This window comes from Molossus molossus, unplaced genomic scaffold (assembly GCF_014108415.1).
Source record: "Molossus molossus isolate mMolMol1 unplaced genomic scaffold, mMolMol1.p scaffold_m16_p_21, whole genome shotgun sequence".
Taxonomy (NCBI): Eukaryota; Metazoa; Chordata; class Mammalia; order Chiroptera; family Molossidae; genus Molossus; species Molossus molossus.
The window spans coordinates 5,167,786-5,311,964 of NW_023425357.1; the positions used below are offsets into that span (position 1 = coordinate 5,167,786).

At 41.4% G+C, this 144,179-nt stretch overlaps 6 protein-coding genes, 1 non-coding gene and 1 pseudogene across 8 annotated transcripts; 3 read left to right on the plus strand and 5 right to left on the minus strand.

Annotated features, from left to right (window-relative positions):
• Window positions 1–1,662: 1,662 nt before the first annotated feature.
• Window positions 1,663–23,597, minus strand: ZNF614 (zinc finger protein 614). Its single transcript, XM_036274964.1, has 3 exons — window positions 23,145–23,597; window positions 5,375–5,501; window positions 1,663–4,243 (listed from the first exon to the last, which is right to left on the minus strand). The coding sequence occupies exons 1-3, from the start codon at window positions 23,595–23,597 to the stop codon at window positions 2,679–2,681; spliced, it is 2,145 nt and encodes a 714-aa protein (XP_036130857.1). The 3' UTR covers window positions 1,663–2,678.
• A 5,800-nt stretch (window positions 23,598–29,397) lies between these two features.
• On the minus strand, window positions 29,398–58,938 carry LOC118638297 (zinc finger protein 432-like). 2 transcript variants are annotated; one of them, XM_036274009.1, is made up of 4 exons: window positions 58,851–58,938; window positions 37,009–37,135; window positions 35,491–35,586; window positions 29,398–31,794 (listed from the first exon to the last, which is right to left on the minus strand). In XM_036274009.1, exons 1-4 carry the CDS (start codon window positions 58,875–58,877, stop codon window positions 30,092–30,094), a joined length of 1,953 nt encoding a protein of 650 aa, XP_036129902.1. In that variant the 5' UTR covers window positions 58,878–58,938; the 3' UTR covers window positions 29,398–30,091. The 2 variants fall into 2 exon arrangements, with proteins under 2 accessions (XP_036129902.1, XP_036129903.1); XM_036274010.1 differs by lacking the exon at window positions 58,851–58,938 and adding an exon at window positions 41,496–41,606.
• Window positions 47,842–67,509, minus strand: ZNF613 (zinc finger protein 613). The gene is made up of 6 exons (XM_036274011.1): window positions 67,426–67,509; window positions 61,729–61,923; window positions 59,216–59,342; window positions 58,851–58,943; window positions 52,165–53,796; window positions 47,842–47,950 (listed from the first exon to the last, which is right to left on the minus strand). The coding sequence occupies exons 2-6, from the start codon at window positions 61,741–61,743 to the stop codon at window positions 47,934–47,936; spliced, it is 1,884 nt and encodes a 627-aa protein (XP_036129904.1). The 5' UTR covers window positions 61,744–61,923; window positions 67,426–67,509; the 3' UTR covers window positions 47,842–47,933.
• Window positions 67,510–80,477: 12,968 nt separating this feature from the next.
• On the minus strand, window positions 80,478–80,581 carry LOC118639643. Its single transcript, XR_004961223.1, has one exon. It is a non-coding gene; the product is annotated as a U6 spliceosomal RNA (small nuclear RNA).
• A 3,858-nt stretch (window positions 80,582–84,439) lies between these two features.
• Window positions 84,440–91,691, plus strand: LOC118638312 (zinc finger protein 577-like). Its single transcript, XM_036274049.1, is given in 4 exon segments — window positions 84,440–84,517; window positions 87,079–87,205; window positions 87,293–87,388; window positions 90,520–91,691. Coding segments are annotated over 4 exon segments (1,410 nt in total). The 5' UTR covers window positions 84,440–84,502.
• A 2,689-nt stretch (window positions 91,692–94,380) lies between these two features.
• On the plus strand, window positions 94,381–100,716 carry LOC118638840 (zinc finger protein 260-like). Its single transcript, XM_036274969.1, has 4 exons — window positions 94,381–94,432; window positions 96,116–96,211; window positions 99,026–99,980; window positions 100,053–100,716. Exons 1-4 carry the CDS (start codon window positions 94,381–94,383, stop codon window positions 100,714–100,716), a joined length of 1,767 nt encoding a protein of 588 aa, XP_036130862.1.
• An 8,349-nt stretch (window positions 100,717–109,065) lies between these two features.
• LOC118638294 (zinc finger protein 260-like) lies at window positions 109,066–118,767 on the plus strand. Its single transcript, XM_036274006.1, has 6 exons — window positions 109,066–109,121; window positions 110,061–110,181; window positions 113,790–113,963; window positions 115,304–115,430; window positions 115,712–115,786; window positions 116,883–118,767. Exons 3-6 carry the CDS (start codon window positions 113,880–113,882, stop codon window positions 118,664–118,666), a joined length of 2,070 nt encoding a protein of 689 aa, XP_036129899.1. The 5' UTR covers window positions 109,066–109,121; window positions 110,061–110,181; window positions 113,790–113,879; the 3' UTR covers window positions 118,667–118,767.
• Window positions 118,768–134,631: 15,864 nt separating this feature from the next.
• Window positions 134,632–135,791, minus strand: LOC118638841 (annotated as a pseudogene).
• Between the last annotated feature and the right edge of the window lie 8,388 nt (window positions 135,792–144,179).

A 144,179-nucleotide genomic window follows, 5' to 3' on the forward strand; every position in this document is an offset into this window, starting at 1 on the left:
AGTCATGGCACATGCCAGGGTTGTGGGCTCGATCCCTAGTAGGGGGCTTGCAGGAGGCAGCTGACTGATGTATCACTCTCACATGATGTTTCTCTCTTTCTCTCCCTTCCTCTAAAAAATAACTATCTTGAAAATATATAGGCACCCCCATGTTCATTAAAGTACTATTTTCAATAGACAGGGAAACAACCTAAGTATGTTATGTATATAATACATGTGAGATAATAAATATACCTATGTATAGACAAAAGAATATTATTCAGCCATGAGAAAGGATATCTGAATGAACCTTGAGGGCATTATGCTAAATGGGATAAGTCAGAGAAAGACAAATACACATATAAGTGTATGATCTCACTTATATGTAGAATCCATAACAAACCAAACTCATGGAGAACAGATGCTGGATGCCAGAAGCTGAGGGGTGGGGGGATGCAAATGGGTGAAGGCAGTCAAAAGGTACAAATTTCCCACTTATAGGATAAATAACTCCAAAAATAACAACAACAAAAACAACAATAAAGTGTTGACCAGTGGGTAGGAGTGGGCCAATGGGGAAAAAAGGGGGACATCTGTAATACTTTCAACAACAACAAAAATGTGTTGGCCATCATTAGCCATTAGGCAAATGCAGTTAAGTTCAAGATCAGATACTATTACATACCTATGTAAAATATAATGACAATACCAAGTGCTGAGGAGGACGAAAAGCAATTACATATTACATATGTTGCTAGTAGAATGGCTAAAATAAAATACACTGAAAATACCAAGTGCTGGAGATGATGTGGAATAAGACTTCACACACTGCTGGTGAGAATGTAAAATAGTATAACCATTCTGGAAAAGAATTTGGCAATTTCTTACAAAGCGAAACTTAACTTACCGTGTATCCCAACAATTATCAACTGCATATTTATTGTACAGGAATAGACATTTACATTCACACAAAACCCTGTATGCAGGTTTCACAGCATCATTATTATTTATAACAGTTGAAACCAGAAAACAATACAAATCTCTTTCAAGAGTGAATGGCTAAGCAAACTGAGACTTCCAGTAAATAAACTACTGACTAATAAAAAGAAAACTATTAAAACTATTCTCAACTCAAACAATTCCTAAGAGCAATCTGCCACGTGACAAAAACATGAAAACTTAACATGGTCCCTATTAATAAAATATAAATTTGTATAAATAAATACAGTTTACTTATGTAAAGTGTAATAAATCCAGTTATAAAATGACTTTTATAACATTCATGAAATGACAAAATTATACTAATGGAAAACAGGTGAGTGGTTGCCAGAGGTAGATTTGGAAAGCGGGCATGAACCGAAAAAAAGGTAGGATGAGGGAGTCTGTTGATGGAGCAATTTTCCATCGTGGTTGTGGCTGTATGACTCTATATAAGGTAATAAAGCTTAGAATTACAAACTTAAAAAACACACACATAAAAGCTAATCAAATTCAAATAAGGTTAGGAGTTTTTTAAATAGCATACTGCCAATGTCATTTTCCTGGATTCAATAAAATATGGTTTTATAAGATGTTTTTATTGGGAGTAGTTGGGTAAAGAATACTAGGAACGTCTCTGGGCTATTTTGAAATTTCTTGTAAGTTAAAATAATTTCAAATTAAACATTCTATAAAAATAACTTTGAAGGTGGTTTTATAAAATATTTGGTCATATTTATAAACTTGGTTAGGCAAGTACAAATATGTGTTATATTTATAACTTAAAAAAGATTGTTTCCTTTTAAACTATTACTGTATGATAAATTTACAGTTAAATTTCGAGCCAAAGAAAGTTGAGAGCTAATCACATAATATGGGGTGATCATAGAACACTCCTGTATTGTATATAACAATACAAATTAATCAGGAATGAGGAAAGCAGACTAATTTTTAAACTATGGAATTAGTGACAAGGCAACTAGAAAGGAGGTTCCAATTATTACCTGAAGATGCACAGCAGGTAAATTATCTGATGTATAATGAAGTTAGACTTTAAACAAAAAGCACTCAAACATTATCCCTTTTCAGAGAACTTCTTCCCTTCAGAGAATATAAATTCTCTGATATTTGGCTAAAAGTGCTCTAAATTTAGCATTTTTATAAAGGTTAACTTCTGTATGATTTCCAGAAAAACAATGGGATAGAATGTATCAATGATATTCTGTTAAATATATACTGTCCTCTTAAAGTTTTTCTCCAGTGTGAATTCTGACTCTCACGGAGGCCTTCTTTCTAGGTAGAGGCTTTCCCGTGGTTACCTTATTTCTTTGGTTTTATTGTTTGTTTGTTTTTGCATTTCTATGAACAATGAACATGCTGATGATCTGATGGTCCCTGATAATAAAGTCTATCTTCTTACGAAAGGCTTTCTTAGTCTTTGCATTCTCAGAATTTGTCTCAATATACCTTCAGACATAATATCGGGACTAGAAAGTTTTGCTGAGACATATAATGAAGTTGGAAAGGCATCTTCAAAATTTGTACCCAAGTTTTTCCAACATGTTTTCACAGAAAATGTGAGGTAAGGATCACTAAAGGCACTACCGCAGCCACTGTGTTCATCGGTTTTATCTCCTGGGTAAATCCTGCGTTTCAGGGAACACATTTGACAACAGGTAGAGCCATGTTTGCATTCCAATCTGCTAGGAACACTGATGTTTTTAGTGAGGTCTGGAACTTGATAATAATTCACCCATATCTTTTGTGTGCATTTTCTGATGTTTAACAAGGTGTGACAATTGGAAGAAGGCTTTCTCACACATGCTGCATCCATAGGGTCTCTCTCCTGTATGAGTTCTTTGATGGACATTGAGGACTGACCTTGCGGCGAAGGCTTTCCCACATTCCTTGCACTCATAGGGTTTCTCTCCTGTGTGACTTCTCTGATGGGTAATGAGACCATATTTGTTAGAATATTGTTTTCCACACTCACTACATACAAAGGGTGTCTTTCCTGTGTGACATCTCTCATGTTGTATGAGGCATGTCTTCCGACTGAAGGCCTTCCCACACTCATTGCATTCATAGGGTTTTTCTCCTGTGTGAGTTCGCTGATGTATAATGAGAGAGCGCTTTCTCATGTAGCCTTTTCCACATTTATCACATATATGTGATTTCTCTCCTGTATGAGTTTGCTGATGTATAGTGAGCTCACGCTTTACATTGAAGCCTTTTCCACACTCACTGCATATATATTTTTCCCCTGTATGAGATCGCCGATGAACAATGAGACTACACCTCTCAGTGAAGCCTTTTCCACACTCATCACATCTATAGGGTTTCTCTCCTGTGTGATTTCTCTGATGCACAATGAGACGGTTCTTCATGGTGAAGCCTTTCCCACATTCGTTGCATACATAAGGTTTCTCTCCAGTATGTATTCGCTGATGTACAACCAAACAGCGCTTCATGGTGAAGCCTTTCCCACATTCACTGCATACATAAGGTTTCTCTCCAGTATGTATTCTCTGATGCACAACTAGACAGCGCTTCATGGCGAAGCCTTTCCCACACTCACTGCATACATAAGGTTTCTCTCCACTATGTATTCGCTGATGTACAACCAGATAGCACTTCGTGGTGAAGCCTTTCCCACAGTCACTGCATATATGGGATTTTTCTCCTGAATGGGTTTGCTGATGTCTGGTGAGACCACTTTTCACAGGAGAGCCCTTTCTGTATTCACTGGTTACACAGAGTTTGTCTTGTGTTTGAGTTTTCAGACATTTAGTGAACATGACATTTCTGGAAGATTTCCCCCATAAATCACAGCCATGAGTTATCTTTCCTATATGATTGTCCTTATGGTGAATGAGCTGAGACATCCTGATGCAGGCTTTCTCACCTTCGATGTATGCTTGGGGTTTCTCTATTTTATGAGTCTTCTGATGCTTAAAGACTTGGAATTCAGTGCTGATATGTTTTTCACTTTCAGGGATTTCCATTCCATTGTATAACTGTTCATGATTACCATGTAGAAAAGATTTCTCATTTCCATTGAAATCAACTGGGTTCTTCACTTCATATCCTCTCTTCTGATTAATTAAATTTGAATTCAAAGCTTTCCCATATAATTCCAACATATGATTACGCATTATGGTCATACTTGTTTTGCTTAGATGAATAGTATTTCTCAATGCATTCTGTTCACTGCATTGTTGCATGGTCTTCAGAACTATATGGTTGTGAGAGTGCTTTTGCAGATGACTGTCAACTTTCCCGATTCCTAGGAAAAAGAATAACAATTGCTTCATGAGACTTTCTTAGAATAAAAGTGTTTAAAAGATGATGTAATGGGGGGACTGGCTCATCATTGTTGATCACATCATCCCATAAAGATGTAAAGTGAAAAAGTATCAGGTCCAAGAAAAGAAAAGGAGTACATTTAAAGCAAAACACCCACAAAGAAAAAGAGTTCTCATCTCGGGAGATCCATATGTAGAGGAGCTGTTTAGCTAGCCTCAGAAACCCTCACAGCTGTGACCCCTTCTCTCTCTCTCTTTTTTTTATCCTCACCCGAAGACATTTTTCGACATTTCCTTCAGATAGAGTGGGAGGGAGAAAGAGAGAGAGAAACATCAACGTGAAAGGGACACATCGAGTGGTTGCCACCCACACGACCCAACCAGGGCTGGGGACAAACTGCAACCGAGGTACATGCCCCCAGCGGGAACCGAACCCGGGTCTTTCCAGACCGCTGGCCGACGCTCTAACTGCTGAGCCAAACCGGCCAGGGCTATGACCCCTTCTCTTAATGACTAGAATATGACTTCCAGGGCCATTCCCTTGCTGGTTCTCACTCACTCACCTGGACAACTTCTTGTATAGATTTCATCTTCGTGATGCCCTAATTAATGAGAAATGATAGAACACCCAGATACAGTGACTTGGGGTATATAGTATGTGAAGATGGGAAATACTACATTTTATAGACAAAAAAATTTCTCACACGCAAAGTTAAAGTTCTCTTTCAGGTTACAAGAGGTTATACCCCTTCGTTTAGGGCCAGACGGGGAGACTGAAAATATGATTCGTCAGATGACCACAGTGACTGCAAAGCTTTCATCAAATGTTAAAGGCCCAGCTAGTGTGGCTCAGTGTTGACCATCGACCCACGCACCAAGAGGTCACCGGTTCGATTCCTGATCAGGGCACATGCCCAGGTTGTGGGCCTGATCCCCAGTGGGGGGCATGCAGGAGGTGGCCAATTGATGTTCTCTCTCATAGATGCTTCTATCTCTCTCTCCCTCTCCCTTCCTCTCTCTAAAAACCAATAAAGACACACACACACACACACAAGTTAGAGTAAAGGCCAAGTCACAGGGCACCTCTAAGTGACACAGGGAGCTATCCTTACCCAGTGAAACCAGGTTGTTATAGTTCTCCAACATCACGTTCCAATACAGGTCTTTCTGAGCAGGATCAAGGAGCTGCCACTCCTCCCAACTGAACTCCACAGCCACATCCTCCAATGTTAGCAATTCCTGTAATAACACAGTCCCATTTAATGTGATATCAACTCTTTTATTAATATGAAAGATGCATGAGGAAAGTTGTAGTTTTTACCTGCATCTATATACTTCTCTCAAATACATTTTAGTAGAAGTAAAATTACTATCTTCCTTTTTATATAGTTTAGCACCTATTTCCAAATACTAAAAATATACAAATATCAGGACAAAGAAAATATTCCTACATCACAATGAAACTCCACATCCCGAATTTATATAAGTGTTTGGTTTTTTTTCCCTTTATTGATTCTAGAGAGAGAGGAAGTGAGAGGGAGAGAGAAATAGAGACATCAATGAGAGAGAACATCAATTGGCTGCCTCCTGCATGCCCCCCAGTGGGGATCAGGCCCACAACCTGGGCATGTGTCTTGACAACCTCCTGGTGCAATAGGTCGATGCTCTACTGCTGAACCACACCGGATGGACAAGTATTTTTATTTTTATTTTTAATTTTATTTATTTATTTATTTATCCTCACCCGAGGACACTTTTCCATTTTTTGTTCAGATAGAGTGGGTGGGAGGGAGGGAGAGAGAAACATCAATGTGAAAGGCACACCTCTAGTGGCTGCCACTCGCACGACCTAAACAGGGCTGGGGACAAACCGCAACCGAGGTACATGCCTTTAGGGAGAACCGAACTCGGGTCTCTCCGGACCGCAAGCCAACGCTTTAACCACTAAGCCAAACTGGCCAGGACGTATTTTTATTTTTAATAAGTGTAAGAAGTAACAAATTATACAAGATATGTCTAAAGCCAAAAAGACCATTAATGTCCATTAGGAAGATTTAGGGGGGAAAAAACCTTATAATAAACAATCAAACATTAATGGACAGATGAACAGTATATTCAATACACTGAAGTGACCTGGAATATATAAATGCAGAAATAACACAAAATGCAGCAGAGTGAGAAGAGAAAAATATAAGGAAGGAGTTAATAAACATGAATACAGTGTCAAAAGATCTAATGTATGCCTACTTATAGTTTCTGAAAGAGAAAAGAGTATGCAGAAGCAGTATTCAAAGATCTAAAACCTGAAAAATTTCAGTACTGATTAAACACTCGTAATCTCATATTCAAAAATCCCAAATAAAATGTCTATACCTGGACACATCAGAGTGTAACTATAATACACAAAAGGCCAAGAAAAACTCTAAAAGTATCCAGACACAAAAGACATGACCTACAACAGAAACAACAGAACTCAGGAAAAAATGAAATACTGTCTTTGAAGTTCTAGTTTTTGTATCAAAAGGGCCAGACACGAAGGCCATTTGATATTGAAACACATGACTCTTTTCATGGAGTGCCAGACAGCATTGTCTTTTCCTAGCCACCATGTGCGCCATGTGCGACAGTCTGTAAGAGTACTGTCAACCAAGGAAATTCAACTACACTTCAGCATCCAGAGTTTTTCTTGAGACCTCATTATATGTGCATGGTTTACTGAATCACTGACCACATGGCTGGACTCAATCTCTAGGTCCTTCCCCTTCTTTTAGGTCCGACTGATATCAAATGGCTCAAAGCTACAACCCTCTAATCACATGGTTGCTTTCAGGCATAGATAATGGCTATCTTGAGTCACCGCATTAGCAAAAATTATCAAGTGTGGTCCCACTGGTCCTGTGTAATACATTTCCCTTGAGCATAGGCTGGTCTATTGTTTCTAAAAAAAGAACACAGCAAATTGTTTCTAAAAAAAGAACACAGCAAAAGTGACAAGATGCCATTTTTACCATTAGCCTATATATACACACACATCTTACTATGAAAATCTGTTCTTTGATGACTTTGATGAACCAAGGCTGCATGTTAGGAAGGCTCATATGGCAAGAAACTAAGAGTGGTCTACCTAATCAGACACATAAAAACTGAGGATCTTGCCCTGCCAGTTTGACTCAGAGGTTAGAGCATCAGCCTGCGGACCAGGGAGTCCTGGTTCAGTTCCCGTTAAGGGCACGTACTTCAGTTCTGGTTTGTCTCCAGCCCCAGTTGGGGTTGTGCGGGTGGCAACCAGTCAATGTGTCTCTTGCACATCGATGTTTCTTTCTCTCTTTCTTCCTCCCTCTCTCCCTCTGAAGATAAATGTAAAAATGTCCTCGAGTGAGGATACAAAAACAAAACAAAACAAAACTGAGGATCTCATTTGATCAGCCCTTCTGGAAATGAATTTTGCCTACAACCATGTAAATGATCGTAGAAGTGCATGCTTCCCAACTTGAGTGTTCAGATCAGACTTGACTCTGGCTTACAGCCTCATCAGAGACTAAAAAAAAGTATACAGCAGTGATGTGATTTAAAAAAAAAGAAGTTGGTCTTTGTCCCTGGTTCCGGGAACACATAGGTCCTAAGGGTAGACTCTCCAGAGTGGTAAGTATCTTTTGTATGCTAATGAGATGTCTCATGGGGGCAGACAGGCTGGTAGCTTTGGGATAGGGGCTGGTTGCCAGAGGAATAAAACACTGATTAAAGGGTTGGAACTTTTAGCCTCACCCCCAAAGCCTACAGTGAGATGAGAGGGGCTAGATACTGAGTTCAAGCCTAATGGCCAGTGATTTTATCTACGATGCCTAACAAGTGAAACCTCTATAAAATTCCCAAAACTATAGATTTGGCAAGCTTCCAAGTCGATGAACACATTGAGTAATTTGTTAGGTGCCTGTCTGGAAAAAACTCACTTCTGTGACCAGACTTGTTTTTCCACACCAAGAAATTCTGGTACCCACTGCCTGTAGTGCAGATTCCACCGGTTAAGGGCTCATTTCCACAAGATTGTCCACACTTCAGACACCAATCGTAAGAAGTGGATCTCCAGGAAATCTACTATCCAAGTTGACCACAAATCTAAGGTTCCCTTAACCTTCTCCTTGGGCTCAGTCATTTGCTAGCACAGCTCACAGAACTCAGAGAGATATTAGGGGCAAAGTGACAGCTAATGTGACCCACAGAATCTACCACATCACACATTATGTTCCAATATTAGTCATTTAGTAAGACCCCTAGGAACAATATTTTCCTGATCTCACTTTGCCCTGATTTCGAATTTAGAGTTTAATTTTCCCCAAACCCAATTATCTCAATTTATACTTTTTTTTAGTTAAAATAATTTTTCCCCCCACATAATTACAAAACTGTAAGAAAACAAAGGAAAGGTGAAACAAATCAAAATTACCTGGGCTTCCATCATTTTCTTCTGTGGTTAGGTAATACTGGGTAACGTGGGTTCTTTGTCTTTTGTTTCTTCTGCATCTGCTATAAAGTTCTTAGAGTCAGAAATCTAGGTGTCCAGTTAAAGTTGTCCCCAGAAATGATGATACCCAAGTCTAAGAACCTCCTTTTTCTTCCCTCATTCCTTTACTTGAGGCCTCTTGCTTGTGGGGAGCCAGTACCTGTGGGCTAAGGAGCAAATTGACTTCGAATGGACATTCCATCTGGGCCTAGATGCTGTCACTGTTACTATACACTTACCTTAAAAAAAAAAGGACTCCAATATTCCCAAAGGTTTTTTAAATTTGGTGCCCCAGAGGCTTTCACCCTCTAGGGCAATGTCCATAGTTAGATACATGTCAGTTTGGCAGTTTCTTATAAAACTAAACATATTCTTACATGATCCAACAACCACATTCCTTGGTATTTACCAAGACTATATGAAAACTTATATCTATCCATAAATCTGATTATAGATATTTATAACAGCTTCAGACAATGATTATTCAGTACTCAAAAGAAATGAGCTATCAAGCAATGAAAAAACAAGGATAGCTGGTTCTTTGACAAGATAAACAAGACTGATGAATCTTTGGCCAGACTCATCAAGAAACATAGAGTGAGGACTCAAATAAATAAAAAATGAAAGAGAAGTAACAACTGACATCACAGAAGTACAAAGGATTGTAATAAAATAGTATAAACAATTATATGCCAATAAATTCGACAACCTGGGTGAAATGGATAAATTCCTAGACACTATACACTCTTCTAAAACTGAATCAGGAAGAATCAGGAAATCTGAATAGACCAATTACAACTAATAAAATCAAAGCAGTAATAATAAAAAAAACCTCCAGGAATCAAATGTCCTGGACCAGATGGCTTCCCAGGCTAATTTTACCAAACACTCAAGAAATAATAACACCTATCCTTCTCAAACTATTCCAAAAATTTCAAGAGGAGGGAATACTTCTAAGCTCATTTTATGAGGCCAGCATTATCCTAATTCCAAAACCAGATAAAGACACTACAAAGAAAGAAAATTATAGAGCAATATCCTTGATGAATACAGATGCTAAAATCCTCAACAAAATATTAGCCAATTGGATCCAGCAATACAAAAAGATCATTCACCATGATCAAGTGGGATTTATCCCAGGGATGCAATGTTAGTATGATATTCTCAAATCAGTAAAAAAAATGACACATTACATAAACAAAATAAAGGATAAAAATCACAGGATCAACCTGGCCAGCTTGGCTCAGTGGTTAGAGCATAAGCCCACAGACCAGAGTTGCAAGGTCGATTCCTGTCATGGGCATGTACCTTGGTTGCAGTTTGTCCCTGGCCCTGGTTGGGGTCCTGTGGGAGGCAACCAGTCAATGTGTCCCTCTCATGTCAACGTTTCCCCCTCTCTCTCTCCCTCCCTCCCACTCTATCTAAAGATAAATGGAAAAATATCCTTGGGTGAGAATTAAAAAAGAAAAATCACATGATCAGATCTGTACATGAAAAGTTGTAACATGATGAATAAATAAATTGAAGAAGATATAAATTAGTATCATTAAAATGTCCATACTACCCAAAGCAATCTATAGATTCAATGTAATTCCTATCAAAATACCAATGGCATACCTCACAGATGAAGAACAAATAATCCAAAATTTATATGGAATCACAAAAGACCCTGAATAGCCTCAGCAATCTTGAGAAAGAACAAAGTTGGAGATATCACACTACCTGATATCAAACTATGCTACAAAGCCATAGTAATCAAATCAGCATGATACTGCATAAGAACAAACATATAGATCAATGAAACAGAACACAGAGCCCAGATATAAATCCATGCTTTTATGGTCAATTAATATTTGACAAAGGAGACAAAAACATACAATGGGGTAAAGACAGTCTATTTAATAAATGGTATTGGGAACACTGGACAGATATATGAAAAAAAAAAAAAAAAAATGAAACCAGATGCCAACTTATACCATACACAAAAATAAACTCAAAAGGGGTTGAAGACATACATGTAAGTTGCAAAACCAATAAAAACACTAGAAGAAAACATAGGCAAAGGCAGTAAAATCGCAGACATATTTTTGCTGATATAGCTCCTTGGACAAGGGAAACAAAGGAAAAAGGAAACAAATGGAACTAGCCCTGGCCGGTTTGGTTCAGCGGTTAAAGCGCCGGCCTGCGGTCCAGAGAGTCCTGTGTTCAATTTCCACTAAGGGCATGTACCTCAGTTGCAGTTTGTCCCTGGCCCTGGCTGGGGTCGTGTGGGTTAATATTTTTTTAACCACTCAAAAAATTAAAAATAGAACTGCCTTTTGACCCAGTGATTCCACTTCTGGGAATATATCTGGAGAAACCCGAAACACTAATTCAAAAGAATACATGCATCCCTATGTTCATTGCAGCATTATTTATAATAGCAAGATCTAGAAACATCCCAGTGCCTGACAACAGATTAAGTGATAAAAGAGCTGTGCTGCATTTACATGATGGAATACTATTCGGCCACAAAAAAGAAGGAAATCTTATCTTTTGCAACAGCATGGATGGACCTGGAGTGTATTATGCTAAGTGAAATAAGCCCATCATAGAAGGACAAATACCATATGATTTCACTTATATGTGGAATCTAATGAACAAAATAATCTAATAAACAAAACAGGAGCACAGGTACCTAGAACAGACTGACAGCTGTCAGAGGGAAGAGAGGGGTTGAGGGGCTGGGTGAAAAAAGGTAATGTATTAAGCAAAAAAAAGTATAGACACTGACACAGATCACAGGATAATGATAGACAGAGGGAAAGGGGGATGGAGGAAGGTTGAAGACAAAGGGGGGATAAATGGAGTTGGAAAATACTTTATTTTGGGCAGTGAGCACACCATGCAGTGTACAGATGATGTCTTATTGAGTTGTACACTTGAAACCTGTATGGTTTTATTAACCAATGTCACCCCAAGACATTCAATTAGAAATAAAATATGAGAGAGAAAAACTAAAAAGGGGCATTAAGGAACTTCTAGATGTGCTGTGAATGTTGACTAACATCATGTGGTGATAGTCTCATGAGTATATATGTCAAATTTAGCAACCCATACAAATGTAAGTATGTGTAGCTTACTGTATATCAATTTTGCTGAAATAAATCACTTAAAAAAAAGGGAAGCCTGCTCTGGCCACTTTGGCTCAGTGGTTGGAGCGTCAGCCTATGGACCAGAGTCCCAGGTTTGGTTCCCGCTAAGGGCACATACCAAAAAAAAAAAAGGGAAGCCTAGTGATAATCATAATATAGACAAACCTCAAAAATATGCTAATGAAAAAAGCAACCTCAAAGACTACATTTTGTGATTCTGTTTGTATGAAATGTCAAGGTGATTAGTGGTTGTGCATAAGCGTTGAGACTGAATGCATAAAGGACCAAGAAAACTAGTTGAAGTGATGAAAATGTTTTAAAATTGGATTGTGCTGATGGCTGCACAACTCTAAAAATTCTGTTAAAATACTGATATATACATACTTGTACGTGGTGAGTTTTATGGTATGTAAATTAAATCAATAAAACTAACAACAAAAAAGACTTCCTTTTCACAGTACAAGAAAAAGAGGAAATGAAAAAACCCCAATTGTAACTGCAAAAAGTGTTAAGAAAAAAAAAAGTTTGTTTTTTTGTTTTTTAATCCTCACCTGAAGATATGTTTATTGATTTTGGAGAGTGAGACAGAGAAAAACATTGATGTGAGTGAGAAATATCGACTGGTTGCCTCTCACAAACACCCCGACAGGAATTGCACCTGTGACCTTTCGGTGTATGAAATAACGCTCCAACCAACTAAGCCACACCAGCCAGGCTGGAAAAGGAGCATTTACCAGGGAATACACATAGTCAGAAATCTCAGGTAGAAAAACAAAAGGGCATAGTATATTTTTAAGTGGACTGGGAGAATCTGTGATCAGAAAGTCAAAATAAATTACTGAGCCCTGGCTGGTTTGTCTCACTGGTTAGAGAACCAAAGGGTCTCGGGTTCAATTCCTGGTTAAGGGCTCGTACTCGGGTTGCAGGTTTGATCCCAGGCCCCAGTCGGAGTCACACAGGAGGCAACCAATCGATGTTTCTCTCTCTCTTTTTCTCCCTCTCTCTCTTCCCCTCCCTCTCTTCCACTTTATCTAAAAATCAATGGAAAAATATCCTAAGGTGACGATTAACAACAACAACAACAATAATAAGTTACTGAAATTACCACTAGACCAGCTATTGAAACTGCAGGGGTGGGGGGCTAACCTAGGGGAAGGCCTTGGAGAGACATTCCTCTGCCCCAGGATTAAGCCTGCCCTCCCAGTTTCCCTAGCCTGGTCTCAAATCCTGTCTAAACTGAGTTCTGAGAAGTGTCTGAACTCGCCTAAATCATCTGGGTCTGATCTCACCAGTGAGTACTGTTTTCTGTTTACTCTGGTAGGCGCCTTTCAATGGCAGGGAGGAGGCTGGACACAGTATTACTTCCCTGGCCAGGTCCTCTAGCGAGATGTTGCAGGGAACTTCAGTTAGGTCCCCTAGCGAAAAGGCTCAGGGAAATTCAATTTCAGTCCTGTCTGTGTTTTGTTTTCTGTTTGTTTAGTGGCCCTCCTTATTATCTGTTGTTGTTTGGTTGCACTTTCCTTTGTTGTCATGGGCCAAAATCAATCTGGTACAAACACTCCATTGCAATGCCTACTGGATAACCTTAAAAGATTTCAAAGCGTGGGCAAAAAGCTATAATGTCCCAGTAAGCTCAGGAACCTTACAGACCCTATGTGAACTCGAATGGCCTACCTACAAGGTTAATTGGCCACCCGAAGGTAGTTTCAATTTGCAATTGGCTTTTATGGTCCATCAGAAAATATACGGGAACCCTGGACACCTGGATCAAATGCCATATATTGATATTTGGATCGACATAACTATAGACAAACCCAATTATATTAGAAAATGTCAGTGTTCAGAGGTTCAAAAGAAAGGAAAAACAGTTTTATCAACAATGCCTCAGCCTGCCCTGAAGAACGGTAACTCCTCCCAGCCCCCAAGGAGATTATATCTCATCCTTCAGGACCCCCCTGAGAATATAATTAATGATCCTGTAAGATCACCACCCTACAGACCTCCCCCTCCAAGCAGGGGACAAGAGGATGCTGAAGCTCAACCCTTGAGCCCTCCTCATACTTGTGAAGGAACTCCCTACCAGCCTCTGGTTGAGACACCGCCACCAAACTCCTCCTCAGTAGCCATTCTGCCACTCCAGCAGATGGCCCCTCCCCCAGGAGGGAATTTCCAATGACCCTTTATGGTGTATGTCCCCTTCTCCACAAGTGACCTATATAATTGGAAACAACAAATCCCCTCTTTCTCTGACAAACCCCAAGGACTAATCTCTCTGTTAGACTGTGTTTCACACCCACCAGTCCACTTGGGATGATTGCCAGCAGCTCTTACAGGTTCTCCTCACTTCTGAGGAGAGGGATAGGATCTACCAAGAGGCGGCTAAAACCATCCCCGGGGCCAGACGGGGAACCCACTTCTGACCCTGCCCGCCTCTCGCCCCACCTGGGACCTTAACACCGACCTAGGTAGGGAGACTCTTGAACAATATTGCCTGGCTCTACTGCGGGGCATCCGGGGAGCGGCTAAGAAACCAACTAACTTATCTAAGGTGGTTGGGGGAATCCCCCTCCACTTGCTTAGAATGTTTGATGGAAACTTACTGGCTGTTTACACCCATAGACCCAGAAGCCCCTAATAACAGGAGAGCTATTAATATTGGTTTTGTTACCCAGTCGGCTCCAGATATTAGGAGGAAATTATAGAACTTAGGATTTAAAAGGAAAAGCTTAAGTGAATTAGTAGTGATAGTTCAACGGGTTTTTAAAAACCGCGATGATCCAGACACAGCTCAGACTAAGAAGATATCAAAAATTCTTATAGCAGCCATAAAAGAAGGACCACCTAAAAAAAAAAAAAAAGAAAAATAACAAATGGAATGAAAAAAAGGGGCCCAAATGCTAAGTGGCAGAGGCCTAACCTTGACTCAGACCAATGTGCCTATTGTGAAGAAAAAGGGCACTGGAAGAAAGACTGTCCAAAGAGAAAGAACCCCCCAAACGATCCGCAGGCTCCCATACTTTTTGAGGATACAGAATGACAGGGCTGGGGCTCTTTTCAATTAAGCCCCTGGGAGCCTAAGGTAACTCTAAATGTCGGGGGCAAACCAGTTGAATTTTTAGTAGACACAGGAGCTACTTTTTCGGTCCTCCAAGAGGCAGAGGGACCTCTTTCTAAAGACAAAACTCATATACAAGGAGCTACTATAAATACCAAGTCCTACCCATGGACACAAACCAGAATAACTGACTTAAGAAAAGGAACAATCAGCCCTGGCCGGTTTGGCTCAGCGGTTAGAGCATCGGCCTGCGGTCGGAGAGACCGGGGTTCGGTTCCCGCTAAGGGCATGTACCTCGGTTGCAGTTTGTCCCCGGCCCTGGTTGGTCGTGCGGGTGGCAGCCACTCGATGTGTCCCTTTCACATCGATGTTTCTCTCTCTCTCTCTCCCTCCCTCCTGCTCTATCTGAACAAAGAATGAAAAAGTGTCCTCGGGTGAGGATAAAAAAAAAAAAAAAAAAAGGAACAATCACCCATTCCTTCCTAGTAATGCCAGACTGCCCTTATCCCTTACTGGGTAGAGACCTCCTCCAAAAATTGCAAACTACTATCTCCTTTCAGGGAGACTCAGCAACACTGACGGTTGGAGACAGGCCATCTGTAAGAAGAAATTCCCTATGTATGGGCTGAGACTAACCCTCCAGGGCTAGCCTCTCATCAACCTCCAGTTATTGTACAACTAACTAGTTCTGCTACCCCGTTCGAGTCCGCCAATATCCTATTAGCCTGAAAGCTTGAGACAGCATCGCCAAACACATCAAATGCCTTCGAGAGGACAGAATTCTTGTTCCCTGCCAGTCTGCCTGGAACACTCCACTACTAGCAGTACAGAAACATGGCACTGAAGACTTCAGGCCGGTACAGGACCTCCGAGAGGTAAATAAACGGGTACAAACTATACACCCCACTGTGCCAAACCCCTATACCCTTCTCAGCTTGCTGCGGCCAAACCATACTATCCACACCATCCTGGACTCAAAGGATGCTTTATTTTCCTTGCTGCTTGCCACGGTAAGCCAACCTATCTTTGCATTTGAATGAACTAACCCGGAGGGTGGATTCTTAGGACAACTAACTTGGACCTGACTTCCTCAGGGGGGTTTTAAAAACTCCCCGACCTTATTTGACGAGGCCCTAAGTCAAGACCTCTCCGAGTTCAGGCAGGAACACCCAGAAATAACCCTCCTGCAACATGTAGATGATCTCCTATTAGCTGCTAAGACTGTGCCTGACTATCGGGCGGCTACTAGAGACTTATTAAAAGAATTAGCCATGGTCGGTTTGGCTCAGCAGTTAGAACGCCGGCCTGCGGTCCAGAGAGTCCCTGGTTTGGTTCCTGCTAAGGGCACATACCTCGGTTGCAGCTTGTCCCTGACCCTGTTTGGGGTCATGTGGGTGGTAGTTAGTTGATGTGTCTCTCTCACATCAATGTTTCTCTCTCTCTCTTCCCCCCCCCCTCTTGCTCTATCTGAAGATAAATGTAAATATGTCCTTGGGTGAGGATTAAAACAACAACAAAAAAAAGAATTAGAAACCCCTGGAGCCCTGGCCAGATTGGCTCAGCGGTTAGCGCGTCAGCCTGCGGTCCGGAGAGACCCGGGTTCGGTTCCCGCTAAGGGCACGTACTTTGGTTGCAGTTGTCCCCGGCCCTGGTTGGTCGTGCGGGTGGCAGCCACTCGATGTGTCCCTTCACGTCAATGTTTCTTTCTCTCCCTTCCTCTCTCTCCCTCCCACTCTATCTGTACAAAAAATGGAAAAATATCCTCGGGTGAGGATAAAAAAAAGAAAAAAAGAAACCCCTGGGTACCGTGTGTCAGCTAGGAAAGCTCAGTTATGCACTGAGAATGCCACCTGCCTAGGCTATGAGCTGAGAGGAGGAAAAACGGTCCCTCTCCACAAGCCGCATTGAGGACATTCTGAAAGTACCCCACCACAAACAAAGAAGCAGGTCCTGGAATTTCTAGGAGCAATTGGGTACTGCTGCCTCTGGATACCCCAATTTGCAGAAATCGCAAAGCCCCTATACACCAGTACAGGGGGAAAGAGACAATTTAACTTGGACTGAAACTAAGGAAAAGGCTTTCCAAGAACTAAAAGAGACTCTCATCAGGGTCCTGGCCCTACCCTACCTGACCTCAATAAGCCTTTCCAGTTATTTGTCTCTGAGAACCGGGGGATTGCTAAAGGAGTACTCACACAAGCCCTCAGTCCCTGGAAACATCCAGTGGCCTACCTATCTGAGAGACTAGATCCAGTAGCCTCAAGGTAGCCACACTGCTTAAGGGCTATAAGGGCTATAGCCCTGCTCACTAAGGAAGCCTCTAAGCTGACCCTAGGACAAGATTTACAGATTATAGCACCCCATGCTGTTGAAGCCCTACTCAGGAGTCCCCCTGATTAGATGTCCCATGCCAGAATTTTCCAATATCAAGTGCTCTTGTTGGACACCCCGAGGATTAAATTCCTAAAAACTACTGCCCTAAACCCTACCACCTTGTGGCCTGATGATGACCCAGCAGAACCTGTTCATAACTGCCTCCAGGTCCTGGACTGACTAATCTTCGAGCAGATCTGAGACACACCCTGGCCAGACTCAGATGCTGATCTCTACACAGACGCGAGCAGCTTCATGTCAAAGGGTACCAGGTATGCAGGAACTGCTGTGGTAACACAAGATAAGGTACTCTGGGCACAGGCATTGGGACATGGGACTTCTGCACAGAGGGCTGAACTTATAGCCTTAACACAAGCCTTACGTTGGGGAAAAGAAAAGACTATAAACATTTAAACTGACAGCAGATATGCATTCACTACTGCTCATGTACTTGGGGCCCTCTAGCAGGAGCAAGGACTCCTCACCTCAGAGGGAAAGGAAATTAAAAACAAAGCTGAAATCCTAGCCCTGTTAGAGGCCATCTGGCTACCTCAAAAGGCTGCCATCATTCACTGAAAGGACATCAGACAACCGATGACCAGATGGCCCGGGGAAATGCTTTTGCAGATCAGACTGCGAGAGAGACTGCCCAAAAACCAGTGGGTCCTCTCCAGATTTTACCTGTGCTACCTCCACAAAATCTCCCTAAGGTTGCCTCTTATACAGAAAAGGAAAAAGAATTCAGAACTAAGCTAAAGGGGAACATAAACTCTTCTGGTTGGTACGTACTCCCTGATCGGAGAATTCTGAGGCACTAGGACGAGATCTTATTTTTAAGACTCACCAGAGTACCCACGTAGGGGGAACTAAACTGACTGAACTTTTTCATCAAAATTATTACATTCCAAGACTTCATCACTATGCCAAGCAAACTGCGGCCTGCTGTCCTACTTCTGCTCAAATAAATGCAAAACAACAAGGAAATGCTCATTCGGGGATTCAACTATGTGGGCAGAACCCAGGGGAACATTGGGAAATAGACTTTATTGAAATAGTTCCAGGAAAGTTTGGTTACAAATATCTCCTCGTTTTTATCGACATCTTTTCAGATGGGACAGAGCCTTCCCGATTAAATCTGAGACAGCTCAGACAGTAGCTAGAAAACTAATTACCAGAAAGAGTCCACCAATTTGGCCTCCCTTTAGCCACGGGGTCCGACAATGGCCTGGCATTCATTGCCCAGATCACAAAAGCCTTAGCTATAATTTTAAAAATTACTTGGAAATTACACTGTGCATACAGGCCTCAGAGTTCAGGACAGATAGAAAGGATGAACTGAACATTAAAGGAGACTATTACTAAATTAAAATTAGAGACAGGTGAAGATTGGGTCAGCCTCCTTCCTTCTGCCCTATTGCGGATTCAATGTACTCCCTATATTAAGGGTCTCTCTCCCTATGAAATAATGTACAGGAGACCTCCACCACTCCTTCCCAAATTGGGAGAAGAAACCCTAGCTGAACTAAATAACCATTATCTTCTTTTTTTTGTATCCTCATCCGAGGACATTTTTCCATCTTTTGTCCAGATAGAGTGGGAAGGAGAGAGAGAGAGAAACATCGACGCGAAAGGGACACATCGAATGGTTGCCACCCGCACAACCCATCCAGGGCTGGAGACAAACTCCAATCGAGATATATGCCCCCAGCGGGAACCGAACCCTGGTCTCTCTGGACTGCAGGCTGATGCTCTAACTGCTGAGCCAAACCGGCCAGGGCACCATTATCTTAAGTCCTTACAGGCTCTGCAACTCCAACAGAAGAATCATCAGGTGATAAAGAGATTCTCTCCCTAAGCCTTCTTTCCAGGTGACTCAGATCTCCACAATGTTCAGCCCGGAGATTGGATCTGGATCAAGAAAATTCAGCCTGCTTCGCTGGAACCTAGATGGACTGGTTCCCTGCCTGTAATCCTCTCCATTCTGATGGCCCTTAAGATAGCCAGTTGCCTTTTCTGGATTCATCACACCCAGGTACAGAAGGCATACCCTGACCAGATATCAGAAAAATGGACCCTTCAACGGACAGACAACACTTTGAAGGTAAAATTACTCTGATCCTGATCCTTCTATTTGGGACCTCTATTTCTCTGACTCGGGGAAATCCCCACCAGCCAACTCAGTATCTATGGAGCCTTAGTCGGGCCTATGATAGACACATTGTTGCCACTAACACATCCTATGGAACTCCAAGTTTATATTTTGACCTTTGTAGCATGTTCGAAAAATTTGTCAACAGACCATAATCTGAACCTTCTAGTCAGCTCCTATTCAGGCATAAGCGCAGATGTCTGTGGATGTGAAAACCTGAAATCTGACTGTGGGGCTCTAGCTAACTTCTACTGCGCAGCTTGGAGCTGTGTGACCTTGGCATAAAAACGATGATCCCAACATTCGATTTCACCGTCTGATTATAACCCGACCTGAGAACTGCCCCAAGCTAGGAAACTGTAACCCAGCAATGATAACTGTCAAAAATTCCAATGACCCCACAGGAAAAATTTGGGGACTATGTTTATATGTATCAGGGAAGGACCCAGGAACTGCTTTCACTATTCAGAAGATTCCCATTAAACATACACCTAAGCCTATGGGTCCTAACCTAGTCCTCAACACTCTGCTAGACCAGGGCCACCCTCCTCATCTAGTTACCTCTGAACCGATCAGCTCTGTTGAGCCCCGGATGATACCCCAACCCTCAAGCAGGCCCCTTCTGAGCACCCTGGAGACTGTCTTTAGATTGGTAAATAACACCAACGCGAGACTGTTGGTTTTGTCTGAACCCCTCACCACCTTATTATGTTGGAATTGCATGTAACAATACTCTGGTGAGAAACCTGTCTATTGAAGACACCCTAAAGGAAAAAAACACGTAAACGGGGCCATCAACCAAACCTTATACTTGGGGATTTACAAGGACGAGGACTATGTTTCAAATCCCCTGATTATGATATGGACAAATCACCTCACCAAGAGTCTTATCTATTCCTATGTCAGAGAACTTCCAAGAAGACGAAGGCACCAGATTACTTGTAGCCCCAGAAGGAACTTGGTTCGCCTGCACTACCATACTAACTCCCAGTATTAACTCATATACTGATGATTTTGGACTATGTATTCTAACTTATGTAATCCCACAGGTCCACTTTTACTCCAGTGAAGGCGGGCGCGAACATTTTGGAATCTCAGCTGGAAGGGAAAAACGGGCAACACCCATATTAGTTCCACTCTTAATAGGCTTAGGAATAACAGGCTCTGCAGCCATTGGTATGGCAGCACTAGTCACAGGAGACCAGAATTTTAAGGCACTTAGTAAACAGATCAAGACTCTCAGACCTGGAAAACTCTATCACCTATTTAGAAAAGTCCCTAAATTCCCTAGCTGAAGTAGCATTACAGAATAGACAGGAACTTGATCTCCTCTTCTTAAAACAAGGTCTATGTATGGCTCTAAGTGAGACCTGCTGTTTCTATGCTAATCACTCTGGAATAATAAGAGACAGTTTGACTCTAGTTAGAGAATTAAAGATAGAGAAGAATGAAGAAAATCAGGAAGGAACTGGTTTGACGGTCTATATAATTGGTCTCCATGGTTAAGAACCCTCCTATCAGCAATAGCAGGACCTCTTCTATTATTACTCATAGGGATACTTATTGTTCCTATAATTATTTAATTTTTTTTTTCTTTATGGATTTTTAGAGAGAGTAAGGGAGAGGAAAAGAGAAATAGAAACATCAATGAAATAGAGCATTGATTGGCCGCCTCTTGTATGCCCCCACTGGGGATCGGGCCCACAACCTGGGCATGTGCACTGACCGGGAATCGAACTGGTGACCTCCTGGTGCATAGGTTGAGGCTCATACACTGAGCCACACTGGCCAGGCGGCCCCATAATTATTAACTGTTTAACTAAATATATCAGAGAAAGAATCCAGACAGTGAAATTTATGGTCCTAAGCACCCATTACTGTTGTGGCGTGAGAGAACCAAGAGACCACCAGAGCCAAATTAAAGCTGAATAGAGATCAAAGCCAGCAGGTGACTGATCCCAAGTTCTCCAGAGGAGATTTGGAGATCAGCCCCGACTTTCACCTACATTTTTTTTTTTTGGTACGTGCCCCTAGCGGGAACCAACCCCAGGACTCTCGAGGGTCCACAGGCCGACACTCCAACCACTGAGCCAAACCGGCCAGGGCACCACCTACGTTTTTATTTTATAGGGGGCTTGTTACAGATTTCTGCACCTGGCATTTCATGATGGCCTTGGGGGAGAGCAAGCAAGCAAGTACAGAAGCAGAGACAGTTGGCTGTAAGCAAAGACGAAGACGGGAGGGAGCGGCGTCGCGTCAGCACACATCTATGGTCAGGGTTATCCTGCTATTCACTCTATTTTCTAAGTTCTAAAAAACAAGAAATTCGAGTAGAGGACAAATTTGCTTAGAGGACAGCCAGGCCAGCTGGCACTTCCTCAGTTTGTCTCTGAAAGCTCCACAGTCGGCCTCTTGTATTATTTCATCAGGGCAAGGTGATACCAGCAGGCCAGCACATTACCAAACAGTTCAAAATTTAGAAGAGGTAACAATGATTTGATTCCCCTGAAAACCAGTGGGGAATGTGCTAGCCTACTTGTCACATCCCACCCTGATTAAATAATTCAAAAGGCCGACTGTGGAGCTTTTGGGGACAAGCTGAGGAAGTGCCAGCTGGCCTGGCTGTCCTCTAAGCGAATTTGTCCTCTAAGTGAATTTCTTGTTTTTTAGAACTTAGAAAATAGAGTGACTAGCAGGACAACCCTGACCATAGATGCGTGCTGAAGCAGCTCCCTCCCCCTCCGCATATTGCCAACTGCCTCCGCTTCTGTACTTGCTTGCTTGCTCTCCCCCAAGGCCATCAAGAAATGCTGGATGTAGCAATGTGTAACAAGCCTCTTATAAAATAAAAATGTAGCTGAAAGTCGGTGCTGATCTCCCATAACTCTCCTCTGGAGAACTCAGGATCAGTCGCCGGCCGGCTTTGCTCTCTATTTGGCTTTAATTTGGCTGGGTTCTCTCCAGCCACAACACTTATGACTGAGTCCTCCGCTGAGTGCCTTACAAAACCACAAGCATGGAAACTAGGCTACTTAACTGAAGTCAACTCCTTTCTGACCAGCTGATCCCGCACTACACACCCTGGCGGTTTTTTAAAAAAAACAAACCACACAAAAACAAACAGAAAACCACCTGGGGCTGAAACCCCAGGGAACCATAAAGATAAGGGGATTAATGATGGCCTTAGGAAACTGGGAGGGGCCAGGAAAAGAAAGATGAATGGTTGTCTTACCCTGATCTCTGCAACAGCTCCTCTCCTATCAGGTCCTCCCTTAACGCACCAAAAGCGGCCCCAGGAGAAGGTAACTTCTTAAGCAGGCTGGAAGAATGCTCTCAGCTGTTAATTGGGAAACGCAGGCCCTGCAGCCCGCGGGTGAATGAAGCGCTCCTCCCTGTTACAATGATGAGGCTGTGCCTCTCTGATGGTCTCGCTGGCTCCTCAACACATGCCCCAGACACCAAGACGGGCCCCGCCAAACCCGGGCCTCCCTCCGCCGCTCTCAGCCCCTGAGCGCGACCCATACGGACCTCACACCCTGACTACGGGGGGCGGCTCGGCTCCTTCAGACTCTCAGTCCCTGCCTGTGAGAGGCGCCGGCACGAGCGCCCAGCCTCCTCCGTGACAGAACCCGAGACAATATCCCCGCCGCGGTCCGAGCACCCAACTCACCCGATCCCGAGCCTCTCCGGGCACCACCGGCAGTGACCGAAGGCTGAGCCCACGGCCGAAGCCCCTTCCTCCGCGGTTACGCTCCTCCGCGGTTACGCTCCGCCGCAGGACCAAGGAACGCCGACCGGCTCCACCCGCCGAGGACCGCCCGACGTTGCCACACTTCCGAGTTCCGACCGGAAGAGGGGGCCGCCCTGTGACGTGACGCGACCACGCCCACGCCGGCGTTTGTGACCGGAGCGGCCATAATGGCTGCGGGAAGAAGCCGCTGTCATTCCTTGGCCCCCTCGATGCTTTTACTTCCGGGTCGCGAGGGACGGTTAACATTGCCTTGTTATCCGCGTGACATTTTTCAGAGGCGGGTGCCGTGCGGGCTGGGGAGGTAGGAAAGATGGCGGCGCCCTTTGTGCACGTGGAGCCGACTTCACGCTGAGGCACCATGGGCGCGGCCATCTTAGACGGAGGCCGGTGTCCGTACGGCGGAGTTGGCTGAAATATCCGGTGGCTTGTGGAAGCCAAGGTATCACCGGAGAAGTGGCGGTCACGGACTTGACAAAAGAGTGGGCATTTAAAAGCTTAGGTCTGCGGTCAGGGGGGTTGTGTGTGGAGTGCATAAGGCCTTTGTAGTTTAGAAGGAAATAAGGCAGCCCTTGAAAGAGCGAAACCAAAGGGGCGGAGTGCCATCAAAATGATAATACCCTCACGGGAATGGGCACAAAGCTCCCTCTAGTGGGGAAGGAAGTGAAGTGAAAGTGCATGTACGTGTTTCCTTCCAAAAATAAAGATGGGGCATATGAGAATATGAAATTATGAGACAACACAGTTATCATACTTCGTATACTTCCCAGCTAAAAGAGAACACATTTTAAAATGTTATTTTTATGCAGGCAGGAGAGGTCTACAATCAGATTTAAGTAGATACTTCCTTTACAGAAGGCAACCTGGATCCATTTAAAATTTTTAATTTTCATTGACCCACCGATTCTAATTAAAACAGTTTATTTGGTAAAATGTTTTTGCTATATTAACTAGGACGGCGTTTGTCATTTAAAAAAAGGAAAAACCTAAAAATACTCATATTGAGGACAAAAACCAGATGGACAGAACAGCATGTACATATATTATGACCCTGTTATGGGAACAGGTCATAAATGTTTGTCTTTTTGAAAATTGTGACTGGCTAAATAAAACATTTATACTTTGAATTACTTTAGGATTTGTACACATGGGTAGAAAATATCAGAGCCCTGGCCAGTTGCGCAGTGGTTAGAGCGTCGGCCTGCGGTCCAGAGAGACCCTGGTTCGGTTCCCGCTAAGGGCTCGTACCTTGGTTGCAGTTTGTCCCCGGCCCTGGTTGGGTCGTGAAGGAGACAGCCACTTGATATGTATGGCCCTTTCTCGTCGATGTTTCTCTCTCTCTCTCTCCCTCCCTCCCACCCTGTCTTTTTGTAATTCTCCATTGTAATATATTTTATAATTATGTTATTTTAGTATTATAAAAGAAGTTGAGTTTAAAAAAGTTTTATGTTATTTAATGATGTTAGTGTTCATCATATAGTTAAAATAAAATGGTCTAATTTTTCATAAAAATATACTTTCATGCATTTGAAAATTTTGGAGGAATATATTAATACTTGGCTCTTAGGTACAATTATGGATGATTTAAAATTTCTTCATTTGCTTATATATGTTTTCTAATTTATATAAATTAGTTTTTTACAATTTCTTAATAGTAAAAGTATTATATTCCCTTCAGATATTAAATTCAGTCCTATTCACCTGGGATATTAAGCTCTGAAAGGTGAGTTCAACATCTGGTCCAAAGAGCTCAGGGCAGCAGAAGCCCATTCTGGGACCCTGATTGATCAATTTCAGGAATGAGTTGATGTGATGTTGCCACAGCAGCATGTGTAGGTTCACAAGACAAGAAGTGGAAAGGATCTGAGGGCCTGGGTGGTGGAGCACTCATGTCTGATTCTTTGCTATAGAATATCTGCCCAGAACCCATCCTGATATAGTGTGGTGGTGGTGGTGGGAACATTAATCCAGGATTTAAGACAGAGATATTCAAGTTTAAATATACATGGGAAAGCTCATTTTACAAATCCAGACTCCTGCACCTCAGTCCCAGAAATTCCGGTTTGGGAGGTCTGGGGTGTGACTCAAGAATTTGCATCTTTTACAATCTTATTGGAGAATCTTGAGGCAGGAAAGCCAGAGAAAACACTTAGAAACAGTCCTGAAGTATTTCTGACTTACAAATATGAGGGCTGGCTCCCCTCAGTACACTGGTGTAGTTCAAGTAATATCTGCCCAGAAAAGCCTTCCTTGACACTCTTACTAAAATAGCTCCTCCATTACAATCTATGTAGGCTTTGTATTTCTTCATAGCACTTACCAGAACTGACATTCTATTATGTATTTCATTTACTCAGTATCCTTCACTACACTATATGCACCATAAAGGCCATGACTTTGTCTGTTTTGTTCACTAATAATACCCAGTGTTGACAATAGCGCCTAGAAGAATGCAGATGCTCAAAAAACATTAAGGAGTGAATTACTCAATATGGAGTTGGAGATTGAATTCTGCCACAACACTGTATATAAGCAGATGTCCACTTCTTTTGTTATAAGCAGAACTTAAGCAGAACTCACCATTTACTATTATTCTTTAACTTTTTGTCCTTCTTTATTGATTTGAGAGAGAGAGGAGAGGGAGAGATAGAAACATCGATGAGAGAGAACATCCATTGGCCACCTCCTCCACTGGGGATTTGGCCCACAACCTGGGCATGTGCCCTGACAGGGAATTGAACCAGTGACCTCTTGGTACACGGGTTGATGCTCAACTGCTGAACCATACCAGCCGGGCATGACTCACCATTTATAAACTGGATTTAATATCCTTATTACATGAAGGGAAATATTCTCAATAGAGATGAGAGAAAAAGAAAGAGTCCTACTGTTAGGAAGACTAAGAACTTGTTAGTAGACCTGTTCAAAAAGAATTGAAAACAGAAGTTCTGTCAAAAAGGAAGTAACAGAAGGAAACATATGTAACCTCAGGAATGAAGAAAAAGGAACGGAAAAGGTATATATATGATCAAATATAATAGGATGGCGCTGGCCGGGTGGCTCGGTTGGTTGGAGCATCATCCCCTACACCAAAAGATTACGGGTTCAAATCCCAGTCAGGGCACATACTTAGGTTGCAGTTCGATTCCCAGTCAGGGCATGTATGGGAGGCAACTGATAGATGTTTTTCTCTCTCCCTTTCTCTCTCTTTCAAATCAATAAAAACATTCTTGGGTGGGATATTCTCCTTTTGAGTTTTTAAAATTATGTTTGATGGTTGAAAGCCAAAATGACAACTACCTGATATGGTTCTCAGTGTATGTAGGATATCATTCACTGTTAGGGAAATGGAAGTTCAGACTGTCATTATACCACACCCCAGAATCACATATGACAATGTTAAGTGCTAGGAAGGACATGGAACAATGGAAGAATCTATTCACTGCTGGTGGGAATGTAGTAAATCAGGACAGCCACTGTAGAAAAGTTTGGCAGTTTCTTATAAAGTTAAGCACTAACTTAGCATATGACTCCTCAGTATTAATTCCAGAAAAACAAAATTGGGTACATAAATGTCATAGCATCTTTATTCATAACAATGAAACACTGGAAACAACCTAAATGTCCATCAACAGTGAAAAGATAAACAAACCATGGTACATCCATATATAAAAACAATACTCAGTAATAAAAAAGGAAAACTGTTTATACACCCAACAAATTGGATGGATCTTAAAAGCAATGTGCTGAGTGGGGGGAAAACAGCCTATCTCAAAGGTTATATACATTCCATTTTAAGAGCATTCTTGAAATGACAAAATTAGTGTTATGGAAGTGGTGGCCATGGGTCAGGGTTGAGGGACAGTGTGACTATAAAGGGGTAGCAGGTGGATGTTTCTTTGGATTGGCACAATTCTGCATCCCGATTGTGGTGGGATTTACAGATATCTATATATGTGGTACAATTTCTTAGAACTCTACACCAAAAAAACAAAACCCCACACAAATGAAAGCATGAAAAAAAAACAGTAAAATCCAAATAAGGTCTATAGTTTACCTAACAGCATCGTACCAATATCATTTTATTAGTTTCAATGATGTATGATGGTTCTGTAAGATAGTATCACTGAAAAGACTGAGTAAAAGGTACTCAGGAATTTTGTATGATTTGTAATTTCCCGTGAGTCTAAAATTATTCCAAAACAAATTTTAGAAAAATCATATTTAAGGTTTTTTTAACTTATAAACCTGAATAAATACATGCAAATAAGTAGAATTACATTTATGAGTATATTCCTTTTACTTGTGAAGTACTTAGTAGATTGAAAGAGATGAATTTAGAGTTTAAGAACTGCAAGAGCTAATCATATAATGATACAAGGTGGGCAGAGAACACTTCTGTTGGAACATAACATTAAAATTTAATCAGTGTTGCCTGGCTGGTGTGGCTTAGAGAATTGAGATTCATCCCATAGACTGAGAGGTCCTGGTTTGATTCTTGGTCAGGGCACATGCCTGGGGTTGCGGGCTCGATCCCCAGCGCAGGGGGGTAGTGGGGGTCATGCAAAAGGCAGCCAATAGATGTTTCTCTCTCATGTCGATGTTTCTATCTTTCCCTTACTCACTCTCTCAAAAAAAAAAATCAGTAAAAAAATATTAATCAGCCCTGGTTGGTTTGTCTCAGTGGTCAGAGTGTTGGCCTGCGGTCCAGAGAGACCTGGGTTCGGTTCCCATTAAGGTCACATACCTCAGTTGCAGTTTGTCCTCGGCCATGGTTGGGTCGTGCAGGAGGCAGCCACTTGATGTGTCCCTTTCATATCGATGTTTCTCTCTCTCTCTTCCTCACACTCTATCTGAACAAAATATGAAAAAATTAATCAGCACTGGGCAGTTTGTTCAGTGGTTAGAGCATTGGTCTGCAGACCAAAGGGGCAGGGGTTCGATTCTGGTCAAGGGCTTGTACCTGGGTTGCAGGTTTGATCCTCGGCCCTGGTCAGGGTTATGCGGGAGGCAACCAATTGATGGAAAAAAATCAATGGAAAAAAAATATCCTTGGGTCCAGCTGGTGTGGCTCAGTGGTTGAGCGTTGACCCATGCACCAAGAGGTCGCCAGTTCAATTCCCGGTCAGGACACATGCCCAGGTTGTGGGCCCGATCCCCAGTGTGGGGCATGCAGGAGGCAGCCAATTGATGTTCTCTCTCATCAGTGTTTCCCTCTCTCCCTCCCTTCTTTTCTCTCTAAAATCAATACAGGAAAAAAAAAATATCTTTGGGTGGGGATTAACCAAAAAAATTAATTAATCTGTGTTAAGAATTGCCTACTTTAGCCCAGACTGTGTGACACAGTGGTCGAGGGTCGACCCATGCACCTAGAGGTCGCCAGTTCGATTCCCGGTCAGGGCACATGCCCAGGTTGTGGGCCCGATCCCCAGTGGGGGTATGCAGGAGTTGGCCAATTGATGTTCTTTCTCATCTATGTTTCTATCTCTCTCTCCCTCTCCCTTCCTCCTCTCTCTCTCAAATCAATAAAGAAAAATATTTAGCCTGGCCGGTGTGGCTCAGTGGTTGAGCATCAACCCATGCAACAAGAGGTCACTGGTTTGATTTCTGGTCGGGGCACATGCCCAGGTGGTGGGCCTGATCCCCAATCCTCCTGCAGAAGGCGGCCAATCAATGTTCTCTTTCATCGATGTTTCTATCTTTCTCTCCTCCCTTTCTCTCTCTCTAAAATCAATAAAGAAAAAAAAATTAAAAGAAAAATATTTAAAAAAAAGAATTGTCTACTTCAAATTTATGGAATCATTGAAAATATGGTTCAAGGTATCCTGTCTCTAAATGGACATCAGGTATATAAATTTACACTTGACTTAGAAAACTCAAATATACATCATTTTCATGAAGCTTCTTTCCTTCATGAATTCTGTTATTTTGCTGGTCACTCTATATTGTGTTCTTAATCATTTTATTTCTGTATGAATTCATACAAAATGATTAATTCTGCTATAGTCTTTGCCATCTGAAAAGTAGTATTCTTTAGCATGAATATCAGGTAACTATTGAGGTTTATTTCTAGGCAAAGATTTTCCCATGATCATAATATCGCTACTATGTGTGAACTCACTGATAATCTATTATGATCACTAATGAGATAGTCTTTATTCCCTTCCCAGTCTTTCCATTCATAATAGTTATATTATATATACTTTTAAGACATACAGTTACCTAGAAATGTTTCCTCAAGACTTTCCTGCATTGACTGCATTAGAATTTCCCCCCTACATGTTAATTTTGACATCTGGTGTGAGGTAATTTATCACTGAAGGCACTAGCACATTCTTTGCATTCATTAAAATTCACTCCTATGCAAATACCATAATTTCCCAATGGGAGAAAATCTAGTAACAGGCTAATGTACACTGTATTCAGGCTAATGTACTATATTCAAGTATGCTAGGAGTGTACTGCACTGAACTATCATGGTTTGTTCCTTGCACGAGTTCACTTGTATTTAATGAATTCTGACTCTGCAAAGAATTATGTACCTTGACCTACACATTTGTTGTGTGTATTAATAAGGCTTGACAAATGAGAGAAAGGTTACCCCAATCATTGAATCCATAGAGTCTCTTGTCTTTTAGAAATTCATGTATGGTGGGTGCTGAATTCACTTTGAAGGCTTTCTCACACTAATTGCATACACACAGTTTGTTTCCTGTGTCACTTCCCTGGTGGGTCATGAGATCAATACTGTATGAATGGAATTTTCTGCAGTCAGTACATATAAAAAGTCTATCCTGTGTGAAGTCTCTGATGTTGTACAAGGCATATTATTTTCCTGAAGGTGTGAGTAGACTATATTCATTGCATCATTAGGGTTTGTTCCCATTATGAATTCTATGATGTACAAGGAGATTTCTCTTTGAAGAGAAGCCTTTCCCACACTCACTGCACACGAAAGGTTTCTCTCCTGTATGAGTTCGTTGATGGACAATTAGACGACTTTTCACAGCAAAGCCTTTCCCACATTCATTGCATGCGTAAGGTTTCTCTCCAGTATGGATTTGCTGATGTAAAATGAGCTCAGTTTCCATGGCAAAGCCTTTTCCACATTCACTGCACATATAGGATTTCTCTCCTGTATGAATTTGCTGATGTACAATGAGATAGCGTTTCATGGTAAAGCCTTTTCCACATTCACTGCATGAAAAGGGTTTCTCTCCAGTATGAGTCCGCTGATGCACCACAAGATTGCTCTTAAAGGCAAAACCTTTTCCACATTTATTGCATATATAGGGTTTCTCTCCAGTATGAGTTCGCTGGTGTAACATCAGTCCACTATTCACAATGAATCCTTTCCCACATTCACCGCATCTGTATGGTTTCTCTCCAGTATGTGTTCTCTGATGTACAACCAGCCGACTCTTCAAGGGGAAACCTTTCCCACACTCACTGCAGGTGTAGGGTTTCTCTCCAGTATGCGTTCGCTGATGAATGATGAGCATGCTCTTCACAGTAAAGCCTTTCCCACATTCGCCACATACATAGGATTTCTCTACTGTATGGTTTCTCTGATGCACAATGAGGTTACTCTTCCTGGGAAAGCCTTTTCCACATTCACTGCACACATAGGGTTTCTCCCCAGTGTGAGTTCGCTGATGTTCAATTAGACGGCTCTTCATGGTGAATCCTTTCCCACACTCATTGCATACATATGGTTTCTCTCCTGTATGATTTCGTTGATGTATGAGAACATAGTGCTTTGTGGTGAAGGCTTTCCCACACTCACTGCAGGTGTAGGGTTTCTCTCCAGTATGAGTTCGCTGATGTATGATGAGCATGCTCTTCCCAGTGAATCCCTTTCCACATTCACTACAGACGTAACATTTCTCTCCAGTATGATTTCGCTGATGTACAATGAGATTACGCTTCCCTGGAAAGCCTTTTCCACATTCACTGCACACATAGGGTTTCTCTCCAGTGTGAGTTCGCTGGTGTTCAATCATTCGGCTCTTCATGGTAAAGACTTTGCCACAGTCACTGCATATAAAGGATTTCTCTCGTTCATGAATTCTCTGGTGTTCATTGAGCCTGGACTTTCTGGAGAATACTTTCGCACACAGATTGCATCCATAAGGTTTCTCTCCTGTGTGAACTCTCTCATGATCAGTGAGCTGAGACTTTTTAACAAAGGCTTTCCCACATTCACTGCACACATGGGCTTTCTCTACTTCATGAGTTCTCTGATGCTTAATGATTTGGGACTTATTGCAAATGGGTTTTGAACTGACAGGGAATGTAACTTCAGGATGAAAATCACGTTTGCCATGCTGCAATGATTTTCCATCTCCATTCAATTTAGTAGAGTTCTTAGTTTCATAGATTTTACTTAAATTTGATTTCAGAGTCTTCATGTAGAACTCAAACACACCATGATTTTGCCCAAAAGAAAAAGGACTTCTGCTTTGAAGACCACTATTTCCAAATGTATTGTGTTTGCGGTTTTGTTCCATACCTTTCAGCATTCTTTGATTTTCCCAGTGACCCTGGAGATAATAATCAACTTTGCCAGTGTCTAGGAAAGAAGAAAACAATGAATCATTTCATCATCTTGTTTGGAATAAAACTGTTTATTTTACTAAAAGTTTTTTTTTTCTTGCCCTGGCAGGTTTGGCTCAGCGGTTAGAGATTCGGCCTGCAGTCCTGAGAGACCCAGGTTTGGTTCCTTCTAAGGGCATGTACCTCAGTTGCAGTCTGTCCCCGGCCCTGGTTGGGTCATGAGGGTGGCAACCACTCAATGTGTCCCTTTCATGTCGATGTTTCTCTCTCTCTTTCTCCTTCCCACTCTATCTGAACAAAAAATGGAAAAATGTCCTCGGGTAAGGATAATAAAAAAAAATTTTTCTTTATTGATATTATAGAGAGAGAGAGAGGAAAGGAGAGGGAGAGAGAGATGAAAACATCGATGAGAGAGAAAATCGATTTGCTGCCTCCTGCATGTCCCCCGGTGGGAATTTGGCCCACAATCTGGGCATGTGCCCTGACTGGGAATTGAACCGATGACCTTTTGGTACATGGGACGACACTCAATCCACTGAGCCACATCAGCAGGGCTAAAACTTTTTATTTTTAAACTTTTATTGTATTTTCCTTGGTGTTTTTTTTTTTTTAAATGGCACTTCAGTGGCAACCCTGTGATAACACTATAAAAGAAACACCATGTATAAATGTTCCTTATTTCTTACACATTGGTAAAAACACAATAATTTATACAAATCAAAAAGAAAAAGCAGTTAGTATACCATCAAGGTTATGTAGCTGACAATTTATGTAGATTGGGCTGCTTTTGGACCTTGCAAAACATGTAGAGATAGTAAAATACAAGCAAGTCATTGTTCCCAGCAAACGACAAGGTTTGGAAGAATACCATTCCACAGACCTTGAAAAGACCCAGATCCCAGGGGTAGAAGAGAAAACTAATCCAAGTGATGAGGATTATAGTAAAACAATTTTTTTTTCTTTATTGATTTTAGAGAGAGGAAGAGAGAAAGAGAAACATCGATGAGAAAGAACATTGATTGGGTGCCTCCTGTATGTCCCACACTGGGGATTTGGCACACAACCTGGGCATGTGCCCTGGCTGGGAATAGAACAAGCAACCTCTTGGTACATGAGTCAATGCTCAACCACTGAGCCACAAAAGCTGGGCAAGAGTTACATTTTTTTCTTTTTCTTTTTGTTACGTGCCTCTAGCCGCTAGGCCCTAGCGGGAACTGAACCCAGGACTCCATGGTCCTCAGGCCAACGCTCCAACCGCTGAGCCAAACCGGCCAGGGCAAGAGTTACATTTTTTCAAACTGATAGGCCTGGGGATAAATCCCTCCTGTTGATGTGCCAACAACAATCAAGGCTCAGTTACAACAGGAGTGTATACACAGCCCACATGGGGTGTACCTAAAGCACCCAGCTCACATGACTGAGGAGTTGCACCACTGGGCCCTACAGGACACCTACTACACAAGGCCATTCTACCAAGACTGGGAGATGTGACAGCTCTGCTTAATACATAGAAACAAACACAGGGAGGCAGCCAAAATGAAAAGACAAAGAAACAGTTCCCAAATGAAAAAAACAAAACAAAACAGAACAAAACTCCAGAAAAAGAACTAAACAAAATGAAGACAAGCAATCTACCAGATGCGGAGTTCAAAACACTGGTTATAAGGATGTTCAATGAACGTAGGGTAAGAGTAGAGGAACTTAGTGAGAAATTCAGCAAAAAGACAGGAAAAATAAAAACGAAGGTAAAAACACAAAAAAGAACCAGTGAGAAATGAAAGATATACTACTGAGATGAAGAATATATTATGGAGAATCAACAGTACAGTAGATGAAGCAGAGGATAAATCAGCTATTTGGAAGGTAAGGAAACAGAAATCACCCAATCAGAACAGCAAAAAGAAAAAAGAATAAAAAAAATGAGGATAGTGTAAGGAGCCTCTGGGACAACTTCAATCATACCAACATTCATACCATGGTGGTGCCAGAGGGAGAAGAAAGAGCAAGAAATTGAAAACCTATTTGAAAAAATTTTCTAACCTGGTGAAGAAAATAGACATAGAAGTCCAGAAAGTGCAGAGTCCCAAAGATGATGAACCCAAAGAGGCCCACACCAAGACACATCATGATTGAAATGCCAAAGGTTAAAGACAAAGAGAGAATCTTAAAAGCAGCAAAAGAAAAGCAGTTAGTTACTTACAAAGGAGCTCCCATAAGACTGTCAGCTGATTTCTCAACAAAAACTTTGCAGGCCAGAAGAGACTGGCAAGAAATATTCAAAGTGGTGAAAAACAAGGACTTACAACCAAGATTACTCTACCCAGCAAAGCTATCATTTAGAATCAAAGGACAGATAAAGAGCTTCCCAGACAAGAAAAAACTAAAGAAATTCATCACCACCAAACCAGTATTACAAGAAATGTTAAAGCGTCCTCTTTAAGAAAAAGAAAAAAGCCCTGGCCGGTTTGGCTCAGCGGTTGGAGCGTCGGCCTGCGGTCCTGAGAGACCCGGGTTCGGTTCCCGCTAAGGGCATGTACCTCGGTTGCAGTTTGTCCCTGGCCCTGGTCGGTTGTGCGGGTGGTGGCCACTCGATGTGTCCCTTTCACATCAATGTTTCTCTCTCTCTCTCTCTCTCTCCCCCGCACTCTACCTGAACAAAAAAAATGGAAAAATGTCCTCGGGTGAGGATAAAAAAAAAAAAGAAAGAAAAAGAAAAAAGAACAGATCAAAAATATGAATAATAAAATGACAGTAAATACATAACTAATGACAATTTTTTATTTAAAGTTTTTTTTTAATCCTCACCTGAGGATATTTTTCCATTTTTTGTTCAGATAGAGTGGGAGGGAGAGAGAGGAAGAGAGAGAGAAACATCGACGTGAAAGGGACACATCAAGTGGCTGCCACCCGCATGACCAACCAGGGCTTGGGATAAACTGCAACCAAGGTACGTGCCCTTAGCGGGAACCGAACCTGTGTCTCTCTGGACCGCAGGCCAACGCTCTAACCACTGAGCAAAACTGGCCAGGGCTAAAGTTTTTTAAAAATATTTTTGTTGATTTCTTTAGAAAGAGAGGACGGGAGAGATAGAAACATTGATGAGAGAGTAGCATCAACATTGACTGACTGACTCCTGCACAGCTCCCACTGAAGATTGAGCCTGCAACCTGGGCCCTGACTGTGAATCAAACCAGTGACCTCTTGGTGGACAGGTTGATGCTCAACCACTGAGCCACATTGGCCAGGCTTTACTGATTTTTTTAGAGAGAGAAAAAGGGGGGGGGGGAGAAGAAGGGGGGTGAGAGAGAGAGAGAGAGAGAGAGAGAAAGAAACATCAACGTGAAAGGGACATATCGAGTGGCTGCCACCCACACAACCCAACAAGGGCCGGGGACAAAGTGCAACCGAGGTACGTGCCCTTAGCGGGAACCAAACCCTGGTCTCTCGGGACTGCAGACCCACACTTTAACCACTGAAACAAACCAGCCAGGGCCCTCCCATCTCTTTATCCTTACTTCAACTCCCTGATTTGTCCTTGGGCCCCATATTCTTATAGAGCTCCTGTATGTACATACATAATGAATTTGGTTATTTCCTCCTGTTAACCTGTTTCATGTCAACTTGGTTATTAGCCCATCCAGAAGAACTTAGAAGGGTAAAACAAAAATTATTTTCCTCCCCCACACCTGCCTTCTTGGTTCTCCTCACTCACCTGAACAGACTTTACTGTGGAGTTCATCCTCTATTGTCCAGGGTTCTTCCCCTCGTTCCAACTTGGAGAGAACATCTGGTTTGCTGACTTGATACCCTGTTCATAGGAAATGATGGAAGACTTGGGTTGGGGTCTGTCAAACTGAGAATGTTATGTTTAAGGGACTAGAGAGTTTGCACATGTCAGACTTTTCTCTCAGGAGAAGGCATATATGACATTGGGATACACATTTTGTCTTTGTCCTGGTTCCTGGCATAGAGCTCCTACAGCCCTTGTAATTCCTAAGTGAACAGCATAATAGGAATATCTTTTTTTGATAGTCTAAGTTCCAGTTCCTGACACCAGAACTTCTAATACCCTATACTCTCTAGAATGACGAATGTCTTCGGTATGCTAAGGAGATGACTGGTGACTGGAGGCCCCTAGACAGCTTCAGGGTGAGGGCTGATCCAGAAAGACAAAGATATGATTAGAGGGCTGGAACCTTTAGCTCCAAACCTCCTCACTGTTGAAAGAAAGGGGGCTGGAGGTAGAATTAATAATTACCAATGGCCAAGGATTTAAGTAATTACATAACGGACCTTCCATAACAATCCCTAAACAACCAGGTGGGAGAGCTTCAGGGTTGCTGACTATGAGATACTGGGAGTGTGGCATGCCTGGAGAGGGCATGGAAGGTCCACATCCCTTTTTCCACACTTTGCCCTAAGCATCTCTTCCATTTGGCTGTTCCCAAGTTTTTTACTTTATAATAAACTGATGATGGTAGTAAGTGCCTTATTGAGATCTATGAGTCATTCTGGCAAATTATTAAACCTGAGTTGGCATGGGGGATGTGGAAACAACTGATTTATAGTCAAGTTGGACAGAAGTGTGGGTACTTGAATACATAATATTTGTGACTGGAATCTGAAGTGAGGGTGTGTGTTCCTGTGGTACTGAAACCTTAAACCTGTGAAGTCTGATGCTAACGCTGGGTATTGGTGTAAAAATGGAATGGAATTGAGCCCTGGCCGGTTTGGCTCAGCGGTTAGAGAATCGGCCTATGGTCCAGAGAGACCTGGGTTCAGTTCCCGCTAAGGGCATGTACCTTTGTTGCAGTTTGTTCCCAGCCCTGGTTGGGTCGTGCGGGAGGCAGCCACTCAATGTGTCCCTTTCATGTCGATGTTTCTCTCTCTCTCTTCCTCTCTTTCCCTCCCACTCTATCTGAACAAAAAATGGAAAAATGTCCGAGGATAAAAATAAATAGATAAATAAATAATTGAATTGAATTGAGCTGCAGGACACCTAGTTGGTACTTGGAGAGTTGGAGAACTGACTGTTGGTGTAGAAAAAACCCACACTTTTGGTGTCACTTTTGTTGGTACAGCTCATAGTATATTATTTCCTTTTACCAGGAGTCAGAGGAGGTACTGAGAATCTGCCATTCAGAGCACTGCAGTGACTCTGAAGTATAAGCAGCTGGGAAATGAAAGACAATGACTGGGTGTCCTCTGAGCGACACACAGATGTCCTCACCCACTGACAGAAGGTTGCTATAGTTTTCTAACATCACATCCTGGTACAGGTCCTTCTGATCGGGGTCCAGGAGTTGCCACTCCTCCCAGGTGAAGTCCACGGCCACATCCTCCAGTGTCAGCAATTCCTGTAATAACATGGTCCTGTTTAATAGGAGTGTTTTTCTTTTACTGGTTCACACATAACATAAAGGAAGTTGGCCATGTTCATATTAAGTATGATTCTGACACCAAGTCCAATGTGTGTATGTGTGTTTTGTTTTTAAATGGTTTAAATTTATTTTTATTTACTTTAATTTTTAATTTAAAAATGTTAATACTTAGTTTATTAATATTTTTATTACAGGTGTCCCTCTTTAGCCCCTTTTACATCCTTAAAATTTTTGAAAATTGATTTTAGACAGAGAGAAGGGGGAGAGAGAAAGAGAAAGATCACTTTGTTGTTCCACTTATTCATCCATTCATTGGTTGGTTCTTGTATGTGCCCTGACCAGGGATCAAACCCAAAACCTTGATGTATTGGGACAATGTTCTAACCAACTGATCTAGTCGGCCAGGGCACAATGTATATATTTCTTATTATTTGACAAAAGATGAACACAGAGGAGATAATTAGTAAACTGGAATATTCATTTAAAAAAATAACCCAAAGTGAAGCAGCCCCACAAAGAGATGGAAAATATAAAAGCAAGTTTAATAAATATGGAGGATAAATAAGGTCTAACATAGGCCTGTATGTAATTTTTGGAAGACATTGAACAGAGAGAAGCAACACGAAGATCTCAGGAATGAAAAATTGTCAGAACTGATTAAACTTCCCATCACTCAGATTTCGTAAGCCAGCAAAGCCCGGCAGAAAACCTGCAAGTAGACACGTCTGGCTGAAACTACAGCACACCCAGTTGCAAAAGTCACATGAAAACAACCAGAAAGAAAAGATGCATTATTATCAAAAGAACGACAAAATTTACTGAAATAAAAACAATGGAAGCCAAAAAAAATGTTGTGACAAATACATGTGGTCTCTAGTTCCTGGCATAGTTTCTAAAACTCTTAGACTCTCTGGAATGATGAGTGTTTTCTGTGTGCCAATGACCTGACTGATGGCTTGGGGGGAGGAGGGGACTCCTAGATGGATTCAGGATGGGGGCTGGTGTCCAGAAAGACTCCCAACCTCCAAGAATGGAAGAGGGACTAGAGGTTGAGCTCAATTACCAATGGCCAGTGATTTAATCAATTATGTCTACGTAATAAACACCAGGTTTGGAGAGCTTCTGAGGTGGTGAACACACTGAGGTGCTGGCAGGATGGTGCTCCTGAGAGGACCTCTGCACTGTTCTCCTATGCTTTGCACTATGCAGCTCTTCCATGTGGCTATTCCTGAGTTGTAGCCTTTATAATAAACTAGAAAATGTAAGTAAAGTGCTTTCCTGAGTTCTGTGAATCATTCCAGCAAATTACCCAAACTGAGAAGAGTTGTGGGAACCCCCAAATTTATAGCTGGTCATCAGAAGCTGAGGTGACAACCTGGGACTTTTTACTGACACCTAAAGTGGGGGCAGTCTTGTGGGACTGATCTTCTAACCTGTGGGATCTGACACTGCCTCCAGGTAATTAGTGTCAGAATTGAGCTGAATTGTAAGACACCCAGTTGGGGTCTTGAGAGCTGTAGAATGGGTAGGTGTGGGAAAAATACCCACACATTTGGTGTCAGGAGTACTATGGATAAAAACAGCTCAGAAGTGTGCAATATCTTTGCTGTCTGAATCCTTTGGCCATGCAGCCTAGGCCCAAATGCCACCAGAAAATGAAATGAGACCTGCTTGTCAACTGAATGGTCAGAGAGGGAAAAACTTTGGGATAATCTATTCCTATGTTATGGCAGACATTACTACGCAGAAAAGAGAGCAGACTTGGTAGGGGTTGCAAATTCTTAACACTGCTGATCTGATCGCATTCTGAGTTATTTCATGTGAGATGCATGTTCATTTGGAAAAACAAAAAATTAGGTTCAAATACCTTTTTTTCTGTTTAAAGTACTAACCATAAAACAAGAGAACCTATGAAAGCAACAGAGAGAAGAGAATGTAAATTATGTTCACGTTACAAGCCAAAAACATCACAGAAAATAAGTAACATGTTTTGTGAGAGGAAAAATTAAAACATCTGTGTTGAAAAGATATCATGGACAAAATTAAAAGAAAGCTGACAAGCTGGGGAAATTTTTTTTTTTTTTTTTATCCTCACCCGAGGATATTTTTCCATTTTTTGTACAGAGTGGGAGAGAGAGAGAGGAAGGGAGAGAGAGAGAGAAACATCGACGTGAAGGGACACATCGAGTGGCTGCCACCCGCACGACCAGCCAGGGCCGGGGACAAACTGCAACCGAAGTACGTGCCCTTAGCGGGAACCGAACCCGGGTCTCTCCGGACCGCAGGCCGACGCTCTAACTGCTGAGCCAAACTGGCCAGGGCGGAAATATTTTTAATTTAAAAAAAGATCAGTATATAGTGGACATAAGCAACTCTTATTAATCAGTATGAAAAAGTTGTTTTCTTTTTCATCCTCACCGGAGGACATTATTGCATTTATCATTAGATAGAGCAGGAGGGAGAGAGGGAGGAAGAGAGAGAAACATTGATGTGAGAGAGACACATTGAATGGTTGCCACCCACACGACCCCAACAGGGGCCAGGGAGAAACCGCGACTGAGATATGTGCCCTTAGCAGGAACCAAACCTGGGACTCTCTGGTCTGCAGGCCGGCGCTCTAACCGCTGAGCCAAACCAGCCAGGGCTGAAAAAGTAGTTTTTTAAGTGTAAAAATGATAAGAACAGGCATTTCACAAGAGAAAAAATCCAAATGACCACAAAATATACAAGGATTTCAACCAAATCTGTGCTGAGGAAAATGTACAATAAGGCTAAAGAATATTGGGCCACTCAGATTGCTGAAAATTATTCAATTTTATAATGTCCTACTATTAAGTATTGGCAAAGATTTAAGGCATGGATGATCCCACATGTCACATACTTTTAGCAGGCACTCATCTAAATGTTTTACATAGTATAATTTATTTTTTTTAGTATGACTATGGACAAATGGAATTTTATATAATTAATATTCATCAATCAATTGCAGTCACTATTCCTTTAGAATCTAAAGGTTCTCAACCTGTGGGTCGCGATCCCTTTGGGGGTCGAATGACCCTTTCACAGGGGTCATCTAAGACATAATAGTAGCAAAATTATAGTTATGAAGTAGCAACGAAAATAATTTTATGGTTGGGGGTCACCACAACATGAGGAACTGTATTAAAGGGTCGCGGCATTAGGAAGGTTGAGAACCACTGCTTTAAATGCTTAAATTATACCATCATAGGCCAACAGGTTATGTTCTTTGAAGTATGAGTTCATTGATACACAAATGTCATAGATGTGTTTATGTACTCAGATATGTACACAAATTCACATACATTTATAAATAGGCACATATATATAGAGATACACACAGGGTTAGTGACAGCAAAATACACTAGCAAACAGTTGTTTAAGCAGTATGAGGGAACAGTGAAGAAGAACGTTATCAAGAGGGAATTTACTTTTTTGCCCATGTGCTCTCATCATTGGATTTTTTTTCTTTAAAATGTTATCTGTGAGTAATTTATATAATTATAAAAAATAAAAGCAAAGAAAGAAGAAAGTCAGAATTGGATTTGAAAATGGGGAAGGATTTTGCATTTTCCAAGATGACATAAAATTAAAAAGTAAACACCCTGGAAACAATAACTCAAGCTCTTAACAGACAAAATTTCTTGCAACTATCAAGGGCCAAATCTGAACTTTAATACCAGCTCAGCTACCTGTTGATGGAAGAACATTTGAAAGCCATGCAATCCTACCATTTTCCCAGGCCACTTAGGTTTTATTACTGGATATATCCAGATAGACACAAGGCTGAGTCCTTTGAGTGACTTTCACTGGTCCCCTGATAAAACTGTGTTCACTGAGTTTGCTTGGTCTCTTCCCACAAGGGTCTCTGAGGAACCCTGGAATAAATAGCAGTAGAAAATCTGCTTCTGTTGTTATTAAAAGTTTAAAACACTGTCCACCCCATCACCTCTAGGAAGAAATATAATATTATTCCTGAGACTAGAGTGCCATGAAATACTGACACTCCAAGGATCTGCTGTCTCCTCACAGTTTATGATACATATCACATAACTTTGCATGATTCTCTTGTTGTGTCTGCTGCCATACACATTAGTCATAAGCTGACAGTTAATGTAACCCAGAGGATCCTTCAGTTACACATTATGTTCTAATATTAGTCATTTACTCAGAATCTTATGAATACTATATTCTTGATCCTACTTTGCCATGATGTTGGAGTTAGATTCAAAGTTTATTTCACTCTAGATACTGAACTGATTTTTTACAGGCCACTACAAATCTATTAGGGAATAAAGGAGAGAATAAAACAAGTCACCTGGGCCTGGATCATTTTCTTCTGTTTTGGGAAATGGCCAGCAATTGGTATACTTGTCTTTGTCTTCTCTTGATATGCTCTAAATTTCTAGTTAGAAATCTCACTCTCCAGTCAAAAGTGTTCCCAGAAAGGACAATATCTAGGTCTTGGAACCTCCTCTTTCTTCATTCTTTTCTTATGTCTTGCCAAGACCTATGGGATGAAGAACAAAATTATTTTCAGGGTTACATCCTCCTTGCTGTGCTCTCACCTCAACATATGGTCCCCAGTATTTCCAGCTCTTTAGTTGGTTCTCTAGAGAGCCTACCTCGGGTAATGAAACACAGGACTCTGAAGATATGAGTAGCTTGAATGTGAAAGAGAAAGTAGCAAAGGAGAAGCAGCACAGCACTGTGCCTCAGTGGCAGGTAATTTTCAGAACAATTATAGAAATGAGGTCATATGGACACTGAGGAACGGTAAATATTTCCTTTAAACTATGTTGCTCTCATAACTCATTAAAAGTCTTTATATACCCTGTTTATATACATACTTTATTGAGGAACAATGAACACAGGGAAAAAGAAGAGAGAGGAGGAATATGAGCTATAAACACAACTTTTAAAAACAGTTAAAAAAAAAAGTTAAGTACTGGGAAAATAGCAGCCTTTGTATACTCATACATAGAACCTGAAAGGAAATACAGAGTAAACTTGCAGGAGAAAGATGGAAACAGAATCTTAAATAAAAAGCTTATTAATTTTAAATATGCTGAATGGCTCATCTATCCCCCAAAACTCTCATTTCTGCGGGTTGAAAGGGACTGGGTGATGTAGGCGAGCCAAAAGGATTGGAAAATTTGTGGTGGAGGAGGGACTCGGTCCAGGAGCCTGAGCTTCCAAGCTTTCTGCTGTCACACATCTCGGCACAAAAGATAGTGGCCACCCCCACCCTCCATACCACCGATTAATACCCAAATCAGACCAGATACACCCATACACTGACCTCCCTTAATAATTCCTCGACTACTGGCTCCAAGTTATTCCAGAACCTGACCCCACGGGACGCCATGGTCACTGACAAACTCCAGCCCACCCGCTGTCAGTCACCAACAGGCAGAATGACCCTCGAAGACCCTGAAGCCTGACCTCCAGACGCTCAGTGGTTGATCAGTTCAGACAGTTCATCACTGATCACCGGAGCCCCCATGACTGACCCCCAGACATCCGGATCACAGACACCCAGCAGACCGCTCCGGCTCTCCGCCCCGGCGCTTACCTCCGCCGACTCACAGGAGCAGCCACCTTCCCAGCGGCCGACCGACACACCCACGGACCGACCTGACCTCCCCCTGAGCCTGCAGCGACCTCTGCAGGGCCTCACCTACTTCCCTAGACATCCCTCGCTCCCTCCCGGCCTCCTCTCCCGGAACGTGGGACGAAGGCCACAGCGTTTCCATGGAGAGCGGAATCCGGGCTTCTGGCTTTCCTTGTGAGGTAACGCGCGCGCCGCCGCCCCCTGGGGGCCGCCATCTTGGAGCGCCTGACGTACGCAGGCCTTTGCGTCGGCCGCCTTAGGACGCGGCGGCGCGAGGCCACCGCCCGAATTCTCCCGTTTCTGGCCTGTCGGCCCTGAGAGGTAGACGGAGAGGTTTTCAGAGGCAAACATGACGTGGGAGGACATCGTTTGTTGTAGGGGACAGGGAGTGACAGCCTTCAGGACCAAGCGGGCGAGGCGTACATCCTGAGCGGCCGTTACCGCGGTAACGCCTCAGCACGGTGGAGAACTGAAAGAATTTCCGGACCTCAGCCACTTGTCTCATTGCCAAGAGATTTAGAGGCCGAATTGAAACTCAGCACGTTTGAGAGAAAAGCTGGCGCGGAGATATAGCCGTGTATGGTTAGCGCCGTTAGGCAGGAGAACTGTGGGCGCGGCCATCTTGGAAGCCCGGTGTCCGTACAGAACTAATGGTCTCTGGGGAGCTCAGCGTGGACTCGGCAGGTGGCAGTGCATTCGGAAGAACCAGCGAAGTTTGGAAAAGTGAAGTGGTATGGTGGATGCCGTGATCACAAAGTAGCAAGAAACGACAGACTAGTATGAGCATCTTTCTGGCCTCATCCTAACCAGCCCACGCACAAAACATGCTACATGTATCTAGGCAGACACTGAACTGCCTTGTCACTATAGATTAGTCTGTATTTTATGAATAGACTCTTATGTATTAACTCCTTTTATCTGGCTTCTCTCAAACAACATAATTGTTTTGAAGCATCAATAAGTTTGTTCCTTTTGTTGCTCAGTATTCCATTGTATGGGTATTCCAAAAGATCTTTAGTCGTTCATCAATTGGACCTTTGGGTTGCTTCCATTTATTGTGGATATTGAAAATTGAACTTGTATGAACATTCAAAAAATAAAATAACCTCAAAAAATTGGATTTCCCACAGTCATATGCACCTGTATCATCACCTCACCAATAAGTTTCTGCCAGCCATATGCAGGCCTACTACCCATTTCTAGCCCTGCTTCAGCTCCCATTCATAGTGGCCCCAGCTGTGAGCTAGATCCACACAGGCATCAGATTTATCCACTAGCTCACATTATGTTCATCCCCATAGGCCCTTATAATTCTCAGAATGTACCTGATAAAATCATGTAGCCACAGGTCAGAGCAGCAAGTCAGTTCCATCCTCAGACTCATTCATTAGTACCTTCCTGGGCCAGTCTCTGAAGTGAGATGCTAGAATTCTCCTTGTTTATACCCTTGGTGTGTACTACCTCACTTTTTTACAAGGTGGTCCTTGTAAAACAGATCAATTATGAAATTTTCCTGTTCTCAATTATCTAATGATTGCATCACAGAAAAAATAAGTTGAGACAGCTGAAGTTAGGTGATTAAAAACAAAATTGGAGTGAATTTACCCAATAATTCTGGGCTTGTGATGGAAATGTAAGACAGCAACTGCACAGCAAATTTCCTATTTCTTGTTCTCTAAGCAGGACTCAAGGTTTTTTAGCAGGATATCTTTATTGGATCAAGGGAAAGACTGTGTAGAGGAAAAAACAAGAGCTCCACTCATAAAAGAAGGAATGAAAAAAAAAAAGGAAAACCACATGTCCAATGAGGCATGTCACAGAGAAAATGGGATCTCTGAAAAGATGGCAACTCTTAAAAATGATAAGCCTGTGGCCCTGGCCGGTTTGGCTCAGCGGTGAGAGCATTAGCCTGTGGACCCGAGAGTCTCGGGTTTGGTTCCCGCTAAGGGCATGTACCTCAGTTGCAGTTTATCCCTGGCCCTGGTTGGGGTCGTGTGGGTGGCAGCCACTCCATGTCTCTCTCTCTCTCTCTCTTCCTCCCTCTCACTCTATCTGAAGATAAATGCAAAAATGTCCTTAGGTGAGCATTGAAAACAAACAAAAATTATAAGCCTGTGAACAAATGAGTACAAATAAGGCTCTTCTCCAACATATCCCAAGAGGATTTTATCTCCTTCATTTCTTATACTTTCCTCCCTCTTGAACCATGAACCAAGGTGCTCATGCTTTTTATTTTACTTATCCTGGGAATCCTAGTCTTTTTCTGTTTTCCTCCTTTTATATTCAGACAGACATTTAGTCTCAAAACACACACACAGTATGAATAGGAAGAAAACACTAAAATTATCATGAACTGGCAACTGCAGATAATGTTTACAGCTATATCTTTCTTGAAAGACATTCTTGTTCTATTTCTGGGGAATCAGCCTCTGTTGGGTATTCCAACCTCACCACCTTTTTGTTAACTCCCTACTTCATGATTGTTCTTTCTTAACCTACTCTATCAGATCTTTATCTTTCTAAACTGTTAGAAGATCCAAAACTTAAAAAAAAAAGAGCCCTGGCCAGTTTGGCTCAGCAGTTAGTGTTGGCCCTTGGACCAAAGAGTTGCAAGTTTGATTTGGGTCAAGGACACACACCTTGGTTAAGGTTTGGTCCCCAGCCCTGGTTGGGGTCATGTGGGAGGAAACCAATCAATGTGTCCCTCTCACATCAATGTTTCTCTCTCACATCAAATATACTTGGGTGAGAATTTTTAAAAAAAGAAAGATAGAAGAATTTTTCTTGTAGGGAAGATGATTTTCGTTCCTCAAACAAAAAGTCTGAATTCATTCAGGAGTTTCTGTGGAGACAGTAAAACATATGGTACAAGTGTGCAAATCAGAAAATCTTAAGGGAGATGTGAATTTAGGAATCTTTATAGAGAATAATAGCTTAACATCAGAATGGAGGAAAGATTTAAGTGTTATGAGAATAGAGCAAGAAATGGAAAACAGAAACTTTGGACAATTCAGAGGGGAGCAAAGATAAGTGTCTTAGTCTGTTCAGCCTACTATAACACAAAACAACAGAAATTTATTTCTCACATTTCTGGAGTCTGAGCAGTCCAAAATCAAGGCACCAGCAGATTCAGTGTCTGGTGAGGACCTTCATGACCTAATCACCTCTCAAAGTCCTCATCTCCTAAAACCATCACCTACGGGTCAGGATTTCAACATACGAATTTTCAGGGGACACAAACGTTTAGTCTATAGCAAGATGCTAAGAAACGATATAAACACAGAGATCAGGTTATGGTGTGGGCATAGCATCCAACATGGGGTTGAATGTTAGGAAGGCAAATCACTATTTCTTAATGCAGCAGGGCGATGCTCTAATTAAAGACTATGCTGAATTCAAAGATCTCTGCTTGGAACAGGCCTGGAAGGTGGAATTTCACAGTCATGAAGGTGGAAGAAGTAGCAAGAGGCATTGTGGCAATGGACAAAAAAGGAGATGATTTGACAAACCTAGAAAAAAGAGAACTTGGCAAACAACAAAAAATCCAAGATGTACATAAAATAAACAGGGATCAGATCTCAGAAGAAAAGGTGTGTTTCCCTCTAAACCACTAAGAGAAAGGTCTCAGATGGGAAAGATATGAGGAGCTGCTGTTTAGGGTTCCCCAGATACTCTCACACTGTGACACCTTCTCTGACTGCCTAGAATATGACTCCTCTGGCCACCCACCTTGCTGGTTCTCACTCACCTGGACAGGTTCGACTGGATTTTGTCTTCTTGTCCAGGGTTCTTCCCCTCATTCCAGCTTGAAGAATGTATTTGGTTTGCTGGCTTGATACCCTGTTCATAGGAAATGACAGAAGACTCCGACATATGAAATTGGGCTAGGATGTCAAGATGAGAGAATGCTGCATTTTAAAGATTCTACAGTTTTCACATCTGCAACGTAGAGGCTTTTCTCTCAGGAGAAGGAACATTATATACTCTTGTCTAGAGCCAGAGAGGGATCTGAGAGTCTACCACTTGAGAGCGCTACAGAGATTATGAAGCATCACACAGTTAATAGGAAAGGCCACTGACTGGGGGCCCTCTGAATAACAAAGGGGAGCTGTTCTCACCCACTGACACCAGGTTGCTGTAGTTCTCCAACATTATGTCCTGGTACAGGTTCTTATGATCGGGGTCCAGGATCTGCCTTTCCTTTCAGGTGAAGTCCAAAGCCACATCCTCCAACATCAGCAATTCCTGTAATAACATGGTCCTGTTTAACAGGAAGTGTTTTCCTTTTACTGATATACAGAAGGAATGTAAAATACAGAAGATATTTTCACCATACAGGCTGCATCAACACAAGCATTTAAAAATAACTTTTTTTTCTTTATTGGTTTTAGAGAGAGGAAGGGAGAGGGGGAGAGAGAGAGAGAGAGAGAGAGAGAGAAACATCGATGAGAGAGAACATCAATTGGCTGTCTTCTGCATAACCCCCAATGGGAATCAGGCCCACAACCTGGGCACGTGTCCTGAACAAGAATCAAACCAGCGACCTCTTGGTTCATGGGCTGATGCTCAACCACTGAGCCACACTGGCCGGATGATTCACAGATACATTTTACAGATAAGGTCCCAATGACTATGATTATATAAGGGAAATATATATAACATATAGAAGATTCAAATGATTACATATATACATATATTTAAATGAATAATTGATTATTAACTAAATCTCTAGGCCCTCTTCCTTCCCCAGAGTATAGGGGATGAGACTGAAAGTTCCAAGCTTCTAATCACGGCTTGGTCTTTCTTATAACCAGCCTTGATCAAAAAGCCCATCTTATTAGAAAAGAAGAAGTTTCTATCACCCCCATTACTCAGGAAATAAAACTATACATATATAGTACTATATTGTACATATATATATGTGTGTATATATATATACACACACACACACAGTTATATGTGTGTGTGTGTGTATATATATATAGATGTATATATATAAATAAAGAACTTAGACTTACTTGAAAGACTGAAGGGAAAGTAACATACATCTGGTCTGTCTCAGCTGCACAGGGATCCTGGGCCTCCAAAGCTTCTGCCTCTCAACCACAGACATACATTATGCCTCCACAGATATTGACCATATCACCCTGTAGTCAAACCTGGAAAATACACCACCATTTACTGATGACATGTGAGCTCTATTAGGTAGTCCAATATAAATTTACAAACTTGAATGGCATTTATTGACAAATACCACTGATAAATATGGCCTGAATTGTGGCCCCCAAAATCTGTATGCTCAAGTCATAACTTCTAGTACCTCAGGATATGACTGTATTATGAGACAGGGTCTTCAAAGAGATAACTAAGTTACAATGAGGCCATTAGGATGGGACCTGATCTAATCTGACTGCTGTCCTGATAAGAAGAGGGTATCAGGACACAGACACACATGAAGATACAGGAAGATAGCCATCTACAAGACAAAGAGAAAGGCCTCAGAAGAAACCAACCCCAACACCTTGATCTTGAACTTCCAACCTTCAGAACTGTAAGAAATTTCTTGTTTAAACCACCCAGTCTGTGGTACTCTGTTATGACAGCCCTAGCCAACTAATGTAACTACTCCCAACTCTAGTTATACATTACTGAGCCATACAAGGCAGAGTGACCCACTAAGACCCTAAACCCTGATGTCAGCTCTCAGTTGTTGGCCATGTATACCTGCATACAGTATATGTTACAGGTACTAAGGAGAAAGGAATGAGGATTACATGTATAGGTTGTACTGGAAGCCATATGACATATACTAAAACCAATTTAACTACAGGCTAATTAATACAAGTAAATAAGAGTTAAGCTCCTATGGCATCTCAATATTATAACAAACAAATGCTGAACAATCCCTGACTGGATTTGCTCGGTGGTTAGAGTATCAGCCCGAGGACCAAAGGGTGTCAGATTCAATTCCTGGTTGCAGGTTTGATCCCTGGCCTGGGTCGGGGCGCATTCAGGAGGCAACCAATCAATGTGTCTCTCTCACATTGATGTTTATTTCTCTTCCCCCCTCCATCCTTCCTTTCTACTTTCTTTAAAAAAATCAATGGCGCTGGCCAGTTTGGTTCAGTGGTTAGAGCATCGGCCTGCGGTCCCAAGAGACCCGGGTTCGGTTCACACTAAGAGCATGTACCTCGGTTGCAGTTTGTCCCCGGTCCTGGTTGGGTCATGCAGGTGGCAGCCACTCTGTGTGTCTCTTTCACGTCGATGTTTCTCTCTCTCTTCCTCCCACTCTATCTGAACAAAAAAAATGGAAAAATGTCCTCGGGTGAGGATAAAAACAAATACAACAACAAAAAATCAATGCAAAAAATATCCTCGGGTGAAGATTAAAAAAAAAGACAAAATGACATTGAGGACCTACTGTACAAATGTTTCCCTAAACTACATGAAAATGTAAATACATTTGAGTACTAAATAAAATTTTAAAAAATGTTTTTGATTTTTTTTTTTTAATCCTCACCCGAGGACATTTTTGCTTGAGATAGAGTGGGAGGGAGAGAGAGAAACATTGACATGAGAGCGAGACATCGACTGGTCGCCACCCACTTGACTCCAATCGGATCCGGGGACAAACTGCAACCGAGGTACGTGCCCTTAGCGGGAACCGAATTCGGGCCTCTCTGGTCCACGGGCTGATGCTCTAACCACTGATCAAAACCGGCCAGGGCTATTGATTTTTTAAAGAGAGAAACACTGATGTGAGAGGAAACATAGATCAGCTGCCTCCTGCATGCCCTCTACTGGGAATCAAGCCGACAACCCAGGTATGTGCCCTGACCAAGAATCTAACCGGGACCTCTTAGTCCATGGGACGCTCAATCCACTGAGCCACAGTGGCCGGGTGAGTGCTAAATAACTAAAAATGCAGTTAATATTTGGCAAGCAGCACACTTAATAACAGCTATAATTTTTATGAAAATGAGGGATGAAGCAGATGACATAAGTTGGTATGTACTTCTTAAAGAGGTTAAACTGAAATTATCTATACCATGAAATTATTTACCTGGAATGTAAACCTTTGAAAGGCAAGTTCAGCACCTGGTCCTCAGGGCTCACGGCAATCCATTCCGGGACCCTGCCTGACAATTTCAGTGAGAAAGATGCTGTGACTGCCATTAAAGGATGTAAAGATTTGCAAGACAGAAGTAGAGGATCTGCAGTCTGAGTTGAATCCACTTCTGATTCTTTGCTGAAGAGCACTTGTCTTGAATGTATCCTATTAGAGGTCATTATTTTGCATATTTTGTTCACCAGTGTATCCTGTGTCAACAACAGTGCCAGGTTGATGCTCAAAAAAATATGTTGTAGTGAATTACTCAAAGACCCAGAGTTGGGAATTCAATTACAAGACAGCCACTTCATGGTAAATTTCTACTTTTCCTTATAAGCAGGGCTCACTTTTTAAAGCTGGATATTTTTAATGGATCAAGGGAAAGAATCCTAAGTATATAGAGAGGACAAGGACCCCATTCTTAGGAGGACTGATAATCACTTGTCTCAATTCATCACATCAGAGGAACTGGGATCTTTGAAATGGTGGCAACTCTAAAAGGTGATAGACCTGTGGACAAATGTAAGGGGTTTTCTCTAAAGCATCCAAAGGATTTCACCTTCTGTCCTCCAGTTTTAGAGTGAAGTTATTTTCTTCCACTAATTGGGCTTATGCTTCAGATCCTATTCTTTCTCTGATCTGCCCCTTTTATACTCTGACAGAAGCCTCTTTTCAGAATTAGGAAAAAAAAAAGTTTCTTAGAATACTGATCCTTATAAAATTTAAAAAAATAAATATTTGAAAAGAAAAAATACTGATCCTCAGACTTTCTTTTCAATAGCTCCATTCTTTCAGTGACAAAAATAATTTTGACTAATTAGTCAAATCGTTAGTCCAATTGCTCATTCATTCATTTTTCAACTCTAAATGTAATTCATTTTTTTACTATATGCTGAGAAATATACAATTATCTATAAACTATATCAAGAAATTTATTCTCTGGGCAGAAGACATGAACATTTTTTTAAAAGTATCCATACCCTATTTTATGTATGTAAAATTAAATGAATCCCTACCCTCCTACAAATAATATGCCTCTTGAACAAGAAATTATCAAGATATTTCGTTTCTTTTACTGTATTATCCCTTTCAACTAACATAGGTGTATGCATCCTTTGATTACATTTGCTGGAGGGTAAAACTGCTATATGTATGAAAACTACCTTTCAAAACATTGCTAGCAAGCAGAGTTAAGGAAGCTGGGGAGGAAGGGGGAACAGAAAAAGAAAAAAACTTGTTAGCTCAAAGTTGCAAGAATTTTATGTTTAGTTCATCACTGTCATCATCTATAGGTCCTAGAATAGTACGAAATAAAGGAAATAGTTTTAAAAGTTTTTCTGAGTGGTGTGTGCACAGGATAAGAACTATCTTTTGGGCAAAAACTTGGCTGACAGGTTATTCATGAGTTTTGTGCTCTGTTACCCGGGGGAATATTTATAAAGTTAACACATCCAAACATGCTGTTATACTATAGCATTAAATGCATTGTTTCCTTTTGAAGGACTTCAGTCATCTACAATACAAATTGAATAAATTTAGAACTGAAGAAATCCAAGAGCTAACCATATAATGTTGCTATGTGAGAAAAAAGACTCATGACCCCCAACAGGTGGAGGGTGAACTGTGCTGTACCTTAACCAATGACGTGCAACACAGACAACTTCCTTTAAATTAAAGAGTCCTGACAGATATTTCAACAAGGAGTCTGATTCAAGGTATATTGTCCTAAAATGTACACTATGTCTATTATCTGATGTGTAATTATCTTAGAATTCTGACACATGTCCCTAAAACCTTCTTTAGCTTCACAGGCTTTATTTGCTTCGTGCATTTTCTGGTATTTTGCTGAAGATGTTCCACAGTTAGTGTGCCCAGAGGAAGAGGCAAAATGTATGACTGTCAACCCTGCCACAACCACTGCCTTCAAAGGTCCACCAATTTCTCTCCTGTGTGAACTCTCTGCCACCTACTGAAGTCTTGTTTCTGGAAAAGGACTTCCCAGGTTATTATATTTCTACCAACAATGAGCTCACTCATGACATGTGACACATGAAGAGGCACTGATAGGGCCTACTGTGCCATGAAAGGCTCTCCCAGTCTCTGTAGGTACACTTGTCTCAGTATTCACTTGTCAGCCATATAATGAGCTAGAAAGTTTTATTCAAGGGTCTTCCACCTTGATTGTATCACAGTTTACTCCTGTGTGTTTTTTGTAACATACAATATGACATAATTGGTTACTGAAGGTACTAGCACACTCACTGCATTCACAAGGTTTCTCTGTGTCAATTCTGCTATCTGCTGAGGGTGCGCCTCTGGCAGGTGGCTGTCCAATAGTGGCCACGTTCCTATCGGCCAGGAACTCACTGATGTGTAATGAAATCTGAGCTGCCACAGCAGGCATCTTCACAGTCACCCTATCAACAGGGGTTTTCTCCTGTACACTGTCACTTGAATGTGATGAGCTGTGATTCTTTGAAAAAGGGTTTTCCAACTTGACTGAACCTATACATTTCTCTCTTGCATGCAACATTCCCTTGTGATATACCAGGCATGACAAGTGGGAGAAGGCTTTCCCACAATCAGAGCACCCATAGGGTCTCTCTCCTGTATGAGTTCTTCGATGTCTATTGAGGCATGACTTATCTCTAAAAGCTTTCCCACAGTCACTGCATGTATAGGGTTTCTCCCCTGTGTGAATTCTCTGATGGTTAATGAGACCTGACTTGTGTGAACAGGATTTTCCACATTCACTACATACAAAGGGAGTCTTTCCAGTGTGAAATCTCTGATGTGATATGAGGCAAGTTTTCTGGCTGAAGCCTTTTCCACAGTCAGTGCATACATAGGGTTTCTCTCCAGTGTGAGTCCGTTGATGTATAAGGAGATTGCCCTTCTGGATGAAGCCTTTGCCACATTCGTTGCATATATAGGGTTTCTCTCCAGTGTGAGTTCGCTGATGTACAATGAGATTGCCTTTCTGGATGAAGCCTTTCCCACAGTCACTGCATATATATGATTTCTCTCCTGTATGAGTTTTCTGATGGGCATTGAGCTGTGATTTCCAGCGGAAGGTTTTGTCACATTCCGTGCATTCATAAGGTTTTTCTCCTGTATGAGTTCTCTGATGTTCAGTGAGCCTGGACTTTCTGGAGAAGGCTTTGTCACACAGACTGCATCCATGAGGCTTCTCTCCTGTGTGAACTCTCTGATGATTAATGAGCCGAGACTTCTTGATAAAGCCTTTTCCACATTCACTGCAAACGTAGGGTTTCTCTCCTGTGTGAGTTTTCTGATGAGCAAGTAGCCGCGATTTCTTGGGGAAGGCTTTGTCACATTTGGTGCACTCATACTGTTTCTCTCCTATATGAGTTTTCTGATGTTCAGTGAGCCTGGACTTCCTGGAGAAGGCTTTCCCGCATATGCTGCATCCATGAGGTTTCTCTCCTGTATGAACTCTCTGGTGATCAATGAGGCGAGACTTCTTGATGAAGTCTTTCCCACATTCACTGCACACATGGGGTTTATTTATATTCTTCTCAGTTCTTTGAGGCTTAATGAATTGTGAGTTTGTGTTTATAGAATTTCCACACTCAGAAAATTTTATTCCGGTATGACACTGCTCACGCTTATGGAGGAAAGATTTCACATCTCCATTAACATCAACTGGGTTCTTTACTTCACAGCTTCCATTCTGGCTGACCAAACTTATACTTGATTTTAATGCTTTCCCATGCAAGTCAACTATATCATGATTTTGCCTTAGAGGAAAATTATTTTTTCTCCAATGAACAATATTTCCAAATGCATTATGTTCATGGCACTGTTCAGTTCTCTTTAGACATCTTTGATTTTGCAAGTGCCCCTGTAAGTGACCAGCATTTCTCTTGATTTCTAGGAAAGAAAAGAAGAATGAATCTCTCCATGAGCTTGGTATAGACTAAAACTATTTCACAAACAACTCTGTGTAAATTGGTGTTTTATTGATAACACTATGATCTCAGTTTTAAAAAACTCCAAATAAATGTTTGCTGTCACTTAGACAAGGGTACAATACAATAACATAAACAAAGAACATAAAAGGTAAAATGTCATTATATAAACAAAGTTAGTTCATTCAAAATGAGCAAATACAATATTTGGTTGCTTTCTAAATATGACCTCATAAAGCATACTGAGATAGTAAATGAAAATCAAGTCACTACTAACATGTGAGCATAGAGATAAGTATTTCTTTCAAAATGATGTGGGACATCACACATCCATAAATCCTTATTAAATGATTACTATGTACCAAGCCTTGTGCTGGTCATGAGCATATAAAAACATTCCTTATTTTCACTGAGCATACATTCTGTTTAGGAAAAACTAAACAAGCAAGCAATGATAAAGAAGGCAGGTACAGCCCAGCTGGTGTGGCTCAGTAGTTGAGCATCAACCCATGCACCAAGAAGTCACTGATTACATTCCTGATCAGGGCACATGCCCAGGTTGTGGGCCAAATCCCCAGTGTGGGGCATGCAGGAGGCAGCCAATCAATGTTTCTTTCTCTCTCTAAAAATTAATAATAATAAAAAAAATATTAAAAAGAAGGCAGGTACAAATTGTGGAAAGTGGTTTGAGGGAGCAATGGGGAGCAAGTTGGAAGAAATCAGGATATAACCTGAAGAGAGGAAAAAGACGAGGTTCACTCAAAGTTTCACTATGGAGCGATTAATAAACATGAGGAATCAAGTAGTATTCCTAAGTATTTGACTTGGGCCAGTGAATAGGTAGGTAGTACCTTTTCACGAGAAAGGGAGTATTACTGAAGTTTGCAAAGTGGGGAAATCAAGTGTACATTTCAAAGCATATTGACCTTCAGGTGGCTTTTAGAACCCAATAGAGACATGAAGAACTCAACTAGATACAGAAATCTTGAGAAAGGTCTTAACTGGAGATAGCAATGTATTATTAATATATAAAGATTATATAAGAACACAGGACTGAATGATACCATGTTTGAAAAAAATGTGTAGACCAAAACTTGAAGGCATGGGATCAAGTTTATAGTTAGTGTAACATTAAAATTTGGGTTTTAAAAATTCCACTGAGAAGCACCAACCACTGTCTATACTGTTAAGGGAAATAAACATTCACACACTCAGGAAAACTATCAGGGTTTCATGCCAGGAACCAAATATGTATTTCTTTCTTTTTTTTAGAGAGAGACAGGAAGGGAGAGAGACAGAAACATCAATGTGAGAGAGAGATCAATCGGCTGCCTCCTGCACGCCCCCACACTGGGGATCGAGCCTGCAACCTGGGCATGTTTTCCAGGACCTCTCAGTCCATGAGACGATGCTCAATCCTATGAGCCACACTGGCTGGGCCAAATATACATATTCTTTTATCACAATATCACACTAGAGAACCGTCACCTTTTCCAGTCATATGTTGTCATTGTTCACATGCAATATTTAAACTGATCGCATTTCAATATGATTCCTAAATCCATATCTGATGTAATAATCCCCAAACCCACATCTTGGCACTAACTGAATCTTCTTTTAAAATTCCACTCAGAGATCTGGGTTTCCATCATTTAAGGGGTCCTAAGGGATCACACTTCTGACCAAACCAAGACTCTTGGCATTTTTGCCTTTCATTTTTCTTCCTTTTCTAGAACTAATGGGTAGACTTTACTACTGTCACACTGTTGCCACCCAGTCAAACAGTAAGACTACAGCCCTGGCCAGTTTGGCTTAGTGATTAGAGCGCCAGTCCATGGACAGAAGGATCATGGGTTTCATTCCCGGTCAGGGGCATGTGCCTGGGTTGCAGGTTCAATTCCCAGCCCCAGTTGGTGTTGTGCAGGAGGCAACCAATTGATATCACTCTCCACCCCCCACCTCCCCAACCCCTCTCCCACTCTCTCTAAAAATCAATGGTAAAATATCATCAGGTGAGGATTAACAACAACAAAAAATCATATCGTGTTACTCTTCTACCGAAAAATCTCAAATGTTTTCTCATCTCATTATTTTTAAAAAATCAAGTTCCTGCCAGGCTGGTGTGGCTCAGTTGGTTGAGCATCATCCCATGAACTAAGAGGCAGCCAGTTTGATTTCTGGTCAGGGCACATACCCAGGTTGGGGGCTTGATCCCCAGTAAGGGATATACAGAGGCAGCCAATAGATGTTTCTCTCTCATTGATGTTTCTATCACCCTCTCCCTTCCTCTATCTCTAAAAATCAATAAAAACATGTTTTTAAAAAAAAGAATGTCCTTGAAAGGTCCTACATGACATCCTGGCTGGTGTGGCTCACTGGTTGAGCATCGACCCATGCACTGAGAGGTTGCTGGTTCGATTCCTGGCCAGGGCACATGCCCATGTTGTGGGCCCAATCCCCAGTGGGGGGACATGCAGGAAGCAGCCAATCAATGTTCTCTCTCATCGGTGTTTCTAACTCTCTCTCCTTCTCTCTTCCTCTCTAAAAATCAATTTAAAAAAATTAAAACAAAGAAAAAAGGTCCTGCCCTGGCCAGTTTTGCTCAGTGGTTAGAGCATCAGCCTGCGGTCCAGAGAGACCCGGGTTCGGTTCCCGCTAAGGGCACGTACCTCAGTTGCAGTTTGTCCCTGGCCCTGGTTGGGTTGTGCAAGTGGCAACCACTCGATGTGTCCCTTTCATGTCGATGTTTATCTCTCTCTCTCTCTCCCTCCCACTCTATCTGAACAAAATATGGAAAAATGTCCTCGGGTGAGGTCCTACATGTTCTATCCACTCCAAAACCTAGCTGCCACCATATCACTATTATCTCTATCCAATGTTCCTGTTGCACACCCCACTGTATTCACACAGGCTTCCTTGAGGTCCTTCTTGGGCCTCTGAACCTGTGATTTTGTCTACTTTGGAATGAAATTCACCAAGGAATCAACTCACATTCCTCATATAGCTGCTTAAAGGCATCTTACCAAAGAGGCATTTCCCTTCCTAGATGACTGAAGACTGAATGGTCCAAGCTAAATTCCTGGCTGCTAATAGCTGTTCCCAGCCCCTCACACACTATTCCCTTTTGCTGTTCAATTGATCTCGACACTCTTCACCATAAGACGTGTTATTTATATAGACTTCTTTTGATGAATTTTGTCTTATCCTTTTAGAATATAATTGCCAAGCATTATCTTGTAGGTGGTGTTCACAGCTGTCAGTGCCAGTGTATAATAGGCTATCCAAGAAAATTTAAGGCAATCAAAAAATATTTAAAGCAATACACCAAGAATAGATTCTCATGGATAGAAAATATTGTGGAGGCTCCTTTAAATATCACTGACCCTGAGTTTAAGTTGGGGGGGGGGGTAAGCAAAATGATGCTGTATCATGGAGGTCATTGACAGAATAGAAACTTCCATGTTATATGACTTTATTGACTATGATTAATTGGGACATAATATCATCAAACTATCATAAGGAAAAGGAAAGCTTTAAGAAAATGAATCCAGCAACATCATTTAAGATAAACTAAAATAATGATCAGAGTTAACAATTATACAAGGAAAGTAAAGAAAGCAGGTGTGAAGTTTAATAATAATGTGGTTTGGGTTGGAAATAGAGAATTATCCACTTTAAGAAATCAACAGGAATAGCAAAAACGTTGAATAAGCGAGCTGAGAAGGTAAAGAAGCATCTAGGAAGAAACACACTTGGAGTTCTGGACACAGAGTTCCCAAACCCTTGCAATGTCCTAAGTGATAAGAGCATCTTTTGTTCTAATATTTGATCTTTGATCCTGGTTCCTGACAGAGTTCCTAATCCCTCTGAATTTCCTAGGTGACAGCAGTGTCTTTCGTTTTAATGAGGTGACTCTGGGTGGGTTCCTTGTTGGGAGTTGGTTACTAGCAAGATTAGGCCAAGATTAAAAGCTTGGAATGTTCAGCCCCACCTCCCATTTTCTGGAGAGGGGCTAGCCTGGAAATGAAGTTAATGATGGATCATGCCTGTATGAGGAAGCCTGCATCCCAAAGGTATGGGGTTCAGGGAGCTTCCAGGTTGGTGAACAAGGCAGGTGCTGGGAAAGTGGTGCCTGGAGAGGACACGGAAGCTCCACACTCCTCCCCACATACCTTGCCCTATGCAGTTTTCCCATCTGGCTATTCCTGAATTACATTCTTCTATAACAAAGCAATTGACTAAGTAAAATGTTTCTGAGTTCTGTGAGCCGTTCTAGCAAATTAATGGAACCCAAGGAGCAGGTTGTTGGAACCGCTGACCTACAGCTGGTTTTTCAGAAGCACATGTGACAGCCTGGCATCGAGATTAGCATTTGAAGTGGAGGTGGGGACAATCTTGTGGGACTCAGCCCTTACCCTGTAGGATCTGATGCTATCTACATGCAGAATAGTGTCAGAATTGAGTTCATCTGCAGGACACCTGCTGGTGTCCCAGAGAATTGCTTGTTGTGGGGAAAAACCCTTACATATTTGGTGTCAGAAGTGTCATGAGTGTGGGAGTGAATGAGAATACAGGAGTCGGAAGCTAAGCAGGGTCAGGCCTGGTTAGTATTTGGATGGGAGAATACAGGAGAAACACAAAAGGGCTGAGGTTTTTCTTCTTTTTCTTTTTAAATCCTCACCTGAGGATATTTCTCCATTTATCTTCAGATAGAGTGGGAGGGAGGGACTGAGGAAGAGAAAGAGCAACATTGACGTGAAAGGAACACATAGATTGGTTGCCTCCTGCATGACCCCGACCAGGGCCGAGTACAAACTGCAATCAAGGTATGTGCCCTTGTCCGGAACCCGCAACTCACTGGTCCTTGGGCTGACGTTCTAACCAGTGAGAAAATCAACCAGGGTGAAAAAGAGCTCTTTTATGGGAGATTCGTGGAGGCTCTGTTTACATGTCCTCAGATATCCTCACAGCTGTGACACCTGTGAATGACTAAAATAGGACTTATCTCTCCCTCACCTGAACAGATGCCACTGAGGAATTCATCTTCGATTGTCCATGGTGCCCCTCGTTCCCATCTGGAGAGTGTGTCTGGCTTGCTGGCTGGAAACCCTGTTCATGGGAAGTGAGAGACAGACTCTTTGAATTGGGATTTGGTCTGCCAGCATAGAAGAATGTTATATTTTAAGAACTATGCTACCCACAGGTCAGTAAAGTAAAGGCTTTTCTCTGAAGTAGGACATGTATACCCTCTAACCTGGGACCAGAGAGGGGACTGAGACTCAACTACCACTTCGGAGCATCCCAGACACTAACACCTTTCACAAGCCAAGAAAGGCCACTGACGGGGCACCCTCTGAATGACACAGGGGGACTGTCCTCACCCACTGACACCAGGTTGCTGTAGTTCTCCAACATCACATCCCTGTATAGGTCCTTCTGATAGGGGTCCAGGAGCTGCCACTCCTCCCAGGTGAAGTCCACGGCCACATCCTCCAGTGTCAGCAATTCCTGTGAAAACATGGTCCTGTTAACTAGGACTGTTCTCTAGTTATTAAAAGAGAAGGAATGTGACGAAAGTTGTTCTGCTCATTTTTACCATATAGGCTATATCTGCAGTAAGTGTTTTGACTTTTTCTAATAAACTACATTGTTATAGAAGCAAAATCTATCCATATTCAAAATCAATTTGTAGTAAAATATTCTGGAATCATGCGGTCAACCATCATTCTACAAATGAAGTATTTATGTAAAAAGTAGTCATTAAATTCTCTTGCTAAAACTAGAAACATTTGCAATATATACATTTGCATTATATATTTATTTATTTTAAAAGCCACATATTTGCCCTAGCCGGTTTGGCTCAGTGGTTAGAGCGTCGGTCTGCGGTCCAGAGAGACCTGGGTTCGTTCCTCACTAAGGGCATGTACCTCAGTTGCAGTTTGTCCCCGGCCCTTGTTGGTTGTATGGGTGGCAGCCACTCGATGTGTCCCTTTCATGTCGATGTTTCTCTCTCTCTCTTCCTCTCTCGGGTAAGGATAAAAATAAATAAATGAATGAATGAATGAATAAATAAATAAATAAATAAATAAATAAAAGGGGCATATTTGCCAAGCACTAAATATATACTGGTAATATCAGGGTGACTAAAACATATTCCATTCCTACATTTACTGTCAATCTTGACAGCCATCATCAGAATCAAACACAAAGAAAATGCAATTACTATAATTACAATACACTACATATTAAATAAATATATTTCACACATTAGGAGGTATATAGCATCTTTCCAAAACATGTTCAAAGAACAAGAGATTATTCAAGTTCATTAAGGAGACTATGAAAATAAATAGCAACCTTAAAAAAAAACACATATATAGTTACACACCACAACGTTTTGGTCAATGACAGACCACATGTATATGATGATGGTACACCACACAGCCTAGGTATGCAGTAGGCTATACCATCCAGGTGTGTGTCAATGCCTTTATGACATTTACACAATGATGAAGCTGCCCAAAGACTCATTTCTCAGAATGTATGCCCAGGTCAAGTGGCACATGACTGCACATATATGTATATGCTATTTATAGTTACATAACCAGGCAGGTTCACAGCATATCGAATACAATGAAGCTGTAATGAACTGGAAGGAAGATATCAGAAAAAATAACTCAAAATGCATCAAAGGGACATAGTAATGGAATCCATACAAGAGAGAATAATGAACATAGAGGCTAGAGTGAGGTCTAACATTTACCAATCCAGTTTTCGGAAGGGTGAATACGATAATGGGTAGGCACTATCCGAAGATCTAAGGGCTGACACAGGTGCATCTGTCGGACATAGGTGTACACACAGGTACAGTGACAGAAAGTACACATTACTTCCCACTTGTTCAACTGTACTAGGGGCTGAGGGAAGAAGCACAAAAAGAGAAAGCTTACTTTTTCACTATATGTACTTTGTAATCACTAGAGTTTTAAAAATGTATCCACGCACATTTGTCTGATGACATCTTTAAAAGGTAATAAAAGACAAGGCAGTAAGAAGTAGCTCTGAACACAGGAAAGAGGATACTACCTTAGAGAAGAGGATGAACTAGCCCTGGCCAGTTTGGCTCAGCGGTTAGAACGTCGGCCTGTGGTCCGGAGAAGAGGATGAACTAAAGAAAACCCTCTGGGACCCCAACAAGTTTAGCAGACAACAGGACTTTCCCCACTGCCTACTGCCAAACCTGAACTCAAACCATCCAGATTCAGCCACATGGTCACACATGACCTTCGAATGTCATGTAATCCCTCCATTTTCTTAGGTCATCTAGGTTTTATTTCTAGAGTAACCCTGACTACTGCAAGGCTGGGTGGATGGGTCGCCCTGTTATGGTCCCATGAAGAACTGTGCCTGCTGAACTCTTGTGGTCTATTCTCAAAGGGGTCTCTGAGGAGCCCTGCTTTTGCATTTACGAGAAAGCTTAATTTAAGGAAACTGCCTACCATCTCAGCTCTAGGAAGAACCATAAGAAATGTTGTAACACCTAAGTGTCAGGAAATATACAGTGACACCCTCTGAAAAACGGGCAAGTTTTCTCCTCTGAGTCAGTGAATAGCCTATCTTCATCATGATTCTCTGGTTGGGAGGGCTGTCAAGAGATATTAACCAGAAGGTGACAGCTAATGTAACCCATAAGATGCTCCAGTCAGTCACACTATGTTATAACACCAGTCATTTAGTGAGGATCTCAGGAAAAACATTTGGCCTTAACGTTGATGTTAGAGGCTAAATTTATTGCTGCACAAATCTTACTCTTCCATTTAATTCAATCATGTTTTCAAGTCCTCCAGAAATCAATCACAGAGTAAAGGAAGAAATAAAACAAACTAAAAGTCACCTGGTCCTTAATCATTTTCTTCTGTTACTGGGAAATGGCCAGTAACAAGGATGCTGTGTCTTTAGTCTCTTCTTAAACTGGTTAGACACCTTAGTCTTTGGTCAGTGGTGTTCCCACAAATGATGACACCCAGGTCCTGAAACCTTTTCCTCAGGTCACTTGATGTATCTTGTTCCTCAAGCCAGGACCTGTGGGCTGAAAAGCAAATTCACTGTAAGTACACATTTTCTCTGGACCCAGATGTTGTCACCACTGCTACTGTCACTCAGCTGATTTCAAGGCCATCTGTCCCTTTATTTGAATCTCCAGAGGCTATTACACTCTGGAGCAATAAGCTGTAAGATTCTGAAGGTGTGGGCAGTATGTGTTTCTTCTGTGAAGTCGAAGTGGGGTGACTGAAAGGGGAGATGGGAAAGGAGAACCAGCCCAATGCAATGCACCCTCAGCAGGGAACTTATCACACAGTCAGTTCTTTGACAGGGACATATAAAGGGCAAGGATCTGGACACCTATGTCTTTTTTGTTAATCCTCACCTGAGGTGATTTTTCCATTGATTTTTAGATAGAGTGGAAGGTATGGAGGGGGAGAAGGAGAGAAACATCGATGTGAGAAAGACACATCAATTGGTTGCCTCCCGAATGACCCCAACTGGGGCCAGGGATCAAACCTGCAATCCAGGTATGTGACCTTGACTGGGAAACAAACCCTCAACCCTTTGGTCCAAGGGTCGATTCTCTAACTGCTGAACCAAACTAGCCAGGGCTGGACACCTATTTCTTCAGTATTATATGTGTGTACCCATTCAGAAGTCTCTGTACAACTCATGTGGAAATACTTCAGTGTGAAGACAAATGTACTAAGCTAAGCATTACCTAACAGACCATTTTCACTAATTGTTATATGATATAAAGAAACACAAATAGAAAAAAAAATGAAAGCATATAGAGCAAGATTATTATTTGTGGATATGTATACACTTAGTAACAGTATAAAACATGCATTACATGAAATAAGTTCAAGAATGTGGTTATTGCTGGGGAGGGTAAGGGGAATGGACTGGAGGACATCATTTAAATTGCATTTACAGCAATTTATTTCTTTAAAAAGTACCAAAGACAGCCCAGCCGGTGTGGCTCAGTGGTTGAGCAGCAACCCATGCACCGAGAGGTTGCCAATTTGATTCCCAGTCAGGGTACATGCCTGGGTTGTGGGTTGGATCCCCAATGGGGGGCATGCAGGAGGCAGCCAATTGATGTTCTCTCTCATCTATGTTTCTATCTCTCTCTCCCTCTCCCAAAGCAATAAAAAATTTTTTTTTTTAATCCTCACATGAGGACATTTTTCCGTTTTTTGTTCAGAGAGAGTGGGAGGAAGAGAGATAGAAACATCGATGTGAGAGAGACACATCGACTGGTTGCCTCCTGCGTGAACCCAGCCAGGGCCAGGGATGAACTGCAACTGAGGTACATGCCCTTGACCAGAATCGAACCTGCGACTTATCAGTCCACAGGCCGATGCTCTACTTGCTGAACCAAACTGGCCAGGGGGAAAAAATGTTTTTAAATAAAATGGTTAATTTTATGTTTTGTGCATTTCACCTCAATAAAAAATCCAATACATCCTATATATGTCAAGTGAAACAATATAAGTACTTTCTCTAAAGCCAAGAAGGAGGCAAGGATGAGCAGTATAAACACTATTATCTATTACCATTCTGGAAATGTGACCCCAACTTGATAAAGAACCAAGTTAAACCCTGGCCGGTTTGGCTCAGCAGTTAGAGCATTGGCCTGCGGCCTGGAGAGACTGGGTTCGGTTCCCGCTAGGGGCATGTGGCTTGGTTGCGGTTTGTCCCCGGCCTTGGTTGGGTTGCGTGGGTGGCAACCACTTGATGTGTCCCTTTTACATCGATGTTTCTCTCTCTCTCTCTCTCTCTCTCTCCCACTCTATCTGAACAAAAAATAAAAAAATGTCCTCAGGTGAGGATAAAAAAAGAGAACCAAGTTAACAATAATCAATAATAGAGAAGAAGCAAATTATAAGACATTCTCTAAGATGATTAGGCAAGAGTTTCAGAGATTTGAGTGAACAATATAAAAAATAAATTTTAGCCCTGGCTGGGTAGCTCAGTTGGTTAGAGTGTCATCCCAATAAGCCAAGATTGTGGGCTTGATCTCTAGTTAGGGCACATACAGAATCAACTAATGAATGCATAAATAAGTAGAACAACAAATCAATGTTTCTCTCTCTCTCAAATCTATCAATAAAAATTTTTAAAAAAGTTTTAGTCAGATGACTGTTTACAAAATGCCTATCTAAAAATTGATAACATTCCAAACACACACTTCGTATAGCAGTGTTACATGACTATAAATAGTTAGGGAAAAAAGTTTAACACTTAGTATTGAATACTTTCTTTTTTCTTTTTTTATTTTTTATCCTCACCCGAGGATATCCTTCCATTTTTTTTTTTTGGGTACAGATAGAGAGGGAGGGAGAGAGAGAGAGAAACATCGACGTGAAGGGACACATCGAGTGGCTGCCACCCGCACGACCAACCAGGGCCGGGGACAAACTACAACCGAAGTACAGGCCCTTAGCGGGAACCGAACCCGGGTCTCTCTGGACCGCAGGCCGACGCTCTAACCGCTGAGCCAAACCGGCCAGGGCTGTATTGAATACTTTCAATAGAAATATTACTAGAATCCAAAAATCCACTTCTAGAAATTTTTGCAAAGGAAATAATGGCAAACACATGCGATACTAAAGGAAAAGTATTATTTAGGTCTATTAGTAGAGGACTCATTTAATAAGTAAAAGTACACACATCTAAAAAATATTATGCAGTTATTAAAAGTGGTAACAATTGCCTGGCCAGTGTGGCTCAGTGGTTGAGCATTGACCCATGCACCAAGAGGCTGCTGGTTCAATTCCCAGTCAGGGCACATGCCCAGGTTATGGGCCTGATCCCCAGCTGGGGGGCGTGCAGGAGGCTGCCAACTGATGTTCTCTCTCATCGATGTTTCTATCTCTCTCTCTCCCTCTCCCTTCCTATCTCTCTCTAATATCAGTAAAGAAAAATAAATAAAGCAACAATCTATATTTACTAAAAAGACATGCACCTCAAAATTATGTATAGCATAAACACACAAAAACATGTTGAATATCATTAGTATTCAGAGAACTGCACATCAAAATCGCAGTTGAGATACCACCTCACACCCACTTGAATGACTATAACACAACTATGAAAAGGGAGTGGAACCCTCATGCACTTTTTTTTTTAGTGGGAATGTAAAATGACACAGACAATTTGAAACAGTCTGGCAGTTTCTCAAATGATTAAACATATTCAGTGCTCACCTCACTGAACTCTAATGAGCTATACTGTTCCCCATGATTATATTGTGAAAAATTTCAAATATATAGCAAAGTTTCAAGAATTTTACATTTGAATACCTGTATGCCTATCACATAAATTTTATCATGATTTTGTTTCCTTTATTATATATCTACCTATATATTACTCCTCTACTCATCAACAATCCATCTTTAGTCTTTAAGATGGGGAGGAAATATGTCTGTGCTCATTTACCATATGACCCAGAAATTTCACCCCAGGCTTATATCCAGAAGTAAAAACATGCCCACACAGTCCTGGCCAGTGTGGCTTGGTGGATGGAGCGCTGGCCCCAGCACTGAAGCATCGAGGGTTCAATTTCCAGTAACTGGGCACCTACCTGGGTTGCAAGTTCGATCCCAGGCCCTGAAGGGGCATGCAACAAATCAATGTGTCTCTCTCATATCAAAAACTTGTACACAGATGTCATAGCAGCATCATTTATAATAGCCCAAATGTGGAAACAATCCAAACATCCACCAGTTGATTAAGGGATAAACAAAATATGCTGTAATCACCTAACTGAACAGTATTCAGATATAAAAAGGAATATATACTACCACCTGGATAAACCTCCAAAATATGATGCTAAGTGAAAGAAGCCAGCATCAAAAGACCACATTGTATGACTGCATTTATATGCAATGTCTGAAACAGACAAATCTACTATAGAGACCACAAAGAAAGGGGTTGCTTAGAAATGGGGAGAATGGAAGGATGGAGGTGGTAACTAGAGAGCAGTTTTTCAAGGTGATGAAATGCTCTAAAATTAACTGTGCTGATGGTTGCACATACTACTACTTGTACACTTTAAATGGGTAAGTTGTATGGTATATGACTAATAAAGCTGTTATTTAAAAATAGCTATAAGTTGAACTCTAATTATATGCTTACTGAAAGATTTAGGGGCAAATGTATAAATGCTTACAACTTACTTTGAAATACATTTTTTTAAATGTAAAAAGATGGATTAATGACAAGGAGAGTTGTGATTTTGGATAGATACGTAATAATGGAAACAATAAAATCATGATAAAACGGAAGTGGTAGACATATAGGTATTCAAATGTACAATTCTTTAAACTTTGCTGTATGTCTGAAATTTTTCATAATACAATCATGGGGAATAGGACAGTTTACAATAGTTCAGTGAGGTAAGCAGAAACAATAAAAAGTTTTTTTAACGTAATTGCTCTTCTTTGTAATAGTAAATTAAAAGAACAAAAAAGGTCAAAAGTAAAAAACAAACAAACCAAAAGCAAAAGCAAAAACAAACCACCATTCACAATGGCAAAAAAGTGTAAAAATCAAGCTGGTAATGAGGGGCAGGGAAGTACACCCTTAAGTAAATGCAGAATCATAACCTGTTCTTAAAAGTGACACCTGAATATTTAAGTATTTAAATTCAATCTAAATGAATGCACATATTGAGTGATTCCAGTCATAATGGTATGGGGGTGTGTCTTGTTATACTAATAACAGAAATTTTAAATAAAATAACTTTTAAAGAAAAAAAGTTACGAATGTTTATGATATGAAATTAAATGATGAGGCAAATATACCATTGTTTCAGCGATTTATTGGAATTATGAAAATCAAGCATAGAAAAATGAAAACTAAAAGAAACATATATGAAAATTGTAACAAACGTTACCACTGGGGAACAGGATGGGGATAATCGAGGTGTTATTTTATTTGTATTAGAATGATGCTGAAAGGAAATCTTTACGTGTGTGTGTGAGACACACAGTAAACTTGCAGGAAGGGCAAAATCCTCATTTTAGTAGCAACCCGACCATTTCAGATGTGCCAAGTCCTCCATCTCCAACAGGACTTCATGTCAAGATGAAAGGGGGATGTGGGAAGCCAAGGGCTTGCAATGAAGGCGCCGTTTGAAACTCACCCCACCCATCACCAGCTTCAGCTCTCACAAACCTCCCAATGACTGAAACACCTGGACCTTCCCAAACACTGGTCACTCTGCATCGGCATAGTCACGAGACCTGGACCAGGCCCGGGTGCGCTGAGCCACAGCAAACACCCGGAATACCAACGGGCAATGCCTTCAGGGTCAACAACCAGTCCCTACCGCAGTCCTCTGACACAGGCAGGCACCAAACCCGGGCCACGGACCTCCGCCGTTCGCCTCCACAGGCCTTTCACCGCGGGCCACCAGCATCCCTCAGGTCTGACCCCAAAGGCACCCAACCACAGACGGCGGAGCCACCACCGACTGCCGCTTGCTGCTCTCCCCGCACGCACCCCACTGCTCCCAGACCCGGATACCCAAGGACACCTCGATCCTCTCATCCTGTTCCTCGGGGAGCTCCACATACACAGACGAAATTTCCTTGTTACCCCACCGCGACCTTCTACACGCTGCACTTCCGTGAATTCTTTCCCAAGTGCGCCCTCGCTTAGGCTCGGCGCCGGCCTACGGCGGCCGACAGGGCACGGAGGCGTTTCTGCGGAGCACGGACACCAAGACTTCCGGTTTCCAGGAGGAAAAATATGTCCGCGCCCATTTCGCCAGAGTATCCTGGGAGCAGCCATCTTTCGAGAGTTGACATACAGAAGGCGAAATAGCTGTTTTGGTCCCAGTAGCCAAGGGAGGGTAGGAACGGTGAAAAGCCACCAAATGACTTCATTTCTCAGCTCTTTAAAACCATTCAAACTGCATTAACTTTCAGAAGCTCGAATTTGCACAAGACAAACATGGGGATGGGCTACGGTCACCTCAGTGAGGTAGGGAGAAGAGCTACCCGAAGATTCGGAAATGATACAGTGGGCGGCGCCACCTTAGAAGTTAGGTATCCGTACAAAAAAGCGCGACTTTTTGGTGGTGGTGGTGGGGGTGTAGAGCAAACGTACAGGCCGAAAGGCAGGTACCCCGATGGGCAGGAAGAAGATTTTGGGGGTAGAAAAGGGTCTTCAGAAGCACTCACTGGGGATACTTATATAGTCATCAAAGGAAGTGAAACACAGTGACTGCAAGAAACTCAGCTTACCTTTGGGGTGGGGCATGGTTACCGCCCAGTAAAAGTGAGAATAGTCACCAGCCATTGACCGGAATCGAACCTATGACTCTGGTCCACAGGCCGACGCTCTAACTGCTGAGCCAAACCAGGCAGGGCTAAATCTTATTTTTAAAATTGTAACATAATAAGTAAATTTTCCCCACGTTCTGTGATCCATTTTAGCAAATTATCAAACCTGATGAGGTGGTCATGGAAGTCCCTGATTTATAGCGGGTCCATCAGAAATACAGGAGGCCCTGCCTTGCACTTGGCACCTGAAGTAGGGTAGCAGTATTGTGGGAATGGGCCTTTAACCTGACTCATGAAGACAATGTCAGAATTGAACGGAATGGAATGGAATTGTAGGACACATTCTTAACATTGAAGATAACTAGAAAATTCCTTGGTGTGGAAAAAAATCCACATATTTTGATGTCAGAAATATAAGGTAGAAAAAGTTTTCCTTTAGTTGGTACTCCTTTGACACAGCTTCTTTGGAAAACAGTCTTGTAGCTCAAACAGCTAAACACATTTACTATGTGACCTAGCAGTTTCACTCCTAGGTTTATAGCCAAGAGAAATGAACACACAAAAATGTACACATGTTTATAGAAGCATTAATTAAAATAGCCCAAAATGGAAACAACTCAAATATCTATATACTGATGTAGGAAAAAATAAAACGTGCCATATCCATACAATGGAATATTATTCAGGTATAAAAAAGAATGAACTACAGAAACATGATGTAACACAGATAAACCTTAATCGACTTAACCTTTCTGTCTTTTTTTAGCATGTAAAGTGAGGGTGTTATTTATGTCCATAATCTATAGCTTTCAGAGTATTAAATAAAACAGTTCCTAGTTAAAAAAAAAAAAAAGTGTAGACACTAAATAAAAATGAGCTATTAGCTTTTTTTTTTTTTTTTTTATCCTCAACCGAGGACATTTTTCCACTTTTTGTTCAGGTAGAGTGGGAGGGAGAGAGAGGAACAGAGAGAGAGAGAGAAAAACATAAACGTGAAAGGAACACATCGAGTGGCTGCCACCCGCACAACCGACCAGGGCCGGGGACAAACTGCAACCGAGGTACGCGCCCCGAGAGGGAACCAAACCCGGGTCTCTCAGGACCGCAGGCCGATGCTCTAACCGCTGAGCCAAACCGGCCAGGGCGAGCTATTAACTTTATGCTGGAGTTCTTGATGGAGGAAGGATAGCGGCCAGAAAAGTGTATTCGTTACCAGAACATTTTGAACAATCTTTGAGATTATGAAGTAGTCTATTTCTCTCTCTCTTTTTTTTTTTAATCCTCACCCGAGGACATTTTTCCATTTTTTGTTCAGATAGAGCGGGAGGGAGAGAGAGGAAGAGAGAGAGAGAGAAACATCGATGTGGAGGGACACATCGAGTGGCTGCCACCCGCACGACCAACCAGGGCCGGGGACAAACTGCAACCGAGGTTCTGGTCTAATTTTCCCTGTCACAAACCTCCACCTAGGTCAGGAACACGGCCCCTCCGTCTCTATTCACGCAGGTTTCCCACTGGCCCTCCCACTTTTCGCCCTGGAGACGTCAACTAACATTCATCACCAATTCTGCCTGAAAAAGACACTTTCGTGCCTTTTAATTTAAAATTAAAAGTTAATGTGTTTAGCCCTGGCCAGTTTGGCTCAGCGGTTGGAGCATCGGCCTACGGTACAGAGAGACCCGGGTTCGGTTCCCGCTAAGGGCATGTACCTCGGTTGCAGTTTGTCCCCAGCCCTGCTTGGTCGTGCGGGTGGCAGCCACTCGATGTGTCCCTTTCACGTCGATGTTTCTCTCTCTCTCTCTCTTTCTCTCTCCCTCCTGCTCTATCTGAACAAAAAATGGAAAAATGTCCTCGGGTGAGGATAAAAAAAAAAAAAAAGTTAATGTGTTTACTCTGTGCCCACGGTGAGGCATTTCCCTTCCTCCTACCACCTGGGCGTCGCCAAATCCTACGCTGTTCTCCAGCAGCATTGCTGGACGTCGCCCGTCCAGTACAGACACGTGCACTTTTTCCAAGATGGCCGCGCCCACTGGAATGCGCGCGCAGCTGCGTCCCTCTCAGGCGCAAAGCGGAGGCGGCCATCTTTGAGCTTCGTGCGCCTCACAGAAAGGCGCTAGAACCCGGGTCCGCGGAGGCCGGTGAGAGGGTGGCATCACCCTTTGTGACGCTTGCGACGGACGTTTCGCGGACCAGTTACTTTGTGCGGGGGAAATGCGCTTGTACGGCGGGTCGTCGATGATGGCGGCTCTCGCAAACATTCCCACACAGGGGCCGCCATACTCCGATACAGAGTCTGTCTAAAAAGAACCTGAAGCTGAAAGGAGTCTTCGACTGTGGACGGACGCCAGGGTTGGTGGCTGACGCCTGCAGACTCAGATGCCACCGAGGTGAAATTTTACCAGCGAGGTGAGTGTGAAGCGGAAGTGATGGGCCACGTCTTCCCCTCCAGCTGGTGCGCCAAGGATCTCTTAAGCGGGGGTCTCAGCCTGGCGTTTAGGGTTTGTGGAGAGTTGGGCTTTATGGTGGGGGAGGCCTGTGCGGAGTCCTTTGAGGAGCACGCCGCTGTAGGGCGGAGGATTCATTCCGTGATCGAGAGAGCGGGATGGTGAGAAATGGCGCATGCCTGGAATGGTCTTGGAGGCAAGTCAGTGATTGGCATGGCCTAGGGGTTGGGTCAGTGATTGGGATGCACTTGGGGAGCCGATGTGTGTGTGTGTGTGTGTCTGTGTTCATTGACTGGGGGTGAATGTCAGGAGGTCACTGATTCGGGTATCCGGTGTCCCTAAAGGAAGTCAGGAATTGGTTTGTCAGTGCCTGAAAATGTCGAGATCAGTTCTTTAGGGTGGCCTTGGGGAGTGGGGAGTCATTGGGATATAAGTCAGTGACTGGGAGAGTTTGCTAATGGGAGTGTCCATGGGGAGGAGGTTAGTGACTAAGACCACTTTGGTTAGTAGTTTAGTGGGATTTTTTTAGTTCTTACTGAGGATATGTTTTCATTGACTTTTAGAGAGGGAGGGGGAGAGAAAGTAAGAGAAATATCAGTGTGAGAAACATGGAATGGTTGCCTCTCATACACACCCTATGAATTGAACCCACAACGTTTTGGTTTACGGGATGGTGCTCCAACCAACTGAGCCACCCGACCAGAGCAGTTAAGTGTTTTTGATATCCTTGGCTTAGGGACTTATTTGGGGAAGGGGATCAGTGATTGGGGCATCTTTGGGGTTTGCCTCTGGGGAGGTCAGTGCTTGGGGCAGAATTATTTGTCTTGGGGGTTCTCCAATGGTCACTGAGAGTCGTGGGGTCTGGGTGTTTGGGTCTGAATGGGCCAGTGATAATCTGATAGAACTCATTAACTATGAACTGAAGTAGCCATATGGCCCATATTTTGAGTATGATGTTGTAAGACATTGATATGTGAGAGGTTTAAGAGAGTTGGGACTTTTTTAAAAAAATGTTTTTATTGACTTTTAGAGAGAGAGCAAGGGAGAGGGGGAGAGAAAGAGATAGACATCGATGAGCGAGAAACATCGATTGGCTGCCTCCTGCACACCCCCAATGGGGATCGAGCCCAAACCCAGGCATGTACCCTGACTGGGAATCAAACCACTTATTTATGCATTCATTCATTGGTTGATTTTTGTATGTGCCCTGACCAGGGATAGAACCCACCACCTTGGCGTATTGGGATGATTGCTCTAACCAACTGAGCTACCCGGCCAGGGCCTTCTTGAAGGTTTTAAGCTCTGAATGTGACTCAGAACAGGTGACATGACCCCCCACACCCATGAATATTGACTCCACTTTTTTTATTTTGGTACATGCCCCTAGCAGGAACTGAACCTGGGACTCTCTGGTCCACAGGCTAATGCTCAGTCGCTGAGCCAAACCGGCCAGGGCTTGACTCCACTTTTTTTTTTTTTATCCTCACCTGAGGACATTTTTTGATATTTTATTCAGATAGTGTGGGAGGGAGGGAGGGAGGGAGGGGGAGAGAGAGAGAGAGAGAGAGAGAGAGAGAAAGAAACATCGACGTGAAAGGGACACATCGAGTGGTCGCCACCCACATGACCAACCAGGGCCAGGGACAAACTACAACCGAGGTACGTGCCCTTAGTGGGAACCGAACCTGGGTCTCTCCAGACAGTAGGCCGATGCTCTAACTGCTGAGCCAAACCGGCCAGGGCTCTCTTTTCTTATTTACTCACACATTCATAACTTCTCCCCTCTTCTCCTCAATTTTGTGTACCTCCCATACCTCTTGTAGTTTATTCCATTTTTTTCCTTCCACTTAGAAATGTGTGAGACTTTCATTATATACCCACAGTCTCATTTCCTCTTCTCTCCTTTGCCTGTATGCAATTTTAATTATTCTATTACATGGTCATTGTGGATTCATCAGTCTCTTTCCAGAAGACACCTGGCAAGCTGTAATCATACAGACTGGCACCAAGAAAACCATGGCAAACTTGAAACTATGGAAAGTCACCACAGAAATAGTGCATTTGGAAAAATATCTTTTGTGAGCTGAACCCTTGATGTTCCTTTAGCACAAAGATCTCATACAATTGACAAACTTGGCAAACTTTGAAACCTAATCTAGAGTATGTTATTCAGAATAAAAGCCACTCAAGAAATAAAGTTGAATTTAATGGGTATGACCAATTATTTTTTCATACGAAGCATGAGAAAATTCATACTGGAGAAAATTACAGTGAATATAATGAATGTGTAAAGGCTTTCAGCCATAAGTTATAGCTTATTAAACATTAGGAAACTCAAACGAGAGAAATACTGCAACTAGTGATGGTGGGAAAGCCTTTTCCCAGAAGTTGGACTTCGTTAAGCATCAAAGAACACACACAGAAGAGAAACCCTATGGATGCAATAGATGTCAAAAGACCATCTCATTTTACACCACAGAACCCATACAGGAGAGAAACCTTATGAATATGATAAATGTGGAAAAGCCTTTACTGATAAGTCATGCCTTAACAAACAGATAACTCACACAGGAGAGAAACAGTTTGAATGTCGGTTGTCAGAAAGGTTTCAGCGGGAAGTCACAACTCACTTTACATCAAAGAACTCATACTGGAGAGAAACCCTACAGATGTGAATGTCAGAAAAGCTTCAGCAGTAAGGCACAGCTCATTATTCATCAGCAATTTCACACAGGAGAGAAACCCTATGTTTGCAATGACTGTGGGAAAACATTCCCCCTTTAGTTTAGCCTCATTTGACATAACAAAAACTCAAATGGGAAAAATGTTATGGATGCAGTGAATGTAGGAAAGCCTTCATCCAGAGATCTGAGCTCATTAGACATCAGAGAACTCACACGGGAGAGAAACTTTATTGCAGTGAATGTGGGAAAGACTTCAGTGTAAAGTCACTTCTCAGTACTCACTGGAGAACTCATACAGGAGAGAAATCCTATGGGTACAGTGATGTGCAAAAACATTTTCCATCAAATTTAGTCTCATCCTACACCGAAGAACTCACACGGGTGAGAAACCCTATGAATGCAGTCAGAAAGCTTTCACCCCAAAGTCACACCTCACTGTTCATCAGAAGTCACACACTGGAGAGAAACGTTACGGATTCAGTGACTATCTCAAATCCTTCAACTGGAAGTCGTATCTCCTTATTCATTAGAGAATTCACTCTGGAGAGAAACCTTATGAATGCCTTGACTGTGGGAAAGCTTTCTCTTACAAGTTTAGCCTATTATTCATCAGAGAATCCATACAAGAGAGAAACTCTATGGATGCAGTGAATGTGGGAAAACTTCCTATGAGGTTCAGCCTTGTTTTACATCAGAAAACACACAGGAGAGAAACCCTATGGATGTAGTGAATGTCAGAAATCTTTTGTCAAGAAGTCACATCTGATTATACATTGAATATCACACACTGAGAAACCCTTATGGATGCAGTGAGTGTTGGAAAACTTTTCCCCCAAAATTCAGCCTCATTTTACATAAGAAAACTCATAGAAGAGAGAAATCATGAATGAAGTAAATATCCAAAAGTTGTCATTAAGAGTGAATAGATTACTTCACCAGAGTTTACAGAGGAGGGAAACCTTAAGATTGCAGTAGATGTGGACACACCTTCTGTTCAAACTCACATCTCATTACTTATCAGAGAATGTACTGGGCAGAACACCAGACAGGAAATACCTTTCCCAATAAAAGTTAATTGATTGTAGCCCAGAGGGAACAGATAGGAAGCAACATTGTACATTTTCATTGTGGAGATGTTGGCATGAAATTCAGCTACATTGGTATCAAAGAATTGACATTGAGGAAAAGAGTCTATACAGAATCTGGGGAATCATACTTCCATGGATATGATTTTATGAGGGAAGTCATTTCCTACAATTGTGACACAATAAGCATTATAGAAAGTATTAAATATGTAAATAAATACACTTGTCAGAAAACAAAGCAAAAATTACATCAGAACTATGTGAGAATATGTTTTGTACCTATTTTTATTATAATAATGATTGTTCATCTCTTAGAATTTCATGTGTTAATATAATGATGACTCCCTAGTACATATACTTAAATATACATAAAACTTTCCTACAGAATATCTGCATCAAATTGTTATTTTAATGCTATATAAATTGTAATTTAACTACATGGTTCATTATTTAATAAGAAATCTTAAATAAAATACCAAATATTTCCTCTCCCTTCCCCCTTATTTTCTGGTAGTAAATGGGCCTGGCAGATTTTGAGCCTCTCTTGAGTAACAATTTTTTTTTCATTGATTTTGAGATGGAAATTTTTTCCCACATATTAATAGTGTTGAAGTTAAAATGCATCATATACAATTGATGGCTTGACATATTTAAATGGGGAACTTGGTACATAAAATAGTGGTGCATCATACAACCAAAGGTATCTTAGCTTGGGTGAAATACAGAAGTCATCTTCTTTATAAAGAATCTGTTTCTTCTAAATCAGCCAGGTGTTTATGATTTGAATTTGATGACCATTCACAGATTGTACACCCATCTGAATTCTAAACATTTTAAGAGTAAGTCCGTAATAGCAAAAAATGGAAATTAAATATTACCTTTAGTCCTGGTATTGTTTAATTGGATAACGTGGCTTATTTGTTTGTTTGTTTTTGGAGAGAGATAGGAAAGGAGAGAAAGAGATTTGTTGTTTCACTTATTTATGCATACATCCATTGATCTTGTATGTGCCTTTACTGGGGATCAAACCTGCAACCTTGGCATATTGGGACAACACTCTAATCAACTGAGCTACCTAGTCAGGGCTAATGTGGCTTGTTTTTATGATCAAATGAAGTAGGCTTCTGTTTTCCCCACACTGCACAAGTTATGCTTCCCTTTGAAAAAACATCAGCCAAACTAGAGATTGTTTTATTAATCCCTCTCTAGATTATAGCTGGAAAGTTTCATAAATTCTTTTCTTCAGTGGAGATTAAACTCTAAGATACAATGTGCTTGATTTTAATTTTACAAAAAAGGTTTGCTTTTCAAGCACAACATTTCACATTAAAAGGGGGAACTGCAACTATAGCAGTTACCCAGTTTAAGGTGAATGAATGGCCTCACAAGACACTGCAAGTTACATTTACATAAGACTCCAATAAAGATAAAAGCTACAATACAACAGGAGGGGGGAAAAAATACCACAGGTAATTAAGGTATTCTGCAACATGTAGGCATAGATTCTAGTGACCTTTTTAATTATTACACATTGAATACTATTGGTCTCCAAGATACAAGCCACCAAAATATATGTGAAGTCTCTCCGTTTCAGGGAAACCAAGGCATACATTTACTGAGAGATCTTTTATACTCACTGGTCACAGAGCCAAAATCTGTAAAGAGGTATAAACCATCCATCTCAACATTTCAATAAGCAGTACAGACAAGCTGGTATATGCACCTTATGTGATACAGTATGGCATGAGTTAAAATAAAGGGCTAACATTAATCCCAAGGATACTAACAGACTTTATTCCAAACTCAGGAATCAACAAGTCTTCCACATGTGGAAGGTTTGAGAATCTTAGGGATTTGAGGGAAGATAATGATATCTCAAGTACAATATGACATATTGGTTAGCAAAATAAGTACTACTGTTCTATTGTCTGCATTTCCAAAGGATGTGTTGAGGAATGAATAGGAGTTGTTTATATTCCTGATTGTAAAGCCCAGGAAGATGACTAGAGCACTGTCTTTTGCTTGTTTAGAAGACAAAGATTCTTTTTCAAAAATTTTAAAATTTGAGAGAGAAAACAAACACTAATTTATTGTTCCACTTATTTATGCTTTCATTAGTTGATTTCTTATTTATGCCCTAACTGGGGAATGAACCCACAATCAAAACAATGCTCTAACCAACTGAGTTACCTGGCCAGGGCAAAGACAAAGATTCTTAACTGTGAATAGCAAAATCATTTTAGTGACTCAGGAGTCCTCACACACCTTGTCCCTCACCAGCTCCCACCCCAAACTTTCCAACAAGGAAGTCACTGTACCTATAGTAAGGTAAGTGTTTCCTAACTTTTCCTTGACATGTTTAAAATGCTAAAAGAGGTCTCAGTAGAGAAATAATCTTTCCACATAAAGGTTGTAGATACCTGACTCATCTCCCCTCATCCTTGGCTACTCAGTCTCTAACATGCACCCTCAAACCTTATTTGCAGGGAAGTAACTGTTATTAGATAACAACCAAGAGTTGGTAAGCCTACTGTCCCCAGGTTAAATTTTATTTATTTATTTTCTCTTTATTGATTTTAGAGAGAGAGGAACAGAGAAAGGGAGAGAGAGATAGAAACATCAATGAGAGAGAACATTGACTGGCCACCTTCTGCATGCCCCCCACTGGGGATTTGGCCCACAACCTGGGCATGTGTCCTGATCGGGAATCAAACCGGTGACCTCTTGGTGCATGGGTTGACACTCAACCACTGAACCACATGGACCAGGCCCCAGTTTAAATTTTAAACCTAGCCCTGGCCAGTTTGGCTCAGTGGTTAGAGCGTCGGCCTGCGGTCTGGAGAGACCCAGGTTCGGTTCCCGCTAAGGGCACGTACTTCGGTTGCAGTTTGTCCCCGGCCCTGGTTGGTCGTGCGGGTGGTGGCCACTCGATGTGTCCCTTCACGTCGATGTTTCTATCTGTCTCTCCCTTCCTCTCTCTCCCTCCCACTCTATCTGTACAAAAAATGGAAAAATATCCTCTGGTGAGGATAAAAAAATAAATAAATAAATAAATAAATTTTAAACATAAACTTTAATCTTTAATATACTTAAAGTATCTACTTGATCTTGTCAGAGTAAAGATTAGATAAACTACCTCTTGGTTGGCAAACCCATTGGCATTATGTCATTTTTAAAAAGATTTTTTATTTATTTATTTTTTTAGCGAGAGGAAGGGAGAGAAACATTGATGTGAGGGCAGAACATCGACTGGCTGCCTCCTGCACACCCCCTACTAGGAACTGAGCCTGAAACCCAGGCATGTGCCCTGAAAATCGAACCAGCAACCTCATGGTGCATGGGATGACACTCTACCCACTGACCACACACACTGGCCAGGGCTAATGTGGTTTACTTTTATTTTTATTTATTTTTTTCTCATCTGAGGACATTTTTGCATTTATCTTCAGATAGAAAGGGAGGGAGAGAAGAAGGAGAGAAACATCAATGTGAGAGAGAGACATCGACTGGTTGCCACCCACATGACCCCAACCGGGGCCAGGGACAAACTGCAACCAAGGTACGTGCCCTTAGCGGGAACTGAACCCGGGTCTCTCTGGTCCATGGGCCGATGCTCTAACCGCTGAGCCAAACCGGCCATGGTTAACGTGGTTTACTTTTAAAACTATTTGTGACTTAATATATATATATATTTTTTTATCCTCACCCGAGGACATTTTTTGATATTTTGTTCAGATAGAGTGGGAGGGAGAGAGAGAGAGAGAAACATCGATGTGAAAGGGACACACCGAGTGGTCGCCACTCACACGACCCAACCAGGGCCGGGGACAAACTGCAACCGAGGTACATGCCCTTAGCGGGAACCGAACCCAGGTCTCTCCAGACCGCAGGCCAACGCTCTAACCGCTGAGCCAAACCGGCCTGGGCTGTGACTTAATATTTAAAGTGGGTTTCTGGTAGGCACTAAATAGTGGGCCTTCTTTTTTTATCTAGTTGACAATGTCTTTTTATCGTATTTAATACATTTATATTTAATGTGAGAATTAACGTGCATAGACTTAAATTAACCTAATATTCTATTTATCCCATCTGTTCTTTCCCCCCTTTCCTCTTTTTCTACTTTGTTTGGAGTAACTGAGTATGTTTTATTATTATTTACCTTCTTTATTGGCTTATTAGCTGTAACTTTGTTATTTAAGTGGTTCCTTGAGTTTACAGCATATATCATTAACTTATCAGCCTAACTTCAAGTGTTATTATACCTCTTCATATACAGTAACAGAATCTTATAATAGTATACTTCCATTTTCTGTAGCAGTATCAAATTCAGTGACGAGATTGTCTTCTAGGTGCTCTTGGTAAACATATTTAGTGAGTAGGTAAGGTGGTTTTACATAATAAATCCACATCAGCATTCCTAAGTTCATATACTTTGGACACTGCAGAATATGAAGGAATTTCTTATTTTATGTAGGCCACCTTTGAGTCAGGTTTTACTCAACCAACCAAGCAAACTGTCAAAAGCACTCTAAATGAGTTCACACATTAAAGCCAGAATCAGGCCCTGGCCAGGTAGCTCAGTTAGTTAGAGCATCATCTCCATATGCCAAGGTTGTGGGTTTGATCCCTGGTCAGGTCACATACAAGAAACAACCATAAGTGCATACTGTAAGTGGAACAACACATCAATGTTTCTCTCTCCCCCTCTAAACCAATAGATTAAAAAAGATAAAGCAATGGTATTCAATTCATGGTTTAACTTACTTTGCATTCTTTGGATAAACCCAATGTAGTCATGAAGTTTTCCTCTTTATATATTGCATGTGTTCAGTAGAAATCTGGGAAATATCTGCAGGATCCTGGTAAAATATAATTTTGGGTCAAGCACATTAAATAATATGGGCTTATTATTGAAAAAAAATAAAACCATGGTATTCAATTCAGGGTAAACCCATATTATTTAATTTGTTTGAACTAGAATTGGAGTTGGGAGGACCTATAGGAGGCGTTTGCACACCCTGTTAGTTATTGTTAAAACCACTTATAGGGAGAGATATTTTCTATCTGCAACAGAAATAAATTTCTAATTTACCATTCTAGTAGGAAGATCTCCCCAGGCGGCCACTCAGCCGATGAAAAGCCAAGAAGATACTTCCAGTTCCCGGTGTCCTCCAATAGACTGTTTTCAACAGCCCCTCTAACTGCTCCCTCACCCTTTCCTCTTTAAAACAGTTTCTTTCCTTTGTCCCTCAGACTTGCCTATGGTTCTGCCCTAGCCTGCGTATCCATAATTGTAATTCTTTGTTGCTCCTGAATAAACTTATTTTGCTGGAGAAATACTTGGCTGTAATGTTTAAGGTCCACGGGAGTAGGATACACATTCCCATTCCAAAAGAGAGACATTGGAAGAAGAAAGGGGGTAATGGGGTCCCTAACAAATCCAAATTTTAGCAAAGCAAATTCAATTGGATCTTAAGGCCCGAGAATCATCTTTGGTTCAATGCTTTGCCACCCATGCATTATAGGTAGAATCATAACACTAGCTGGAATGAGGACATCAAATCAATAACTTCATGCAGTATCTTCAGTAGAATGTAAAGCTCCACAAAGAAGGGCATTTTTGTCTGTTTATATATTCCCTATACCCAGCATGCAGAACAGTGTCTGACAGGTAGTAGGAAGTAAACATCTATCTGTTGGGTGAATGGAGTGATCAATCCCTTTATTTCGAAGGCACTCTCAGCCTGGTTGTATAATCATGAGGAGTGGGTTTTGAGCTTGGGAACTCACCGGATTCATCAGTTAGGCCACAATACTGAACAAAACCCCTTCCCTTTCTCAGGTTAAAATTTTTAAAAAATTTTATTTTCAATCAGTATTGACATACAATATCATATTAGTTTCAAGTGTACAAGATAGTGATTATACATTTATATACCTTGCGAAGTGACCCCCTCCCCCATAAGTTTACTTCCGATCTGACACCACCTCTAGTTTTTACGGTGTTATTGACCATATTCCCTGCGCTGCACTTTACATCCCAGTGACTTTTTATAATTGACAACCCGTACTTCCTAATCCCTTTCACAAAAATATGGAACACCTCCTGGCATTTGGGTCATCCTTGCGCAGGGGCCACGCTAATCTCTGCATGGGTCCAATTTTAGTACCGGTGCTGCTGGAAAGGAGCAGTCTCCGAGATTTTGCTTCCTCCCCTTCCCCCTTCAAGAGACAGCCAAGCTTCTCCTGAACAACCGTATTTCCCATTTTCCTCCACCCCGATCATAACAAGAACTTCCTAATCCCGCCGTTTTACTCTCTGGTCAATACCATCTTCAGCGGGTCTCTCAACCCTACACCGGCCTCCAACGCCGCTTCCTCCACTAAGCGCCCTCCATCCAGAATTCTCAGGGTAACAGCCGGTTCCCCTTCAACTGTTCGGGTTCGGCTCGGGTTCCCTCCCGTGGAACTCACTCCCTAAGATGACCGTGTCCACTCAGCTTCTCTCTAGCCTTAGGCTCAAAGGCCTTGACGTCAGGGGTCATCTCTGTCCATCCTGAGGGGAGATCCGGGCTGGCCTGAGCTTCGGAGCAGCTAAGCAGGTCTGTGTAGCGCCCCTCCCTGGTCAGTGTTTCATATTCGGGGGTCAGTGGTTCAAGTGGCTCGGAAATGGGGTGACAGAGGTCGTTTTCAGTTGCTTCTTACCGTTTGGGGTCTTCCCCGGAAAAGAAGGCGGAAGGGAGATCACGCCCGCGGTAAAGCCGGAGGTTGGAAAACGGCGGCGCGGGATGCACAGCCTCTTCCCCCGCCAGGCGATTCTACATCCTAGAGGACGCCGGGGGCCAGCGCGCCAGACGCCGGAACGACGGGCGCTGACCCTCGTCGGCCGCCGTCCTCCCAGCGGCCGCGGGTCCGGTTGGCCGCGGAGGAGGGGCCGCGGGGTTGCGGACCCCGAGGCCACGTGTGAGAGAGATGGTTTCGTGATTTGTCTCCAGTGGGAAGGCGGAGGTCAGTGGGCAGGTCAGTGTCGCGTTCCCGGCGTGTTTCAGGGCGCGTGGGTTTGTTGTTGTTGTCGTTCGGGAACCGGGGAGCGCGCGGGAACCCTTGCCAGGGGGTTCCGTGTTGGGGGTTCCCCGTGGAGGGGGAGCTCGTGGGGTTCCGTGTTGGGACGAACACCTGGCATGTCTCTGTTGGAGAATCGCGTTTGGGGTGTCCGGTGGTTGGGGGAAATGGGGGGCGTGTCCGTGTTGGGGACCAGCCTGCTTATTGCTAGTTGCATGCTTAGTGTTAGACATGGGGTTCCTGGCCCTCCTGCGTCCCAGTTTACTGTCTAGTCCTTAGGATATTTGTGTTCGGGTTCATTCCGACCCAGGTAACGGCACCCCCATCCTTCTAAATACTCCTCCAGAAAAAAACTTGTTAAAGCTCAGTATATTTCTTTTTCTTTTTTTTTTTTATCCTCACCCGAGGATATTTTTCCATTTTTTGTACAGATAGAATGGGAGGGAGAGAGAGGAAGGGGGAGAAAGAGAAATATCGACGTGAAGGGACACATCGAGTGGCTGCCACCCGCACAACCGACCAGGGCCGGGGACAAACTGCAACCGAGGTACGCGCCCTTAGCGGGAACTGAACCCGGGTCTTTCAGGACCGCAGGCTGACGCTCTAACCGCTGAGCCAAACCGGCCAGGGCATATTTCTTTTTCTTTATTCATTGATTTTTTGAGAGAGAGAGAGAGAGAAAGGGAGAGAAACATCGATTTGTTAGTCTACTTATTTATGCGTTCATTGGTTGATATGTGCCCTGACTGGGGATTGAAGCCGAAACCTTGGTGTATCCGGGCCATGCTCTAACCAACTGAACTACCTACCAGGCCAGGGCAATATATTTCATTTTTAGTGTTGAGATCAGGTGTGTGTGTGTGTGTGTGTGTGTACTGATAAAATTTAATCCTGTTTAACATATTTTATTGTATTTATAGGGATGACATTAGTTATATAGGTTTTAGGGTACAATTCTATAATACACAATCTGTACATTGTATTGTGTGTTCACCACCTCAAGTCAAGCCTCCTATCACTATTTACCCCCATTTACTCTCTTCTACCAGTCCCACCCCCTTATCTAACATATTATTATAAACATTTCCATATTACAAATTCTTTGGAAGTTTTCTTTTAAATTTGTCTTTATTGATTTGAGAGAGAGAGAAAGAGAGAGAGAGAGAGAGAGAGAGAGAGAGAAACATCTATTTATTTTTCCACTTATACCTTGACCAGGATCTAACTGCAAATTTAGCATTTTGGGAAGATGCTCAAACCAACTGAACTACCAGGCCAGTGCTCTACTCTTCTTTTTGAAACTGCTGCGATTATGTTTCATCAAGTGGTTGCTTTAATTTTGGTAGTTCTGACAGAGATTTAGGTACAACACACTTTCAGGCACCTGTGATGGATTTCCTTTAACTCAAGTTATTTGTTTGTTCAGTCAGCAGACGTTAAGCCCTGGCTGGTTTGGATCAGGGGTTGAGCATCGACCCATGCACCAAGAGGTTGCCGGTTTGAGTCCTGGTCGGGGCACATGCCCAGGTTGTGGGCCCAATCCCCAGTGGGGGGCATGCAGGAGGTGGCCAGTCGATGTTCTCTCTCATGGATGTTTCTCTCTCTCTCTCCCTCTTCCTTCCTCTCTCTCTAAAATCAATAAAGAAAAAGTTTTAAAAAAAATATTACAGCCTCTTCTGGTTAGAAGTTGCTAAATGGTCAGAGCATCAGCCCTGAACCTAGGAGTTATGAGTTCTATTCTTGGTCAAGGACACATATCTGGGTTGTAGGTTTGATCCCTGGCCCAGTCTGGTATGTGTGGCAAGCAACCAATCGATGTATTTCTTTCACATCTCTCTCTCTCTTTCCCTCTCCTATCTTTTCCCTTCCCCTTTCCCTCTCCCCTATTCCTCCCTCCCTTTCACTCTCTAAAAATCAGTGGAAAAAAATATCCTTGGGTGAAGATTAACAAAACAAAACAACAAAAATATTGCAATTGCCCTGGCCTTGGTCTTTAATTGAATAATTGCCCCAATGTAATAAACAAAACATTTAAGAGTATGTGGGCACTCCTAGATAGTTTTTAAATTTTTTTTATTTAATTTAATTGATTTTAGAGAGAGAGAAGAAAGGGGAGGTGGGGAGAGAGGGAAAGAGAGAGGGAGAAACATCTATTTGTTGTTCCACTTATTTATGCATTCATTGGTTGATTGTTGTGTGTGTCCTGACTGGGGATTGAACTTGCAACCTTGGTGTATTGGGGTAGTGCTCTACCAACTGAACTACCAGGCTAGGGCTCCTAGGTGGTTTTAAGGCAGTTTCCAGAGCTACCAGTTCTATACACTGTCTTTTCTAAAATTGATCTATGTGAGAACCTGGCAGAGGACAAGACCATGAGCTGGTTTTTGTTTCCCATCTCCCCTTCCACATCCGCTGTGTTCCACCTTTACCAAAAAAAAAGGCATTCCTACTGCCCTTTTTTTTTTTTAATCCTCACCTGAGGATACTTTTCCATGTATCTTCAGATAGAGTGGGAGAGAAAGAGAGAGAAACATCAATGTTAGAGAGACCTTTGATTGGCTGCCTCCCGCATGACCGTGATCAGGGCCAGGGCCCTAACTGTAACTGAGGTACTTGCCCTTGACCGGAATCGAACCCGCAACTCTGGTCTGCAGGTCAACGCTCTAACCACTGACCCAAACTGGCCAGGACCCTCCTGCCCATTCTATATCTCCTTTAGGAGCATGGGCCTCATGATGTAGAAGCGTCAGGGTGTTAAAGACACTGATGAAATATCAGGGCTTTATGTTAAAATGAGTCCACATGGCAAGAGAGAGCTGTGGCCCCAGGCGCATATTCTCTTATAGCTGAACTTGTTCTTGAACCCACAGGTTCTAGTCTACAGGAACAAGACATTTTCAGTGCTAGAAGAAGGAGGTTCCAGTTTGGGGGATCATCGTTTCTGACAGCAGCCTGATCTGAGATATGTGACCACAGCATCCTGGCAGGCCTGGAGTCACAGAGGACAGAGCACACCCCGAGTAGCCAGTCCTTTCTTCAGAACTTGAGAAAATGACCAAGGACCAGGTGAGGTTTGTTTTACCTATTTTTTTTGTTGTTAAACCTCACCTGAGGATATTTTTTCATTGGTTTTTAGATAGAGTGGAGGGGAGGGTTGGGGAGAGAGAGAGAGAGAGAGAGAGAGAGAGAGAGAGAGAGAAACATCGATATAAAAGAGACACATTGTTTGGTTGTCTCACCCAGGTGTGTGCCCTTGACAGGGAATCAAACCTGAGACCTTTCGATCCGCAGGCTGACACTCTAACCACTGAGCCAAACTGGCCAGGGCTGTTTTACCTACTTTTTATCTTTTGCTTCCCGGTGGATATATGGAAGCTTCTAATGTCTGATGAAATGAGACAGTATATGTTGATAAAAATCAGGATCTGTCTGAAGATAATTTTAGGTTATAATCTTAAAATCAGGACAAATTAGACAGTATGAAATATGTAGGTCATGGGTCCATATAGCGTTCTTAAGGTTGGAACATCAGTAAGTGTAAGTCAGTTGCCTTAGCTTTGAACTTATGTCTACTTTTCTTGGCAGCTGTAAGAACAGTATCATTCATGTAATAGAGGCATAAGATGCTTTCTTTGGCTTTTTCTTATTATGTTCCTCAGAGTAAGCTAAGGGGCTAATGCCAGAGCAGAACTTGATTGGACAAAATTTTTCAAAAGCAATATGCCTTGACAGTAGAACCTTCTGGAAATTTGAGTCTACCCAGAAATAAAGCTTGGATAATCCAGTAGAATGAATGAGCTGCTTTGAGTGGTCTTTCATGTAGAAGTCTCTCAGCCAGGTTTTTGTTGCTGATTTGGCAAGGAGACAGCTGAAAGTTCCAGCTGAGAACAGCTTGGGGTACAGATGTTGACAAAAATGCCCCCTATATACCTTCTGAACCCCAGGTTAAAAAATGAAGTCAGAGCCAATTTTTCTTGTTTTGGTCTCTGTATTTTTTTATCCTCACCCGAGGACATTTTTGCATTTATCTTCAGATAGAGTGGGAGGGAGAGAAGGAGGAAGAGAGAGAGAAAAACATCGATTTGAGAGAGACACATCTACTGGTTGCCACCCACACGACCCCAACCAGGGCCAGGGATAAACTGCAACCGAGGTAGGTGCCCTTAGTGGGAACCGAGCCCAGGTCTCTCTGGTCTGTGGACTGACGCTCTAACCACTGAGCCAAACCAGCCAGGGCTGTATTTTTAATTACTCAAATTATACATGGCTATATTTGCATGGAAGAGATCAAGCAAACACAAGGATTTGCATAAAAAGAGAACATCTTCTTTCATCATTTTCCTGCCCAACCCCCAACCCAAGGAATAACAAATACTAATAGTTTTGGTCTCTAGCTTGTTTCTTTTTGTAATTGACATGTGGTAGAATATATCTATATACATTTTTATATGCATACTTATGTGTGTCTATACATATATAATGTATATATTTTTAAGACTTATTCCCCTGTCTGGGATCATATTATATATATTACTTGGGGTTTGATTGTTTTCATTTAAGATATTACTTTGATCCCTGCTGGACTTTGATCCCTGCTGGTGTGCGTCAGTGGTTGAGCATCGACCCATGCACCAAGAAGTTGCTGGCTCAATTCCTGGTCAGTGCACATGCCCAGGTTGTGGGCCTGATCCCCAGTAGGGGTTGTGCAGGAGGAAGCCAATCATTGTTTTTCTCTCACTTCGATGTTTCTATCTCCTCCCCCCAATCTTTCACTCTATCTTAAAAAACAAACAAATAAACAAAAAACCTTGAAGATTATTGATATAAGTATGTTCGCATCTACGTCATTGATTTTAATGTTTGCATAGTATTTTATAGTAGGTAGGTACGTCTGCTTTTGATGGATGTTTAGATTATTGGTAGTTTTTCACTGTTGTAAACAAATAATGAACATTCTTATTCCATACTGTTTTATGTATGCAAATAATATTCTAGTACTCCTTTAGGCTAGGAAGAACTAATTAGTAGAATTCGATGGGGCAGTGGTCTGAATGTTTATGTGCCCCCCAGATTCAGATGTTGAAATCTTGACCCCCAAAGATGATGCTGTTAAGAAGTGGGGCCTTTGGAAAGGACGTAACTTCTGAGAGTGAAGCCTTCATGAATGAGATCAGTGTTCTTATAAAAGAGACCTCACAGAGATTCCTGAACTTTCCACCATATGAGGACACAGTGAGAAGGAGCCCACTATGAACCAGAATACAACCATGTTGTCTCCTTGATCTTGGACTTTCCAGATTGTACAACTGTGAAAAATAAGTTTCTGTTTCTGTAAGCTACCCAGTCTGTGGCATTTTGTTACAACAACCTGAGTGGACTAGGAAGGACATGGTCCTGCGGTATGTGAAACAGTCACAGTGTACAGCACATCATGAGGGAAATGATCAGAACATGTTCCTGGCCCTGGCCAGTTTGGCTCAGCGGTTGAGCATTGGCCTGTGGACCAGAGAGTCCTGGGTTCAGTTCCTGCTAGGGGCACGTACCACAAAAAAAAAAGAACATGTTCCTGTCCCCCTATTCTACATCATCTGTTCTGCCTCTGACTGCACTGACATTTGTTATTATAGGGATTGTTATCATTCGAGGATGTGGCCGTGGGCTTCACATGGGAGGAGTGGCAGTTACTGGATCTGTCTCAGAAGGACCTGTACAGGGACGTAATGTTGGAGAACTACAACAACCTAGTGTCTGTAGGTAAGGAAATACAGCTTTCTTCAGTTTTCATAGATTCCCACACTTTAATACTTGGTGCCAGAGTATTCACTGATTTCCCTTTAACAGGATATGAAGCTACCAACCCAGATCCTCTCTTCTGGCTGGAGCAAAGAGGACCAGCATGGATAGCAGGGGGGATAGCCCGTAGTCCAACCTGTCCAGGTGAGTGAGTGAAAACCACGGAAATGGAGAGAGAGGACACTGAGTTTTCAGCTGGTCAGTAAACGGTTGACATATTTGAAGTGTTTAGAGAACTTTTCTTACCCTAGTTGATGATCCAGAAACTGAGCACCTTTCCACATCTCTGTTCTTTATTAGAGCTGCTCTTCTTTGCTGGCCAAGGAGGGATGATCTGGTGTCTTCCTTTTTTCAATTTTCTGGATCTGGTTACAGTCTCTGTCATCTAGGACCTTGGTTTCTTACCTGGTGCTATTCTTTCCAGCACATTCACATCTTCCCCTGTTTTTTCTGTGGCAGGCTCACTTCCTGTTCTCCACCTCTCACTACCCATACAGCTCGCTTTGCACTTAACACTGCTCTCTACTTGCCCCTTTTTAAAGGGCCAGTATTCCTCCCTGACTGTCCACCTTACCTTAGCTAATAGGAAAACCACACACCTCGTCTCTCAGGGCATCTCTGTCTACATATTTAACCTCTGCTTCCCCAGCTTCAGCTTGCTGTTTTGTGAAATCTTCTGCTTGGTTCTCATATCAAAAATTTAATTCATTCTCAAGGCTTGAGCCCTCTATTTTCTGTGGGAGAATCCCACATTGACTTCTGCTACTACTATCTAATCTGCACTCGAATGCCCTGTATGTAGCTGCCCTCTGGAGTCCTACTACTTCCTCTCTGCAAAACCAGGTCCTAAGTAATGTCTTCATCATTATAGGGTATATTTATACGTATGGAAGATTTAAGCTCTCGGTACTCTGACAGATGTTTCTGAGTTCTTATCTTTCCATACCCTGATCTACTCCCTAATTCTGTATTTGTCCTGTGTCCAGGATAATTATCCAGTGAGCTCCTTTTTCCGTCAGCTTCAGTGTGAGAACCTGAGGTCATTTTCATCCCGGCGAATCCTATTACTTTTTGTACATTTTACTTAGGTTCTGCTCTCCTGCTCTGCACCCTGGTGCCTGGTCACCCTTGAGTTACCTTGAGTCATCCCTTTTTGCTCTGTTATTTCTGAAAGTCTCTGCTGTTCTTATTAACCTTTGTTGTTTTGAAAAGGCCTTTGAAAACTTCCACAATTTCCACCTCAGAGTGGGCCATGGTCATTTAGACTTGCATTGCTTATAGCTACATACATTTGCTGGTTTCATTGTTTCTGGTGTTCTGGCTGCTTCTCTCCCGGGGGGACAGGGGCATTAAAGCAGTGGAACTTGATATGAAGACATGAGGAATGAGTGTTGGTTGAAAACACAAGGTGTCCACATGTACATATTTAGAGGTTGGGAAGGTGAGAGCTCAGCCAAGTAGAATGAGAGGTATGCGGGCTCTGGTAGGAGGGTCAGAAGACGATGTCCCAGAAATAAGTGATGAACTTACTCCAAGGAGGAGGAAGTGATGTATTTATTTTTTTAATCTTCATTTGAGGCTGTTTTTATATTTTTTTAGAGAGCGAGAGGGAGATAGAGAAAGAAACATCGATTGGTTGCCTCCCATATGCACCCTGACTGGGGATTGAACCCGAAATCTGGGTATGTGCCCTGACAGGGAACCAAACCTGCAACCTTTTGGTGTACTTGATGATGCTCCAACCAACTGAGCCACACCAGCCATGGTGGAAGTGATGTATTTTATTGACTATAAGATAACCTGAGGACTGGCATCTCTGCATTTTATTATGTTGCGTTTTCACACCCAGACACTGCCTTCTTTCACTTGAAGCTCTTTTTCTCTTCATGATGTTTCCGAGCGCATCTGGAACCTCCTTTCCTGACTTTCTGTCTACTATGCATCTACACCACACCAACCCAGCTACGATCATATCTTTTATTGTATTATTTTACTGGTTGGTATGAGGCTTCTCTTTATGGAGAAAAAGGTCTGCATCTTACTCCCACTTAATGTAGACAGCGTTACTTAACATCCAGTCATCACAACTTTCTTGAAAGCAGGTTTTATTTTAATTTTTGCTTAAATTTTGTCTTTTTAATTAGGGATGTGTATAAACTCTTTGGGACTTTTTAAAACTACAAGCTTTGTCTCTGGAGCTTTGGCTTCAGATTTGTTAGATACGTGGAGTGATCTGAGCATATGAAGTTTGAAAGGCTTGTCGGCAAATTCTGCTTTGATCCCTGTAATTGATGAAGCACCACACTCATACAATCCAAGAGAGATTCAGATGTAATAAAGGACAGAAAATACCTTCCGAGTATAAAAGTCCCATTTGGAAAGGGTTGACGGGTATATAAAATTTTAAAATGTTCAACATTTGATTATGAGGCCTAGATAGACAGGGGTTCCTTTACAAAATAGGAGAAAATTGAACTTCAGTAAAATGTTACAGAAAGAGTAAAGTGCTTTTTCAGGGGAAGCATGATAAAATAATTTCTGCAAGAAAGATAGCGGGATTTTGAAAACAAATGCTGATGGAAGGCCTGTGTGTCAGTAACGTTATTAAAAGGAGACTTTAGAGATGGAAATGAGGAAGGCGATATGTGAGATTCTTTTTTTTTTAATATGTTTTTTATTTTATTTTATTTCTTTTAGAGAGAGAGGAAGGGAGAGAGAGAGAAACATTGATGTGAGAGAAAAACATTGAAGTTTGTTGAATGAATGGATCATTTCTCTTCGTTTTCTTTTGTTCTATTTTAATGATAGTTTGGTTTTTTTCCTCCTTCTTTCCCCATTTTTCATGGTCCTACTTGGAAAGAAGCCCAAGCAATATTTATTAATTGTAAACAGTCTACATTATTTCTAAAGTAGTTTTTCCTTTTGCTGCTTTATAATATTATATTTTTTCACAGAGCATAGGATACATTTCTGTAGGTTACATATCTCTTAGACTGAGATTCTTATAAGAGCTAGTTCAAACCATGGCATTTTTTAATCTTGCCCCCGCCTAAAATTATCATGGATGTTTTTATTGTTCTTTTTCCTAGAAGAAATATGGGAGATTGATCATATACAGTGGCACCCAGAAAACCAAAATGAGATTAAAACTTTGGAAAGATGTCAACAAAGTTATGCACTTGGAAATAATTTCGATGTATGCAAAAGTCTTGTTTCTTTAACAGCAAGACACAATAAGTTTGGCTCTCATTGTAAAAATTTGAAATCACATTTAGGTTTTATTAACCAGAATAGAAGATATGCAGGAAAGGATTCTAATGAGTTTATTGGTGATGGGAAGTCATTTCTCTACCTCCAGCATGATAAAACTCCTCCTGGAATGAAATGCCATGGACGTGTTAAACCCAATAGCACTAAGTCACAGCTCAGTGACTATCAAAAAACTTACCGAGGAGAGAAAGCACATGCATGCAGTGAGTGCGGGAAAGCTTCCTCCAAGAAGGCACAGCTCATGAGACATCAGAGAACAGAAAGAGGAGAGAAGCCCCATGGGTGCGGTGAATGTGGGAAGACATTCAGGAGGAAGATTCAGCTCACTGAACATCAGAGAACTCACACAGGAGAGAAACCCCATGAATGTAATGAGTGTGGAAAAGCCTTTTCCAGAAAGTCACAGCTTGTGGTACATCAGAGAACTCATACAGGGGAGAAGCCCTACCGATGCAGTGAATGTGGGAAAGCCTTCAGCCGGAAGTGCCTGCTCAGGAGACATCAGCGGTCTCACACTGGGGAGAAACTCTATGGATGCAGCGTGTGGAGGAAAGCCTTTGCCCAGAAGGCGTACCTCATTGCCCATCAGAGACTTCACACAGGAGAGAAGCCTTATAAATGCAGTGAATGTGGAAGAACCTTCTTTTTTAAGTCAGACCTGACCAAGCATCAGAGAATTCACACAGGAGAGAAGCCTTATGAATGCGGTCAGTGTGAAAAAGCCTTCAGAAGCAAGTCAAAGCTTATTCAGCATCAGCGAACTCATACTGGAGAGAGACCGTATGCATGTCATGAATGTGGCAAAACCTTTGCCCACATGTCGGTCCTCATTAAACATAAGAAAACTCATACAAGAGAGAAAGCTGTAAGTTCACTGACAGTGGAGAGAGCGTCCTCAGGGAGTCATAGCTCTTTATACAGGAGTGAACTCTCTCAGGAGTAAAGTTCTATGAACACAGTACCTGTGGAAGTGTCTTCTTCAGGAAGTCAGCCCTTATTAAACATCAGTGAACTTTTAGGGGATAGAAAAGTGGTGATTGTGAAACAGCCTTTTCCAGGAAGTCAAGCCTTAGTAGGTAATCAGGAATTTGCACAGGGATTAAGCCTTGCAAATGCAGTGAGTGTGACAACACCTCCAGTAATAAAGTATGTCTTATATGTTACAGATATCGTGTAGGAAAAAGTCCTCTGGTACCAGAAATGTGGAAAAGCCTTTAGCAGGAATTCTAACATGTTATATGTCAGAGCTCACTTAGGACAGAAAAGCTGTGGGTGCAGTAGTTGCAGAGAACACTTCTCTGAGAAGTTAAACTTACTCAGTGTCAATGAAATCACACTGGGCAGAAATGCAGCTATTGTAGGGAAGCCTTTGCCTGGAGGAGGTGATATCACAGTTGGTATCCAAGAATTCTCCCAGGTCCAAGACCTTAGGAAACAATGTGATCGTTTTCTGTTTTTTTTTTTTTTTCTGTTGTTGATTTGAGAGAGAGAAAGGGAGGGGGAGAGAGAGAGAAAAACATTGATTTGTTGTGTCACTTATTGATGCCCTCATTGGTTGATTCTTGTATATGCCCTGACTAGGGGATTGAACTTGCAATCTTGGCATATCAGGACAACATTCTACCCAACTGAGCTACTGATGGTTTGTGGTGATAAATTGTACCTCATCACATGTCAGAGAAGCATAGAAAGACAACTCTAGAGACACTGAATGTGGAAACCATTTTTAGTAAAATGTGGAAGAACTGATAGGAAAAAAAAAACACCCTGAAAGCAATAAAAGGTGAATATTCTAACACCAGACTAACTCATGTATCACAATTTTATACCTTGGGAATCTGAGAAAGACTTCTCTAATAAATGGAATTTTCTTGGGCGCAGGAATTGTGTTAGGTAGTGAAAATCTCTGAATATAATGAAAGTAGAAGTACAACTGTATTAGTTTCTTGTGGCTGCTGTAAACAAATTACCACAAATTTGGTGACTTAATACAGATTTAGTATCTTACAGTTCTGGAGGTCTGCACTCTGAAATGCATCTCACTAGGCTAAAAGCAAGGTGCTGGCAGGGCTGTATTTCTTTTTGGAGGCCCTAGGGAAGAATTTGTTCATTTGTTCTTCCAGCTCCTAGAATCGGCCCGGATTTCGTGGCTTGTGACCACTTTCCATCCTCAAAGCCAATAATGACTGCTCAATTCTTTTGTGACTCTAATACTGATTCTTCTGCCTTACTCTTCCACATCTAAAGACCCTATGATCACATTGGTCCCACCAGATAATCCAGGATAATGTCCCTATCTTAACATCAGTTAATTAGCAACTATAACTCCCATTTGTTACCTTGATTTTCCTTTGTCTTAGAACTTAACATCTTCACCAGTTCTGGAGATTAGGATGTAGACTCTCTGGCCTCCAGTGATTCATGTCCATCCCATATGGAAAAATGTGTGCACCCTATCTTAACGTCTCCAGATGTCTTTTTTTTTTTTTTTTTAATACATTTTTTGTTTTTTATTGATTTTAGAGAGAGAGGAATGGAGAGGGAAAGAGAGCTAGAAACATCAATGAGAGAGAATATAGATTGGCTGCCTCTTGCATGCCTCCCATTGGGGATCGGGCCCATAACCTGGGCATGTGCCCCGACTGGGAATCGAACCGGCGATCTTTTGGTGCATGGGTCGATGCTCAACCACTGAGCCACACTGGCGGGGCTCCAGATGTCTTAATCCATCACAGCACCAACTCAAAGTCCAGGATCTCATCTAAATGTTACCAGTTTAAAAGTGCCATATATGTAAATCTGTACCAGTGAGAGCTCTGGGTACAATTTATTACTTAAAAAAAATTTTTTTTATTTAATGATTTGAAAGAGAGAAACATCAATTTGTTGTTCCATTTATATATGCATTCATTGGTTGCTTCTTGTATGTACCTTGACCAGGGATCTAATCCACAACCGTGATATATTGGGACGATGCTCTGTAAACAATTGTGCTATACCCAGCCAGAGCCTGGGTACAATCCATTCTGAATCATATTTCTTCTCTGTGAACCTGTAAAACTCAAGAAACAATTATATGGTCTCAAAAATATTTAATTTCATCTTCTACTTTAATTCCCCTTTGTTGTTTTTTTTTTCGTACGTGCCCCTAGCAGGAACTGAACCCGGGACTTTCTGGACCGCAGGCCAATGCTCCAACCGCTGAGCCAAACCGGGGCCAGGGCCCCCTTTGTTTTTCATGTAACATGTTTGTAGGTTTTGGGTATCAGGACATGCATATCTTTGTGAGGCCATTATTCTGCCTACCAGAAAAACATTACATTTCAGAGAATTCACACTGCAATAAATTCCTACCTAGCCATTAAATTTGGAAAAGCATATCCCCAGAGAAGCAATGATTTATAGTAATTATGATCTAAATACATTAACACATTTCTATAATGGAATCTTTAATGGTCTTGAAATGTGTAATCAAATTATCAGCACTTGAAAAGAACTATTAAATATCCTAAAGGAACATGAGGTGTATGCTGCTGAAAATGTTGCCAAACATTTTTGTTTCTATTCTGAAATTCTATAAATTAACACATCCTATTCTGAATATGGAATGTGTATACCATAATGAATCTACATACTGACCAGCATTTTTTATAGCCAAGTTTAACAACATTTTCTTTAAAAAAAATTTTTTTTCTTTTATTGATTTTAGAGAGAGAGGAAGGGAGAGGGAGAGAGAGATAGAAACATCGATGAGAGAGCACATTGATTGGCTGCCTTCTGCATGTCCCCAACTGGGCATTTGGCCCACAACCTGGGCATATGCCCTGACCAGGAATCGAATCAGTGACCTCTTGGTGCATGGGTCAATGCTCAACAACACCAGCCACATCAACCAAGCCAACAACCTTTTCTGTAACAGTAAAGGTTTATATACCCTTCATCTTAAATAACTAAAAAAATATTAATATATATATACAAAATACATGAATGGACTATTTCCAGGCATTGGGTAATAGCTCAGGACAGCTGTCCCTGAGAAAAAGAGAACAAAGGCCTTGAGTCTTGTTATTGTCCCAGTTTACCGCCTGGAGAGAGATTTTATTGGGCAGTATTGGGGGAGAAACCCAAACAGATCCCAGCAGTCTCCCTGAACTGAGCTGGAGTTCAGAGTATGGAGAATTCAAAATGGCTCATATTCATGGGACAGCTTACAGCAGAGAGAGCTGCACCTAGGGAGTGAGAGCCCCAGAGTTCTATAGAACTCCCCAAGTTTCAAAGTTGCAGTCAGCACATATGTGTGAGGAAACTCTATTAGGCTGGAGAAAGAACTGCTAGAGACGAAAAGCAGAACCATCTTTGGAGCTTGCGTGAAGTTGAGAATAATTTGTGTTTACACCAGTTCAGATGGAAAACACTTAACATTTGGAGAATCACAGTGGACCATCAGCAGTGTATTGGCTCAGTGGGTGGTTTAAATTGGATTTATACTAAAGGCTGCTAGAAACTCTCTTAACACATTTTTGACGGCTCACAAGTTAACTTGTATTTTCCTGCCCATACGTTGTGGACCACGCACGAGTTAACGCGGGTTTTCCTGCCCAAACGTTGCGGACCGCGTATGAGTTAACTTGGGTTTACACTTGCATTAACTATTTCAGTTTTTGAAACTCAGGGTAATATAGGATTATTGTATTTGTGACTCTTCACCCTGAGGGTCGAAGTTCAAAAAACAGCACACTCTTCTATATTCTTGAAGTATCTAGGGAATGGATATCTGCTGGTTCAAATAAGTGTGGCTCAGAACCTAATGTGCAGTTTGCCCAAAAACGTGCGGTCGCTGGTGTATGTCTTAGAGATTTCTATGTGGTACGCAATGTGTTAACAAAGCATAAATGAAAGACACTAAAGGGCTTGTTTCCAAATAATGTAATTGCTCTCTAGAACAAAGCCAATAGTATTCAAAGGAATAGGAGGCAATCCATCAACATGTAAATTGAAGGTATAAAATATGTTGATTTGGCACATAATATGACAAGATAGATTTAATGTTATTTTTACTTTTTTTCCACAATAAATATTAAAAGCTATTGCACAGAGATTTAGTCTTGGTAACTTATGATGTAAACAAACATACACCTATAGATCTTTTTCACATCAGTAATGATCACCACAAATTGAGAAGAATGTGTTATTACAGGGATTAATGTCATTTGAGGATTTGTCTGTGGCCTTTACCTGGGACAAGTGGTGGCTGTAAGAACCTGTATCAGAATGTGATGTTGGAGAATTAAGCAACCTGTGACACTGGTTACAGATGATTGCCCTGTGTCATTCAGAGTGTGCACAGCCAACAGCCTTTCCTTTTTCAGTTACCTTGGCTTCCAAAGAGCTTGTAGACACTGGACTTGAGTTTATAGGCAGTAGATTCTTCGTCCCTCTTCTGTTCCCAGATAGAACTTAATGTGCTCTCACTTTGCGTAGGTCTTCAATCTGCCAAAGTGAAAGTGTGTCAGTTCCTGAAACATTTTGTGCTCTTTCTAGACATCCTCTCTCCAAGTCCAATGATAAAGTGTCCAAGTCTTTGTCATTTCCCATGAACAGGCTATCAAGCTACCAAACCAGATATTGTCCTTAATTTTGAGAATGGAGAAGAATCATGGAGAATAGAAGATGAAATGCAATGTCAGTGCTTCTCAGGTGAGTGAGCAACTGAGAAAAAGTAAGATGTGAGACTCTTTAAAGTAAATTAGTTGGCCATGAAGGAATAACTCCTTCCAAATGTGTTTTAACAAGGCTAAAACTTTGAAGGTTATTACAGATACCCCTGGCCAGTTTGGCTCAGCGGTTGGAGCGTCGGCCTGTGGACCAGAGAGTCCCAGGTTCGGTTCCCGCTAGGGGCACATACCAAAAAAAAAAAAAAAAAAAAAAATCAATAATGAAGGTTATTACAGATACCTAAATCATTGATGAGGCTCTGTGTTTCAGGGACAGTCAGCCTCATTTTCTCTCTTTTGGATTGATCCAGTGTTCAGTAGAATGTTTCCTTTGCGGCATCCAGATGTCCTCCTCTTCTTTCTCTCTTGAAATGTGACTACCTGTTTTCTATACATCTCTTTTTTCCACAACTTTTACCTGATCAAATAATATAACAATTCTTACAGGAGCACTATTAATATTGGGTATTTGGCCCACTGTCCAGGTGGACTTCTATGGGCCATGTGAGTGTGCATCAGAGCAAATCAGAGCAGTGGTTCTCAACCTTCCTAATGCCGCCACCGTTTAATACAGTTTCTCGTGTTGTGGTGACCCCCAACCATAAAATTATTTTCGTTGCTACTTCATAACTGTAATTTTGCTACAGTTATGTATTAGGTGACCCCTGTGAAAGGGTCGTTTGACCCCCAAAGGGGCCATGACCCACAGGTTGAAAACCGCTGAATTAGAAGATGGAACTGTTGACCACATGGTGTTCTCTAAATATGATATTAGAGCCTTGGAAAGGTTTATTGTCTGTTACATGCAGAATTAGAGAAGAAAATCAGTAAGAGAGGAAAACTCATCTTTAAGTGAGAAGCTGAGGGTCCCTCCTCCTAACCTGCTTCCACAAATATTTGTTCAAAACTTAAGTTGGTGTCTTTCCTTGGTAATCATTGTTTATGCCTAATGGGTAGAACTTCTCTATTCTCTGGGCATCTTCTGAAGTTTTCAGAGTCAGAGAACATGAAGCTTCATCCTTGCCTATTTCTGTCACTTGTTCCCAGTGTGATCTTATTCAGTTTCATGGCCTTAGCAATAGTGATTATATGCTGATGATTCCCAAGCTTCTATAGGCCAGATCTCCCTCTATTCCCACATATTTACCTGGCTATTTCATTTCTGCACATGAAGATCTAATTGCTACCTCAAACGTCATGTCACTCTTGGTTCCTTCTTTTCTTTTACACCACAAATGTAATTTACTAGAAAGTCTAGTGTTTCTCTTTCTTATATCTTGGGGTCCTCCACTCCTTTCTGTAACTATTGTTTTCACTCGAGCCTCAGTACCCATGATCTCTTGCCAATATTATTATTATTTTCTTTTAAATTTTCTCACTTTTTTGCTCTTGATTCTCTAGTCTCTATTAATAGCTGTGTTTTTGTCTTATTTATTTATAAAAAGGAAGTACTGGACGTCAGTATTTCCAGTCCCCTCACTCCCCAAATTTATGAACATAGAAATAAACTTCAGAAACATCTGGAATTTTAAAGACATCAGATTTTGACAGTTACCTGGATAGGAAAAAAAGGGGTATAGAAGATCATTAAACCACCATATAGAAAGAACAGTCTTCTGAGTTGGATGGTGGAGGAAAAGATCTAAAATATAATCTAAGAAAAATGCTATATGACATAGCAGATTTTTACCAATTTCTACAACCACAGTCCACAAGCCTACAAATAGTATTTATGCCACCATATTTAAGACCTTGCCAATGTGGTAACTGATGCATATACACTCAGGATGACATTTTAAAAATGAAAATTGTATCCTGTCTTCTCTCTCCTACCATTACATTGAATGGCATCCTGTTACTATTAACATAATATCCACATTTCTTTCAGGATCCTCATGTGTGAGCATTTCCTGACTCCTGCCTAAATTTTTATTTGCTTTCTTTATGTAAAGTTTTTTTTGAAGTATACACACTCAGAGAAGTATACTAATAATATAAGGGCATGGCTGAATTGATTTTTTTTTTTTATCCTCACCCAAGGACATTTTTCCATTTTTTACTCAGATAGAGTGGGAAGGAGAGAGAGGAAGAGAGAGAAACATCGATGTGAAAGGGACACATCGAGTGGCCGCCACCCACAAGACCCAACCAGGGCCGGGGACAAACTGCAGGCAAGGTACATGCCCTTAGCAGGAACCGAACTCGGGTCTCTGTGGACCGCAGGCTGATGCTCTAACCACTGAGCCAAACCGGCCAGGGCTGAATTGATTTTTATAATCAGCACTCCATGTAACCAGCACCTGGATGCAGAGGACCAGGATACTGTGCGGGATGCCACTGTGAATGGAAAACAGTTGATCTATCCTACGTTCAGGCCATTATGAGTAATGTAGTGCGCTTCCTTTATTTTTAATTTTTCTCCTTTTGAAAATGTTGATTTCTAAATAGTTTAGACTTAGAAATCTCAAAATTACAATTTTCTTATACATTCTTTTTGAAAATTTCCTAAGTGGAAATATTTTACCACATATCTTTTATCTATCTATCTACCTATCTGTCTATCAGTCATCTCTCTCAAACACACACACGTACATATTGTTTTTCAGAACTCTTTACTCCTAAATACTTAAGTGTATTTCCTAGAAGCAAGGTCATTTTTTAAACATAACCAAAAATCAGTTATCAAACTCTACTGATACTGAACTCAAGCTACAGAGCTTACTCAGATGTTACTGATTGCCTCACTAATGTTTTTTATATTAAACAATTTTTTTCTGGACCTCTTCTTGTTATCTAGCTCATTCTGTTGTGGGTACACTGGCTTTCGTCCAGAATTCAGAGCGCACTGATTGTGATTCAACTCCATTAGGGAAGAAACTGTATGGATGCAATGAATGTGCAGTGAATGCTTGTAAGCCACTTCTGACCATGCCTCAGAGAACTCATGCAGGAAAGAAATCCTGTGATCGTAGGAGAGCCCTTCCCAGTAAGTTGAAGCTAATTACTCATCAGGAAGCTCACACAAGGGAGAGACCATATGTATGCAGTCAATGTCAAAAAGCCTGCATTACAAAGTCAGCGCTCATCTATCATCAGAAAACTCATCATAGAGAAGGGAAATCCTATGCGTGCGGTAAATGTGGGAAAGCTTTTCCGTGGAAATCAAAACTCACTTTACACCAGAGAACTCACTCAGGAGAGAGACCTTTCCGATGCAGAGTGTGTGATAAAGCCTTCATGGTTAGGACACATCTCACTGTACATCAGAGAACTCACACAGGGGAGACGCCCTATGAGTGCTCAGACTGTGAGAAAGCCTTCTCAAAAAAGGCTCAGCTCATTGTTCATCAGCGAAGTCACACAGGGGAGAGACCGTATGTGTGCAGTCAATGTCAAAAGTCCTTTATTACAAAGTCAGCGCTCATCTATCATCAGAAAACTCATCACAGAGAAGGGAAATCCTATGTGTGCAGTAAATGTGGGAAAGCTTTTCCATGGAAGTCAAAACTCACTTTACACCAGCGAATTCACTCAGGAGAGAGACCATTCCGATGCAGAGTGTGTGATAAAGCCTTCATGGTTAGGACACATCTCACTGTACATCAGAGAACTCACACAGGGGAGAAGCCTTATGAGTGCTCAGACTGTGAGAAAGCCTTCTCAAAAAAGGCTCAGCTCTTGATTCACCAGCGAATTCACACAGGAGAGAGACCGTATGGATGCAGTGATTGTCAACAAGCTTTCATCCAAAAGTCAGATCTCACTAATCATAAGAAAACTCATCATGCAGTAGGGAAATCCCATGAGTGCAGTGAGTGTGGGAGGGTTTTGTCCTCGAAGTCAACTCTCATTGTACATCAGAGAACCCACACAGGTGAGAAACCTTTCAAATGTAATGTATGCGAAAAAGCCTTCACATCAAAGGCCCATCTCATTGTACACCAGAGAATTCATACAGGAGAGAAACCATATGGCTGCTCGCATTGTGAGAAAGCTTTCTCTACTAAGGCACATCTCATGATTCATCAGCGAATTCATACAGGAGAGAGACCTTACAGATGCAATCTGTGTCAACAAGCTTTCATCCAGAAGTCAGGTCTCACTATCCATCTACAAAATTGTCATGCAAAAGTGAAATCTTACGGATGCAGTGAATGTGGGAAGGTTTTGTCCTGTAAGTCAACTCTTATTATACATCAGAGGACCCATTCAGGTGAGAAGCCCTTCAAATGCAGTGTATGTGGTAAAGCTTTCACGGCTAAGTCCTATCTTACTGTACACCAGAGAATTCATACAGGAGAGAAACCATATGAATGCAGCGATTGTAAGAAAACATTTGCTACTTTGTCAACTCTCATCGGTCATCGGAGAACTCACACAGGAGAGAGGCCATATGGATGCAGTGAATGTCAAAAAGCTTTTTTCCGGAAGTCAGCTCTTAAAAACCATCAGCAAACTCAGCATAGAGGAAAGTCCTCTATGCAATGACTATGGGAATGTGAGAAAGCTTTTTTCATTAGTCGTATCTGCTTGTGAGACTCACACAGAATAGAAATACCATACAGGCTGTGTTCATAATAGACCCTGCTGGAACTTCTGTAGGAAAGAAATCTTATAGATGAGATGAAAGTTGTAAGTCCTCCATTTGAAGACAGTTCTCTCATTACACCCTATGGATCTCACCAAGAGAGAAACATAAATGCCATGATTGTCAAAATGTTTCATGTGAAAGTCAGGGGCTATGCCTTTAGGAGCCAATACCTATGGATGCAGTGAAAGTTGGGGAATCCCCTTTCCAACCATGTTTGTTATACATTAGGGTATTCATTCAGGAGAGGGGCCCTACAGTTGTGGCAAATACAGGAAATCCAAGAAAAGTCACATCTCGTACATAAAAGTAAAAATTTCAGGAATATTATGATAATGGTAGCATTTCTCAGAAAGTCAAAACTTCGTGACATCTTATACAGGAGAGAGACCCTATAGCTATGGTGAATGTGGTAAAGTGTTCCCAGTTAATGTTTATCTTCCTTATATCAGCATACTCATATAGGAGGAAAACCCTATTGTTGTAAAGCCTTCATCTAGATGTCAAAGCTCACTAATCAGCAAACTCATATAATACATAAATCCTGTTAAACAGGGTATGGAAAGCTTTTGAAAGTGACATTTTATACACCAGATAGTTAATTCAGGAGAGAATCCAAAGGATACAGTTCAAGTCTGCCTTTGGCCACAAATCTCATTGTACAGGCAGGAATGAAAGAGCATGTTGCAGCAGTGGTCTAAAATTCTTTATCTAAAATTCAGAGCTCTTTTAAAATATACATATATATTGATTGATTGATTTTTAGAGAGGGAGGAAGGGAGAAGGAAAAAGAAATATTGATGTGAGAGAGAACCATTCATTGGCTGCCTCCTGCATGCCTCCTACTGGGGATGGAGCCCACAACCCAGGCATACACCCTGACTGGGAATCAAACCAGTGACCTCTTGGTGCATGGGTGGACGTTCAACCACTGAGCCATACTGGCTGGGCTACAATTCAGAGCTCTTTAGTTACCCACTAAGTCACCTAGCAGAGAGGCCCTGTTCCCAGACAAGAAAGTAATTTCTAGATTCCATGAAGGTATTAAATCCTTAGGGAATCATATTTCTATTCTACTCCAGCAAGTACATTACAAAAACACTGCTTATAGTCACTGAAAATGCTTTCTGTGGAGGATTGGCTATTATGAAGCATCATAAGCTCTTAAAACTAGAAACAGACTCAGCTCTACACAGATTTTATGAATGCAATTAATGTGGCAAAAGCATTAGTGATAAATCACATTTTATTTTTGTATTTTGAGTATTTATTTCTGCACAGCTGACTATAGCTTTAATTGTGTTGCATGGGAGAGTTGATGGAATTGTCAGACCTTTTCTGTTTGATGGAATTTTAGATTTGAGTAAAACTTGGAAGCTATACATAGAATGAACTGATTTCAAAAGGATTTAATATAATTGTTGTAGAAAGCATTCCAGAATATTCTACTACAAATATTAGACATTTTCTCTGTGCAAATACAATGCCATTTGGACTATGAAAAAAATCAGAACATAATAAGGATCAGTTGAATAGTGACAAAGGTTTATAGGGGGTATTGTGGTGGTGTTTACTACCTAACATGAACTTCATGTACTGAACTTTGTTATTTTTAGAATTACACGAAAGAATGATGTTTACAGTTTAATAATCTAGAATGTTGAGTAATATATTCTAGTATAAATAGAAGTGCTCTACTTTCTTATAAATCAAAATATAACAAGTAATTTGAGTAATTAATAAGCTACGTTGGGAATTAAACCACATTTGCTGTCCTTATTTTTACTATCATGTGCCATGCAGGGACTTTATATTTATTATGATCACATGTCTCGGGGCACTGCAAACATTCTCTCTCTCCTTAGCATACTCTAAAATGCCTGGTATTAGAAATAACATTGCTGAAATTGGAGCTCTTGAGCATTGCTGGAATGTAAAATGGTTCTGTTGCCATGGAAAACAGTTTGATGGTTCTTCTAAAAAGTTAGACATAGAACTACCATGTGATCCAGGAATTCCACTTCTAGGTATATACCCAACAAAAATTAAAACAGGTACTTAAATATAAATACTTGTACATGAATTTTGATACCACTACTCACAGTGGCCAAAATGTGGAAACAATACAAATTCCCATTGATGGAGAAATAGATAAACAAAATGTGATATGTGTACATATATACATGTATATACACACACACATGTAATGGTATATTAATGGAATATTAATTGACTATACTAGTGAAGTATTGATAAATGTTAGGATATGAATAATCCTCAAAACATTATGCTAAGTGAAAGAAGCCAGACACATAAGACCACATATTATATTTCTATTTATAGAAAATGTGTGGAATAGGTAAATTTATAAAGCAAATTGGTGGTTACCAGGGCCCAGGGCAAAGGGAGAATGGAGACTGACAGATTCATGGGTTTATGGTTTTTTAGAATGATGACAAAGTTTTGGATCTAGATAGAGGCGTTGTTTGCCTAACATTGTGAATGTGGTAAATATCACTGAATTGCATATTTTGAAATGGTTAATTTTATATTGTGTGAATTTTGCATCAATAAAAATGTCTTTACAAAGAATAACATTGTAAGAACCCTGGTACTCAAAATGCAGATAAACATAAACAATTATGAAAAAATAGCCCAGCCAGTATGGCTCAGGGGATCGAGTGTCATCCATAGACTGAAAGGTCCTGGTTAAATTCCCATTCAGGGTACATGTCTGGGTTTCTGGCTTGATCCCCAGTGGGGGTGCGTGCAGGAGGCAGCTGATCAATTCTGTCTCACATTCATGTTTCTCTCTCTCTAAAAAAATCAATAAAAACATATTTTAAAAAATAACTGCTTAGCAAAACAGGTATAAATATATCTGGACTTAATAGATATTATCTCCCCAAATGTTTCGGCTGACATCATATTTGATGAAATTTTAAAGACGTTTGGCAATGGGGTATACACACCTGCTGACATCATTTCTGCTAAACAATCTGCTGGAGGCCTTAACCAGCACAGCTATACAATAAAAATGAAAGGATTTAAAAGTTGGAAATGAAGAAACAGTTGTCAGGTGATATGACTGCCTATGTGGAAAGACAGAATTCACAGACAATCACGTCGAATAAGAGTCCAGCAGGACTGCTGGTTACTGGGTCAATATGCAACTTCAGTTACTAGCAATAGTCAGAATATTTTTGAAAAGTACTGTGTTCACAATAAAAATTACAAAATAATTGGAAAGATTTCTATCTACCCCTTTATTGAAAGATTCTGAGATGACCAAAATAAAAGAAGTAAATTGGTTATCAAATGTGAAGGCTCAATATCACAAAGATAACTTCACCTCCAATAAATAAGTCTTTTAAGTACCAAGACACAGGCAAACATTGTTGAACATGCAAGAAGTGAGGAAGTATAATTCCTATGAACTTTTTGATGAAATGATTGAAACATGAATTTTACCCAGAAGAGATGAACAGATAAACAATGGCAACAGGACTGAGCACAAGCACTAAACACATTTAACCACAGATCAGAGCTGTTAGTAGATTTATTATGATAACTTCTGCATAGGGATTTTAGTTCCAGAGACTAATGTAAGTGCCAAGACAATATAGAAATCATAAAACTAAAAAAATGAGAGAAACAGGGAAAGAAGATGAAAGAAAATGCAAGAACGTTAATATTTTAGTCTAGGGAGGGAGGTAAATATCTAAACTGACATAAAAAAAGAATAGAAAAATAAGTACATATAAAGTATAAAAAGAAACATCTAGGAAAATCTATGGTTAATCCTGGGCAGTAGAAGGAAAGAGGAAATGGAGCTGAATGAATTGCATCATTACTCATAGGAGGGGCTCAAGAATTAGTAGCAGTACTGTCAGAGATGGTAAATGGAGTCACTTTTGTTGATCACGCTGTCTTGGCCCCAGCAATTCAGAAGACAAATTTGGGAATGGACTGAGAGGTTGGTGGGCCCGGCAGGAATGTTCAGGGTTCCTAAAAAAATGTGAGAATAACATTGTGGCAGAGCTTTTCCAATCTCTTGATGACTCCATGTCCCGAGGAGAGGTCATGTCCTTGACAAGGAAACATCAGAACACAGAGAGAGGCATGAACATAACATCTTATCACCGTGACCCTAACTGGGAGCAGGACTTGGAGATGAAGATCCACTTTGTAGACTCTGGAGGAACATCCAGGCACACCACTGAGAGTGCCCTGTCTATCCCATACCCCTGAGACATAGAACTCACCTTAGAGAAGTTTTCTCTCAGCTGCACCAGTTGTTAATTAGTTCATATCTTAATAATCCCCAGGAACTGCTGATGGCTGCTTGTCTGGGGGCTGGCATTTGCAACTTCTTTGCAGATGCACCACTGTCCCTTTGCAGAAGGTGTCAGTGCCTCACAAGTAACAGGATAATTGCAGCTCTTGGGGAGAGATGAACTCAGGGAATCTCAGGACATGTAACTGCTTTGGCTCTTCATGGCTCTATATAGATAGCCACAGTCCTGCTGCCAGTCCCAGTGATAGAGACCAACCCTGGTGAGTATTTCATTGTGGCTCAGAGTTGAATAAGGTTTGAGAGAGTGTGTCCAAGAGGAGAGGGCAGATGAGGAACTGGTCAGGACAGGGGTTTCTTCTTTGGTCTCAGGACAGCTGTGCCTCAACCCTGGATCTCTTTCTGGGCTGATAGAGTGTAGGGAGCATGTCATACTGGAGACACAACAGCAGGCAGGGGGTGGGTATTGCTGAGGGTGAGGCCAGCCTGAGGGGATGAGGCCCTGGCCACTTTGGCTCAGTGATTAGAGTGCTGGCCTGTGGACCAAAGAGTCATGGATTCAATTTTTGTCAAGGGCTTGTACCTTGGTTGTGGTTTGGTCCCCAGCCCTTGTTGGGATCATGTGGGAGGCAACCAGTCTTACCTCGATGTTTTTCTCCCTCCCTCCCTCCGTCCCTCCCTCCCTCCCTCCCTTCCTCCCTCTCTGTCTGAAGATAAATGAAAAAATATCCCCGGGTGAGGATTTAAAAAAAAAGTTTCAAAGAATCTGGTTATTCACTGATTCAAGCAAGGCTATATTGATGTCTAGAACACAACAGACATACAACCAAAATACTGATGATGGAAAGATTTGCATGACATTGACTTAAATGTGAGGCTTTCAGCTTTACTCAGAAGGCAGACAATCAAATAAACACAGTACTACATATGTTATCATTGTCTTGATGCTTTGTGACTTTTTCTTTGAAATATTTGATGGAAGCATGGAATGAAGTTGGTCAGAAATAATTTGGCCACAAATTAAAATTTTTTATGGTTTATCATGGTAATTATTAAATTGGATACAGTATTGTGTATCGATAAACAGTAATGGGTTTGTGTGTCAATGACAACTATAATCCATGGGGAGCAGTTTAATCTATTGACTTAGGGTACTTACTTCTAAAATTAATTGATCGTATCCCATTAGATTATTGTGCAAAAGTAAATGAGAGGATGAGATGGGACTTCCAAAATAGCAATTGAGGGCCTCTGTAAATCCACTCTTTCATAAAAGCAACATAAATACTGGCAAAATTATCAAAGTCAACTTTTCTACAACTCCAGAAAGGAATCAAAAGCGTACGATACCCTGAAGAGCATTGAGTCATGAAAAAAGTCTGAACCACAGTAAAAACTGTGAGGTATGTAGAGTTATCACTGTTGACTCCCATCCCCCTCTCTCCAGCTGTGCCCTATCTATGGAAAAATGGCAGCCTCACAACTACAGTAGCCATGGAAAACACTTGTCAAAAACTATCAGTTTTGCCCTGGCCAGTTTGGCTCAGTGGTTAGAGTGTTGGCCCTTGGACCAAAGAGTTGTGGGTTCAATTCTGGTCAAGGGCATGTACCTTGGTTGCAATTCAGTCCCCGACCCTGGTCAGGGTCATGCAGGAGGCAACCAATCAATGTGTCTCTTTCACATCGATGTTTCTCTTTCTCCCTCTCCTAATTCTGTCTGAAAATAAATGGAAAAATATCCTCAGGTGAGGATTAAAAACAAACAAACACTATTCAGTTTTAATGTTTTAACTCTACAGTAACCTAAGGCTGTATGTAGTATGAGCTGGTGAAAACAACAGGCCAGCCAAAAACTTTAAAAGGAATATCTGAAGAACAAGATGTTCACAAGGAGCTATTAAATACGCTGACACATTCCTGAAGATCTAGAAGGCCACAAACATACACAGGGATTTGTACATGCCCAGGAAATACCTGATGGGCATCAATAATTCACCTGCTGGTGATCTTGAAATCCTGCTTCAGGAACAGACTTGTTAAGTGCCTGAGCATTGAAGTAGGGCCTCATCACACACAACATAACCCTTGGCGAAGGGTAGAAAACACTGACCCAACGTGACAGAAAATTTCTGATCAACAATTAGCTAACCAAGAAAAGACTTCAGTGACTACAAATTACAGGAAAACAGAATGTACAGAAGTAGTCCAAAAATGCCACTAAAAAAACTGCAATAACAAAAGAGCAACAGCAAAAAACCCTGAGGAGAGGGGGAATCTGATACCTGCCATAGTAACATTGTATTGTCTGAAATATCTAGCCTCAACAAAAATTTGTGACACACAAAGAATCAGAAAAGTTTGGCTTATACTCAAGAAAGGTCACATATGTCAGCCTTACTACACAAAGACTTTAAATCAGCTATTATGAGTATGTTCAAGGAACTAAAATAAGTCATCTTTAAAGAAATAAAGTATGGTAATGTTTCACCAAAGGAACTTGTTGCAGGGGCCAACCTTATTACATCTGTTGCCGAGTTGGTAGCCTCAGAGCTTGTTTGTGGGGATTTTGAAGTAGTGGGAAAAGATAAAGTTTTAAAAATGTACAGTACAATAAAATGAAAACTATTAGAATTAATAAGTTTATCCAGTGTGCTTGGTATAATATCAATATACAAGTCAATTGTATTTCTACTACCAACAAAGAGTTAAACAATGAAATGGTAAAATACCATTTACAAGACATTAAAGATATCAAGTATTATGAAATGAATCTAATAAAAATTTACCAGACTTTTATAAGAAACATGAGCTTTATTCAGAGACATGAAAGAAGACCTAAATAACTGGAGTGATACACAATGTTCATGGATTTTAAGACTTCATATTGTAAAGATGTCATTACACAATGATTTATAGATTCAGTGCAGTCCCAGTAAGAATTCCAGACACTGTTTTTTTTTTTTCCCTGGCAGAGGTTGACAAGGTAAGTTAAAATTTAACTTGCAAATATAAAGGGCCAAAAGAACAAAAATCCTCTTGTAGAAAAAGAATATGGTAGAAGGCCTTGCTTTATCAGGTATAAGACTTAAAAAGATCCCAGAGGTAAACCATGGTATTGGCCTAGGAATAAAGAAAAGTTTAGTTGAGCAGAACATTTTAGATCAGAGCCATAGAGCTATGGACACTCGATTTATGACAGAGATGGCACTACCAAGCCGTAGATAAGAGACTGACATTAAATTATTCTGCTGGGATAATTATCTATATCCAGGGAAAGAGCTGACCTCTCCTTCACAGTAGTCACAGAAGCAAATGACTGGGCAGGTTGTGACTATTCAGGATACACAGAATCGTCCTGTGATGTATCTCAGTTCAGCTTGTAACGCAAGATGCAAGGAGTATTTTCTCGTCGTGCACTGCGGTTGCCATTATTTTTGCCTCCGTCCTTAAAACCCGTCTCTCATCACGAAGCACACATCCAGACGCTCTCCTCCTGCCTCGGCTCCACATCCAGTTCTAGTCTCCGGATCCCCATTTTTTCCTGCATCTTCCTTGTAATCGTGTTCCGGTTCTCTGCTCCGAGCCCGTTATCGTACGGACGCGAACGTTCCCAATATGGCCGCGTCGGTCCTGCGTTTTCCAAAGGGCTCCGGAGAGCGTGGGCGCGGCCATTTTCCACCGAGGCCTGACCTGTGATGGGTTTAGCCCTCGGGTCTCGGAAGACTGCGGCGGAGAGTAGTGAAATGCTACTAAGCACCGGTACTGACACCCGCTGTGGAAGTAGACCGACCGGTAGGGAGAAGTCATGAAAACCAAAGGATCGGTTGAGCCTGCCCGGTTTCGGCCCGTCTGCGGAATTCGGTCGCCCACATGGACCATCTCGCTCTCCGTACGGCGCTCAATCCAAAATGGCGGCGCCCATCGCCGCTGGTCGCTCTTAACACAGCTAACGAAACTGTGCGCGGCCAGATTGCCCAGCGGTATTTCCAACAGAGACCAGAATTGTCGTTTGTAGGTATCCAGCTCCCTTCCAGAGCGCTGTTGAGTTTGCGTACTAGCAAGAAACACGGACCAGGCAAACGGGGAGGGGGTAGGCGGAAGTGGCGTGTCGAAGCTTGGCTTCCCCAGGGAAGGTCACAGTCCTCACTTAAGGTTCCGTTCGCTGTCGGCGCGCGTCGTTAACAATACGGCGCCGTAGGAATTCCGGGACGTGAGGTGTGGTTTGTGGTGGGTGTTCCGGGGGGACGGGGCGGGGGAGGGGGGGCGCGTGTTCTTTAAGGCGCCTTCGTAATTCTCGGGGTCGATGTGGGTGGCTTGCCCGGCATCAGTGTTTAGGGGAGAGGGGCGAAGAAGAAACCCGAGGCCGTTCCCGTTGACAGTGACAGGTCAGCTGCGGGTAGAGGAGAGAGACGTTGGGGTCGCCCCTGACCAAGGGGTCCACGGGCATGGCCGACGAGGATAGGGATTGGGGTTAGTCCTCTGGGAGTCTCGTGGCCTGAGTTGCAGCATCCGTGGTCCACGTGAAAATAGGTGTCCGGGAGGCTGTGAATGGGTCGTGAGCCAGGTGCGCTGGAGCAGTCTGGGTCTCCTTGGGAGAGGGTTGGGGTAGGAACGGAAGGCGGCCTCAGCTGGACAGACCTTCGGGTGTGTACTCAACGTTGGGGTCTTGTTTCCCAACGTTTTATACCGAAAAATCTCAAGCATACAGAAAAGTCGGAAGACTAGCGAAAAGATCACCTTTATACCCGCCATTTAGATCCACGAATTAAAAATCGTGCCTTAAAGACTTTGAGTATGTGTGTCAGCTGGTGCACACCTGTGTATACGTGCTAGAAAGTGCGCCAGTTTTGGCGTTTTATGTCAGTTCTGCTACTTGTTTGTGTGTCTGTAAGGTACCAAGTTGTTTTAGTCTACGTTTTCCCATTTAAACAAATGATATCTACTTTATAGGTCCTCCGGAGCCCTGACTGCATGACCTGGGCTAACCCTAATTACCTCGCAAAGGTCCCATTTCCAAATAACATCAAATTGAGGATTACCGCTGCAACATACGAATTTAGGGCCCATAATAGTAAGTACTACAAGTACGTACCTTGACAAAAAGTAGCCATTCAAATATATACCTTTTAAATAGGAGTCTTTCTGTTTAAAACAATTCTATTAATTTGTTTTTATTACATATATTCTCTGTGAATTTATGCTTGATGTTAAATGGAGATCTATTTTTTTTTATCACAATATCATTATATGTTTGTCACCAGTAAAAAACAGAAAATAAAGATCACCTTCAATTTATTAACTGTAAGCCACCTGTAATGTTTTGAAATGTATTTTTAAACTGATTTATATATAATAGGTTTTTAAAAATTGATTTCAGAGAGGGAGGAAGGGAGAGAGAGAGATAGAGAAACATTGATGTGAGAGGGATACATTGACCAATTGTCTCCTGCACGTGCCCTGACTGGGATCGAACCCACAAACTAGGTATGTGCCCTGACCAGAAATTGAACCCACAACCTTCTGGTGCAAGGGATGATGCTCCAAACAACTGAGCCATACTGGCCAGGGCTGGATATTTTTTTTATAACTTATAAAATTAGGTCAGATTAAATGCATATTTCAAAGGCTTCTGATTTAGTTTTACCAAACTTACTGAAGAATGTTGTTTCCCAACGTTTTATACTGAAAAATTTCATACGGAAAATGTGAAAGAAAGCGAAAAGATCACCTTTATACCTGCCATTTAGATCCATGAATTGTTAAAATCGTGCCTTAAATACTTTGTGTATGTGTGTCAGCCAGCATACACATGTTTGTACCTGCTTCTATGTATAGTGTGCCAGGTTTTTCTACATCTTTAGCAATAGTGGGTCTATCATCCTTCTGTTCTTTTCTAATATGATAGCCCAATATTGGCTTGTTGACCATCTTTTGGGTATAAAAGGCATCTCATGTGGTCTCCATATGCACTGCTTTCATTACTAACATGGTTGATCATTTTTTAATATCTTCACTGGCTAATTTTAAACCTGAGAAGTTTGTTTTTTCTTTACTGATTTTTAGAAAATAATCACATATTTGGAATAGTAGTCTTTTGTTACTTATTTTATATTAAACAATTGGCTGGCCTTTGTTCCCAGTTCTTAGGAGATAGCCTCTAAATTGTTGTAATGTCCTGAGTGATAGCAGTGTCTGGGTTATTCATGGTGGACCCTGATGATTTGTGCTAATGAAGTGACACACGGTGGGTTCATAGGTAGATAGTTTAAGCTAGTGAGATGACTCAGGATAGGGCTGCTTGTGCCTAAAACACCATTTCATGGTGATTAGAGGATTGGGGCTTTGAGCTGGATAAAATCAGTCCAACCTTCAGGAGGGTAGGGTGGCTGGAGGATGAGTCACATGGGCAGTGATTACTTAATCATGTCTAATGAAACTCTAATAAGAACTATAGACATTTGAAGCTAGATCGAGCTTCTTCAGTTGGTAATACCCTGCATATTGTTACACACAGATATGCTGGATGAGGAATGTGTCCTCACTCCAAGAGGAAAGGAGAGTGGAAGCTTCTGGTTTTGGATCCTTTCAAACCTCACTCTGTGTCTCTCAATTAGGCTGGTTATGATCTGTATCCTTTTGGTATAAGAAAACTAATTTTGTATATTTTCCTTTCAGATATGTAATAGGTTTTGTCATTGTAAATAGTGGGTTTTTTTTTTTTTTTTTTTTTGGTCCTTTTAAATCTCTCTGTTGTTTAAATAGGTCAGATTAAATGCATATTTCAAATGCATAATTCAATAATTGAAAGTTCAATTAATATTTATATTGATTGTAAAAGCAGTTGCATAATGACAGTTTTGTTTGTTCATATGCAGATTTCATTCTTTTAGCTTATTTTCCCCATTTTACTGATCAGGGCTTGATCTGTGGTACATTTTTATATATGTGTTGCCGAAATGAGCACTGTGATACATTTTTGGGTAAAGATTTTCAGAGTAATTAAAAATTGTGAGTGGCTGTGCTATTTTATTGTCTTTTTTTCATCTGCTGAGATAATAAAATGGTTCTTACTATGCTATCCTTGCATTCCTGACATGAAGTCAAGTGTGCGTTGTGCATTTTTCCTATATATCAGTGGATATGGTTTCCTAATATTTTATTTAGGGTATTTATAGCCAAGTTTATAAATGAGACTGGCCTATAAATTTCTTTCTCATATTGTCCTTGAAATCTAGATCTGGGTTCTTAAGTTCTTTTGCTTCTTTGCATATCTGGTAATTTTTTAAAAATCATCTTTTTATTGATTTTTGAGAGAGAGAGACTAAGGGAGAGAGAGAGACAGACATTGATTTGTTGGTCCACTTTTTTAATGCATTCATTGGTTGCTTCTTGTATGTGCCCTGACCAGAGATTGAACCCACTACCTTGGCATATTGGAACAACCTTCCAACCGAGCCACCTGACCAGGACCAGGCATATCTGGTAATTTTTTATTGGATGACAGATATTATCAGTTTTACCTGGTTGTGGGATTTTTTCTTATTCTTTCAACTACTTTTGAGGTTTGCTCTTGGTCATAATTAAGTTACTTTGAAACAGTTTGATTCTTTCTTTTTAAAAATTTTATGAGTTTATTTCAGCTAAACTGATGACATATGCCAGGGGGCAAGTTCAATGCTCCTGAGAGTAATAGTTTTGCAACTCAGTTTGATTTTTTGGAGGCTTTCTTTTAGCTTTGTTAGGTGGATCCAAAACAGTCTTTTGTCTAGGGTTACTTTGTCGCTGCTACTGAGACAATACTCGGCTGAGGACTCTGTCCTCCCTGTGTATTAGAAGGTCTTTTCACTCTGGCTAGTGAGAAGAGACTATTCCTACCTTCTGTGAGCTCCAGGAATTGTATGACAGCACCTTTCCAATGGCCTTGGTAGTTTCCTCATAGTTCATTAGTAGTTAGCCTGAGACTCAAAAGAACTCTCGGCACATCTAAAGAGTGGATTTTCTCTCTCTCATTCTTTCTCTTCCTCTCTCTCTTTCCCCCACGCCCCTCTCTCTCTGCCTTCCTCCCTCTCTGCCTCTCCCTCCCCCTTCCTACATCCCTTCTTTTCTCTCTCCCTCCTTCCCTCTCTCTCCCTCTACCCTGGTGTACTACCTGGCAAATTTAACATGTTTGCTTTCTCAGGCTTTGAAATCTGTGTCATTAACTTAGCAAAACTGCCAGACTTTTCAGGGGGCTCCTCCTTCCTGTGTTACGGCCTGGAAGGTCTCTCCAGGCAGTGAATTGCAGCATACAAGGGTTTTACCTTGTTTATTTCTCTTCTTCTTTGATTTCTGTGTCTGAAAATAGTTGTTCTAGATATTCCCCCCCTCCCCCTTTTCAATTTGGTTAAAATGAAGGATGATTCTTGTAATTCAACATGGAATCAGGGATTTATTGATTATGAGGGTTTGTGTTTTATCCTTGCTCCATAAGTTACTAGTTGTGTGGCTTTTAGCTACCTGGTGCTTGACCTTTTCTTTCTTGGTTTTCCTGAAGTGGAATAATTATAGTCTGTATTTCATAGGGTTTTTGTGAGGATTAAGTGAGAAAATGTACTTAAAACAGTTCCTTGCATATATAGGAACTTGCTTTTATTATTATTTTCATGCCAAACAATCTTTTTTTTTTTTTTGACTCCATAGATGCTGGCTTCCTAGAATGAGGAAGCTTTTGTGAAGGAAAAAAAGGTAGATCTCAAGTCCAGAAATTATTCTTTGCAGAGGCCACCCTTGATGAGACACCAGGATCAGGATTTCAAGAAAGATACTAAGAGTGGTGGCCATTTCCTGAAAGCTGCTGAAATGACTAAGTTTCAGGTGAGCTTGTTATTTCTCAATTTGTTATCTAGTAGATTTCTAGTGTACAATCAAAGAGAACAACATATATATATACGTTGTGGCCGGGAGAGAGGTGCTGGGATTGGGAGACAGAATAAGTGATTTAGAGTAGCCATCAGGAATGGAAATTTATCTGCATGTCTTAGGGTCCTGCAAAGTGCTAACAATTAGAACATTGCCACATAAATAGCAGGATCCAGAACCGAGTTGCAGACTTTTCTATGATAATATTGGAAACCATCACAAAAGGATAAAAACGTGTTGCAAGATTTACTTTGTACATATGGAGGAAGCATACTGTTCCCTGAAATCAGTAAATATTTCCTGTACCTTAAGTGTGAAGAAATGTCTTTGATGGGTCTTCCTCTTCCATTTTTCTCGTCTAAAATGTAGACCCTGTGAACAGCCATCTTCCTAAGGAAATGTGGGAGATATAAGAGGCACAGTTGAAAATTTAAAATCTCTTTTTCCTATAAAAAGTATAATAAGAATTCTATGTTTGCTTTGGAGTATCATGATTTAATATGTACTACAATCAATTTCTAGTAGGCGGTTCTGAGCATAACATACTTTTTAAAAGTTTTATCCTCACCATAGGACATTTTTGCATTTATCTTCAGATAGAGCAGGAGGGAGAGAGGGGGAAGAGAGAGAGAGAGAAACATCAATGTGAGAGAGACACATCAACTGGTTGCCACCCACATAACCTCAACAGGGGCTGGGGATGAACTGCAACCAAGGTATGTGCCCTTAGTTAGGAACCAAACCTGGGACTCTCTGGTCTGCAGGCCGACACTCTAACCGCTGAGCCAAACCAGCCAGGGCATAACATACTTTTGTATATGAACAACACTGCAGTGACTACTGAGTGTCTGCAGGAAATGTGCACACTTGCTCCAAGACCAATTTCTACCTGTTACCTAGGCATCTGTTCTCATCTGCTTCTTCTCCTGTTTCACTGAACTATTTGCAGTTCCTTGTACCCAAATAGATCAGAAGTTATATGACACAGGGCCATGCTTTACTTCCAGATTTTATTGCAAAACACATAGTAGGTAATATTCAGTACTCCTAAGGTGGGTTGCAGATGATGGTTTTTAGGTAATTCAAAGTTTTAACATTTTATGTTGGGTGAATGAATAAATGAAGAAGTGAATGAAGAATGCACAAAGGGAGGATAGTTTTTAGTGAATTTAGCTCAAAAATGTATATCAAACTAGATACAGAGAACTATTTATGAATTTCCATAGTGTAAATAATCAGAGTATCCTATATTTTATTATATTAACTCCAGACTAAAAAGGATTGTGTTATAACAGGGCATATTGTCATTCAGTGATGTGGCTGTATATTTCACCTGGGAAGAGTGGCAGCTACTGGACACTGCTCAGAAGAATCTCTACCGGGATGTGATGTTGGAAAATCATAGCAACCTAATGTCATTGGGTAAAGACAATTTTTCTAAGTATCTCAGCATAGGCCCATTAATTGCCTGTCTTTTTTGCTACAATTTATGGGTACTCTGATATTCTCAGTGATTTTGAACTTGGACTTATATAGAACTAATTTTAAAATAGAACTTATTTTCTTTAGATCAGACAGTACTTACTTTTATTTCCAAATGAAAAATTTCTATTTAGCTGAGATTTAAACTATACATTCTCTGAATCAGAACTTTTCCTCACAGGCCCCAATACAGCTCAGGTTCTATGATTCCCCCTTGATAGGTTATCAAGCTACCAAGCCAGAAGCCATGGTCTACTTGGAAAAAGGAGACCTATTTCCAAGTCATTTTAGTCCAGGTGAGTGAAATCAAAGCAATGGGAGTTAGTGGAAGCAAAGTAATAGTTGGTCATTGGTGTGGGACCCTTGTTATTTTAATAATTTTCTCATAGTCTCTGAACCTTTACTTAGAGTGAGGAAGAAGAAGAATTTTGTATGACTGTTTCCTGCTTCTCTTACCACCCTTCCATATATGACTCTTTTACTAGCCACCTAGGAGGTGTACCTCCTTTTATCTACCGTGGGTCAGATCTTTGCCTATTTCATCTAGTCTTTCCTTATTTGCTTAATTGTTCTTCAACTGAAGCTTGTTAGACGCAACCAGCCTCCTCCTCCACCTCTTATCCATATTCACATACCTTTTATTTTTTTAATTCCTCACTCGAGGATACTCTTCCATTTATCATTAGCTAGAGTGGGAGGGAGGGAGAGAGAGAGAGAGACAGAGAGAAACATCAATGTGATAGAGTCACATTGACTGGTTGCCTCCTGTGTGACCTAACCAGGGCCGGGATGAACTGCAACCGAGGTATGTGCCCTTGACCAGAATCAAACCCGAGACTGATTGGTTCGCGGGCTGATGCTGTAACCGCTGAGTCAAACTGGCCAGGGCTAACATACCTCTTATATTATACTTTCAGATATTCTTAGGTTTGTTCCAAAGTTCGATGACACCTAGGTTTTTCAGTGCATTACCTGTTACTGTTTTTTTTATTGAATGCCTCAGACTTACATTGTGCAGTTGCTATATCACTTTCTTTCTTTCTTTTTTTTTTTTTATCCCCACCCGAGGACATTTTTCCATTTTTTGTTCAGATAGAGCAGGAGGGAGAGAGAGGAAGAGAGAGAGAGAGAAACATCGATGTGAAGGGACACATCGAGTGGCTGCCACCCGCACGACCAACCTGGGCTGGGGACAAACTGCAACCAAGGTACGTGCCTTTAGCGGGAACCGAACCCGGGTCTCTCTGTACCGCAGGCCGACACTCCAACCACTGAGCCAAACCGGCCAGGGCTATATCACTTTCTTTATTCTCTTTGTGTATTGGCTTGAAATATCATCACCCTCCATTTTATGATAATGGTAGAATTCATTGATTTTTTTTTTTCCCCTAGAAGTAATGTGGCAAATTTATGATTGGTATCAGGAAGACATTGAGAAGGATGAACCTGTGGAGACAGATCATGAACATTTTGCAGTGGGAAAAATATTTTCTCTTAACAAAGTCTTCATTCCAGTTGTAGAAAAACCCTATAAATGTATCTCAAGAGAAATAACTTTGAAACAAAATTCACATTTGAAACAAAATTCAAATTTTCAGAGTAAAAACTATGCAGACATGAACTCTGCTGAGTTAAATGGTTCTGGGAAATTGTTCTTCCATACTTTACATGAAACTTCTCACATTCATGCCCAGTACTATGAACCAAATTTACGTGTGAAGGTTTTCAGCCTGGGGACAAATCCTAAAAAACATCGCAGAATTCACACAGAAGGGAAACATTATGAATGCACTGAATGTACAAAATCTTTCAGGTATAAGTCAAAGCTCATAATACACCAGAGAACTCATACAGGAGAGAAACCCTATGAATGCAAAGAATGTGGAAAAGCCTACAGCGAGAAGACAAAGCTCAGATTACATTGCAAAACGCACACGGGAGAGAAACCATTTGAGTGTAGTGATTGTGGGAAAGGTTTTATGCAGAAGTCAAACCTGATTATCCATCAACGAATTCATACAGGAGATAAGCCCTATGGATGTAGAGAATGTGGAAAGGCCTTTTGTGGTAAGTCTCAGCTTGTTGTTCACCAGCGAATTCATACAGGAGAAAAATCCTATGAATGCAGAGAATGTGGAAAAGTCTTCAATAAAAACTCACACCTCATAGCACATCGGAGGATTCACACAGGAGAGAAACGTTATGCATGCTGTGAATGTGGAAAAGCTTTTGTATATGCATCGCAGCTCATTGTACATGAGAGAAATCATACAGGGAGAAAACCTTATGAATGCAAGGAATGTGGGAAATCTTTTAACAAAAAATCACACCTAATAAGACATCAGAGGATTCACACGGGAGAGAAGCCATATGAATGCAATGAATGTGGAAAAGCTTTTATAGACAACTCACATCTCATTGTTCATCGAAGAACTCACACAGGAGAGAAGCCTTATGAATGCAGGGAATGTAGGAAAGCCTTTAATAAAAAGTCATCCCTCATAACACATCAGAGAATTCATACAGGGGAGAAGCCTTATGAATGCACTGAATGTAGAAAAGCTTTTATAGACAAGTCACATCTCATTGTCCATCAGAGAACTCATACAGGAGAGAAACCGTATGAATGCAGTGAATGTGGGAAAGCTTTCATAGACAACTCACAGCTTATTGTTCATCAAAGAACTCATACAGGAGAGAAGCCTTTTGAATGCAGGGAATGTAGGAAAGCCTTCAGTTATAAGTCATCCTTTATAGCACATCAGAGAATTCATACAGGAGAGAGGCCTTATGAATGCACTGAATGTAGAAAAGCTTTTATATACAAGTCACATCTCGTTGTCCATCAGAGAACTCATACAGGAGAGAAACCCTATGAATGCAGTGAATGTGGAAAAGCTTTTGTACGAAAGGCAGTGCTCATCGTACATCAGAGAACACATACAAGGGAGAAACCCTTTGTCTGTCTTGAATGCCAAAAAGCCTTTAGCAGCATGTCAATGCTTAGTACACATCAGTTGATTCATACAGGAGAGAAACCACATGGATGCAATGAATGTGGAAAAGCTTTCCGCCAAAAAAGCCATCTTATTATCCATCAACGATGCCATACTGGTGAGAAACCCTATGGATGCATTCCATCTGGTCAGATCTTCAGGGAGGAATCAGCTCATTAGACATCAGAGATGTCACATAGGAAAGAAACCATATCAATATACTCAGTATGAGAAAGCCTTTTTTGTGTGTGTGAAATCATACCTCAGTATTCATTAGAGAAGTCATGTAGGGCAAAAACCTTATCAATGTAATAAATGTGGGAATACATTTTCTGTTGAGTTCTTTCTCATTTCACATAAATTCATACAGAAAAGAAACCTAAGAAACACATTAGCCCTGGCCGGTATGGCTCAGTGGTTGGAGCATTGGCCTGTGGACCAGAGAGTCCTGGGTTCAGTTCCCGCTAGGGTCATGTGCCAAAAAAAAAAAAAAAAAAGAAACACATTAAGTGCTGGAAAGATGTTAGTGAGATGTCAGGTCTCACTGAATACAAAAGAATTCACACAAGAGACACTCTGGATGTAGTGAAAGTTAGGATATTTTTCTATTATTTTTGACCTTTGTAAGTTTCAGAAAAACATATCTAGGAGAAAAATCTTTTAAATGCAGTGAATATAGGAAAATCATTTGCCTCTAACTTAGCCTCATGTTTCATTAGAGAAAGGCAATAGGAATGAGTTGAAAAGTTAAAATAATTTCTTAAGAAGAGAAATACCATTATACATAACAGAAAATGAAACCTTTTGAGTGCAAACGATTTTTGATAGGTCATCATAAAATGTTCAGTTTTCACAGGAAAAATCTCATAAATGTTGTGAATCCTAGAATACCTTCCAAACAAATGAGTTTTCATACCAAAGTATGCAGATGACTGAAGAGTTGTGATAAGGATGCGTCTGCCATTAAGTGCAGACTTATTGTGCATCAGATATTTATTAAGAATTAGTATTGTGTAATGATGGTGGAAAAGGTTGTTTATACATAAACAACTTTATAGTAAAAAGTCCTGATCCTGTCACATTGTGTATTTATAGAAAATGTACCACAAAGTGTAGTCAGTTATGAAGAGCAGATAACTTTAGCATGTGAAAATAACACTTTGTTTCATGTTTGGATATATTGTATAGTCAAAGCAGTAAATTAAAGTTTGCAGTTGTATGTCTTTGCTTTATTTCTTAAGTATTTTTGTAGAACATGTATATACTCATTTACAGATTTCACAAGGTAAAGTTGTGTACAACAAAATTCTCGTTCCAGTTTATATATGTAGTATCCACCCAAAAATGCCAACATTGTAATTTTTTTGTATATCGTATAAATTGCAAGAGAAGTAATTAGGCTTAAGATGGAAGAAGACTGTAACATTTTTTACTGGTATATGTAAATGGAACTGATATTTCTTTTCGGCCCTTCGGAATAATTTTTTTTTTAATCCTCACCCGAGGACATTTTTTCTATTTTTTTGTTCAGATAGAGTGGGAGGGAGAGAGAGGAAGAGAGAGAGAGAGAGAAACATCGACATGAAAGGGACACATCGAGTGGCTGCCACCCGGACGACCAGCCAGGGTCGGGGACAAACTGCAACCGAGGTACATGCCCTTAGCGGGAACCGAACCCGGGTCTCTCAGGACCGCAGGCTGATGCTCTAAATGCTGAGCCAAACCGGCCAGGGCTGGAATAATTTTTTAAAACAAATTCTCCTATAGTTATTGCTTATTAAAAAACCATTAAATAATTGAGATATAAGCCTGAAGAGTAATCACAAATTTTCTTTCCTGAACTGAAACCTGAAAAATTAGAAGAAGCTACTATTTTTAAAGAAATAAAGATTTAAATGTCACCTTTATTGGTGGTATTGCTCACATGAGGAATGTGGCTTAGACCCATGGCCAGATGTGCTTCTCACTGCTTTCCCCCATAAAACCTAGTTTATTAGTTTCCTGGGGCTGCATAAGGAAGTACTATAAGCAGAGTGGCTTAAAACAAAGTTCTGGCCCTGGCCAGTTTGGCTCAGCGGTTAGAGCGTCGGCCTGCGGTCCTGAGAGACCTGGGTTCGGTTCCCGCTAAGGGCGCGTACCTCTGTTGCAGTTTGTCCCCGGCCCTGGTCGGTTGTGCGGGTGGCAGCCACTTGATGTGTTCCTTTCACGTCGATGTTTCTCTCTCTCTCTGTTCCTCTCTCTCCCTCCCACTCTACCTGGACAAAGGATGGAAAAATGTCCTCGGGTGAGGAAAAAGAAAAAAAAAAAAAGTTCTGGAGGCTAGAAGCCCAAAATCCAGGTGTCATTAGGGCTATGCTGCTTCTGAAACCTTTTGGAGAATCTTTTCTTGCTTCCCAGCTTCTGGTGACCTGCTGGCAATTTTTGGCATTCCTTGGCTTGCAGCTGCATAAGTCTAGTCTCTGTCTTCATCATCATGGCATTCTGCTCGTATGCCTCTGTGTCTTAATAAAAACACCAGTCATTGGATTAGGGGCCCACCCTAGTCCATTGTGACTTCATTTTATTCCATCTGCAACTACTTTATTTCCAAATACAGTCACATTCTGAGGCACTGGAGGTTAGGACTTAAACATTCTTCTGCAGGGAAAGTCCACTGGTTCTGATACTAATTTCAAGTGTGTGTGTGTATTTCCAAGGGTGCAGGGGGAGTTTCCCACACCAACAGACAAATATCAGACACTAGCAGAATTCAGCTCTTTTTTAACACTATCTACCTGGAGATGGCATGAGATTCCACAGGTTAAGAGTTTTGTTTCAGCCCTGGCCAGTGTGGCTCAGTGGTTAGAGTGTTGGCCCATGGACCAATGAGTCTCAGGTTTGATTCCGGTCAAGGGCACATTCCTCGGTTGTGGTTCGTCCCTGGTCGGGGTCTTGTGGGAGGCAACCAGTCAATGTGTTCCTCTCATGTGGATGTTTCTCTCTCTCTTTCTCCCTCTCCCTTTCCCTCTCTCCTTCTCCCTTTCCCTCTCTCCCTCTCCCTCTTTCTCCCTCCCTCCCACTTAAAGAAAAATAGAAAGAAAAAAAAATTCTCGGGTGAGGTTTAAAAAAAAAGTTCTGTTCCACAAGACTGCCCCCTCCCTTCAGATGGCAGCACAGTCCCATGCTTCTGACCAATGACTATAAATTGGAGGTTTCGGTGATGTCCCTCCAACTCAGAATGCCAATCACAAGTCCAAATTGTTACCTGTACTTCTGCCTGACTGGCTATAAGTCAGTTTCCCACAATCCCCTCATCTGGTTTGATTAATTTGCTAGAATAGCTCACAGAACTCAGAGAAACATGTTACAAAATCACCAGTTTATTATAAAAGGCTCTAACTCAGGAACAAGCAGATGAAAGAGATGATTAGGATAAGCAATATGGGAAGTGGTATGAAGCTTCTATGCCCTTGCCACGCATGCCACTCTCCCAGCATCTCCATGTGTTCACCAACCTGGAAGCTCTCCAGATCTCATCCTCCTGGGTTTTTATGGGGTCTTCAGTTACATGGGTATGATTGAAAAGGAATTTAAGTCACGTACGTAATGTGACATCACCAAACCACAGTTAGGCTGGGAGGTATTCAGATAAAATACCATTTTCTTTGGTCAAGTAACTTTAGATCTTCGATTTCCTAGAATGTTAGTCTAAAATTGGAAGTATAGCTGGTTGGTTTCACCTGCAGAACCCACAAGATGCTTTCACCAGTATCTCCACTTTTTTCTGAGTTTAAGTTGTTTCTCAGTAGTTCCCTTCCTAGAGATGAGAAGCCAGGTGCCTGAAATTGGCGCCTCCTCTGCCACTCCCGCTACCCTAGAATTGGCCCAGTCTCTCCGCCTGAGTCCAGAGCCCAGTGCCTCTAAGCTCCGCCTCTGGCAGTGACCCAACTTCCTGAATATCCAGAAAGCAGACTTTCCTCGCTGGAGCTTTTCTCCCTCTTACTGGCCCCCAGTGATTCATCTCCTTTTTCCTTTGCCATGACCTCTACTTCCAAATACCCTATAATTATTATTTCAAACATTGCTGATTTGAGAGAGAGAGAGAGATACATAGATTTGTTGTGCCACTTTTTTTTTTTTTTTTTTTAATCCTCACCCGAGGATATTTTTCCATTTTTTGTACAGATAGAGTGGGAGGGAGAGAGAGGAAGAGAGAGAGAGAGAAACATCGATGTGAAGGGACACATCGAGTGGCTGCCACCCGCATGACCAACCAGGGCCGGGGACAAACTGCAACCGAAGTACGTGCCCTTAGCGGGAACCGAACCTGTGTCTCTCCGGACCGCAGGCTGATGCTCTAACCGCTGAGCCAAACTGGCCAGGGCTGTTGTGCCTCTTTTTAACACATTCATGGGTTGATTCTTGTATGTTCCCTAACCGGGGATGGAACCCGCAACCTTGGCGTGTGAGGATCAAACTGAGCTACCCGGCCAGGAGCCCTAGAATTATTTTTTTAATTAAAAAAATGTTTTTCTTTTATTGATTTTAGAGAAAGGAAGGGAAAGGGAGAGAGAGCTAGAAACACCCATGAGAGAGAATATCCATTGGTGGCCACCTGTGTACCCCCGACCAGGGACCTGGCCCACAACCTGGGCTTGTGCCCTGACCGGGATTTGAACTGGCAATCTCTTGGTGCATGGGTGGAGGCTCAATCATTGAGCCACACCAGCCGGGCTAGACTTATTTTTCAAGGCACTACCTACTCTGTTCCCTCCCAGAGCACGGTGTCTTTTTTGATGTCTTCCCTCTCCTAGGCTAAGACTGCAGTCCCCGCTATAGGAACAGCCAGGTCACGGTGACACTGGCCAAGATGCCTTAACTTCACTTATTCAAAGCGTCGTAATAGTTGCAGCGTTACTGAAGCGCAGGCGCAGCAGCGGTCCTGGGTGGGTATGGGCAGGGTCCGGTATGCTACTGAGCATGCGTTTTGCCCCTTGCTGGCTGAGGAGGCGTGGCCCTCGACTTCCTTAGTCTCCGTAGACGTATCTTTCAAGATGGCCGCTCCCATGGTTCAGTCATGAATGGGGCCGTTCGACGCACCACTTAACGGCGGAAAAAGAATCCGGGTCTTTGGAAGGAAGCGGCCCTGTTCATGAAACCGCCCCTGATGAACAACGAGAGCACCTCGGCAATGAGTGTAACCGGAAGCGGAAGGATGTATGGAATCTTTTAAACCTCGAGTGTTGCGCTGAGGAGTCTAGTTGCTTGGATACTGGTGAGGCCCCTAAGGAACTGCTTGGGGACATTGGTGGCATCCGTACCGGCCGAGGGCAGCCTGGGGGCGTTTGGCAGTTGGTTGAGGGATCTGATTGTAATGAGTTACCGAAGGAGAGTCTTGGCTGTGAGTGGCAGTGTCAAGGGAGTGGGTCAGTTTGCAGACCAGGCCTGAGGGGGCTACTCCTCCTTGGGAACTGTTGGTAGTCAGTGTTTTGTGGCGGTGTGTGGAGGGACGTGGTAATTTAAGCGTGATGAGCTAGCTGGGAGGTTCAGTAATTTGAGTCCACAGGTTCAGATAATGGGAACAGGCTTTTAGGGGCTGTAATTCTCACAGCTGACAGAATTTAGTCCGTTCTAGCCAGTCTTCTCCTCAAAGCCCGTTTTCAATTCTCCTTGGACCCCAAGTCATCCTCTTCTCTTACTCTGTCTATGAAAATACTTGGAAGTTGCTATATTGTGGTTTTTGTAAGACCACACGGTTCCTGGCTCACAGCTCCCCAAATCTTTGGGATTTAAGTGTGAAGAGTGATAAAGTGTCTTGTTAATGAGGTGACTTTTGTGCCCCCACACTAGGATGGAGGCTGGTTGCCAGGAGAAGCAACCTTGGGATTTGAAGGTTGGAACTTTTAAGTCTTACTCCCCACCCTCACCTCCACCTCTACCTCTGGGGAGGGGAAAAGGAATTGAGGTTGAATTCCTAACCAGAGTCTTGGGAACTAGTCAATCATGGCTACCAAAGCCTCAAAAACCCAAATGGACAGCTGGTGGCTCCTTTTCTTTCAGAAAGCTTCCACGTTGGGGAACCAGAACACTCCATGTGCCACCCACAGGCACCACATGGACAGAGCTCCTTTGTTCACAACTTTGTTGGGGAACTGCACCTCTATATCTCTTCATTTGGCTGTTAATTTGTATTTTATAATATGCTTTGTAATAAGTCAATCTAGTGAGTAATTGGGTTTTTTTTTTTTCTTTCTTTTTTTGGAATGTGCCCCTAGCAGGAACTGAACCCGGGACACTCTGGTCCGTAGGCCGAGGCTCCAACCGCTGAGCCAAACCAGCCAGGGCAGTAAATGGGTTTTCTACCAATCTAGTGAGTAAATGTGTTTTCTTGAGTTCTGTGTGCTGTTCTAGCAAATTAATGGAACCCAAGGAGGAGTTTGTTGGAACCTATTTATATCCACTTGGTCAGAAATACAGTTAAGGACCCTTAGCATCTGAAGTGGAGGGCTGTCTTATGGGACTGAACTCTTTACCTGTGGAATCTGGTTCTCTCTCGTGGATAGTGTCAGAATTGAGTTGAATTTTCAAATACCTTGATCGTGGCCAAGAATTGCTTGTTGGTGTGGGGAAGCCTCCACACATATGTTGGAATTGGGTCTGGGGAACCCCCTTTAAAAAGCGATGATATGCCCTGGCCGATTTGGCTCAGCGGTTAGCATCGGCCTGCGGTACAGAGAGACCCGGGTTCGGTTCCCGCTAAGGGCATGTACCTCGGTTGCAGTTTGTCCCCGGCCCTGGTTGGTCGTGCGGGTGGCAGCCGCTCGATGTGTCCCTTCACGTCAATGTTTTTCTCTCTCTCTCTCTCTCCCTCCTGCTCTATCTGAACAAAAAATAGAAAAATGTCCTCGGGTGAGGATTTAAAAAAAATAATAATAAAATAAAAAGCGATGATATAATCTGCAATAATATGTATTATGAAAGTTGGGGCTCCTGCCATTTGTCCTTAAGGTGTTTGTATAGTTCACTTGAGTATTTTTTTTTTTCTGGTTGATCATGATACAGGCAGTGAGAAACAAGCGTTTCCCCAAAATATACTACCTAGCGACAACGATAGTTAAAATTTGGATATGTTTCTTATTTCAGTCTTTTTATGCTTTTAAAAAGTTATTAATTGAATAATTTCTTATCACTTGAGTTTATCATCTATACATGGCCCATATTATTCATTCTGTTGAAAATACTTTGTTAAAAGTTAAAAAAATACTTTTGGTATTCTATCCATTTTACTGTAGATGGACATTGGGATTGTTCCACATCTTTTTCTATTATAAATTGTGCTGCTGTGAACATTCTTGTGTACATATCCTGGATTACAAATGTCTCTAAGTTTTTCTAGGATATTTACTTAAGAGTCATGTTGCTCTGTCATAATAATCAACATTACTAGCTAATGTCATGGTTTTCCTATGGGAATTCTTCTAATTTGCACCCCTCTTAGCAGTGTGTGGAAGCTGTCTTTGCTTTAAATCCTTGCCAACCCTCAGTATTGTCATATCTTTGGCTTTTGGTCCTTACTTTAATCAGTATCTCATTGTAGTTTTAATTCACATTTCTCTGATTATCAGTAGGACTGAGCCCCTTTCATTATGTTTCCTGGAAGTTGGATTTCTTTTGTGTGACATGCCTCTTTAAATCTTTTGTACAACTTTTATTGAGCTCTCTGCCCATTTTGTAAAAAAAATTGATTAGTTCTTTATATGGATGCAGTGGAGGGGGTGAGAAAGCTTTTGCACGAAAGAAGGACCTATTTTACACAGGAGAGAACCTATGGATGCAGTGAATACAGAAAATTTTTCTCACAGAAATCACAGCTCACCGTACACCAGAGGATTCATATCGGAGAGAAGACGTATGAATGCAGTGAATGTCCGAAAGCTTTTATTTGCAAAGGAAAACTTATTTTACATCAGAGAACTCACACAAGTGAGAAACTATGGATGTAGGGAATGTGGAAGAACTTTCTTAAGTTTAGTCTCACTTTATATCAGAAAACCCATACAGCAGAAAAACCCCATAAATGCAGTCAGCGTCAGAAAGCATTTATCTGCAGGTCCCAGCTCACTGAGCATCAGAGAACTCACTGGAGAAAACCCCTTTTCATGTAAAGAGTGTCCAAAAGCTTTCAACAGGAAGTCAGAACTCACTCGACATCTGAGAGTTCATACTGGAGAGGAGCTTTACCAATGTGGTGAATGTCTGAAAGTCTTCAGCGCTAAGTCACTACTCATTATACACCTGAGAATGCACACAGGAGGGAAACCCTACAGATGCAGTAATCATGGGAAAGTTTTCACACAGAAGGCCCAACTCATTGTACATTAGAGAACTCATACAGGAGAGAAATCCTATGATGGCCATGAATGTCAGAAATCTTTCGGTTACAAGTCAACACTCCTCATACACCAGAGAGCCAATACAGGAAAACAAGCACAAACCCTGGATGTAGTGAATGTGGGAAAGCTTTCATCTGTAAGTCTGATCTAAAAAGACATCAAAGAACACAGGAGGAGACGGAACCTATGAATTCAGTGAATGTGGGAAAGTCTTTAATATCAAGTCACACCTTAGTAGATACCAAAGCTATTATGTGGGAGAGAAATCACATGGATACATAGAAAAAGAAAGCACTCAAGAAGGTCATTCCAACGTGAGATTACAGACATATAGGAGAGAATTCTTACACCTATAGTCAGTAAAGAAAAGTTTCACTCAGGTGTTTATTTTCCTGGAGAATTAAAATAAGAGAAATCGGTAATGCAATAAACACGTAAAATCTGTAGTAATAACTTGCAGCTTATTGTTCATCAGGAAGTGCATACATGAGAGGAACTGGAAATTCAACAAATGTGGGCAAGTTCACTCAGAAGTCATAGCACTACTATGCAACAGAAAGACATCCACTATGAATAAAGCCATTTTGTGAAAACTTCCTTCCAGGAGTGTACTATATTTTTTATTAGAGAAACACACACAGGAAAGAAGTTATACACAAGAAAGAAATGTTGCAATATTTTCATTATAGAATCAAATATCAGATGCATCAGAATTTACACCAGAATAAATAATATAAGAGTAAGAAATGTGAGAAAAGCTTTTTATTAAAAGTTACAAACATGTTATAATAGAGGATTCATACCAACGAATGACTGATTGCCATAAAGTGCTTGAAAGCCTTCTCTAATTATGAAAAAAATAAAGCCCACAAATAATAAATATAAGAATGCAAACCTACAAATGTGTTAAATGTGGGGATGACTGCTCCATGAATGCAACTTTATTGTGTATAAGACAGTGTTCAGGAAAAAATTAGGCCAGGTAAATGAATTGGGGGAACTCATTTCCTCTAGAAATAATAAGTCATGTTCTTGCTGTGAGTACCAAGTTGATAATAAATATTTCGAAGGGCTTTCAGTATGAAGAAAAGATAGGTCTGTTCACTGTGGGGTAGGAGACTAAGTGTGTGAATAAATGTAATGATCAGAACAAGAGATGAAGTTACCAATGATTTCAGCAGTGGCTAGGTGTTTTCTTCCTGTGAATATCATGTAACCTGAATTTTGTGGCTTTTTGAGTTTTGTATGTAATGGTATGCAATGAATACATGTATTGTAACTTTTGAAGTGATTTCAAAATTACAGAAAATTTGCAAGAATTAACATAGAGAACCCTTCATTCAGATTCCCCAATTCTTAACATTTTACTACATTTGCTTTATTATATTCTCTCTTCATCCATACATACATATTTTTGTTTTTCTGAACAATTTGAGAGTAAGTTTCAGACATAATGCCTCCCCAGTGTGTATTTGATAAGAACACATTCTCCAGCATAATCACAGTATAGCTATTAAAATCAGAAACTTTGATCCAATACTATTATCTAATTTAGAGATTTTATTCAAAGGTTGTCAGTTCTCTAATAATATCCTGCCGCGACCTGTGCAGCCAGTCAAACCAGACCTGAGGAGGGGCGACGGGAGATTAAGAAAGACACAGAGACAGAGAGAGAAAAGCTGGGGCCAGGTGGGACACTGCTCTCTGATGGAGGAACAGTGGCCCTGAGCTAGCTCAGCATGTTTATTATATAGCAATAGTGAAGGGAGAAGTTCAAAAGCTTCATTATCTTCAAGCACCAGATGTTTCCACTGGCCTCTGAGCTCAAGGTCGAGACTGTTGATACATTCTTGCCCACGGTTCAGAATCCTCCTGCGTGGGCCTTGCCAGCACGCAGGGTCAATAAGAGGCCTTGGGCAGAATGCTCCTGGGTGAGCCTGGCAAACACCGCAGGGTCTTGTTCCTGGGTGAGCTTTGCAAACACCACAGGGTCTTGTTCCTGGGTGAGCTTTGCAAACACTATAGGAACAACAAGAGACTGGCTCAGCCGCCCTCCACAGTATCCTTTATAATAAAATCTGGATTCAAAACCATACATTGTGCATAATTATCATATTTCTTTAGATTCCTTTAATGTGGAACAGTTCCTATCTTTGTCCTTTATGACTCTGCCATTTTTGCAGAGTAAAATTTACTTATTTTATAGAATATCTTTCAATTGAAGTTTGATGTCTCAATGATTAGTTTTGTATTTTTGGCAGGAATACTACATAAATGATATTGTGTCCTCAGTGCATTATTGGAGGAGGCATGGGACTTTGGTTTGTCTTATTACTGATGATATGAACTGTGGTCAGTTGGTCAGGTGTTGGGTCTGCCTTGTTTCTCCACTCTAAAGTTACTGTTTTCCTCTTAGAAATTATTAATTTGCAGAGATAATTTAGATTTTCTAAATGCCATGTTCCTTATCAGACTTTCATTAGTTTTACCAACCATTGGTTATTCTTACCTAGTTAAATTGTTACCATGATGGCCCGGCTGGTGTGGCTCAGTGGTTGAGCATCGACCCATGCACCAAGAGGTCACCAGTTCGATTGCTGGTCAGGGCACATGCCCAGGTTGTGGGCCTAATCCCCAGGGGGGGGGGGGGGGGAGGATACGCAGGAGGCAGCCAATTGATGTTGTCTCTCATCGATATTTCTCTCTCCCTCTCCCTCTCTCAAATAAATAAAGAAAAAAAAATTATTACCATGATGGCTGCAAAATAGCAATTTTCTAACTATTCTATATATATTTAATATTTGGTATTCTACTATAAGGAAGGGCTTTCCTGTTCCATTTATTTGCTTTTTTAAGAAAATGGATTCAAGAGTTATTTTATTTACCAGTTTATCATCTTTGCCGTCATTGTTTTGAGCTCATATTTCCCTATATTTGGCCATTGCAAGTCCTGTCAACTGGCTTTTGTGTATTTTTGACATGTTCCCACCATTCTGTGAGCACTTCATTTTGGTTTAAGAGTATCGTCCAGGCTCCTTTATTTTCCTTGCCCCAGTGCAAAGAAATCTTTGGATTTCTCCAAAGAGTCCTAGGTTGTAAGATGCAGAGTTGTAATTAGAAACAAACATCAGGGAGCTCAGTATCCCATTGTTACGGAGGTCATTGGTTTTTAGGCTGTCTCAGTGGAAAGAACTGGGAAACACACTTCTATATATCTGTGTGTATGTATGTATGTATGTATGTATGTGTACATGCAGGCATATAGCCATGAATCATACTGGTAATTATTATTTAAATCTAACACCGTGGAATCATTCTAGTCTTGCCCGTCCATGTTTATTATTCTATTCTCCAACAATGTCAAGATCTTTCTCCCATTATTCTAAAAATATTTACTTATTTTCTCAACCCCTAGAATGCACAGAAAGGAATTTCAGAGTAGCTAATCCATACTTTGTGAAAAACTCACTGACTAGAGTTAATATTCATTTATAGTTTTTTTTATCCTAAATATTAGGGTATATAGTTAAAATACTGTGTTGAAAAATTACTTGGGACAGTTTCTAAAATCACTTTGGTGTGATTAGGAATAATATATAATTACATTAGTTATTTTCTGTTTGTATTCTATTTTAGAATTTTTCTAGCCATGCTTGTTGATGTTAATTACTTATTTTTTTTTGTATGCAAAACATTAGTATGATTCCAGATATCAAAATTACACTGAAAGTTTTGTATAGAATTACTTTATAGATTTTCCACAAAAATTCCATACTTTCTATTTGGTGTTTTGGTATTCTTAGGATATATACCCAGAAGTGGGGTTGCTGGGTCAAAAGGCAGTTTTATTTTTAATTTTTTGAGGAAACTCCATGCTGTTTTCCACAGTGGCTGCACCAGTCTGCATTCCCACCAGCAGTGCACGAGGGTTCCCTTTTCTCCACGTCCTCGCCAGCACTTGTTTGTTCATTTGATAGTAGCCATTCTGACAGGTGTGAGGTAATACCTCACTGTAGTTTTAATTTGCATTTCTCTAATGATTAGTGATGTTGAGCATTTTTTCATATGTCTGTTGGCCATCTATATGTCCTCTTTGGAGAAGTGTCTATTTAGATCCTTTGCCCATTTTAAAAATTGGATTGTTTCTGTTGTTGTTTGTTTCTGTGCTGGGTTTTATAAGTTCTATATATATTTTGGATATTAACCCCCTATCAGATGTATCATTGGTTGAACTTAACCCATATTTTAGAAATACTCTCCAAGCGATCCTGATGGAGCAATATCAGTTGTAGATCAACATGTGGGAAACAGTTACCTAGATGTTGTTTGGAACTGGGAGAGGCATGAGATGGGAATGTGAGGAAAAACACCATTGGCCAATCCTCAGTGTCCCAAGATTAGGAAACATTTACACAAATTTTCTTCATGTAGTAGCAGTAGTAACTTTTAGGGTAAGATAAGATAACAGGAGAGATCTCCAGACTCTCCGGTCTTTGGAATGTACACTCTCGGATAAAGGGGACTTCCTGGATTTAAAAAGAACAAAATTTCGGTTCAGAGACACTTAGAAATCACTCTAGGCCAGCTCACAGGGAAATTAATCAAGCTCCTAAAAATTCTCTCCCAGTGAGGTCGTGGAACTCAGGCAGAGGCAAGACTTCCAATTCCTTGCTTTGTGTTTTAGCCACAAGGTGGAGCTCGGTTTCTTATGAGTTCCTTTTCATTAGCCCTTGAGACACCCAAGTATTGTTTGCTACTGCTGCCTTTGACCTGTCAGCTTCCTGTCCTAGTAAGTGCCAATTTAGAGAATTACATTGCCTTTATGAATGGGTCACCCTGCTTCAAGCAGCCTGAATCCAGAAGCTATGAAGCTCTCCTGATATTAAGGAAAAAGGAGCTGAACTTGATAAAACTTTTTTTTTTTAAATGTAACAAACCCAAGGGAAAAAAGGATAAAAGATAAACATGAAGATCAATACATTTCTGTAGAAGAAACAGCCAAGTACCACCAGCAAGTCAGGAGAGATCACTGTCAGCACTCCAGAGCCACCAGCCACAACCTGCTTTTCCTGATCACTGTCCCTCTTTCCTTCCACCTGTAACCACTGACTGGATTGACTATCTGTGGTCACCAATTCATCAATTTATAGTTTTATTACATAGTTAGGTAACCCTAAGCTGTATAGTTTAATTTTTAAAAATATAAATTGAATTATGCTGTATATAGTCTATGCCTTATTTTCTCAAGATATCTTAAGATTCATCTATGTAGATGCAGTTTTTTAAAAATATGTTTTTATTAATTTTTTAGAGGGAGAGGAAGGAAGAGAGAGATTAACATCAATGTGAGAGAGAAACATCAATCTGCTGCCTCCTACACCCCCCTCACTGGGGACTGAGCCCGCAACCTGGGCATGTGCCCTGCCTGGGAATCGAACTGGGACCTCTTAGTCCATGGTATGAAGCTCAATCCATTGAGCCAGGCGGGCAGAGAGTAGAGATAGTTTTAATTAGACATCAAAGGTTCTCACTTGATACCTGTGTGATACTATGATTGTTGATTCATTAATTCAGTAACTACTTGTTGACTGTCTATCACATATCAGGCACTATTTTACACACAGGGCATGGGGATTCATTAGAGAACAGTACATTTCAAATCCCCGCCCTCAGATAGCTTATATTCTCATTAAAGGAAACCATACCAAGGACTGTGAATAGTTATTATACTGTTTCATGCCAATAAATTTGATACTTAGTATGAAATGCTAAATTTCTTGAAAGTCACAGTTTATCAAAACTGACAGAAATTGAAAATCTGAAGATTCCAATATCTATGGAAGAAGTAGAACCTGTTATTCAAAGCCTGCTGGTAAAGAAAACCCAAAGCCCAGTTGGCATCACTGGTGAATTCTCTAAACAGTTATAAAAGGTATAACACCAGAGAAAAGAATCAGGGGAATCACTTCCCAGCTCTTTTCAGGAGGCCGATATAAGTTGATGTAAAACTTGACACGGACGCTAGAGGAAAGCAAAAGACAGACCAATCTTAAGATAAACATAAAGGCAGAAATTGCAAATAAATCTTGTGAGATTAATTAGAAATATATAAAATACATCATGAGCAGGTGTGGTTTATTCTAGGAATACATAATGGATATAATTTATGGTGATGTAAATGAAAGGATCCATGTAATGTGATCATTTTAATATATTCAGAAATGCATTTGATACAATGTAGTAGCTATTCATGATTTAAAAAGGAAGAAACTTGCCCTGGCCGGTTTTGGCTCAGCAATTAGAGCATCGGCCTGTGGACCAAAGACTCGCTGGTTCAATTCCAGTCAAGGGCACATACCTTAGTTGTGAAACGATCCCTGGCTCTGGTCAGGGTTGTGTGGGAGGCAACCAATATTTATGTCTCTCTCTCTCTGTTCCCCTCCCCCCCATCTGAAAATCAATGGAAAAATATCCTCTGGTGAGGATTTTAAAAAAGGAGGAAATTCTTAGTAAGCTGAGTATAGAAAAACACTTCAGTAGTCTTATACAAGAAACTTACAAAAAAAGCCACAGCAAACATCTTACATCATGGTGAAATGCCAAAGTTTTCCCCTTAATATACTCTCTCATCTAAGCTTTGCAGATTTCCCATCACTCTTTCTCTTCTGTTCTCTTATATCCTTTCCCACCTCTACTCACCCCAGGGTATATGCTTGGTGGCAAAGCCAAAAATGACACCAGTATACCCTGATGCCCATTTCTTCCCACCATTCAGGACTCACCAAAGAAGTTTTCATGATGAGTAGCTAAGTATGACCCCAAAGTAAGATGAAGCTGGAACCAGCATCAGGATGGGAACAGGCAGAGTTGAAAATGTCACCTGTTCCCCTCACATTGCCTGTAACTCAGCCCCTGTAGGAGAGGAAGCAGATTTGGTGGTTGTGTCCCTGGCTGGGGCTGAGTCCTCAGTCAGGGTCCTCTCCAGGCTGGAGGGCAGGGAGTGGATCAGTCTCTTTCAAAAGTCTTGGCCAATGAAGACACAGAGCACTGGGTTGAGGTAGCTGTTGAAGAAGGCCGGGGATTGTGGAGGGCGACTGAGTCCAGGTCTCTTGTTCCTGTGGTGTTTGCATGGACTCACCCAAGAGCTTCCAATACAAGGGACCAGGCCCTGTGTGTTTGCATGGTCTTGCCCAGGAGCATTCAGTCCCAAGATCTTTTGTTGATCCTGTGTGCCCGCAAGGCCCACACAGGAGCCTCCTGAGCCTCGGGCAAGAATGTATCAACAGTCTGGACCTTGAGCTTGGAGGCAGAGGGAAACATTTGGTGTTAGTCTCTGTGTTTTTCTGTCTCTGGTCTCCCCTCCTCAGGTCTGGTTCGACTAGCCGTGCAGGTCGTGGCACTCTTGTCTGAAGACAATGAAGCTTTTTAGCTTCCTCCCCTTTATCATGCTATATACAGTCTTCCCCCGCCACTTCCTGCTTCGACTTTTGCGGCTTCACTCTGTCGTGATTTTTAAAAAAATAAAACCATGATAGAGTGAAGCGCGAAGTGGCAAGGGAGGACTGTGTATGAGATAAAGAAGCCTACTTCGGGGAAATTTATTTATGGTCGTAGAATTTGGAACTGATTAACCATGATAAACGAGGGCCAACTGTAATAAACATGCTGAACTAGCTCTGGGCCACTGTTCCTCCATCAGACAGCAGTGTCCCACCTCGTCCCAGCTTTTATCTGTATAATGTCTCTGTCTTTCTTAATCTCCCATTGCCCCTCCTAAGGTCTGGTTCGACTGGCTGCGCAGGTCATGGCAAGGGATCTCACTGGATATACCAAGATACCAATGATTTTGTTCTTACACCCCAGCAACATCTCTCTGAGCCAAACTGTACTCAGAAGGGCAATCAGTTGAAAGGAAAACCAACAAAGAAGGAGGCCACAACAGCAGTGAGGACCCATAAGGAACAGCTGGAATTGATTATTGCTTTTTTGCGGATTTTGGCAGCAATGACCCATAGCAGATGGCGACAATGGACCTTGGCATAGTGAAACCAATGACAAACCGGATGAATCTTCTGGTTGTCAGCATTGTGATGGTGACCTTCAACCTCTCTTGAGGGGTGTCACCCCATGATGCACAGTTGAAAGTACATACACATTCCCTCTTGGATCACTTGGTGTAGTCAAGAAGATGAAAATTTGCAAGGTATGAACTAGTGCAAGAATCCAGGGTATGATGATCACTTTTTTTTTTATCCTTACCTGAGGACATTTTTGCATTTATCTTCAGATAGAGTGAGAGGGAGAGAGGGAGGAAGAGAGAGAGAGAGAAACATCGATGTGAGAGAGACACATCAAGTGGTTGCCAACCACACAGCCCCAACTGGGACGAGGACAAACTGCAACCGAGGTATGTGATTTTAGCAGGAACCAAACCTGGGACTCTGGTCCACAGGCCCATGCTGTAACTGCTGAGCCAAACTGGCCAGGGCAGGTAAACACTTTTGTCAACAGACTTACAGTATGGTAATTCTGGGACCAGACTGGGTGGAGGACACAAACACAGCAGTCCAGGGCAATAAAAGCACTGAGGAAGACACTTCCAAACAGGTTAATGTCCACTACAATGTAAACTAACTTGCATAGGAACCAGCCAGAAGGCCATTGTTCCTCATGGCCATTGAGACTATGAAGAATGGTAGAGTGGCAATGAAAGAGAAGTCAGCTAAGGCCAGGTTCAGGTAACAGAAAGTGGTGACTGTGCGTGCCATCCGGAATCCAGCCACCCAGATCACCAGCCTGTTACCTGGGATGCCCAGGACAAAGGTGATCCCATGAGCTACCAGTGAGGTGATTTGCAGAGCAGTGTACACAGTGGACTCAAAGAAAATCTCATGAGATCCATTGAGGGAAATGGACAAGTTGGTTTTTTCCATCTTGCCCACACCTGAAACATTTCAACTAAGGGGATTTGTTAACTCTGAAACTATCTCAATATCATCTCTATTCATTCCAACATCAATTTCTATTATACCTTCCTCTCCAAAGAGGATACTCACTCTACTGAACCTTGTGGTTATCACTATACATTTGGTAGACTCTTGGCTGTTTCTTTGGGAAAGGATAGTTCTCCATATTCTCATAATCATTAATATGCATCCCACTAATTAGACTGTTTAATTAACTAAGAAGATGACAAGGCTCCTGTTCATCAGCTGAATCCTGAGCTGAGGGTGTATAAACAACAGAAGATGGGAGGCATCTTTGCACAGTGAGGGAAGCACTAGACTCAGTGTCAGTAGTGTCACAGTTCTTCCCTTGTGACTCAATGCATAGATGCTGGCAGGCTGTGCAACCTGTGCCAGCCCCAGGTACTCACAGACTCCCAGCTCCTGTTCCTCCCCCTTGACCTGCTGTGTTGTTCATCTCACCAGAACTCCTGTCATATGGCTCTTAAGGATTCCATGGGTGAATATGTTGTCAGTCTTAGAGTGTGGTTTGAGTTTATACCCAAAGAGGATCTTGAGTTGATACTGCAGATATATAGTAACATGTTATATCTTCTGGATTTTTTGCTAGAAGAGGTCAGAGAAGGGGGCCCTTCTCCATATTCAACCCTGTGTTATTCATTTTCTCTGTTTGATATGGAGCTCTTCTTTATTTAGGATGCAAACAAATTTCGCCCATTGTATAGCTTTGGTGTCTGTGACATAAGGAATACGATTAATAGATTCAGTTGATATTTGTGGGGTTCTTATTAGAGAGCATGTATTATATTAAGTGGGGGTCTAGTTACATATGCAACTGATCCACTTTGACCTATATACAACTCTACAATGCCCATTGTTTCCCGGTTTCATAAGAATAGGTCGATACACTGACAAACCTCAGAGGAAAGGGTGGGAGGAGGGAAGAGATGAACCAAAGAACCTACATACATATATGCATAACCAATAGACATAAACAACAATACTATTAAGGGAGGGGAATGGGAAGAGGGTGTCCATGGGGAAAAAGGAGAAACATCTGTAACAACAGCAAAAAAATTACAAAGAAAAAAATGATATTCTGCGCAATTAGAAGACCTGCAGAAGTCACTTAGGAGGTAAGTGGTAGAGGAAGGACTTGAATTCAGCTTGATCTGTCTTCCAAGTCCTTCCTCCAGTACACAAGTGTGACAGACATTGCTGGATTCCCACACACCATCCATTCCCCCATTCTTCTCTGCTGACCACAACCTCAAATATATTTACTTTCTCACTCTTCAGTGAAGATGTTCTTCTCCATCTTTGGGACAAAATCCTGATAGTCTGACTAGCCGTTGGAATCTGCTTTGCTTTGCAAAGGAGTGTTTTAGTTGTGGGTACAGGATTGAATTTTTGATAATGACCCCAGCAGAAAATATCCTGGGAAGCATCTGGATACATTTACTAGCTCTTCAGATGAGAACCCACAAGAATGTATTCTCTGCCTCTGGATCAGGTTACATCTGTAACTGTTTCCTCCAGATTCAACCCAATGTCTGTTTGTCTGTCCCTCATGTCCATTTCATTTCACCAAATTTCTTATACTGTGGTTTGTGAGCTTTATCACAAATATCCAGGGTGGCTGTTAATATGCACATTCAAGAACCCCATCCTAGAATCTCTTTGCATAAAATCCTGAGTAACTTTGTATGGCATCAAAATTTGAGCATCATGGTAGCTTAGCTATTCTGCCTCCTGCAGAGAATTAGCAATTTTTGCACACCTATGTACATTTAGTACTAGTAATAATATTGCAAGACATCCATTATGATCCCTCACTCACCAGGATTTCAGCAGTTTGTTCACCATCATGAACCCAGCCAGTCAGTGGAGATGACATGCTTTGAAATCCAGATTGAACCGATTCCAGACCCACTGCCTTAGCCTCTGTAAATACTGTCTTTTGAAGGTTCCACTGGTCAAGATTACCTGGAGATGACCATACCCTACTATGACAATTTGCCTCATTTCTTCCCTTTTCAATCCCGCTTTCTTTTTTTGTTTCTATTTTCACTTGTCACTATCACTGAGTCTTCTGTGGTATATTGCTTAAAACAATGCTGTGTTTCTCAGCCTTGGCAACACTAACATTTCAGGCTGGATAATTCTATGTTGTGTGTGTGTGTGGGGGGACTGTTATGTCCATTGTAGGAGGTTTAGCAGCAACCCTGGCCCCTATCAACTAGATGCCATTACGAGCATTCTTCTGTCATGACAACCAGGAGTCTCTGTGGACATTGTGAAGTGTCCCCTGGGGAAAAGATACCCCAGTTGAGAGTCATTGTTACAGTGTAGAGTGCCGGGCTCAGGACTTGGGTCCGTCAGAATTCTAATCTCTTCACAGACACCTGCTCAGTGACAGTGACATACCTTTGACCTTTGGTTTTCTCCTCTACTGGATGGGGTGGTTTTTTGGTGGAGACTGGATTTAAGTGACTATTAGATGCAAATAGACATGAGAATCTCTTAGGCTGAAACAAGTGCCTTTGAACACAGGAACTCTTGGTGCTCACCATCCTCGGTCCTGTGTCCTGGGATTCAGTCCCGGTTTATACATTGTAGAAGCTCAAGTTCAGGTCAAGAATAATGCTCATAAAAATCGTAGTTACTACTTAGGAACATTTCACATGTGCCAAGAGCTCCTCTTTTAATCCTTACTGCCATGGCTTTCCTATGGGTCTTGATGATTACATGTGTGAAAATCTATAGAGCGCTAAGAATACTCTGTGACTTTGTAAATATGGAATCATGGTACTTATAATTCATATAACTATTGTACAGAGGAGGACATGAAGACTTAAACAGGTTACATTAATTTTTAAAACCCCCAGTTAGGAAGAGGTAGAGCCCGAATTAGAGTTCAGGCAGACAGATTCCATCAGAAATGTGTTCTAAATGTTTTCCTACTTCATATTTGTTCAACAGGGTCAGGTTCTCTCTATTCACCCACTTAGTACCTTACAGGTTATTCAGGAGACATAATGTGCTTAGTAACGTCTAAGACATTGGTTGGAAAATGTTGATACAGCAAGGAAGGTTGACTGTGAAAGGACAGGTTGGGAGAGGCCAATGAGGCAAACTTGTGAAATTATGGTCCGTCTCTCAATACAGAGTTGGGGAGAACCTCTGTTCCATAGCTGTTGCTCAGGTGGATTATGATGCCTGCTGATTGGAGACTCATAAAAGGTTGCCTTTTACAGTAGAATTTATCAACTCCAATGGCAACAACCTTGGTGTTGATAAAGATCATCATCCATGGTCCTGGCAGAGGAAGTGACCTGTTCAAATGTCTAAAATATTAAGGGTGCAACTGGATTGATGATCACAGATTTCAGTAGTTTCCTGTTAGTTTACTCTCTTATTTTTCTTTATGGATTTTGAGAGAGAGGAAAGGAGAGACAGAGAGATAGAAATATCAATGAGAGAGAACATCGATTGGCCTCCTTTTACATGCCCTCACTAGGGATCGGACCTACAACGTGGGCATGTACCCTGAGTGGGAATTGAACCAGTGTACTCTTAGTGCATGTGTTGACACTCAACCAGTGAGCCACACCAGCTGGGCTACTCTGTTTTTTCATCACATTCACATTTTCATCTTTGAAATAATTGTTTCAGTTCTGCTTTAGAAAACCTTTAAGGTTTTCTTGATTCCTGCTCTCGGCTGATGTCTTTGCCTCATATTTTAATGAGAAAGTGGTAATTACTGTTTATGCACTTTTTAGCCTAATCTCAAGAAAACCCTTCAATCTCTCTGTACCTGTTACAGTGGATAGAGTTACCTGTTACAGTGGATAGAGTTCTTGATCATTCTAGTTTATACAGTGAGTGAATCAAGGGGTTTTGTTCATTCTCCTTCATGTTTGCTCTGGATCCCTCTCTCCCATGTTCCCAAGAATTCCCCTCCTGCGACATCACTTTCTTTTTTTTTTGTTAAAACATCTTCAAGATTTTCTTTCTACTAGATCATTCTATCACACACCATAGTCATATCCTCCCCCATCACAAAGAAATGGCCCTTGGCTCATGTTCATTTCCAGCTTCAGCCATGTTCTCTCAAGACAATCTTTCAGTGAAGAAGATTCACAGCCCACCACTAGAAGTCAGTGTCTCCACTTGTCACCTCAACTTTTCTCCTGAACTCACAGCAAGTTGACTTGGATCCTGAACACTCCATAGATGGTGCTCTTCTTAATGATGCCTGTGGCCTCCATGTCACCACTTCAGTGGTGCCTTGTCAGGTTTTACCCTGGTAACTTGGGGACACGTGTCTCTTAGAACACTTCCTTCATTTTAAAACATATTATCTTATGCCTTTAGTTGATAAAATGTTCACAAGACACACTCTTGGTTGTCTTTATAGCTCAATAGGCCACCTGATCAGTCCAATTTGCTATGTTTTCATCCTCTGAAAACCCACATTGCATAAACCAAACTCTCCATTCTTCCATCCTCCTAAATCTGCCATTCTCAGTATTCTGTGTCTGTTTGGAGCTTAAGCACTCAGTTGTTAAGTCTCCAAGTCTCAGTCGTCCTTGAAATCACTTTCCATGACTATCCAATTCAAGTCAATTAATTCTATTTACAAAGCAACTTGGTCCACACGTGCAATCAGTTTATCACCATTACCCTTGTCCATGGCCCTTTCTTTCCTGGCTGCATTTACAAAATTTTCTTTTTATCCTCACCTGAGGACATTTTTGCACTTATCTTCAGATAGAGCAGGAGGAAGAGAGGGAAGAAGAGAGTGAGAGAGAAACATCAATGCGAGAAAGACACATTGACTGGTTGCACTGACACAACCCCAACCAGTGCAGGAATCAAACCCGGGTCACTCTGGTCAGCGGGCCAATGTTCTTTTTTTTTTTTTTATCCTCACCCGAGGATACTTTTCCATTTTTTGTACAGATAGAGTGGGAGGGAGAGAGAGGAAGGGAGAGAGAGAGAGAAACATCGACGTGAAGGGACACATCGAGTGGCTGCCACCCGCACGACCAACCAGGGCCGGGGACAAACTACAACCGAAGTACGTGCCCTTAGCGGGAACCGAACCCGGGTCTCTCCGGACCGCAGGCCAACGCTCTAACCGCTGAGCCAAACCGGCCAGGGCCGGGCCAGTGTTCTAACTGCTGAGCCAAACTGGCCAGGGCTTTTTTTTTTTTTTGGTCTTCCTTCTGATGCTGCCCCATAATCCATACTCTAGACATAAGCCAGATAATCTTTTAGCAACACAAGTCATACCATGACAGCATTCTGCTGAATATCCTCTAGTGGCTTCCAAACTCCTAACTCAAACTCACTGAATTCTTTGGAATCTGCCCTACGTACCCATCAGACCTCACATATCTGCTGTCCTTTCACACACTGTGATGGGTCCACACTGAATTCCTTTTATTTTTTTGAACATGCCAAGCTCCTGACCATCTCAGGGCTTTTGCATTCTCTGCTTCTTCTGCCTACTGTGCCCTTCCCATTAAGCTTTCCATATGTAGATCTTTATCTATCTCAGCTTAGATATTGTATTCTCAGAGAGGACCGTCCTGACCCACAAAGCAAAGCCATTATCCCAGGAACAGCCTATCTCACCAAGGACTGTTCTTGTTTATTTGTCCATTTATTTGTTTTTTATGTATTCTAAATACATTCCAAATTAGTACCTATGCTACAGAAGATGACCAAGTCTTTTAGTGCTATCTCTCTATAGCAGTTATTTCCAACTAGGGTGCCACAAGAATGTTTAAAACATGCAATGCCTGACTATTGGGTCAGGAGAACTGACCCCTTTTCCCTTCGGTGGTCACATGAAAAATTGACAACAGACAATATAACAATAGCTGTCTGGTGGGAATGAATAAAATGCCGCCTCTGTTTTGTCAGATTGGCAAAAAATATATTTTATTTTTTGGTGTGCTGTGGAATTTTAGTAATTAGTTTATGTGTGCCATGAGATAAAAAGGGTTGAAAATTGCTGCTCTATAGTATTGCTGTCCAATAGGACCACAAATATGAGCCTCATCTGTGACAGTTTTTAAAAGTAAAATTAATTTTAATAAACTATCAATTAATTTTAATAATATATTTTATTTAACTCAACACATAGAGAATATCACTCGAACATAAGCAATCCAAGAATTTTTATTGAGATATTTTGCATTCCTTTTTCATACAAAGTCTTTGAATATAGTAAATTAATTTTGACTACAGCACCTCTCAGGACAGACTAGCAAGAACTCAATAATTCTAATGGCAAGTGGATTCTTATTGAAAAACCCAGCCCTAGAGTTCAGGAGGTATCTGTTGCAGAAAAGATGTTCTAATAACAATTTTTAAATTATTAGGCTTCCAATTTATCACCGGCTGAGATCCTGTTCCTGTGCCCAGTTCCTGGCTTCCTATGGGCAACCCAGGCTGGAGGGTTTCAGCAGATGCTTTCAAAGGACTTGGGGGAGGGACAGTGTGGCTCAATCAGTCACTCAGTGCTTTCTGCAACTCCCATAGAGCACTCTGGATATGTTACCAGCTCACTCCTTTTAGAACCTTAAGGTCGAATACTCCCCTCACCTCCCACCAGCTGTGGGAGACTGCAGTTCAATCCAATAAACATTAAGCATCTAGGATGCTGGGTATTGGGACTCTTTCTTTCAGAGATTCAGGAAAAACTAAAACAAGTATTGAGGTGAGAAGATGGAGGTGAGCAATAAACACAGTTAATGGTTGAACAAAAACTTGTTTCTGGACTCAAACAATACTTCAGGTACCATATGTGGAGTTGTTCTATACAAAAAACAAAACAAAACAACAAAAAAACAAAAACTTCAATCTTGGACCTGAATAAGGTGTTCTACAATTCAATTCAAATGAAATTAGGGTCTACCTGGAATTAGGGTCAACTCCTACACCATAAAGGGCTCAGTGCTGTAAGGCTACCCAACTTCAGGTGCCACTTTGGGGTCCCAGGATGCCAACTATACTATGACTGACCAGCTATAAATGAGGCGTTTCCACAGCCCCATCCTCAGGTAGATGGTTTGCTGGAATGGCTCCCAGAACTCAGGAAGGAATTTACTTATGTTTAACAACTCATTATTAAGAATACAACTCCTGAACAGCCACATCGAAGACATGTACAGGACAAGATATGAGGGGATGTGTGTGCACATAGTTTTCATGTTCTCTCTGCAGAAACTGCCCTCTCAACACCTTGGTGTGTTCTGCAACCTAGAAGCTCATCAAATCTTATTGTTCAAGAGTTTTTGTAGTGCTTAATATTCAGCACATTCCCACGCCCATTTCTAGAGGTCAGTGTTTTGAGCTGAAATTTTCGAAGCTTTAATATTTTGGTCTCACTGAGTGTACCTAGGGACCACCATAACTCACCTCATTAGCATAAATTCTGGCATGAAACGAAGGGATGACTGGTGAGTAAAAAGACATTTTTATCATGCACAAAATTACAAGTGTTTAACCTTGTGAAAGAACAAGGGACTAAGACCAAATCGTTTTTGTTTTTGTTTTGGCATTTGAATATTTATTTTGAGTTCATCTTTTGCCAGTGCATCGGGATGTTATGGGATTAGATGAAATGTGTGATTATTTACAGAAACCAAGATAAAGTCTGTGTGTGACTGCAGATAGATTTATTTCATAGCAAAGACATCAGTCAAAAGTTAGCCTAAGTAGTTTATTTGCCAAAAGTCAAAGTCTGAGGTGTTCATAAAAATATAAACCACTGGAGGATTTGCAAAAATCCTGGGAATGGGAGAGAGAAATCAATAAACAGGGCCCAGTTAATGATAGATTCAGAATTCAGCACAGATAGTAAAGGTTGACACTTCAGTGATACTATTATTTATTGATTCATTAATTATATAATCTCTTATTAGGTGTCTATCACATGTCAGGCACTATTTTACATATATGGTATTGGGATCCATTCATGAATAATGGCCAAACCCTGCCCTCAGATGGGTTACATTCTAATTATGTAAAGATAAGCATACCATGTATAGTACACTGTTATCAACTGTTTCATACCAATAAATATGAGCATTGCATAAAATGGCTAAATGCTTAAAAGTCACAGGTAACCAAAAGTGAGAGAAGAGGAAATAGAAAATCTGAATAGTCTGATAATGATTAAACATATTGAACCTGTTTAGAAGTCTTCTCATAGAGAAAGCCCAAGATTCACTTGGGTTCCCTGGTGAAAATTTTAAAACATTTGTAAAAGATTTAACACCCCGAGATAGAATTGAAGGACTCACTTCTCATCTCTTTTTACATCTTTGGATGTAAATA

Bases quoted from the DNA above. Each gene is read 5' to 3' on its own strand.
- ZNF614 (XM_036274964.1), bottom strand. From the start codon at position 23,597: ATGGCCGCGCCCATGGTGCCTCAGCGTGAAGTCGGCTCCACGTGCACA. The intron at 5,502-23,144 runs GTGAGTTGGGTG...GTGTTATTACAG, and splicing joins CCGGAGAGGCTCGGGATCGG to GAATTGCTAACATTGGAGGA. The intron at 4,244-5,374 runs GTAAGGATAGCT...TCTTTTTCCTAG, and splicing joins TAACAACCTGGTTTCACTGG to GAATCGGGAAAGTTGACAGT.
- LOC118638297 (XM_036274009.1), bottom strand. From the start codon at position 58,877: ATGAATTCCTCAGTGGCATCTGTTCAG. The intron at 37,136-58,850 runs GTGAGGGAGAGA...ATGTTATTACAG, and splicing joins CCTCAGTGGCATCTGTTCAG to GAATTGCTGACACTGGAGGA. The intron at 31,795-35,490 runs GTGAGTGAGGAG...CTTCTTTCCTAG, and splicing joins CCACAGTAAAGTCTGTTCAG to ACACTGGCAAAGTTGATTAT.
- ZNF613 (XM_036274011.1), bottom strand. The intron at 58,944-59,215 runs GTGAGGACAGTC...TCCCATGAACAG, and splicing joins CAGCAACCTGGTGTCAGTGG to GGTTTCCAGCCAGCAAGCCA. The intron at 53,797-58,850 runs GTGAGGGAGAGA...TTTCTTTCCTAG, and splicing joins CCTCAGTGGCATCTGTTCAG to AAATCAAGAGAAATGCTGGT.
- LOC118638840 (XM_036274969.1), top strand. From the start codon at position 94,381: ATGCTCAACAACACCAGCCACATCAACCAAGCCAACAACCTTTTCTGT. The intron at 94,433-96,115 runs GTAAAGGTTTAT...TCCCATGAACAG, and splicing joins CAACAACCTTTTCTGTAACA to GCTATCAAGCTACCAAACCA. The intron at 96,212-99,025 runs GTGAGTGAGCAA...CTTGTTATCTAG, and splicing joins GCAATGTCAGTGCTTCTCAG to CTCATTCTGTTGTGGGTACA.
- LOC118638294 (XM_036274006.1), top strand. From the start codon at position 113,880: ATGAGACACCAGGATCAGGATTTCAAGAAAGATACTAAGAGTGGTGGC. The intron at 113,964-115,303 runs GTGAGCTTGTTA...GTGTTATAACAG, and splicing joins CTGAAATGACTAAGTTTCAG to GGCATATTGTCATTCAGTGA. The intron at 115,431-115,711 runs GTAAAGACAATT...CCCCCTTGATAG, and splicing joins TAGCAACCTAATGTCATTGG to GTTATCAAGCTACCAAGCCA.